The sequence below is a fragment of the Dermacentor silvarum genome, chromosome 1 (assembly GCF_013339745.2).
Source record: "Dermacentor silvarum isolate Dsil-2018 chromosome 1, BIME_Dsil_1.4, whole genome shotgun sequence".
NCBI lineage: Eukaryota > Metazoa > Arthropoda > Arachnida > Ixodida > Ixodidae > Dermacentor > Dermacentor silvarum.
In genome coordinates this window covers 127973930-128118108 of record NC_051154.1, presented here as the reverse complement: position 1 = coordinate 128118108, position 144179 = coordinate 127973930, and the positions used below count along the sequence as shown (strand labels likewise).

Sequence of the window (144179 nt, the reverse complement as noted above, 5' to 3'; positions counted from 1 at the left end):
TTCAATTCCACTAATTTATTGCACCTCGCCTGTTTATCGCACCTGATTGCACCTTTATAGCACATTTGTGACGCCTCTCTGCTGTCTACTGTACTCCACACAGGGAAAAGTGTATACTACGGGAGTCGGCCTAACTAGTTGCGGCCTGTTGCCTTTAGCCAGACCCCAAATAGTGCATGTGTGCTATATCTGTTCTGCGCGTCTGAACATGACAAACAGGCAGACAAATAAAATATAGCACGTAGGACATGCTAACAAGGTATCCACAGATACCTTGTCAGGAATACAAAAATAGTCCTACGCACTAGTTTTAGTCGATGGACTTCTCAAGGCAGGCGCACGTATTCGGTCGTAAGAGGCTTAATTTGACTAAAAGCAAGCTTTAAAAAGTGATCAACCACGGTTTTTGGAATGAGACCGGACTGCAGTGCTAACATGTCCATGCAACGGCCACTGGAAAATCCTCACGTATTCTCCACATCAAGCAAAAAGACGCTTTAAGCGGACCTAATGCAAAGTGTGGCAACAGCAGCATTCTGTTATATTACTGTGCTGGCTACCACTTCTAACCTTAATCGATGAATGTTCTCCGGGACGTTTGCTGGGGTGTGTCTAGGTCCCTCTGTTCACGCTCGCCTAAATCGCTTGACACGAGCTGGGTGATGTGACTGCTTCGCAAAAGCTTCAAGAAATTCAGAGAGAAAAGCTGTTATTGAACAGACTGTTTTATTCAGACACACCACTTATACACATTCCACTGGTATGGAAAGGGAAACAACGCTTCGCAAAAGGGATGTTCTGCATGCTATCTTTGCCTAGCAGTCAATATCATGCCTTTATTTACAGGAAGAAACATTCATCTGCGCAGTGCAGAAGCACGAGCGAGATGCAACAACTGGACATTTTCGGAACTAATGAAACCTTGCAAAGACATAGACATACATATATATATATATATATATATATATATATATTCGTAAAATGTAAAGAACTATGAGAAGAATGCGGGTCCGCTTGCACTTTGGTATACATGCACTCTAAAGAAGAAGACAAAAAAAAGTCAGCGGGCTGCACCAGTGGACAAAAGTTAGAGACCTGTTCTGCACCCCCCTTCGCGATATCTTAAAAAGCGGCTTCGCAACTTAGCCCTGGTACTTGCCATTGCTATCGTTGTAGGTTACTTGTAGCCTTCTTCCTTAACAGGCACATTTTAAGACAACAGGAGCTCTTCAAGTCTGTGCGCCATTGTAGTTTGAAAGATTCCGGGCAGGGGTCCCTTACTTTTGCACACGAGTGTTCGTATATTTGCATAATAAAGCTGCACAGCCAACCATACGCACGAACTTATGGATTGCTAACTCTAAATAATGACTCTTCCTGGGCCAAAGTCATGCCAAGCACACAATAAGATACATTCATGCAGCAAATGCTGAGTGCACCCGCTATCCACACTCTTTTTTTTTTTCTTCTTTTTTTTCAATCTGTAACAAACTCGCAAGCCATTAAAAATGAGACTTCTGCCTGGAGCATTACATGCAACTGATTTTAATATGTACAATGATGCATTCGTTTCTCTAGGGAAATCTACTATGCTTTGTAGAAAATGAAGGTACGTGAATTTTGCTTCGACAGCATGCACTGATTTGAGTGGCATCTATGTTTAATAATGCTGACACTATGCGAGCAAGAGCACATGGCTTCTCGAATAAAAAGCGAACTTAGATTTCACATCACCTAGTCAAACGCAGACTTCTCTTTTTCTTGATTCTTTTTCTTTTTTTGCACCCGTCACTTCCAGCACACGTTCTTTTTTTTTTTTTTTCAACTTCGATACCATTTTCAAGCTTCCCACCGTTGCAAAACGAGCGAAACGAAAAGCAGCATGGACGCTTGGAACAGTCTGTCCATGAACAGGCCTAGGTATCTTCGGCTCGTATGGGGATGTATTCTGGCGACATCGCCGTACACTAAATTTCTGCAACCTCAATAGCACCGGGCTTATTCTTGAAAAACCTAAATTTGATCATGACTGTGGAATGTGGCAGCACGCCGCCATTAAGAGTGCGTTCGATGGCTGGTCACCACTCCGAGTACGTTAACTGCATACTCAAGAACTGCCACCTTTCTGGCATAATGCTATCTGTAACCGAGATGCAACCCTCCACCCACTCCCAGGAAATAATAATAATAATAATAAAAAAAACTTTAGAGTGCGACAGTCGATATACTTAACTACACTGGAGCCACCGTCAATAATTGCCTTGACAGAGTGGTCACGTGTGAAATGAATTTTGGAACAGGAGTATGGTAGTGTAAAGGCAAATATGAGCTCGCACGAATATTATTTCTGTCGAATGGAACTATATGTTTTTTTTTTCAGCAAACAGCTAGTGACTATAAGTGTAATTGTGAGCTTATTTTCTCTCTCTTTCTCTCTATATTTATTTAGCATTCAAGTTAGTAGCTGAAATGAGCTCGTAAATACATTTTAATTTTTTTATTTGATGTACGATAGGAATGTTTTCATTTGCACTTAAATATTATTGCTTCGCAACGCAAGCCCTAACTCTGTGTTTGATAAAGCTTTGCGGACCATTTTCAGTAAACTAACAAACTGGCTATACTGATCAGAGCCTGTGGGTAGTTGCTAATAGTATTATTCAATACTCATTTTAATCTGCATACCAATTTATTATAGTGCCTAATGAGAACGCACTTGAGATGACAGCAATTACGAGAAGGCATATTAAAAGGATCAACCTTCAGTGTGCACACAGTATACAAAATAAGTATTGGCTGTTGTCTACGTGTAGGCTCCCTGTCCGTTCATCTGTGCCGTCCTGTCATATACAAGCTTGCCTTTCCTCTCTTCGCTTTTTCTCTCTCCCTCTCTCCTGCAGTATTTTAGGACTCCGGCGACAAAAAACGGTAAGCCATACCAGCATTTACTACAGTTCACACCAAGCAGGCGGCGCAGAAGAGCCAGTAATATCTGCGATGTGTTGGGCACCCGGAAGAAAAAAGTATTATTTAGATCAGGCCTGCACCATTAGATGGGCGCTGTAGAAGTTCTTATGTCCCATTTACTGTGTTGTTTTTTTTTTCTATTTTGAGAGGTGCTGTGATTTGCTGTGCCTTGCTGTGCGTACCACCTGCAATCTACAGGAAAAATCATGCTGCGAACGCCTGATACCAGACAAGTTGAGACGCATTTGCGCATAGATATACCCATAAAAGAATTACAAAAAATTGTATCATTAGTTCTTTCTATAACGAAAGTTGGACTAGGACTTTCGCCCAAATATAGGGACGTATAGGGTAGAGAGGGCGCGATGTTTTGTTAAGCGTAAATGATTATTTAGATAATGCGAAAATTATCGCGTTACTTCTGACCGTTTACTGGGCGTTGTTAAAATGAACGGTGCGTGGAAATTTTATAGCAAACCTCTGTTAACAGCTTTCACTCACTCACGAGAACCAAAAAAAAAAAAAAAACGTGATCCGTACCGACGCGAAGTTGAACCGAGCTCTCGACATTACCTCTTGACCCCCGAGTGATCCGCGAACATTCTTGTAGCGATAGCTTTTTTATAACTAGCCTAGTTTTTTTGGAAGAAGACTCGCCGGTTCGGACTGACTGACACGCTGAAAGGGTGGGCAGCCACGTCAGGCAGAACACATGACCCCCTTAGGCCGCTGGCGTAATCGCAATATCTCCTGCGCGCTGTCTTGCTGATCTACCTGACAGCAGTCTACCCCGGCAGCACCATGCACCCTCCGTCACTCTTGCTTAAGCTTTGCTGGATACAATCGGATAGCCTTCCAGAATTCCAACACATGTCTTCATTGTTTCTCGCTCATACGCCTTGGCGAGGCGACAACAAAATTACAGGCACCTTTCCTTCGTTGGGTAATTGCTGCATATCTTCGTGCTCTACATTTTTTCAAGCATGAGACGCAAGCCGCACGTTCTTGCGTTAACTACTGCTATAATAAACGTTTATGTGCGAGCACAGCGGAAACGTAAGCACTGTGTCGTAAGCCGAACAACCGGAACGAGGCGCTTTCAAGATGTATACCATTTGCTCCACACACTGCTTAAGGCATCTGCTTCTGGCTTTTATAGCCTACAAGAGGAGATATCAAGGGCATACAACTGTATCAACAGGGTACAGGTTGGGAATTTGCTAGTACTTTTGTGGCTAACTTCAAAAGTAAATAGTTCAAAAATGAGAAAACCAAAATACGATATTTCCGATAAACCTACATGGTACAATTTCTAGCTTTATAACTAAACAGGAAAGCACAGCCACAAAAGATGCATAAAAAGCTGTAGAACGCACAAAATTGTTTTATGTCATGGATATGCACGAACTTAGAGTGTGAAACGTACAGAATATAGAAGAAGTATGTACAAATATACATCGTGAAATGCACGCAGCGTTTCTTGTCGAATCAATCGGGTAGACGATGTACGCATGATAGGTGTTTCTTTCAACATCTTTTGATAGTATCCGAGCGCACATCCAATTTGCTCATTTTTCGTACAGCACGAAAATGACCTCGGAGTCCTTTTATCGTACATCTAACCTAATGGCTCAGCCTAAAGTTGGCCCCACTAGTGCTAAGTGCATGATGACCTCCGTGCACTTCATGGTCTACGCACCCCCTTCTAACGGCGGTTACCACCATCCACCTGTCATCCCCCCTGTCATTCCGCCGCCGAAGCCATGTCCTCCTCCGAAGCCTCCGAACCCTCCACCAACACCAAGACCACCGCCATACCCTCCCCCTCCGCTTCCCTTGAGGACCACAATTTTAGAGCTAGCGCCATGGCCTCCGAATCCGCCACCACCGAGGCCTCCACTGAGGCCTCCACTGAGGCCTCCACCAAGGCTTCCACCGTAGCCGCCACCAAGACTGTGTCCGGATCCGAATGCGGAACTGTAGCCTCCTCCGCCGTAGCCAGATGAGAGGCCGCCTCCAAAACTGCCACCGCCGAATCCACCACCGCCTTGCAGGGGCTTGACCAGGTACGCTGGTCCGACTGCATAGGCCTGGCCACCTCCGCCGCCGCCGCCGCCGCCGCCGCCGCCGCCATAGCCCGCTCCTGATACGAAGCTCGAACCCAAACCGGAGCCCAAGCCGGATCCTAGGCTTGATCCGAATCCTCCAGCGTAGCCGCCACCGCTGAAACCGCCACCGCCAAGTCCACCGAATCCACCGCTAATTGCACCTGGAATCACACCGCATACTGCGGCCAGCAACTGCAAGACAGATAGAGAAAGCGTCGCTATGATTGTCCCTTTTACGGATACACACGTTCCAACAAGGCTGCTCGTGCTGTACGGTATGTGCAAAGAAAAAGTAATATATTTTATTCTGAGGAAAGCCGAGCGGCTTTCCTGAAAGGCCTTTGATAAGCCTTTCAGATTATTCAACATGATGGAAGAAGAGAAGCACGACCTCGTGTTCTCAAGGATAGCATAAATATTTGCACTCCCTGCTATCCCTATAGCTAAATGTTATTCCAAATTCGAGAAAGTATGGCGTACTGACTTATTATAATCTATAATATAAATCATACGTGTGCGTGTGTAGCTTGATAGAGAAAGAGCAGAATAAAAAGAAAAAAGGCAGAGATTTGGTTAAATAGACTGATGGGCAGTTCGGTGACCAGCAGGTGGGCAATTGACGGGCGATCAAAAAGGGGGAGAGTAGAGGTATGAGTTCAGAGAATTCACGTTCGCTATAAAAGAGGCATAGTGTATCTATAGCCGGTAAATACAGTCTGTAGCATTCAGCTACAGCCGTAGCAACGCTCGTGTCGCTTTCTGGTCCGACGAGTATCCCGAGGGAAAAGAGAAGGTTCGACGTCCATATCTTTCATAAAATACACGTGAACCATTAAGCTACGCCACGCAACCACAAGTAGTTCGCAGCACTCGATATTATCCGTTGTCTGTCTGCTACACAACGTCGGGCTCAATCTGCGGTGGTACCTCAATTACCAGCACAGTTTGAACCTCTCAACTTACTTCACTTAGTTCTGCAACAGGTATGAAAGCGCTCTACTTTGGAATTTGTTCCTAACTAGATGTTAGAAAAAAAAACCATTTAGAATGACCTATTATATTGCACGGCTATTACTACTTTGCTGCTTTGCAGAAATTCAAACCTTAGAAATTTTCTTCAATGGTTTATGCACTTTCCTTCCAGCCATCGTGCTACGGCTGCGCACTAACGTTGTATGTAAAAAATGCAGTGACGTGAGAACCTCACGTGAACAACATCAAATGTAGCAAGAGCACTGTGTCCGTTATAGAGTTTGTCAATAACCTGCAACAACGCAGACCAACTATTCAAGATGAATAGCTCACAGTTTACTTTCCTTTTTTTTCATCATTCATTATGCTCACTTCCTATATTAAATACTGCGCGTTTTATCGCTGAATGAAAAAGATGTTATAGGTAAAGAAAATATAATATTCCGCTGCTTGGCAATGTCTCGTGCCCTAGAGTGGGCTTAAAAGCATTTCAACTTGCTAACTTCCGTTGATGCATTCGTTCACTCGTACAGTTATCCTCTTAATTATTATCGATGCACTACAGGCACAGTGAAATGATACGTTCTAAGAGAGAGAGAGAGAGAATAAACTTTATGCAAAAGAGCACACGAGCGTAGGTAGTTCCTCCGCTCTGCAGTGGGTGGTTCCCTCAGTCCAGAAGTCCAGCGGCCTTAGCTGCCCTTCTCGCTCGGTTGACGTTTGCTTGAAAGCTGGTTGGTGGCGCGTCTTACATAGAAGCATCCTGCCGCGCCTCACTAACAGAGAGTATTCAGCGGACTTAGTTGGAGACATTTGTAAATTTGAACGCAATATTTTACGTTTAATTTACAGAATTATTGGCGGAAAACTAGTACCAAATTTACAATAGATATTGCACTCTGAGAACCATCTAAACATCGTGAACGGCACGCTTAGCGCTGGTGCGGCGTCAAGCGTATCATTCAACCGATTGCAACAGGTGGCATCCAGCATCGAGTCCTTCACTCACCAGAACAAGGGTCATGACTGAGCGGCGTGGTTTCACTGCGGTCAGGTTCACTCCAAAAGAGGCACTGTTCGCAGTCAACCTTGAGCCAGCTGCTTTTTATAAGCATGGCTCCAGTGGCTGACCCTTTCTCTCATCGTGAGGCATCTCCCTTATCCTCCTTGGGCAGCAAAAGCAACAATGGGCTACTGCTGCAAGGGGGGCTGTGAGGACGCGCTCATTGCCAGCAGAGAAGAGCCGTAGCCCAAACAAGAAACGATGACCGAGAGAGCAGCATCGCCACACATGGCGCCTTCTCGCACCGGAGACCGTGAACCGGTCAGCAGACACCACAGTCGGTCGGCAAGAGCAGCAGCGTGGCCCATAAGCTGCCCTTCCCCTGGGACTAAATAAATGGAAAAGCGTGCGGCCAGAAACAGCACCCCCTCCGACTGGCGTCCAACGCGAATCATGGCCTAGATTTGGGAATGGCGCATACGACACGGGCGAAAAAGATGCACCGCTACAGCGTTCTTTGTTTCGTACCAGGATCTCCTCCTTCGCCACGGCGGCCGGTGGAAGAAGAGCTGAATAATGTGGCGCCGCTGCCGGCGCGCATCACATTCTATATTTAGCGAAGAAAACAAAAAGATAAACATAAATAGAGCAGAATTGCGAGGCAGATGAAGCCCGGGGAAAGTGGGCTCAGCGGGCGTCGTAATGGCGACTCGCGCGCGGCCCAGCTAGCTTTCTCCCACGGCCGCCGATAGGAGGGACACATGTTGTTGCGTCGTCGAGGGGATCTGCAAACAGCAAATGCTTTGACCCTCGATCGAGCGGGGGACACCGCGTGGCAGTCCGGGAGGGACCGTCTGCTTGGCGAGGAAGCTGCGCGTCGCTCAGGTTGTTCACCTTGAAAAGTGAACGTGGCCGCCGAAAGGAAGCTCGATCCTCCTTTGTCAGATCGGCTCCGCCGCCACGCGCGGCCGGGCGTGGATTGTCGTACCGGTTTCTATCTTGGAGGCGGCGCGCGCTCGTGCGACCCTGGAAGTCGCTTGGCCCGTCCATTGTCAAGGCCCCCGCATATACTATAGCAACGCGCTTATGGAGAGCTGAATGTGCGCCGGCTCGTTATCAGCCGGTTTGCCCTTGTTTAATCTGGATGGGGATTGTCATTTGAAATATTTGCCGCCCTTTGTTCCTACTGTCCCGCGCAGACCGGTCACCCTCTCGGGGCCCTGTTCTCACGCGCGGCAGTGTGTACTTCCTAATGCATCAGTGGAGCCGACATCTGAGAATTAGAGCAGCAGGATAAAACTGTCCGAGTGTGCCGTGCAAGAGCAGTAGCGACAGATTTTTCTCTCTGAATGCACCAGCATTCGCAAGTGGCATTCGCAACGAGATGGTCAGGTTCCATGCGCCAAAGGTGTAAGTCGAGCTTGTGTAAATGGGCGTTGCACGTTTAACTATATTAGCTGCGAAAGCCCTGAAGTAAGGATACTTATGAATGCTATTATTTCCTGCAGATCTCCCTAGCCACCTCTCTTTGAAACTCACGCCACGTAGGTAACTCACCCCCCCCCCCCTTCCCCCCTCCCCCACACACACACCACCAACCCCAAAGAGGACTTAAGAAACAAAATAACGGTTAATCTTTCTGCATTTCCTTCTCTTCTTCCAGCTCAATTCTCTTCCCTTGGTCTCTGTAAGTTATCGTTTCACCGTTAAAGCTGCACAGAATGTTTTTTATTTATTTGTATGTTTTTTTTTCCTAACAGAAATGTGTTAGTGTGACAAGGCATCTGTCGTGTCACATCACATCATCCCTTTACTTCATTAAAGACTCCACTAAGGGGTATTACCCTCATTAATTAAACAAATGTACCTAATTTTTTGCTGAACGTGGCTTTCAACGTACTTGATCCTTTCAACCTTCATAAGATGAGAAAATATTTGCGCTAAGAGAAGAATGCAGGATATAGTGTATTTATGCTATGCAAATTTAGAAAGGAGTTTTCTGGATACTTATAGATGCCACCGCTCATCTCATCCTTTTTTTTTCGCAGAACTTATTTTTTGAAGTAATCCATACACTAAAGTATATATAATCTGAAGTTTTACAGGAGATCCCGAGGAACAACTGTCAGGGGGACCTCCTAAGAGAAAATCTTCAAGTACAGCGCATAATTAGCAGACAAGTCGAATACATAGCAAATATTCTGCAATATTGAGAATGGAACTTTATAACCGCGATAGTGTACATAAAGATTTTGACAGGACTAGAAATCCCTAAAAAACACGGGAAACAGCAAAAAAATAAACACTAAAAGTTGGAATAACTACTCAACTGTGATGATTATTTTTTAAGAGAACAGTAACAGAAGTGAGAACCATTATTGCAGTTCAATCATCAAAAATTTTGTTCGTGCTTGACGAAAAGAAGAAAGTGTATCGGATGATTTCATAGAAATGGGCAGTGAGTTCCGAAGAGATACAGCTGCTGAGAAAACTGTTTGCTTTCCACAATTAGTGAAAACTCTGGGTAGTAATAGGATGCGTTCATGTACAAATCTCGTTTTGTTGGAATTAGATGGATTTAACTGTGGTATAGAGTTAGTGGAAATATCACTACGGCGTACTCGATATATAAACACTCCTAAATGAAAACGGATTCGTTGAGTAACGGGAAGTACATCGAGACTGGTAAATAGGTGCGGTATGACTAGTATAGTGACTGAATGAAATGAGGCGTAAAGCTTTGTTTTGTAGGTAACGAATTCTACTAATGTGAGTATTATATGTATTACTCCAACAACATTGCCGAGTAGTTCTGATGGCTTAAAAATGGAATAGTATAATGAACGCGCAATATTCATAGAATAATACTCTGGGCAAGAATTCACAAAACTTTCCGTTCGGAAGTGATACCTGCTATCAGAAGGCTACTTGCTATTACCGAGAATTTCATTAAGCATTTCTGTGAGAATATGTAGTACACTGTCTGAGGAAAATATAGTTGTTTCATCAGCATATTAGGTACAAATCGTTCACGTAAATGAGGAAAAGCAACACCTTGATTTATTTTTGATGGACAAGAAAGACCGCCAGAAAATTGCAATACTTGAGTTCTGTTAGTGAGGTATAACTACTGATCAAAGTTAAAGTAGGACCACAAAGTCAGAAGGGTTCAAGTTTTATTAAAATTATACCATGTATGATGGTATAGAAAGCCTTGGTTAAGTTAGTTATGGGGAGTTTGATGGCCCAAAAGCAAATGAGGTTATGATGCGGCAACCATAAGGTCAAGTCAATAAATACAGCTGCTCCAGAACTGCCAGCATCTATTGATCGTTTTACATGGCCCGTAAATTCAATTAGGGCAAGTTAGGTGGAGTAATCGAGTCTAAATACGAGGGACATTCCGAAAGTAAATTTCGTAATTTATTTTCAAGCGGAAACTTGATTGCAAAAAAATTCACTATGACATCATGAACGGTACACCTTGCATTATTTTCCCACATAGTCGCCTCCGTCATTGAGACATTTGTCATAGCGTATCATAGTTTGAAGAAACCACTCTGGTAAAACTCGGTGCTCTGTGATTCAAGGAATTGTCGCACAGCCTGCTTCACCTCAGCATTGTTTTCGAAGTGACGTCCCGAGAGTGCGGCTTGTCCTGTACTCTAGTAATGTTGTTTTCATTCGTGGATGTGGAGGGACGCCCACTTCGACCTTCGTCCTCCACACTCTGCCTTCCTTCACTGAACATGCAACACCAGCGACCAACCACTTGACGAGACATGTCCTCTTCAGCATACACGATCTGTAGGCGTTCGTGGAGGACAGACACACTAGTCGCACGTGCCCATTCATACCGGATAACAGCACGCACTTCCATTGGCGACGACGTTGTCAGGACACGTCTGTCTGCCATCGTGATTTGTACTGGAATAACCTCGGGCCACTCCGGTTTGCTGCTACTCTCTCTTCTTCGGCGCACTGCGCATGCGTCATTCCTCCTCCGCTGACGCTCGTTGCGTCGTTGAACCAACAACAGGCATGGATTGTTATGGCGATTGTTTGTTTTACCTGGTGCACCATGTTCTCTTTAAAAAAAATGACGAAACTTACTTTTGGAACGTCCCTCGTATAAACCGATGTGGTGTTAGCAAATTAAATTTATTAAGACATTTTGACAGGCGTGTTACCAGAAGCTTTACGGTCAATTTACTAAATACAACGTCTTTAGCAAATAGACAGTAGACAGTGTCGTTCCATTGTATATGATCCACTTTTCGATTTTCCTATGTTTAGTTACTATGTCAATGTAACTTGCCAGCTTGAGCTTCGTGCGTATACATTGAATTTAGCCTCAGTAAGAGCAACGATGAATCGTGCGTGTCGTTGACACGTTCATTGTGTGTATAATTAATTGAAAACTGGCACGTGTGTGTGTGTGTCCCCGCAGTATACACGCAGTATATCAACTCGCCCAACTTTTCATCCTATTGTAAATGCTAATCAGGCATTGAACATAGCAGGCAAGTAACTTTTCATTCGTAGGTAGTTCGACGCTGCGCAGAGTGACCGAAAAGCACTCGAGTCTTACCTTTCGCTTTTCGTCTATCCTAACGATCCGCCAGTCTTCCTGCAGAGCTACGTTCACAACCATTCGTTGCGTGTTGTAAGGATGCCACTAAATGGCGTTCACCCGATAAAGAAGGTAACACATTTTGTAATATTGCTCCCATCGGCGCAATTGACGGTTGGAGGCCAGACCGATCTCCGACCATTATCAAAGCTCCGATTTAATTTTGCCTGAGTAACATTACCGAGGATTTGGAGCGTCTGACGATGGACTGTGTGCTGAACTTCGTGCACGTGAACATGCCTATATTTCTTAATTCGCATGAGCTGCCGCGGGGCTGTATTTACGGCGATTTGTTTACTTGGCCTCATTATGATGCGAAAGGAAAACTCCGTCCACTGCTTTTCCGCGCGGCGATGCTCCATGCAGCAAACGTGTGTGGCCTGGAAATTCTGCGTGCAGGTTCTGTGACCACTTGAGCTACATTTTAAGTCCACGTCGGTTTTCTAGGACGTACGCGAATTTCGTGTAACGCTCGTGAATTCGTTTCTTGTCCCTCTTGCACTGTTTGGTGCTGATGTCACGCTCGAGAGGGGGGGGGGGGGGGGGGGGGCGCTTATGGCACCGGCTATGTCTCTTCTGCCGTCACTGTTCTGTTTTGGTACGCCTAGGATTGCGTTTCTTTCTGCGTTGTCTGCCTTGTTGTGAGACGCTGTCCTCTCTTTTATACATATCATTACTTCACCTTTCATAAATATTTATTAGTGAGCTAGCTCACTTCTTTTCGCCTTATTTAACGCTTTACTTTACATTACAATGCCATTGTTGTTTGGTACGGTTCGTTACTTTTTACCCACGGCCCCTCGTATGTGGCTTCACTGACACATTCTTGTTTTTAACGCATAACAAAAAAAATAATGCCACGAGTCTTTGGGCTCGTGGCATTAATTTAACAAGAAAAAAAAGAAAAGTAAACAAACCAAGACCACCGAAAAAAGATTATGCGTGACGAAATCATTTAGCGAAGATGTAGTAGCATCGCCACATGATATTATCTAATAAACATGATAAATTAAACAACGCGAATATGATGCCCTGGAAGAGGCTGTATTTCTAAGTACTTCTTGCAACCGCTGGATTCGCTCATGAGTTATATTTCGTTCACATGCACATCAATTCACATTTCATTTACGCGACTTCCTCTTCAGTGTTGGTAGACAGAGTTTCGTATACGAATAATCCTATACATAAGCGCTGCTGTTCTTCATTCCTCTTTCGCATCGTCACGATTAACGTATTTGATCGGGAGCGCGTCCTTCAGTCGTCCTGTGTTATTCTTGAAGCTTTTCCGAGTAAGAATCAATTCAAGAGACATCTTTTTTTGTTGGCTTTAATCAATACTGATTGTTTTGTATTGCTAAGTAAACCTGAGATGTTTGGTTCTAAGGATTTCAGGAGCGCGGCATGGTTTTCGAGATCACGTGCGAGTCTAAGCACTAAGAGCCAGTTGGAGGCCTATAAGCTAACTACTTGTTTTTTATTATTATCTGTGTTCGAGGAGGTCCTGGTTTCCGTTAGACAGCGCTGGCTATTCTCTTCTCTTAAATCACAGATCTGTCCCAAAAGATGGAAATGTTTAAAAGAAAGAATAGAAAACAGAGTGTAGTGACGACAGTATTCAAGTTTATATGCACAGACGCAACATAAACACAGATACCCCTGAGCAGTTCACAAAATTCAAATCTTCAGGTTACAAATCACGTCGCTCGTTAACGGCAAACACAGCACTCGCGAGCAGGTAAGTGCACCAGAGCAGACGGTAAAAAAGTGGATTACGAAAAGACGCATATGTGCAAACGCTGAAAAATGAATACACGAATACAACGTTCTGACGTGATCAAAGTTACAACATAATTAACTAACTTTTAGACATTCCTGATTATTCAAGAAGCTATACGAATGTGCATGGTGCACTGTGTTACAATTTTTATGATGACCATTCATCCAAGATTTTACATAGTGATATACCGGCCTATCCAGAGCATATTCATCTTGAAAACTGAATATCATAATTACCCTTTGCAGTGTAGTAGAATATGTTTTGTCTTTTATGTCTGCGTGGTGTCTTCTCCTCTTCTTAATTGTCCGTGTTTCTTTGCGTCGCTATGGCTTCAATACTGACAACGCTGATTGTGATGACTGTGGTCGCGAGGAGACATTTCAACACACTTCGTGCAACTGTCCTCAATGCAGTGTTCAGAGACACTCGCTAGCGACTGCACTAACTCGTATTAACGACAGATTACTCTAAGAATGGAGCTGGGCAGGCCATGTAATGCGTAGGATGGATAACCGGTGGACCATTAGTGTTACAAAATGGATACCAAGAGAAGGGAAGCGCAGTCTAGGACGGCAGAAAATTAGGTGGGGTGATGAAGTTAGGAAATTTGCAGGCACAAATTGGAATCAGCTAGCGCAAGACAGGGGTAATTGGAGATCGCAGGGAGAGGCCTTCGTCCTGCAGTGGACATAAATATAGGCTGATGATGATGTTGGTGGTGATGATGACTGTAAGAACAAATCATTTTGGAATACCGACCTAACAAGCCGTCGCACCACATGGCTACGAATGCATTGTTGCAATTCTTGCGGGTGTGGTCGTGGTGGTGGCGGGTGTAGCTAAAGGCGGGTTTAGCGCGGCGATCGAGGCCGGCAGTTGCTACACCCAAGCGCCTCTGTAATCGTCGCTGGGGTATTCACCATCTGCCGAACAGTTTAGTGTCTCTTAGAGATGTAATAAGAAGGCTTGAAGCTTCCTTGCGGAGTAACGCATATATTTCCGTAAAAACAGGAGAGAGAGAAAAAAGATATAGGAGAGGAAAGGCAGAGAGGTTAACGAGACGCACATCCTGTTTGCTACCTTTCACTGGGGGAAGGAGGTAGAGGGATGAACAACAACGTCTTGAAGACACGCATGCGGGAAGCCTTTCTTTTGTAAGTGCTCAAGTAGAGCGCCGCTTTCACCATGGTAGCCTGGGCACGACCACAGAAATTGTTCGATGTCTCCGGTCTCATTGCACGAAGTACACAGCGTAGAATCGTACAATGGTCCCGTCTTGAATATAGCCAGAAAGGTGTATATGCACAATCGGTCCTTATTCGATGCAGTATCGAGGCTTTCTCTCCACGAAAGTGCCTTCTAACGCAGGGCCCATGTGGCGGAATCCAAAACGATAGGAACTTAGCATTAATGCCCAATTTCGTTACTTGATTGCTTTTTCGTATTTTGACTTTAGGGGGATATGAGAGTACTCTGTACGCAAACAAACAAACCTGCACTAGTGACATTAGAACTGACAAATGCTGTCATCCTATGCTGTGAACAGCAGCGATTGTGTGCATGTACTGTTTCTCTCTATTTCCTTCTTATCTGTTTTCGTCCCCCTCTCGCGCCTACCCCTCAGTGCAGGGTAGCAAACCAGTTTTTTGTTCTGGGTAACTTCCCTCTCTTTCCTTTCTTTCATCTCTGCGCCCTCTCTCCCTCTCTTTCTCTGCCGTCGTACAGCTATAAAGTGACGCAGCCTAAGCTATTGTTCTCAATTATGTGAACACAGTTCGCATTTTTTTACATGTACGTACTCATACCTGGCTATTTGTTCTATACCTGCTCGTTAGTGTCTGCACTGATACTTGCCCACTAGTCTGGGTATTAGCGAAGGCCTGAAGAGTATATTCTTAAGAACGCTGTGGCGGCGCGCATATCGATGGGTGAGCAGGAAGGAAGGCGTCGCTTGAACTCGGAGCTGACCGTCGAGTAGACGGCCGAACTTGCCACGTTCGCCGTCGGCACGCACGGCATGTCTTACTTTGCGTCTCAACGCCTTTCGCTTTGGTCGCCTGCTGCTTCAAACATTTTGCCTGCTCCACCCTCTGGGACTTTGTTTCAAAACATCAAATAAAGTTTTCTACTACTACTGCCTGTCTGTAAGGCCTCTAGCTCGGCATACCATTTTTAGATGCGAAGCACATTATGGTGGGGGCTTTGTCCGTCCCTCCCGCGGCGTCCCACACCCCCACAGCGCATGCGCGTCCCCTCCCCATCTCTCTCCTCTCCTACGCTCCCCCCTTTCTCTCCTCGAGGAATCCTCTACTGTACGGTGCGGCGCCCGCGTTCCACACCGCCACAGCGCATGCGCGTCCCCTCCCCCTCTCTCTCTTCTCCTACGCTCCCCCCCTTTCTCTCCTCTAGGAATCCGGAGCGGCGCGCACGACAGGTGGTGCAACAGCTGCATACTCCGCTGGGGGCGCCACGGTAGTTCCGCGGTATGAAAATGACGGAGCGCGCGCGCCTCATTCTCTCTCTTGTGCAGCGCCGCGATGAGCGCTCGGGCCGCTGCCGCGAAACCATCTCGCGCTCAAGCTAACCATCTCCCCGCTGCTTCGCATCCACACATGGTTCCCTTTAGCGGGAAATGGCGTAATTTTTTTTATTGCGATAGAAATTATATGGACACTCCAAAGCAGATTTCTGCCGTCGCCGTCGCCGTGAGGTTCCGTATGACGTCAATGGCGATGAAATCGTCGCCGCGCGCCGCCGAACGCTGTATGTGCGAGTGAAAGGGAGCGAGGGACGCGCGCTTTCACGGGGAGTGAACTCACGGCGGAGAACAAACGCGCGTTCTGCGCCGTGCTCCCTTAAGAGCTGCAGAAGTAGGCGTCTCTTTCCTCCTTTACAATCACCATATATGTAGAGCAAACGCGCCTTCTTCCAACGCGCGAAAGGTCGTGGGGGGGAGGCGACGTTTAGCTGCGGCACCAAGTGCCTATTTATATCAGAGGCTCCGGCAACAGTCACTAACGCCGCACGCATTTTGTGCGAACGCGGGCAAAACGCCGATGGCGTCGACAACAGTTCTGCGTGTTGCCGGTGCTGCTGCATGTCCAAGTTTATGCAGCTGATAAAGCTATTATCATTACTCCGTTTAGCTCTCTACAAATTTGCTATCGCAATTGATGCTTTGCCTTTCAGGTGAAACTGCAACCACTTTTTTGCTGTGTCAGCACCACATCACCCGCTCGTACACTGTGTTTTGCCTTTGCTATAGGGGCCGAGCTCTACGCATGCTCTTTTTTCAGTCACTTTCGTTCCGTCCTTCATTCCCTATGCCGAGCACGGTAACAAAAGATCCGTTCGCCATCGTTTTCTTGTGTGTGAGGCTGACATAAAAATTGGTTTAATCGCCAAATCAATGTGCTCAGTACACTAAATGCATAAATGTATATTACGCTCGAGGCACTTCAGACGAATTGGAAATAATTCCTAAGATTCCCTAATAAATCCTGCGTCCTGAAAAAAAAAAGAAGAAAAAAAAGAAGAAAGCACCGTTACCTTCCTTGACACATTTGCGTCACTTTTTGTTTCTATTAGGCGACAGGAAAAGAAATTCCTAAAGCGCCACAAGCGCTGCGACACTTTTACCCATGTTGCATTCTAAATTTCACGTTTTAATAAGGTTGCTCGGGAAGCAAGACATTTGGCCTTGATGCGTGAACTACTTGGTGGAACAACAGAACCGGTGCATCGACTGCTCGGGAAAAGGCGGAAACGTACATGCATATTGCATCAGCTAAAATATTTTTGTTTTCAGTGGCAACCATGCATTTCGGCTGTGTCTGTATGCAGCCTGTATTCCACGCAATGTGAATTAGACGCGTCGAGGCCACACGTAAATGTTTCTAAGACACTTTCCAGGCGTCGGCCGCTTTATAGCTCAGTTGGCAGAGGATCAGTTTTGGGGTTCGAGGGGATATGTACCTGAAGTTTATGCCGCCAGCAGCAGTGCTCTGATTTGTTTATTGTTTTTGTTTTTCCTTATGCGCTTACGCTCTGAACAGAACCGCGCGTTTATCCAAAATGTAAACGACGCTCTGTGAGGATACGTCTGCATAACTGTGCTCACACTACTTGCAAAATTTTATTGCTTAGAACCCGTGGGAGCAAGGCATAAATATGTCGGTGAAGCAGTTTTTCTTACAATAGGGCCCCCGCAGAACTACCAGCCCGTCAAAAGCAATGAAACGCCGAAGTGCAATGCGCGCTCGCGGAGAAATGCGGCTCCTTTCTATTGTTCATTCGTGGGACATGATGCGTGTGGCGCGCTTAGCCCCTGTTTCTGAAACGCTGCCCCGCGTTCTAGACCGCACAATTACAACCTCTGTAATCGACTCTAAGAGGCGCTCTGGCGCCGTGTTTCACCGGTGGAACGCTCATTAGGAGTGCGCTAGCATGCCTTACTTTCTCTGGCTTATATTTCCCAGGAGCAACAGCCGAGAGACCATTAGTTTTACTGCACTGTTCGCAACCAAGCGCATTGTTTTCTCCTAACACTGCCGCTTCCATCAAAGGGGCCCAATTACCGCCGCACAACGGTGGCAGTAGCTAAACTCGCAATCCGGCCAACGGCGCCGCGCTGGGAAAACTATGCGGGAAGTGTGAGGCGCCCATCCTGCCGAGCACTGCAGGCGGCGGCGGAGATTCGTTTCCTCGAGTCACTGCCCAAAGAAACATTTGCTTAAATGGTATATACACACGTCGCTACGCACGCAGCTGCTGACCCGTCACTGAGCAAAAGAGAGATCCGAAGAGGCCCGCGTTCCTTTGTCATGCTTATCACGCTTACGACCCAATTTTCGCCATCCGCAAGGAGAGCGTGCTGCGCAGCTCTTTCTTGCGACGGACGCGCGAAGGCTTCGTGTCATGTCGCGGCTCCCGACTCGTAGTAGACGCGAATAGTTCAGCTCTATGTAAATTGAATACGACTTGGTGCAGGAAGGAGGAAACTATAGAGGCGGCGCTGTGGAGCCTCTGCGGAAGGCAGGCCCCGCGTTGCTGGCTCGAGCAGGAGGCTGTAGGCGAGTTCCTCAATTGTGTGAACAAGAAAGTATTTCGTTCCCCCGAGTCCACACCGATCCTTGGGTGTTTTTTTTTTTATCTTCGATTAACAACACTCAACGAGTATTCCAAGTGCATGCAAATTAGGATGCTTTTGTTGCAACCTAACTCGGACAAGCCCAGAGGGAAGCGGGGTATACACTGTTATTCCCGTACTCCTCTGTATTCTAGCCTTCTTTTGTTCAGTCGATACACTTGTGGAATAAAGGAATCTTCGTCGTGACAGTGGGGCGGAAAACTCCTTTATTCTTAGAGCACTGATCAGTCACGTTCATATGGAAGAACGTTCCAGTAGCCCCGCGTGAGCTTCCCTTCGTACTACGCCTTCGTCGTCGTCTTCTTTTACCCCCGGATAATTGATAAACACTCCCGCACGTTTGCCGATACAGTGGCGTCGTAAGCATCATGCACGTCTTTGTATAACGGTTATTGGACAATGCCACGTTATCGCCGAAGCAACGACGATTTCTTGAGGAACAGAATGTTTCCCTGGTATTTGCTTAACAATAACAAAATGGTTATCATTGTCGAACAATAAATAATTTGGTTAACAGAGTTGTTTAACAGAAAGCGCATCAAACGAAGAATATGTATGTATACATGCATTCCGATTCTTTTGTGCAAACCTCAAGCAAGAATTGGACCCATCTTCTCGCCAACTTCACCTACATCATCAACGGCAACAACATTAAGACTGGCATTTCCACTCACTTGGTCTAATTACACCATTTACTCATTCCTCTCTGTAATCTTTATTAACCCTGGGAGTAATTAAAGGAAATGAAGTGGAAGTCGTTTTTACATGATACATTTGCAAGTTTTAGGCTTTATTTTCATCCATTTCTCTCATATACATTTTTTTTGCATGAGCATTCTTTGCTTTATGTGCCTTGTGTTGAGTGACTCTTCTTAGTTATGACTGTTTGCACTCTGTCATGCTATCTGAAACAACGGGCCAAAACTGTAGTTTTCTTAAGGCACATTATGGGTATTGAGTTCTTAGCGCGTTCATGTTTTCAATTCTTCATATTGCACCATTGCTATGGTATCTCGCTTTACCTTAAAGACTCATTGTTGGAGACATTCGGGTTAAAACTGAACGCGTGTGCATATTTTAAATCTTCCTTGAGCCCTTGAGCATAGTTGCCGTAGAAGCCATCATATACGTTACGTCGTCTCAAGAAAACCGTGTAATGTTAAGGGTTCTTATGGCTGAAACGCAGCTGGTTGCGAGTTCTTGCGGTAAGCTTCTCTAATCAACTTAGGAAAAAGAGCATGATATTATTTTCTTGAAGCTCATTAGAGCCCGGTTAAAGGTGCCTTGATTACCTTGTTTATTTCCGCATTGTTGAAGCGAACAGTGACAAGTATTGATCACACCTCGCTTTGAGTCCGGAACCTTACCAGTGCACTCTAGTATATAGCCAGATGTTTTGATGCGAACTCCTCCTTTCAGCGAGGCGTGGGATCTAACGTGGGCGAAGAACGCAGTCAAACTGGAAGAAGAACTAGCAGCTTGCGAAAGATGACGAATGTTCTCAGATCACGTAGCACAGGCGTACGCTTTTCTCCCCCTCCCCCTCTTCGTCACCTATGTTCCTCGGTCTCAAAAACAATATAAAAAAGAAAGAAAAGAAGAAAATAAATCAGAAGCGAGAGAGTGAAGGGTCTTGTCTGGCAACGCCATTGCGCACGCACGCGCGAGAAGACAGTTCAGCTGAAGGGCCAGTTGGGTTGCACGTTCGCACGGCCCCTTTCCGGTTCTCTATTACGGCGTTGTTTGAGAGTCGTACCGACGGCAACGCTGACCAGTGGAGTTGAGCCAGTCCTCATATTGACCTGCGCGCACAGGCGCCTTGAAAAAAAACGTGGAGCCGAGCCCGGCTTCCTTTCATTTCCGGGGATACTACACGTACCGCGTCTCGTTCCTCGATTGAGTCACGCGATTCCTACACGAGAGCAGCCTCTGAAGCAATTCTTCGGCGCCCAAGACTCGATCGTATGCCTACGGGTTCATCGCTTGAAGGACCAGCTGGACGAGTGTGAAGCAATCGTTCCGTAGGGTCAATATTTGCATGCATGTTACTGGTTCGCTACGTTCTCCGGAAATAAGGCTTTGTGCGGAAGCTGATACCTATAAAATTACTTCTAGTCTCGCTATGAAAGGCAAAGGTAATAACGTGTGTTTGCAGTAACAGTATCGGCACAGTAAAAGTAGGTCATAGCTACTGGCCTTTCTTCACGAAGGAACGCCATTATTCCATACCGCATACTGTGCTCGGCAATGTATTACGGTAGGAGGCGGCAGCCAGAAAGAGTTGCTCGCACGCTGTGTCGCGCATCGATGGACACTGAACTGCTTGCACTGATCTACTACAAATGCTTCACAGAGTGCAAGAAACTCGTCTACATGATGGGACCACTCCAGGCTACTGTCGTGGAGTGCGTAAACAATTATAAAATTCTGTGCGTTTTGCTCGTGGTAGCCTGTACATGTAACCCTCATTGTGGGCCGCCGGTGGCGTATCTGTCTGGCCTTCGTAATTTCACAACCGATAACTGCTGAGGCTAGTGCGTTCAACTTCGTCAGGCCACGTTATGCCATTGTCTTTTTTTAATATTGGAATCTAAGAAGTGTACAAAAAAAAGAATTAATGACGAGAAAATGCATGAGTTTGTTGAGCTCTTTGAATGATTCCCACGCTTGACAACACTGAGTGAGAAGTAAAACGTCTACACAACTTTTAATTGCATTGGTTGCGAATATTTTTCCTTTGCACAAAGAAAACACAGAAACACAAAAGCAGAACACATGTGGGCGCTCATTCGCCTTCTACTCTATAGAAGGCGCACCATCTAGTTAACCTAAGAAAGCAAGTAAACATAAAGTGCATGTGGACATGCGGCATCTCAATTTCATTGCGGAGAGATAGAGAGAGAGCACAAACTTTATGCAAAAGATCATGCGAGCGTAGGGAGCTCCACCGCTCTGCAGTGGAGGATATTGCATGCTGGTCCCTTCAGTCCAGGAGTCCAACGGCCTTAGCTGCCCTTCTCGCTTGGTTGACCAGGTTGAGCTGGCCCGTCGAGTCGGAGCTGGACAGCGCTGCCTCCCATTGCCCTGTGGTAGTGTGTGCTATGGGTGTGAGCTGTGGTGTGTTTACGCAAGCCCATACCATGTGGTAAAGCGTTGCGCATTGATGCCAGTGTGGGCATTTATAGGAATACAGCGCAGGGTGTATGGCGTGGTAAAGACTCAAATGTGGATATGTATTTGTTTGGAGTTTTCCCCACACTACGGCTTCCTCTCGCGTCAGAGCATTGTGGTGCGGCGGTAGTGTTCTTCGTGAAAGGCGATAGTGTTGTGGGTTGTGCGTGTAGGTTAATGGTATGGGCTCGGGATGGAACTGCTCGGCCCGGCCATCTCGCGGCTCCCGGTGTGCATGCGCTCGGCCGTAGGCGTGTGCCTGCTGGTTGCAGCGTAAGGACTCATGCCTAGGAGTCCCCACGATTTGTATGTATGGTGGGAGCTAGTGCGCTCCATTTAGAATGCGATATGCGGTCCTGGAAATTTTGGCCCTGGAAAAATTTCTGCATGCCGTCTGAGAGTCCGTCAGAACTGTGACGCAATCCCAGTGTGGCCTCGTCGTGATGGCTAACGCTATCGCTAGTTCCTCTGCCTCGGCAGTGCTCGCTCTGGAAACCGACGACGCATTTATTTCGGTCCGGTGAGTGTCGACTACGCAGGTGACAATGCGGTGCTTCTTGCGGTGCTGGCCACGTCTACGTACTAGACATTGGGGTGGTTTTCATACATAATCGCGAGCGCCTGCGCTCGAGCTTGTCGCCATCTGATGTGGAAGTTTGGGTGCATGTTCCTGGAAATCGGTGAGACGTGCATAGTTTCTTGAACTCGTGTTGGGATTTTTGTCAGTACGCTGGTCTTCCGTACGGAATATTCAAGACGTTCCAAGGCGCAGCGTCCCGCTATTGGGCGTAGTAGCCTTTCCTTCTGGCTTACCAGGGGGGCCTCTTTGATTTCCCGTGCGTTGTTGTACACCCCTGTCTCCTCGAAGAGAGAAGTAGCCGTTCCGGGTGGGTGTCCGAGCGCTTGCTTATACGCCTTGCGTATCAGCCGGTCGAGTACCTCCACTTCCGCGTTACTGAAATTTAAATATGGTGCCGAGTACGCAATGCGACTCACAATCAGAGCCTGCACTAGTCGAGGTCCAGTTCCTTGAGTCCCCTCTTCCTGCTGGTAATTCGTTGCATCATGCGCAAGATCTGCGTGGTCGTGTGTTGTAGCTACTGTAGGGCGTATCCTCCACCCCCGTCGTTTTGTAAGTGTAAGCCGACGATACAAAGTCTGTCCACCTTAGTAATTTCGCTAGGGCCTATTCGCAGGTGGATAGGTGGTACCGTGGCTGTTAATCGTCCTCGTGAGCGCTTCTTGATTATGAGGAGCTCCGACTTCTCCGGCGCGCATTGCTGTCTGCATGTCTCCGCGTATCTTGCTACCACGTCTACTGCCTCCTGTAATGCCTCTTGTTCTCCTATGAACCCTCTGACCATCCATATCGTGATGTCGTCTGCGTACAAGGCATGTCTCATCCCCGGTATTTTTTCGAGTTGGGCTGGGAGTTCCATCATGGCCACGTTGAAAAGTGTCGGCGACAGCACTGCGGCTTGTGGCGTTCCTCTGTTAGGCATGTCTACTCGCTGTGACCTTACATTTCCCACCGCTATTGCGGCTGTGCGATTTGTGAGAAAAGCCCTCACGTAGTTGTACGTTCGTCGGCCGCAATTCGTGTCACTGAGATCGGCTAGTATGGCTTCGAACCCCACGTTGTCAAAGGCCCCCTTTCGGTCTAGTGCGAGAATTGCTTTTGGGCAGCACGGCGTTGCTGCAGTCAGTACTTCCTCTTTGGGCTGCAGAAGAACTTATTGCGTTGAGAAGTTGGGCCGAAAACCAAAAATCGTGTTCGGCATCAGTTAACGTTCTTCGAGATGCATCTGTAGCCTGTCTAAGGTCACACGTTCCATCAACTTACCGAGGCAAAACGTGAGCAAAATGGATCTTAAGTTTTCCAGGTAGAGCGTTTTTCCTGGCTTTGGTATCAGCGTAATCTCCGCATGCTTGAATTTCGGGGGTAAGGTCCCTCAGCTCCAGTGGGTATTAAAGAGTTTCAGTATTGCCTGCATGGTTGCATCGACCAGGTGACGTAGTAACTTGTTGATGATTCCGTCCTTGTCCGGAGTGGTGTTTCGAGTGAGTCTTGTGATCGCTCGTGTCAGCTTGGAACGCGTTATGTCCCGGTCGAGCTCGCTGTTTTCCAGTCCGGCGTAATGAGCCGCTGCTTTGCACCGAGTATCGGCTGGCCAATGTATCTACTATGTAGGGCACACAATAGCTGATCGTTTGTGCCTCCGAAGTTGGGTAGTACTCGGCTCATCGTGTGCTTGCTTTCTCTCTTGCTCTGGGTTGGATCTAGTAGATGTCTGAGTATGGCCCACGCCTTCGCAGTGCCCAGCGTTCCTTCGAGGGAGTTACAGAACCGGTCCCAGTTCTGTCGTGGAAGTTTCTCTGCGTAGCGCTCTGCCTCGTCCGTTACTTTCGCGATGCGAATTTTTAGCTTACGGTTGTGGCGCTGCCTTCGCCATCTTCACAGCAGACTGTTCGTTGAGGATTGCCCTTCGGACTGCTTTGGGGCACTTAGACGACAGGCCTTTTACGGAGGAGATCTTGGGCCCGTGGCCTCGTGCGTCTTCTATGTACAGGGCTACAAAGGCGCTGCTGCGCTTTTTGAAGTGCACAAGCCTATAGGCATGACCGCCTGTGATGAAACTTAGCGATGAACGCTTGACTGTAAATGTGTGAGGTGTGAACTGTGAACTTCTCTCTTCCTTCTCCTCTTTCAATCCCTTCTCCCCCTTCCCCAGTGCAGGGTAGCCTACCGGGCTCAGCCTGGTTAACCTCCCTGCCTTTCCTTTATGACTTCTCTCTCTCTCTCTCTCTCTCTCATTGTGGAGAGGCTTGCGCAGAAAATCCACCCCCATTCCACCCTGTGATAGTGGATGTATAGACCTTTTCACAAACCGACGTATGAGTAGCACCATTGCCCGACACGGGCGACGTCTAGCGTCAGAACATGTTATTCCGCCATTTTGGACTGCGAAACTTGCGAGAGCAGTCCGGCCGCACTTCGGTTATGTGATCTTCGCCGAAAATTATTTCGATTGTTTTCTCCCGCTTCACTTGTCTTGTTACATGTTTCAGGTACTCGCGTGAGCGCTCAGTGTGAAGTGCGATGGGGAATAGAAAGCCCAGCCAGTGGATGTGGCGTTTCGACGTCGGTAGCGGCGGTAGCCGCGTCTGCTTCGTCGAGACCTGGCGTGCTAATCAGCGGTATTCTTCACTTTTATTGCTGGGCACATGTGACTGTAGTCGTCAATTGAATCTGGTCACCATTACGTTTCGCGGTTGATGGCTACCTCATTTAGCGAAAGCAGGCGCGCACGTAACTGTCGGGCAATGCTTAGAACCAGGTGCCGCTCGCCCCCGTCGCGTGTCAGCGGTTGGTAGATATGCGGTGGTTACTCCATACGCTTCCGACGCAACTCAACAGCTCAGTCATGCAAAATTTATTGAATCTGGTGCAGCGCAGGGGGCTTATAACCAAATGTCAAAGCACAAGCGTGGCGCTCGAGCTGCGTGGTATCTGCGGCAAACTGATACAGTCCAGGTGTTAGATTTCAAAATTACCCTTATGTGCAGGGCCGCGCAGGGCGCGTGTGAACGCAGAGACAATGTTTTGGCGGACACAGGGGCTGCATACATCTTCCATAGGACACGATTTTTTCAGATCGTTACGAAGTGTATTTACCGAGTAGTTCTCCTGCAGAATGCTTCAGTTTGTCTCAAACCGGTGCCACACGGCCACTTTTGATCGCGATCGAGCCCGATCTGGATCAGAATGTTCGACGGCGATTAGCTTCCTTCCGCAGATTGAGCAAAGAAGCCAATCGCGACCGAGAAATTTGACCCAGATCGGGCTCGATCACGATCAAAAGTGAGCCATGTGACCCCCGTATTAGGCACTGGAATGAAGTGTTTGAAAGAACAACAAATGTAGCGTCTGCCACTACATACGAGAAAATATTGCATTGAAGAGCTGACAATTCTCGAAACCTATTAGGAAATGTGCCGAAAAGGGTTTACCAAAATGCATTATTTAACTGATGTGTGCATTGGTTCATATCAGACTGAAATACTAAGTCCTCAGGTGATGCAAGAAGCCGCTGAAGCGTGAACATACCACATCGGCAGTGGGCTCGCGCAGAGCTTTGTTGTGGACACGCTATAGTCCCCAAAATCGTTATTTTCCGCCGGTTGTTTGGGCACTCATAAATTGCACAGGGTTGGCCTGTAGCCTTTTAACGCGATAGTGTTAAGGGCCCCATGTCGCAGAAAATCCGGCGTCGGCGTCCGCGTGGATCATCCTGAACCAGCCCGACCGCGCAGGCCCTCCACGTGGCGCAAAGTGTTAGTTAACAAAAATTGAATTTCTCACTGTGAAATCCGTCAGAAAAATAGCAAAGTACGACTTAATCACAGCCTACTGACATGGTGGCGTCGGACTGTTATTTTAATGTACGAGAAAACATCATTCTGTTACGAGGAAACTCAAACGCAAACCCCTTTTCCAGCATTTCTACCACACCGACAGCGGCACGCTCGGGTAGGCTACTTGCAAAAATCTTATCCAGATGGCGCTTGCATCCTCGGCAGGTCAAATTGGGACTTGGCCTGCCAATGCGTTTTGGACACGCGCACGCGTCGGGGAAATGGCAAACAATTATTAAAATAATAAAAAAGGTCCTAGGGCCTTCACATTTTAATATAAGACAACTTATATTGCCCCTGGAAGGACGCCTTCCCAGCAATGCATTTCTGTTTAAAAGTGAAGCCGACTTTAAGGGGATTGGTGTAAGCTTGGTCTTTGTAAGCTGGCTTTCCCAAGTTATGTTTTTCAGTGAAGCCTACTCAAAGAAAAATACATGCGAACGGGGCCCGATAACGCTATCGCTTTCCACTCTTAAAGGTGACGCTTAAGCGTCCTCAAATTTTTGTTTTGTTTTTTATGAACATATGCCATTATTTATTCGTGGCAAAAATAAACGGAAACATCGAAGGAAAGCTACCACTCCGCAACGCAAGCGCAAGGCAAGCTCACAGTCCAGACTAAACAGGAACACTGACACATCTCTCGACGCCAGACCGTCGGAAGCGCCCTCGTGAAAACGTCTATATAGCGCAGCTGTTGCCGACGTTAGACAAGCACCACCAACACAAGCGACGTACGTCACGCGCGCACGCACGTGTGCGGAAGTGCAGTTGCGAATGCGGCTAGTGCCGTGCATTCTTGTATCTCTCCGCCTTGTCCTGGTCTGTGCGCTGCTTCACTAACACAGTATGATGATTATTCACCAACTCGCCCAACTTTCCACATTACTGAACTTCATCCTCATTCTCCTAGGCCCTCCGTCAATCGCAAGTGCGTTATTGGAGAAACAGCATACTGTGCGCTTCCCGCTTCTTTGCACTGTCTTCGAGATCGGCCCACATTTTTGTGTGAGCACCGCGCACGCGGACACGAAAAATCCTGACCAACTAGAGGCTAACAGCTTCGCTGTAAAAACAGTTTCTAGCCCGTACATTTCTACGGATACAACATTCATTGTTACATGCAAAAGGCCACAAAAGCCCTTGTGCAGTTCCTGAAGACTACTGGATTATACGAACACTTGTGATTGCGGAGATTCTTCTGTGACTGTCTCTGCGAATGACTGACTCTATTATTTTTCTTTTCTCTCCTTATCTATTCTTCCCCTTCCCCCTCCGTAAGTGTAGCGCAGCCAACCAGGATCGTCCTTGGTTAACATCCCTACCTTTCCCTCTTCATTTCTCTCTCTCTCAATGCTGACGGCGCCTGCGTGACTGCAGCCATAAGTAGCTGACAAGGTCGCCACAGTGTTATTCTATACTGACAGCATTACGCCTACCTTTCTCCTCTTGAACTTCTGCGAAGTGGGCTTTCGCGTCTTTTTTTTCTGTTTTCTTTATTCTCAGGCGCTATGGTTCAACAGTCTTGGAACGCCGTATCCGTCAGCACAGCATACTAGTTCAACTCAAGACCGGTTGTGAAGTTCATACCGCAACAAGTCATGCATCCGCTTGCACATGACCGCCTATCGCACCGATATATATACTGCGCACGATCAGGGTGAAAATGCCTCGTGGACTGATGCTTAGAGCACCTCTACGAGCGCCCATTTCTTCTCGTAGGAATTTCATAGTCATGGTCTAGTTGTACAATTGGGGGAGTCTTTGTTGTGTTGACAATAATCGCAACCTCAACTGCTGTGCTTTTGTCTTTGGCTGGAAACAGCGCTTCCCACTGAGGTCAAATATATGCTGCTATCGATTGGAAACATTCTGTGGCAGCTCTGGCGAATACCTGTCTGCGTGTTTCATATATGACCAAAAAGCAATGCTTTTCTTTCTTTCTTTCTTCTTTTTTACATCGTTCAAGGGAGAGCCGTCCTAATTCCAGAATACCTTGAGCTCGGACCGCGTCCTGGGTCCTCGCAATCAGCCGTTGCTTATCCTCGAGGTTGGAGCTGGCCAAGGCTCTCTCCCAAAGTTCGTTGGTTTGATAAATGTTCGGAGCATGTAATGGTGCCTGTTTGCAACCCGCTACTATGTGTCTGCAGGCCACCAGCCATCAGTGCTCCAACACGGTCGATGCTGATGGAATTCTTCAACTGCCTTCAACATCTTCCGGAAATCAGTCTCGAGCTGCGCTGGAGTTCAACACACCAGTAATATTCATTACTGGTGTGTGCCCTTGAGCCTAGCTCAAGGGAACACACCAGTAATGAAGATTTGGTAATGAAAAATGTCAACAAATTGCCATTTTCCTGCAGCGCTTGGAAACAGAAAAGTCGATGTCGCTTTATTGCATCGACGCTCCTCTTTTGCTTTGCGTTATCCACAATGTACGACATGTTCTTATATTACTGCTTTGTCTACACCTCCCTCGGCTCTGCTTTAAGGAGTGCGAAAGTGGGATTTGGTTTGCGCCTGCTTTTCCATCATTTATAAACAAACTGGCTATGAAAGCACAATTTCCCTTTCAACGACGAATCCTGGGTAGTGAATAATCGATGCTTCAAGATCAAGCGTATGTGCGCGCGTGCGCGCGTGTGTGTGCGCGTGTGTGCGTGCGTGCGTGTGTGTGTGTGTGTGTGTGTGTGCGTGCGTGCGTGCGTGCGTGCGTGCGTGCGTGCGTGCGTGCGTGCGTGCGTGCGTGTGTGTGTGTGTGTGTGTGTGTGTGTGTGTGTGTGTGTGTGTGTGTGTGTGTGTGTGTGTGTGTGTGTGTGTGTGTGTGTGTGTGTGTGTGTGTGTGTGTGTGTGTGTGTGTGTGTGTGTGTGTGTGTGTGTGTGTTGTGTGTGTGTGTGTGTGTGTGTGTGTGTGTGTGTGTGTGTGTGTGTGTGTGTGTGTGTGTGTGTGTGTGTGTGTGTGTGTGTGTGTGTGTGTGTGTGTGTGTGTGTGTGTGTGTGTGTGTGTGTGTGTGTGTGTGTGTGTGTGTGTGTGTGTGTGTGTGTGTGCGCGCGCGCTTCGTGCGCCTTTTTAGGCGTGCTGCGCCCCTGCCACTTACACAAACCAACTCATTCAGATCAGTACATTACCCCATGTTGCTAGCCGCAGCTTATGCTTCATTATACGTGTGATACTGCAGTGAGATATACTAATATAATTTAATAGAGGCACGCGAGTTATTTTTTGATAGTACCAACACAAGAGGTCCCAACAAAAATCCGGTATGCATAACTTATCAGTTGTTTCGCTAGCAATTATTTGCATTGGCGCTTACTCCACGATTGAAAACAGCGTGCTTCTTCAGTGCTGGTCCTACAAAAGAGTAAAATAGAGAGTTCCTGAGTTGAAAAGCAGCTATGTGACAGCTTTTATGTTAAAAGAGAGAGAAAGGTATGGAGGTTAACCAAGGAGGTGCCCGGTTGGCTACCCTACACTTGGGGAAAGGGAAAGGGGGAATTCCAGATAAGAAGGAAAGCGAGGAAAAATAATAAAGAATCAGTTATTGTAAACACATTCGCAGAGGAATGTATGCTGTCACAAGCGCTCGCACAGTCCAGTAGCCTTCAAGAAGTGCAGAAGAGCTTTTGCAGCCTTTTGCAGGCAAGCATGCATAGGCCATGGTCCCAGGATCTTTTCTACCGAGAGCGCTGTATTATCTAACAGGCTGAGTCTAGCTTGTAGAGCACGTTGTGGAGCGTCAAAAGATGGGCAGTAATACAGAAAGTGCTCTGGAGTCTCAACGCACAAACACAAATTGCACGCCGCACTGTTGGCCATCCCTATTAGGAATGAATAGGCATTTGTAAATGAGACGCCCGTTAAGGTTCCCATAGGGCTAAGCTGGACTCGTTTTCATAAAGCTTCTTTTATCCAAGTGCAGCTTGCGGTTGACCGCCTCGCACCACTCTACTCGTCTCGTCTCGTTACGCCGATAGCTATCTTGAATGGCGCGAGCCCTAACGCCAGCCACTGTGGAAATATTCTTAAGAAAAGTTTTGTGAATACAGATCTAGTCTATCAAAATAATAAAAAATATATCGCATTCTTTTGTAGCAACGTCAAAACATCAGTCACGCCACAGAAATGTCCCTATGAGGAAGCAACTCATGACGCCCTCGTTAAACTGAATGTTTTCTTTTCTCGAATACATTTGATAGAATTGTGGGGTTTGAAGTCCCAAAACCCCCGCAGTGGGTAATGAGGGATGCCGTAGTGGGTGGGTGGGCTCTGATTTAGTTTTGGCTACCTGGGGTTCTTTAACAATCCCCCGAAATCGAAATTCGGTTGCAGTTGCTGGGAATCGAACCCGCGACCTCGTGCTCAGTGTAGAATGCCTTAGCTGCTGAGCCTACGCTGCACGTTCGAGTGCATTTCAAAATGCCGGCAAGCCGAAGATGCCGCCCGAGTCCAAGGACTTCGAGCCGACACCTGTGGCCACGAAAAGCAAAGTGCCGGCACTTTAAATAAAGTTTATTTCTTCTTCTAAATGTCGCCTCTAGTATATAGCTCAATTCAGCCTGTAAAGGTGAATTACCCGAATAGGTGGACATTACTTGCACGACAAATCACGATGTTGAATTGCCCAATGAACAAAGTTTGGCATTTACATTTTCATTTACTTGTTTTAGAGCGCATGTTGAAATTGTGAAACAAATCGATTAGGTGGGGAAGTCATATGTGCGTAGCAGAAACCTCATTTCTCAAGTTCCTGAGGCCCATGGGCCTACATCATAGACTTTGATGACGCTGCACCCACCACGGTAGCTTAGTGGCTATGGCGTTGCGCTTCGGAGGTCGTGGGTTCGATGCCTGCCGCAGTGGCCGCATTTCTATGGGACCGAAATGCAAAGGCCGGAGCAAACCTATATGTAAGTAGCGGCAGTCAACCTACAGGGACAAAATTAAAAGGGCGTCCCCTGCGACGGCGTGCTTCATAATCGCATCGTGGTTTTGGAACGTAAGATCTCTGACATTTGTATATATATATATATATATATATATATATATATATATATCATCAGCCTATATGTCCACTGCAGGACGAAGGCCTCTCCCTGTGATCTCCAATCACCCCTGTATGTATATATATATATATATATATATATATATATATATATATATATATCGGTGTCTGCTACTGTAGATATCGAATGATCTTGCAGGTGGTCTTGCAGGTTGTTCGCGATTCACTGTTTGCCTTTCTACACCGCGGCCTCTTTCCCCCCGTTCAGGGTAGCCACCCAGATTGGCCTCTGGTTAACCTCCCTGACTTTCTATACATACTCTCTCTTTCTCTGAGACCACCACCAGCTTCGACACATCCGTCTTTAAAATGTGTTACGGAATGCATTAGGGTTTCAGTTATTAGTTTCGCACAAGCCTCCTATTCCAGTCCGGAACGATGTAAACTCTAACGCAAGTTTCGGACTTTGACTCTCCTATTTTCTGCTGAGTGGATATGATTTCATTTTTAGCCGGCTTCATTTCTCCATTTCCAACATGTTCCCTGAGTGAATAATTAGAAGGGTAATAATGTAGTTTCTTATTGGCTGAGAAATCATTTGCATGATTTATCATGCAAATAATGTCCGTCACTTTTAGCCACCTACCTGAAGAGGTAGAACAGCGCTGTCTGCCACAGCGGATTGCTAAAAAATCTGTTAGGAGTTTACAAAAATAAAAAACGAAGAAGAAAAACCGGGTAGTGTGACCTTGTGACATTAGAAAAACTCACGTGAGTATTTATTCATATGGATTTCTCAGGGCATCTTGTTTTAATGCAGGAAAATACAGCCAGAAATTCAGCTCGCATACAAATTAATATTTATTGAATGTACCGCATAAAATGCCACACACACACGACACGACAAACAGTAGCTAATGAAGTACTTCTGCTGCAAGGAAGACAATAACTTTGAGGGAGTTTTTTTATTTATAATTTATTTATTTATTTTTGCTTTAAGAAGAAAGTGTTCTGGTGAGCATGGATTGCTCAAGCACAAGTTGGTAATGAGCCGTTCGCGTAAATCAAATGATTATACAGATAAATTGTGCGAGTTGTTCATTTATTCACGAGGAAAATAACTTAAAAAACTTAGATGATACGACAGCGCATTTGCTGTGGGTGAAAAAAAAAGAAAACAGCGATAAATATGATGTGCATTCTGAGATGCCAAGGCTAAAGGCAACGTATGATATTTCCTAAACTGAACAGCGGTGGCCTGGCAGATGAGCGATTGTTATATGACCCCTGCCGTTTCCACGCGTTTCCAGTGCTGAAGAAGCCAGGACACGCTGCTCCTTCACTCTTCTGCGCCGCAAGCACAATCGCCGGTTCTACAGTGATGGTGGGCGTCTCAGTGGAACGGTGCCTTCCAGGCCTGCCTGGTGGACTAAGAAATCTGGGAGAACACTTCTCGAGGGATGGGTATCGGGTGTTCGCCTTCGTAGGGCATCAACTTGTGAGACCTCGGGTGTAGGGCGTACGTGCCTTGGACAACGAAAGTCGGCCGGAACGGGTCTTGACCAGGCATTGGAGGCATCGGCCGCCTGCTTTCCTGCAACAAGAATGTGCCAAGTGATAGAAACATCAGACACACGTGCTTTAAGTCAGCGAGGCTTCGAAGGGGATAGTAGGGACAAATATATCCACGAGCGTCGAAAGTTTTTGCTTCGTGCGAAGACGAAGAGCGTATGTGAGTCATGACACCATTGCCCGCTACAGCACTGTCAGTCAAGTGATTAATCATTGCAAAATGTGGAATTGTATAGACAAAGGATGAACCGCCTCCCTGCCACTCCCCCTTCTAATGCTTGAGCTGAATGAATTTGGTTCACTTCAGAGGAGACTTTTTCATTTCAGTTGTCTTTAAAGTCCTACGTAGTTTGTTGCCATATTGTTTTTTATGTTTTTTTTTTATTTTCGAATACTGTTAACCCTTCCGGGTTGTTACAGGGTGGGAAGGGTACATTCAATCAATACAGCAGAGTTCCAGCTCTTTTTCAAACGTTTCTAATGAACAAGTATTGTCAAATACTCGTCGGTCAAGGTTATTCCATTCTATAATTGTTTTAGACAGAAACGAATATTTATAGACGTCAACTCTTGGCACGTAGGGCATAACTGCAAAGGGATGGTTAGTACGTGATGACCGTCTACCGAACGGCCGCAAGTATAAGACGGAATCCAAATTGAATGCATTGTGGTAGAGCTGGTAAAGATACTTAAGCCTAGCAATTTTTCTGCGAACATACAAAGTTGGTAGCGCTGCACGTGCAAGAAGTTCTGTTACGGACTGCGCTCTTCGTTAACAGGAAAATACAAACCTCACTGCCATTCTCGGAACACGTTCAAGCTTGTCAATAAGATATTTCTGATTTGGATCTCAAATTATACTTGCGTATTCCAGAGTTGGCCTTACTATTGATTTATATGCTTTTAGTTTGACATCCGGTTGTGCATCTTTTAGTTTTCGCCATAGGAATCCAAGTTTTCGTTGGGCTGTTCCACATATATGTTGTACATGATCACTCCTGTTCATGTCATGAAAAATCGTAATTCCTAAATATTTTAATTTACTGGAACGTTTTATTTCTATGTTGTTAATTAATGTGCGGGAACACAAGTGGCGTCTTCTTCTTTGACACAATCATAGAAGTGGAGTTTTCATAATTGATTAGCATGTTCAACTTTACACACCGGTCATATACAACTTTCAAAGAGTCATTTAACACGACCTGGTCTTGCAGGCTTTTTATGCGACAAAACAACACAATATCATCCGCAAACAATCGAACTTCGACGAGAGGATGTATGTCCTTCGCGATATCATTGATATATAATAAAAACAATATAGGACTCAGAACAGACCCTTGCGGAACCCCGGCTGAAACTGATGCAGTCGAAGAGCATTCTTCGTCTATTACCACAAACTGTTCTTTGTTAGTTAAATAAGCCTTCGTGTGCTTTTTTTGTTCAGTTGCTTATTCATTTTTTTAAACTAATTCAGTGTGTTGAGAAGTAATACACAGATATTTTTCATTCGCAACAAAAGTAAGCAAAGCCTCAATGGATAGGGAAGAGGACATATGACGAACATTCTTGAGCGCATACAACGAGGTTTTCTTTAGCCTGCGCGACACACGTAGACCCAGTGCACGTATGGAACAACCATTTTGTGTGCTGCACTGCTAACCGTACGTGGAGTATTTCCGTGCACCTGACACAAGGATATTTGACGGATCCCCTCGCAAATTTAATTTCGAAATCAAAGAGAAGTTTCTCCTGTCCCAGGAAGAGAACCCGGAACCACCACCCAACCGCAGCAGTAACTACAGCAATCGATCTGGCCAAGAGATTGGCGGAAGGCGGCACGGGCGCATGATTAATCGAAAAGTAGAGGCACGCAAAAAGTTTCAAACATGGAATTGTTTAAATGAGTTATGCGGAATTGCGCATCGCACTAGACTGCCCGTACTGAAAGTGTACGGCGTTTCTTCCTGCCAAACCCTCGCGTGTTTCGTAATAATGTCGCTCCTTAAATCTAGTGCGAGGCGACCGACCTTGACGAGGCCCAAACTGTTGCCCACATACAAAGAGAAAATAAACGCTACTTCATTCGCTCCTTTTGCATGCTTTGGGAAAATGCGGAATGGAGAACTCTCGAGTTCTTGGGCTAAAGCTGAAGAAAAAAGAAAAAGATTGGGGAACACGAAAAAATGTGCGCCTAGGTGTCTTTACGCCTTTACGGAGATTTCTTTCCGGCTTGAAAAGTTGAGCGTGTCGGGTTCGTGACGTCTGTCCGTCCAAGCATCGCTAGGCGAGGCCAAGAGGAGCGCGGGCTGCGTGCGTGGCCGGTGGTTCGATGCCGTAAAGCGACGCGTATCGCGAAAGCCTACCGCGGGCAACCACGCGTGTAGCCGGCTCCCGCAAAGTTCTCAACGACCCGCCGATCTCTTCATTTCACTGCGCGTTCGCCGGGCGCATTGTACCGTGTCGACCCGGAGTCGCCGCCGTTCCCATGCCGCTTACCAGCGCTGTATCAAGTGCTGGCACGCCACGGGCGCCAACGACGGAGATCGCATCGCTGGGTGCTCTGTGAAAGCGCGTTTCGTCGCTACGGGCGAGCGAACTCGTTTCCCGATCGCGTTTTTATCTTTACTCGCTGCGGGTGCACGCGGAAGGTGTGAGAAAGCCACTTGGGAAATATTCCACTTCCGGCGATGAGCCTGGGGCGGCACGATCCGCGCGCTTCGCGCCATTAATTACGCCAGCACCGGACTCTCTTGTGCGCGAACGAAGTGTCGCGATTCGAGCGACGCGTCGAACGGGTGAGCATGAAGCATCCCTGCTGGTGCGCCGGCGGCACGTGTTTTTCAAACGACACTCTCTTAATGGAACTCCCCAATACGCTTCGGTATACCCGTATTACTCGAGTGTTGACTGGCCTTCAATTAGACCTTTCTCAGCCTACATTTCTTAGGTTACCATTTTGCTAGCTCGTAGACCAAGTAAATTTGTAGCGATATCACTGGGAACACCGTCATGCTGGCTTTAACGCATAGAAAGCATGCGAAACGGGCGGCAAATGAAGCGACCAGCGTTCTTGTTCCTTTCATTTCTTTTCTTGTCCTTGTGTTCTCTTGAGTTCACCCTGCCGATATGAGTGCAAGCTGTAGGAGCCCAATAACTCGCTTTTTAATCTTGTAAAAAACTCAAGAGACTTTAGCGACTCTTCTCACTTTGAATTAATTTACTGCGACAACAGTTACTCTCGCGAATCTCCCCAATGCCCCTAATTTTATGCAAAACTCCTGCAATCTTGAGGAAGTTCCTGAACTGGATACAACAGCAGCAACTACGACGACGACGTAGGAACGGCATCACGACAATAATTACAAGACGCGACGACACTAAGTTAACAGACATTTTTTAAAAAAGTCGCAGTTTCGCCCGAAAGGCGAAGCATCAATTGCGATAGCAAATTAGTAGAGAGCTATACGGAGTATCAGGATAGTAGTTTTATCGGCTGCATAAACTTGGACACATTCGCTTACTAACTGAATTAACAAGCATGGTCTCAGCGCGTACAAGCAAACATGAATAGATCACACTCGATGACCGCAGACAACCACTGTCAAAACGCTGGCGTGAGCGTTTCATGCAGCGAGCGAAGGTTCGTGCGGTCTATCGCTGGCGTCAACGGAAACTGAGCGGCGAAAGCACAGCGCATACAAAGGTAAGAGCCGTGTGGCGATCGCTTTCAAGATACGGTGCGCGCGACAGCTCGCAGCCGCGCAAAGTACAAGTGCGCAGCTGCTGGCAGAGTAGAAGCCGCACCCCCTCCCTCCCGCGCTGCCTTCCCGCTTTCCTCCTTTCGCGTGGGAGATTCAGTTGCCAGTTCCCCTTGCGCCCGGTGGCAAGATACGTATTTGGTGCCGCAGCTAAACGTCGCCTCCCCTCTCTCCCTCCCATCCCCCCACGGCCTTTCGCACGACGGAAGACGTCGCGTTTGCTCTCCGCCGTACGGTCGCTCTCCGTGAAAGCGCGCTTCCCTCGGGCGCTTTCACTCGCACATACAGCATACGGCGCGCGGCGACGATTTGATCGTCCTTGTACTTTATACGGAACCTCATGGCGACGACGACGCCGACGGCAGAAATCCGCTTGGAGTGTCCATATAATTGCTATCGCAATAAAAGAAAAAAACTCTAACCAACCCTTTCCCTACCGGAAAATAGGGGTAAGCGAAGCATTTCCTGGGTGCAACTAAACTAACCATGATTCGACGGCTGCGACGGAGAAAACGACGTCACTGACGGTATGGCCACAGGCCTGCGTTGTCGCTTGCGTTCGACGTCTCGAGTTTGCTCGGCGGCGTGGTTAGCAGAATTCACCCGCAATTGCCGCTTGCGATTGTTCGAAATTAAATTGCTCCCAAGTCAAATCTGTCCGTTACGTAAGACAATGAAGGGCTCATATCCCCGTAAACGCGGCCTCACCATTACGTTGACAGAAGAGAAGTGAAATTCTGCGCTTTAATGATTAGCGACAACGCAGCCAGCTGTGGAAGCAGACGACGACGACGACGAACGCTGGAGCAGTGGCACGAGCGCGCGCCGAGGGGCGCCAACAAGCCAGCTGCAGAAGAAGGCGACGACGCTCGAACCAATGCTGATGATGATAGTTTTTTGTCCACACGGAAGCCACCGAAAGTTGTGCCTTATAACCGTTGCGAGAGTAACGCTGACAATCAATAGCTGCGCTGAAATCCGCGCTGCGGACTCGTGCATTGTTCACCAGCTAAGCTGCGTGAACGCACTGCCTGGTGTTGGCTCCGAAATACACTATACGCAGACTCCACCACGCGTACTCTTGGCTCGGCCGTCCCCGCACACGCTGTACAGAAACCCGGAACAATTACACCCCCATGCTCGGAAATTGCGGGCACCTTAGTGGCTGGCTCGTCGTGATCGCAGCTACACAATGCCGCAGTCGCAGTGCGTTCGATCACGGTTGGCGGCGGTTGCCACAGTGTTTTTTTTTTTTTTTTTTTTTTTATGGCGAGGGCGACCAGGCCGCGAAGTTGGGGAAAGTGAATGACAACCGCGAGGACCCGGAAATGACGGTGGCGGCATGACAACGACGGCGCACACCGCGGCGTTACGGAACGCGTTTAAGTACCAACGGACAGGGCAAATCTCGATTCGAGCTCCTAACTGAGGTCACACTAAAAGGAGGAGGATACAGACACGTCGCTCAGTGCCTCATCAGCATTCTTGTGCTCAACCTAATTTGTGTAGAAAACACTATAAGTAGGCAATGCCTAGACACAATCGGCGTGTTGCTGTTTTGATAGACTGGCTGACCGTTAGTGGAGTGTTCAATTGTATTTTCTGATCGACGCACGTGAAACAGAGTGGAGTTTTGAACTCCGTTTTCGAACCATGCATGTCTGCATATTCGGATAGTTGTTTTACTAAAACAGTTTCGTGCATAACTATATGTGAAAGAGAAATCAGACAATTCTCAATTTCAGTATGCGCCGCGCATGCTAGTTTTCTTTTTTTTAACGACTGTGTTGCCAGGAATGACACAGTGACTAGAAACCCACTTGAATGAAATTTGTAACGCAATTAGCATTCTTAGGGCACTCCACGAACATTCCGGGGGCTATCTATCTATCTATCGGCCCATCAATGTATCTAACTGTTTGCCCGCCAACTTTAGTCACTGCGTAAATTATGGTCTTATGGGTAGAACATTGGGCTCCCGCACTGAGAGAAGCTGGTTGAAAACTAACCAGCGGACGAACTTGGGTGACTGAGTATGTGACACTAGGTAAGTGCCACTCTTCAATTAAGCCCTCTGACGCCAATCTTTATGCAAATAATATCCGCCCTTTAGAGTAGTCCAGTTCAAAAAGTAGAATTGTCCTACAGGTGATCATAAAAAAAATCTCTTAAGAAAAAAAAAGAACATCCTAAATGTTACCTGCATTTTATATACTAAAGCACCAGCACTTTCGTTCATGCTTGTGGAGTTAATGCTCAGCAGTGATGCTTGAGAGTCACCCAGAATTGCCCATGGGAGTGGCGGTGGTATAGTGCTCTTATGAAGGTCAGGGCTGTCATTATAGAGTAGAGTTCTGCGGTCGTGGAAGACGCGATATTTGTTGGATTGACCACTCTCAGTGCGGTGTGTAGAAGGTGGACGTGGAATTTTTATTTTGGCACGAGGCATCAGTGTATAGCTGAATGTGATTCCGGTGATTCAATTAATCATGACCCATCTGTTTCGCAGCTAATTCTGGTAGGTTCACTTTTATGAGAGGTTCCCGACACTTGGATTGAAAATTTGGAAATCGAGAGCAACCATGAATGATACTCAAGCTCTGCTGGTCACCCGCCGTAGTTGCTTAGTTGCTACGTCGTTGCGCTGCTAAGCACGAGGTCGCGGGATCAAATCGCTACCATGACGCTGCATTTCTATGCGGGCAAAATGCAAAAATGCCCGTGCATTGGATGTACGGCAAAGAACCCCATGTGGTCAAAATTAATCCGGAGTTCCCCACTACGGCATGCCTCAAAATCCGATCGTGGTTTTGGCACGTAAAACCGCAGACATAGTTTTTTAAATTACTTTAAGCCCTGCTGGCCAAAACTGGTACTCTAGAAAAAATTTTCAGCCGTATTTTATGGTAACATGTGTGTGTGCACCGATTCTATGATTTAGTGTCTGAAAAAATGGATGATCAAAAGTAGAGTACTGGACTATTCCGGATAAGTTCGTTATGTACAGCGCAAGAAAACGCAAGCAAATACATGGCTTGAGTACTTTTCTCCTGAGCGTCTTTATACTGCGCTAAGCAGTCATGACGTAGGTATCCTGAAACCCCTGTATCCCGATACCACGAAAACGAAAATATTGTAAGAAAAATGTTTATGAATTTAAGTGGATTCGAGGCAAGAACACTGTGGCTCTGAAGTGCTTAAGTACCATACCGCTACCCCGAAACCGCAGCGCTTTTGCAGTGAACAGAAATTGTTTTATAAGCCTATTGTACGAGTTCACAAAATGTTGTCTATGGTTACAATAAAGTTAGCATTTTAAAATATAACATCTATTCTTGTGTGGTGAAATTGAACCTTAAAAATACGATCGGAGGGACTCGGCAATATTGTCCCCACTACTACAGGTGACATTATTGCAAGCAAATAGCGCCAATAAAACACGGGCTGAAGAATGACACGGCATGTGCGCTAAGTTACGCAGCGTTAAGTCTTAAAAGTACCCAAAGGTGAACCGGACAAGCAACACTCCTCATCATCATCTCCTCCCATCTGGAAAAAATAAACACCTTATCACGTTAGATCTATAATATGCGTTTAATGCGTCACGTTCATCATAGCATAATAATATTAAATTCCTTCTTTGAAAAGTACGCAATGTTTGAAAAGTACGCAAGGGCAGATTAAAGAATAAATAGCACCCGTCGTCGTCTTGTCTTGTCCAGTCATCCCTGGCTTAAGATCACCTGTATGCCAGGTCACCCAGGCGCACCGCACATGAAATTGGATCCTTCTCAAAATTATTCATTCTAATCAAAATCATTTTATACTTACAAATTTGCTTTCCTATAGCAATTCATACGTTTTCATCACATATAGTAGTCTCTTGAAATTAGTTCTTAAATATTAGTTGTAAAATGTACACTTTTTCCTTTGCTTTTTTTTTTTCAGCTGTTACTTAACCAACCACCTTTAACCGCCAGCTTCTTGGCCAATCTCCCGTAGAGTGCCTGGGGCCAATCACACAGACTCTGTAGCCTGCTCTAAGCAACACATCCTGCATAGCGCAGTCAATTACGGCGCAGAGTTTCTCCACTGCAATGTAGTACCAGTTCACATAAACTAGCAACCCCAGTGGTACAATTCAACGAATGTTTACCCAAGCAATGATCTATATTAAACACCTTGCAGTTTCTGCCCCTATGTTGAAACCAGGAATCTCTCGAACTGTTGCGGGCATCGCTTCGAGGAAAACGAATCCGATAGGTTTCATTTCTGTTTTCACGACTCTGTTTTCAGGACTCTGTCGCAGTGTCTACGAAATTCGTTAAGTGATGTTTTATGTTAAGTTCGCTATCTTGTTAGGCTAAATGAAGGCAGTCACTGAGAGGCAGTTAGCGTTGGTCGTGCATAAAATTTTTGAAGAGAACAATCTTAAGGGAGGTCGCTGCATGCCCTCACTTCGGCGTCGAAATCCTCCGGCGGCTCTTCGAAGCGCACCCGCTCGCGGCTGCTGTGGCCTAGCAGCCGGCGGTCCTTGGGCTTGCGCCGGCGTATCACATATACGGGGCGGTCCGAACCGCTGGCCATGGCCTCCAGGTCGCGCATCAGGTCCCGATTCCGGCCCCGCCGGAACACGACCGGTGCATCGTCCACGTCGTCGGCGTCCAGGTAGCGGATACGATAGCGTCGCCGGCACGACGCGAGTACGACGGCCACGCACAGCAGCACGGCCACCTGCGAACAGAACAGCCTTCTCGTTCAGCCACAATTAACCCGTAAAGCGTAGGGCACATGCAGTCTCTATCGTGTGAGATACCACAAATAGGAGTTCTAAGGAGTTTAAATAAGTATACTATAGGTATAGATCTATGCAGGATTCTCACCTAACTTGCGCTCATGGAGAGCGCAACCCATTTTTTTTTTCATTGAGCAGCTCAGACAGTTCTACTAAACAACGTACTATACTTTTGTTTAGCGTAATTAGTAATAGGTCAAAATAATTATATATACCTATATATAAGGACCGAATTAAAAAGAAACCTCCACCTTAAAAAGTTTAACAGCGTGTTGATAAACATCCCAAACATCTGTTTCAGTGAAGCTATCTGTTCCGTGTTTAATTTTTCCGAGCTCGTGCCATTTGTAAAACAGGACAAACGAACTTGACAATTCCACGCAGAGAGGTTATTGCCCTAAAGCAAGCTTTCGAACGAATTATCGTTGCTGCATGCAAACGCGCTTTTGCCTGCTTTCGTACTTCAGGAGCAAACCCACCGGGGTGGCTTAGTGGCTATGGCGTAGCCCTGCTAAGCGCGAGGTCGTGGCATCAAATCCCGGCCGCGACGGCCACATTTCGACGGGGGAGAAATGCAAAAGCGCCCGTGTACCGTGCGTTGGGTGGACGTGAAAGATCTCCAGGGGGTCACAATTAATCCAGAATCTTCCCGCTACGCCGTGTTTCATAAGCATGTCGTGATTTTTGGCACGCAAAGCCCCAGAATATAATTTTAGAACTTCATGGGCAGGAGCACAGTGAGCATTGAAGAGCAGACTTCGAGTTTGTTATAATAGACCACACAGCAGGTTTCACGTGCGTTTCAATGAATCCACCGGCTGAAAGTATCACACGAAGCTCTGCTGCCATTGAACACGCCTCACGTGAAAGACGGCTGCGATGACATGGTCTGGGTACATCGGAGGTACAATGCGCATGTCGACCTGGACGTAGTTGCCGATCAGTCGTTGATGTGTGCGCCTCCAGTATGTCGACATTGTCAGTGGAGGAAAAAGGCTAGGTAGATGACGTGAATTCAATTTTTATTTCATATGCACTCTATCGACCACATAATTCCGCACTTGATTACTAACATTACAGTTTTATATGTTGAAATACCAGAGCAGCAAAGTCCTTTTATTCGGCGATCTTCGTTCACCTGGTGTGGACTGGAAACGCCTTCAAGCTAACTTAAGTAACATAATCATGTAAATGCCATATTTGACACTAGGTTTGCGCATAATTTGATGCAAACTGTTCATCAACCAAACGCGTTATAGGCCTTTCGAGATCTGTGTTAGATTTGGTATTTTCCCCCCGTGACTTTGATAACTGCACTATTGTAATTGATCAAGGGCAATCCGATTGCTACCTAAGCTTAGTGTTTATTCCCCTTGTTTCGCTTACCTAAGATATAACCTCCCCTTTACGTTACTCTAAAGACTATTCGAGCGCTAATGGCGTACGCATTATTGTGTACTTAGAAGGATGTTACATTGATTTCAATAATGCCGACGCTTGCAGTATGTGGGCCCGATTTCAAAGGCATTTGTGAACTATGTAAGCGAGGAAAAAGAGTGGCCTAGCATAGATTTTTTAACGACAGTACTACGGTATCTCATCCATTGCTCGACACCCCATTGCACATTGTGCGGAATCGCGAACTAAAATCAGTCAATGAAGGTCAACTAAGATCAGTAAATGAAACACCAATGAAGAGCAATTGGACGCGCTGATTCTTCAAAGGCTGGTGTTTAATTGTGTCACGTCTTCTTCAGTAATTTACTCAAGAGGCACCCCCTTGCCCTACTGCACTTCCCTACTGAACCATGTCCGGCCGGGCAGATATTAACATTTTTTTAATCTCCAGGAAACTATGAGAACACGCGCATCAGCATTTATACGCTGTATCACATCACATGCGTCCGCTCAAGTCATTACTCGCCAAGCGTTCCGCTTCCCTGGCCGTCGCCTTCCCCGCGAGGCGCCGGATTAACAGCAGCGAGCCAGGCGCGATCAGCATGCGTTGCGAAACGCCAGCTCGACGGTCGGCGTTCCGTTGCATGCACGGTAGGTGTTAACGAGAGCGTCTCGCGTTGTTGCGTGTCGTGTATCCGGGACAGCATTTTGCGCGAGCCACGTACGGCTTCGAACCACTGCAGGACGTTCCCCTGCTCTCACTGCGCGCCCCACCATCGCGCAGCGTTGCAAAGGCAGGCGTGGCGGCTCGGGCGTATACACACGGCGCGTGAGAGCAAACAATTCGAAGGATTTATAGCGCAGCGCCCAGCGCAATGGGGGCGCAGCTTTATTTGTGCGTGCAACGCGACTGCACGGAACGGCCAAGCCCTTCGTGCCGGACGGCTTTGGCGGCCTTCTTTTATGTCAAAGGCTACCCGGTAGAAGGTACTGCTGGTGCACCCTTGCACTGTGGAGGAGGTGGGCCGGTGTCGATGAGCTTGGCGAACACTGAAGACGTGATGACATGCGCCAACGTCAGTCTCGGCGCACAATGTGCCCGCAGCTTTCAGGGCCCGGTTTCGCTTTCGCCAATAAGTAGTTACTTCACAACCACCATTCCTTCGTTCCTCCGCCATTGCATGCGGCGACGCCAGCGTTTCTCCCGCACGTTCGCGGTCGGTGCTTAGCGTTTGCGACGTGGCCTTGGAAGGTGTGGGCAGTTGCAAAACATCGGCGCTGACTGCATGGCTCGACTAATTCCCCACATCGCTTTCTTGCGCGCGTTTTGCGAAAGCGAGACTCCTCCGCTCGGTTGATGACGAACGAGGAGGTGAATGTATGCCAACCATCTGTTTGTTCCATATATCGCTTGTTAACTCTCCTCCGGATAAGAAGGGATGGTGGAGTGTACAAGAGCTCGGCTTTTTTTTTTTATAATTGCCAGTCCTATGACCATGATGAGCTTTCCAGCGAGAATGGCTACAGTTTTGAGAAATGCAGATTGCAGCCAATATCTAGCTCAAAGCACCAGTGATAAGCTACTGACGGCCTGCTGACGCGCTATTCATTTTGGTTGTGCCTATGCCATCCAATAATATATTTTTATACTATAAGGTTCATTCTTCCTAGACACATGTATGGAATATCGGTGGAGCCATCAGAGTATGATATACCGCCCCCCTCTCATGGTCATAAGTACCATCTTCGAGCTCAACTTCTTTTTCTTCGTTGCCATATGAATATAACCTTATCAATTCAATCGACGATATTGCAATTATTCAGTTCATTTACAAGCAGGTCCAAGCATTCCATTCCACAGTTCTGGCACCCGTTACAATTTAAGAAGCGCTGTTGCCTGTCATTCATATGGTATTTGGCGCGCCAGTTACGTCAGTGGGGTGATCGAGTGGTTATGACATTGGTTGCTCATTGGAAGTTAAGACATTGTGTTAAGACAACGCAAGAACTATAGTGCTCAGCCTCAAATACCATCCTCCCCTTGACGCGCTATTGGTTTGTTCGGATAAATGCATAACGTTTAGAGAAGCTGCCTTCTGTCTTTGTTGGAACGTGTCTGCCACTCTTTATCACGTCGTCGTTCGCAATAGGTCAGACGCCACGACGTTACTGTAGAGTTCGTCTGAAATGTTTCGATAGCTTCGGAACGGGTTTCCTTTATCTTCACGGCCGGCGAACACAAGCATCACATGGCCGCTGTGGGTCATCGTTGAGCCATCTATTGCTGTTTTGAGTGGCACTTACGCCTTTCCATGCAGCGCTGCCTTTTACAATTATTTTTGGGTAATTGACGTCCCTGTCAGTGTTACGCTCGTATAACAGCGCCAAAACCGCCAAAGGTGTTTGTGATACAGCTATCGATATGATAAATATTATGCTCAGCTAGTAAAGCCACTGCGTTCGCTCCGCAGGCAGTGCCAGTATTAGAAAAGGGTGCGCGAATGCTTAACTCCTGTGCCAACTTAATGACAGATAAAATACTGCACCTGTCGAGAGATGAGCTTAATTCAGTACAGCGGCTTGATCAGTTTCGGTCTGACAGGACACTAATAATACACCCCGATATATTGACCAACGTTTGCTTTGCAAAAGCGGCGCAGCAATTAATGGAAGCCTAGCAAATGCAACAGCTATAGACAGTGAAATACGTAGGCGCTTTGAACATCGACAAAAGGAAAAGTATGCCATCACTGACAGCAGTGTTTGCAGAAAGGCACGCCGGCCACGTGGCATTGTAACTGTGGTCCAGCGCGCGTACTTTATTTATTATATGTATAAAGTTTTTATTTATGTGCTTATTTATATACATTATTTATATGTAATGATAATTGTTATGATATGCATAAAATAATAATCTGCTGTATAGTGACGGTGGAAAACAGTATCAAAAGCTGTGACTCCCGAAATTAACTCTTTACTGGGTGAACCTGTGCCCTGAAAACAGGTGACACTCAATCATTCATTCACTAAATTCAAATTCCTCAGCGCAGTCGGCGATTGTCGAAAATCTGCTCAGCGGGTCAAGCGCGTCGGCTTTTATGCATAACTCGTCGAAAGTTCCAGCGTAATCGCTGGGGTGCGTGTCTTCCAGAAAGTACTTATTACCCAATTCGCGTCGCGCATGCAATCAGTTTACACAAGGTTCGGTGACAACAGACAGCAGATAGAACCATCGATAATGTTCCAGAAACTTCCGATACATGCAGGCGCGTCTTACGCTGAGCGATAACGTTGAACATTTGTTAGCCGATGAAAAGCGGTCACCCGAGAAAGATAAACAAGTACACGTGTCTATAATACAATAGCAAGGTGGCGCCGTCCGCGTGCATTTTCGAAGTAGTAGCTTATAGCAACATCTTCGGGCTTGAGCCATGCGCTTTGAGAGTACCACGCGCTTTCCTTTGTGCATGTGTGCGTACGTGTTTTATGTTGTTCCTCCTTCTCTATATTATTTTATTTGTATTCCCTACGTTCAGGGCAACGAACTGGAACCATCCCTAGTTATCCTCCCAGTCTTTCTCGACCGGCATTCATCTATCTATCTATCTATCTATCTATCTATCTATCTATCTATCTATCTATCTATCTATCTATCTATCTATATTTTATCAAGAACACCAGGCGGTGACGCGAACTAAGATACGGCAACGGAAGGGAACATGCACATGAACAGTGTTTGTGAGATAGAGAGACAGACAGACGAAAGAAAGGAGCGCACAGACACATAATATCACGTACAGCACAATGAACACCAATTAAGGCTGAAGTCGTTTGTGTAGGTCTCCCGTCCTTAAAATCTATCCAGTGTCTTCATCACTCGGCTGCGATAGCTTCGTAGGGCGGCATTTCAAAATGATTCGCTCAGATAATGGTCTCGGTTAAAATCGACCTAGCGCCGTCATGAGCGATCATCACTGCAAACTGCAGCTACGACAGTAACACAGAATGTGTTGAAGGGTCTCCTCGCGACCACAATTATCACACGTAGCATTGTTGGTCATTCCAATGAGAAAAGCAAAAGACTTCGCTATGGCCATTCCCATGGCCGACAAAGTCCGGAGTCCAGATGGGGTGCAAAGGTGGAGCGAAGAGGCTAAGTGGTGCATTCGGTTGTGTTGAAGAACATAAAGTTTCGTGCAAGCACTCAGAGTTTTCCAGCGTTATCTTACCTTGACAACGGTATTCATTTCCATTTTCTCTCTTTCAAGAGCTGACCGAGCAGCGCCATCTAAGTGTTCTTTAATAACCTTTAAAGCACGAAGATTTCTACTGCAAGTGTTGATCCTTACGGGCAAGCTGCAACTGCGCTATGCAATTCTAAGATTGCATGAACAGACATCCCCCAAGGTTTTCCGCCCAGGAAGCTGAAACAGGTCGGAAACTGTTGTCAGGCGCTGTTCTATATAGGTAAGGAGACGATTCTTTGAGAGGTATCTGTAAATTATTATACCAAGAGATATGTGTCAGTCCTAGCACGGGAAATGATCTCTCCGTTCATATACTATGTGAAAACGGCATTATCTTTTCCACACAGCTGGCCAGCTGTGTGGGAAAGGTAATTGAAAGGATGATCTTCTCCCGTTTGGAGTGGTATATAGAACATCACAACGTTTATCCAAACTCCATGATTTCCTATAATGCTGTTGATCGCGCTACGTATGGCCAGTATAAAAAATCATGTAAACATTTACCTGATGCGTTGTTACTGCGATAACCTACCTCACGTTGAAATTCTAGATTTTCTTCAGATGCTTGGCCTTAGGTGTAGAATCTTGTAAGGGCTTTCTCATTACTTGCTTATGATGTCGTTCTTTGTGTATACCGAAGATGGCCTAACCACACTACACCTGCTGGGGCGTTCCTTAAGGTGGAGTACAAACCCCTACCAACTTCAGCCTCACACTCATTGGTCTCGTTGAACATCTGCCAACTGCTTCTTCTTCTTCTTTCTGGGGTTTTACGTGCCAAAACCAGTTCTGATTATGAGGCACGCCCTAGTGGAGGGCTCCGGATTAATTTTTATCACCTGGGCTTCTTTAACGCAAGCACACGGGCTTTTTTGCATTTAGCCTCCATCGAAATGCGGCCGCCGCGGCCGGGATTTGATCCCGCGACCTCGTGCTCAGCAGCGCAACGCCTTAGCTTACTGAGCCACCGCGGCGGGTCATCTGCCAACTGCGATCAAGGTATCAATGAACGCAGACGACATACGTATCAGGACTGCGTGTGTGACACGTCCACCAGACATGCGCAAAATTTCATAAGGCTGCTACTCTGACAACGGTGTGCTTCGTTACGAATGCCTGGAAATACCATCAGACAAATGTACACTGGAGGCATTCACTTGCAAACCAATGAACAGGGCGGTTGACATGTTGTATAGAAGGTCTAATGCTCGTGCTCCGCGCTCTACGCCTTCAAATCTTATGCACTTTGCAGCAATTGAAACGTCATAGTAGGCATTTAACATTAATGAAAAGATAAAAAGAAGTAAAAGTGTCCTAGCACATCGAGAACACGCTTCCGAAAATTCAGTTTTAAAGCTTCTTCCTCACGCTATACCTGTTCTTTGTTCGGACAGTACCTCTACGCGCAAAGCAGCGTCTTCTGCCCTTCTAGAGGGTAGTAGTAAATCAGAGGGATCTTCACTTTTGTATTAAATGAAACGTCGAATGGCTAATCAGGATCCCGGTACAATTATACTTACGTTTATGTGTTACACGATGCATTCGCGTTGAGTTAGTACATAAAAAAAAAACACCAGCTTTACGTGCCAAAATCACGATATGTTATAAGGCATGCCGCAGTGGGTGGGCTGCGGACTAATTTTGACCACCTGGGGCTCTTTAACATGAACCCAATGTACGGTACACGGGCGGTTTTGCATTTCGCCCCCATCGAAATGCAGGCGCCGCGGCATGGCTCTCAAACCGGGCTCTCGAGCTTAGCAGCACAATGCCAAAGCCACTATGCCACCACGGTGGGTCAGTACTTTTTACGTTGTTGGCTGCAGCTAAGCCACTGAGGATGCCATAAGATCCCTATGTAATGCTTCATTGTAAGCCTTGAGGGTACTATAAATAAATATAAATAAAAATAAATCCCCAGAAAAGAAATCGCTTATCTTAGCGGTTCTTGAATGCATCAAGCGATTAGAGCGTGTCAGGGGCGCATTGGCAAGATCAGTTGTTTCTTTGCTTACATTTTCTTATCTTTCTGCGTTTTAACGCACATTATCACGCACCACGCTCCTTTTCGCCATAGTAATCACCTTTACTTTTGGCTTTGATCCATTTTAGGTGTTTGCTTTACGGACGTTGTCCGTTATCTTAACCCCCTCCCCCTTTCTCTCTCTCTCTCTCTTTTCGTTGTTGTTGTACAGGTGCCGCCAGTATGCGCGCGTGATAGTTGCAGTTTGCGTTACTTGCCGGCCGGCCACAGCTTTTGCCTGTTTCGATACCTGATAAACTCGACGCCTTAATTGTTTTCGTGAGGCTGGATACCTTCCTTTCTTTCTGCCTTTTTTTTTTTCTTGCGTATATTTACGTTGGTACAATAAAGCCCCAGTTGACAGCAGCGTGCGTGTTGTGTGTGTGTCTCAGTCCTCGTTTCTCGCGCTGTTCCCACAACTGCACCATACACTCCTATACACACATGAGTATACAGAGATAAAAGGCGAGGACAAGTTGGCGCCAGACTGAATCCCTGCATTTACGCGTATACATAGTTTCGAGTACATACACGAGGCCGCGATGCAGCCTGAGATGAGCAGGTCCACAAATGGGAAGATACACTGGTTTTCTTTTTCAACACATTCAACATACTTTCAACTCGATATATATGTGCCATATTTAGTTTTCTTTGTCAACCCGGCTGAGATTGACCGATACTTTGAACTCCATATTTATGTGTGCCATATTTAGTTTTCTTTGTCAACACGGCTGACTTTGGCCGATACCTTGAACACCATATTTGTCATTGTGACATATTTGTCATTGTTAATGCGCGCAACCCTTAAATTACATGTATAGTGACGTTCGTTGCAACGACCGACGAGTAGCACTCCTATTTGAGGCGCCACTTGAACCAACGCCAGGCGCCTTAGGTCCGAACGGCGCAAATTATTCTGGCGGCGGTCATTCTCACCCCGTCCCCGTCTCATGAAAACACCTCGAGCGTCACTAATAACTCACGAAGTAGCGTTCAGACAGCCGTTTTGGAAGTCAGGGGACGTTCGGAGCGGTCGCAAACTGCACCTGGCACGAGCGGGCGCTTGAATTTCTGCCTTCGCTTCCCTGCACTGCGCAACGTGGCCTGGGCGACCCTTCGAGCGATGAACGCGGCGCTCGGTCCGTGCATCACGACCGCACGCCGAGCTCACGACATGATCGAAGCATTGACCCGGCTTCCTCGCGGCAATGTTTTCCACATGCTCTGCGTGGGCTGAGGAAACTGCTTAAACTATTTGTAATGAGAGCAATGGACGCAGTGGAAGGAGGAAGAGGGGGTCTGAGGCATGTGCGAGTGTGTGTGTGTGAGGGGGGGGGGGGGGGGGGGATTGGGTGGAGGGTGATGACGAAGCCCGCTTGTTTATTGGCCACTGGACGACACGCTTTCTTTCGCTTTGCATATGATTCCAGAGCTCGGCAGTGTGGCGGCGCCGTTTATTTGCCACCACTACTACAGAGTCTCCGATTTACATGCGCGCTCCCGCGCCGCCCGAAGAGCGGATCCCCCCGCGGCGCGTGCGTGTACACACGCCGCGGAATCTGCGCGAGGCGCCTGCGGAAGAAGGAGCCGGTTGAGAAACCCACGTGTCTGAGTGCGCCATAAAACTCCCCTGGCGACGCGAGCGTGCCTGCTCAGGTGCAGGGCTCTCGCCTGGGCGGGCGGACGTCTTCGCCCGGTTTCTCTCCCGCCGGCCGAACGCGCGTGCGAGGCTTCCTGCTTGTGGCGTGTTTTTGCGGGCGAAAAAATTAAGCGGCGAGGCAGTCCGCAAAGTAACTGTAAGAAGCACACGATGTGTATAGGCGCACGTGAAGTCGCTCGAGCGTCGCTGATTATGCAGAGCCACACCATACAGCCGGCTGCTTTTCGTGGCTGAAGATCACCGTGCCTGTCTACGGGGAAAGCTTTTCAGTTTACGGGAGGGGCAGGATGAGAGGCGCGCGGACGGTGAGCTGGCGTCAAGGCGGCGTGTAGAGATCACCGGCTTAACGTCTTGGACGCGGAGAAGTGTAGAAGTTAGTCTGACCGCAAGAACAAATGAACCGGTCAACGCCCGGCTGTATACGGTATAGTGTCAGATTTTCTGGTCACGCGCGCGTGCGGGCTGAGCGTGGAAGCGTGAAAACATTAGAACTTACGATACTTTCTCATTATATTGCTCGCGAGACTTACATCTTGATACATGGACACGGGTTTTCTCCCTGCCAGCTGTTATCTCGAAGTGGCTGTCGATATTATTGCCTTTGCAAGGTTCACGGCGGTCTCGTGGGATATTTTATGATACTAAATTATTTTCAGACTGCATGTGGCATCCAGGAGACGGTCGGTGGAGAGAAGTGCCCGCATCCTAGGGGACAGAAGGACCCACCGTCCTGCCTTAATTGTGCGTGCAAAATATTTTGGCAGCTTTGCTGGCCATGCACTTGCCTATGGTAACCGCTTAAGAGTTCTGCTGGCGGCAGTAATCAGAAGACGTTCGCGTATAGTTTTCGTTCTATGAATGTAAAAAAAGAAAAGAAAAAAGGGCAACAGATGTCTTTTTTTTTTCTAGGAACTGCGCAAGACACGTCATCGTGTTCCTGATCCATCAAATGTATGCCTTTCTTTTTTTCTTTTTTTCTTTTTGAAACGATCCCACTAAATTATATTCGAGTTCCAATAGCATCCCCTAAATATCCACTTAGAAAATTTTCAGCAGTAAACAAGGACAACCATACGAGTATAGCAAACATAAATTTACACTTAGTGCAAATATCAATGAAACTCTGATGCCACCACTACTGTGAAAGGAGATCTAATGTATATTTTTATGATATGACATTTGTTTATGTCAATGGTAAACTGTAATGTGCCAAATGGGTTATATCAAGTAACATTCCATCGCAACGTTTGTATTAGGAAACCGACACATTGCAAATTAATTTCGGCATTTTTTTTATTCTCGCGAAGATTCTGTTGAAGCAATATTTAAAACTCTACTCTCTGCACTGCATATTTCGTGAAAGCACAGTCAGAGAAAACTTGGTCTGAAATGTGCTAAAGAATCCCCAATACTCTGAAAATGCGCCTAAAATCCGCCAGGTGTAGCAGAGAATCTTCAAAGATATCAAAACTGTTTAACGAAGTCACTTGTTCCCTAGTCACCGTTTCAGTTCTATTTGCACAGTATTTTTAAAATCGCAGACTGTATTAAGACCACCTTTGGAAATAAATGAATTCCGCTTTAGTCACGCGAAAGAATGAGAAATAAGAGATAATATGGAGGTGGGTGTTCGCGACTTTATTTCATTATTATATTATTATTATTATTATTATTATTATTATTATTATTATTATTATTATTATTATTATTATTATTATTATTATTATTATTATTATTATTATTATTATTATTATTATTATTATCACATGTGTGTAAGATGAGCTTAGCATCACGGTTGATGCCGTCGCTTATTCGAACAATACATACCATAGTTAGCCGGCTCAAAAAAACGAAAACCACACAGACAATGAAATAAAATGAAAATCAGAATTGGATCGCGCTCATGCTCTGTTCACAAAAACGTTTAACTAAGCACTTTGTACCGCTCAACAAACAAACATAGAACACCAAATAATAACACGTAAAAAATGCTGTAGTGAAATAAAAATAACACTGTGGTACAGTTACTGCCGGTTCACATAGGTAATGAGGCGGTCGAGATGCGTAATTTTGCTTCCAACGGTTCACCTATAGGTTATCGAGAAGAGCCTATATAGGTGGGAGCGTAGCAAATGCTGCATCGGAACCGTCTTTCATTTTCCTCTTTTTCTTTTTCTCTTGCCCCCGCAATTGCCGTTCCATTTCCACGAGTGGAGTGGCGCTACACGGAAGGAGCACCAGCATCAATAATAAAGACACTCGGCGGCCGTCTTGGTTTACGAGGAGACGATGCTGGTACATTCTTTGCTGCAACGGCGGCATTAAAAGATAGGCGCGGGCCGAGCCTCAGCGTGGCAATTAAACTCACGACTGGAGCAACCTGCGAGCGCGGGACACGACGGCTTCCGTGCTGCCACGTACTCTGCCGAGCCCAGGCCAGGCGCTCAGGGTTTATGCAGATGAGAGCCAGCTGCAGCTGCTGTAGGTCCAGTTTGCGCGCCGCCAGAGCACGCCTATGGCGCGAGGAAGGCCGAGTCGAACGTGAGCAGCGGCGGCCGGCGCTGCGCTCCATTTAGAAATAGCGGAAACAAAGCCGAGCGCGAGAAGATGGTGCGTGAACCTGCGCTGCGTGTGCGCTGGGAATCGATGGCCAGAAAAAAGAAAAAAGTCAGAGAAAGCCGCCAGACATCGCTTTCGCATCTCGAACGGGGGATTACTTTCACTGCGCATATAGTATAGACGCGTGCTCGTGCACATTCAAGGGGCGTCCATGTGTGCTACGCTGGAAAATAAATAAGCCGGCACAGGTTTTCAATTTTGGGGGGCGGCTGGCACTCGCCACGGGTAACGAGTGCTGGCAGCAAACTTTATCCCGCGTTCTCGTTTTGGACTGGGAGTAATTCTGTCAGTATACAGTGCCGCTGATAACGGGGCTGAAATACTGCCGCGTTTTCGGTTGCAGGTTGATATGACATTTTAGTTCGACTTCGAACGTGTCATATAATACGGAAGCGTCAGCATCCATGTCTGATTCTGCAAGCTCTAATGCCCATTCTCATTTTTCCATTCTGACAATTCTAATGTTCATTCTGCCAGTTCTGTTAGCACATTTTTCCCGCACGTCCTTTATAGAACATAGCTGTCAAGTTCTTGGCCACTCTCCGCATCCCCTGCACGGACAGTTACGTAGAGCAAACGCGCGTTGCTATTCTAGTTAGTCCTTCTTCCTTGCTTCCCTCTGTGAAACATGAAGTCCACTTTTCTTTTCCCTACTCCAAAGTTTAACAGATTGAAAGAAAAACGGCCGTGAAGGAAAGTTAAAAAAAGAAAACATCTGTTCCATGGCTGGTGCACAGCAGGAGGTGGTTCAGACTTCGTCAGGAAACTCCCGCAATACATGACACCTGACTGCCTAGGCAGACAGCGCAAAATTAGAACTGATGCTCAGTGCATCAATATCAAGGCTATAATGCGCAGATGTTGCTATGATTCAGACTTTGTGCTTGTTATTAGAGATGAACATCTAATCTGTGTCGAGAGCACACGCAACTGCCCGATTTCCTTATGCCATTGTGGTGTAACATCCAAATATCGGTGGCGTGCCATATATTGGGTCACCTATAGAAAATTGTTGTCTCTCCAGGTGTGAGGAATTTCTGTCTTTTTATTTTTTAATTTTTTATCTCCCCCAAATGGTTTAAAATTTCCTGTGACCGATACCACAATTCAAACCCTTGATCTAAATTACTCGATGAGGTGGTCATTACGTCTGCGAGAAATCAAAACGCTTTATTGAATAATTAACATAACGTATTTACGCTAATAAGTTTTAAAATAATTACTTTAATCTACGAATTGTAGCTAGTGAGTATGCAAGGCGTATCGACTTAGAATGAATTCTGGGAATGGCACGGGTTTCGTGATGTGCGCCGTCAAATTTGCGGTAAAAGTACACCGTTGTTCCATTTGCAGTGTTAAGAAAACAAATTGAATTTAATTAAATAAAACTCTTCGGTTTTACGTGCGAAAACCACAATTTGATTTTTAGGCGCGCTGTAGTAGGGGACGCTAGATTAATTTTGACCACCAGGGCATCCTTAACGTGCCCCCAGTGCACGGGAGGACACAGGCGTTCTTGCATTTCGCCCCCATCAAAATGCAGCCGCCGCGGCCGCAATTTGATGCCGCGACCTCGTGCTTAGCATCGCAACACCATAGCCGCTAAGCCACCACGACGGGTTTAAGAAAATGCTGTTTTATGCAGGGAAGCACAGAAGTAACTGGAACGCCAATGCATTTCGTCGCACATTTTGAAAATTAGTATCTCGCACTGGCGTAGTCCTGAGAATTCGTTCTAAGTCGATGTGCCTTGCATACTCACATGCTACAATTCGTAGATTGAAATGTATGCCGTAAAATAATTAATTAGAAAGGTAGTTACCGCAGTTATGTTAATTATTCAATTAAGCATTTTATTTCACGTAGGAGTAATGGCCGCCTCATCGAGTAATTAGAACAAGGGTTAGAATTGTGGTATTTGTCACATGCAAATTAAAATAAAACTGGGTGCAGCTAAAAAAAAACCTGTATATGAAATATGTTGTGGCTCGGCCAAACCTTCTGCATTTACGGTGCCTACCATCATAAATCAATAAATTGTTCGCACAAGATTCAGTTTGTTCCAGTCCCATCGTTTTCCAGGAAGCTAAGTATATCGATGATGAACCTCAGAAGTTCCGCCACGGTGTTCGTTTCTTCAAAGCTGGCATCACACCTATGCCCCCCTCCCCCAATTTTTTCTCTAGCTAATCATTATGCACCTTAATGAGCCACTTGACCAAGTTCCGTTTCTGTTTCCTCGGGTTGTCTTGATGAGGGCGGCAGAAGGAAGCGGAGCTGCTCGCACTTCTCTCTCGCGTCTGCTGTGTGCTTGACATGCGCCCATTCGAGGGCGTGGTTCTGTACGCGTTGAGTGCACCGACCAGTCCGATTTCCGAGAGCGATACAAAAAATTGGGCAGGGCCCACCTTGCTTTTCAGCATTCATTGAGCGTTTGGTCTACACACGACGTCTCTTATCACAAGACCGGGTGCTCCTCCGACGGGTACAGTAGTCATTGTAGATTTATTTAGTAGAATAACTCGGTCAGTTCTTAAAACCGGACGACGCATAAGGCTCAATATTTGCATAATTCACTTTGCGCGTGCCCAGCCATATTGAAAAATTACCTGTAATGAAGTGGTTCCATATTACCACATTGCGCAGTCCCCATCTGCTCTAGAAGGAATGGGTAGAGTAGCTCGTGAACTACCTTTTGAGTAGCGCTGAAGTAGAAGATTGAAAAACTGGGTTTCTGGTGTCGCTGAAGCGTTCTCTTCCGATAGAGAAAGTAAATTACAATGTTGCCTGCTTCCAAACGTTAATTTCTGCTCGAAAATAAACTCATTTTTATTTCTAGCATTTGCCTGCTATTGCTATTCATCTGTAGTGTATTGTAAATGTTAGAAATGGTAACATGAAGCGCATTTAAACGAAATGCTGTACGTTGGTGCCGAAACACCAATTAAGGCTAGCCCCATTTGTGCAGGCTTGTCGTCCTCAACAGAGAGAGACAGAAGAAAGGGGAAAGGCAGGGATCTGAAGGTTTGCTATCCTACACTGGGGATACACTGCTATTTCACACTGGGAGGGAGAGGTAAAATGAGAAGAAGGTAGAGAGACACAGGGGAGCACAGACAAACAATTGCAGCCGGTCACTATCACTGCATTTTAACACCGCGCAGTAGCATTTGCAGCACTACAAACACCTGTTCAAGCTACAGTCACTTGTGCAGGTCTGTTGACCTTAAAAATTTGGAGGATGCTAAAGCTTCGCCTTTAACAGTGGAACGCGATAGCATTCAAAGATCCCTGACTGCGTCTCACGCTTCCCAGCAACTACAGCCTATGTAATCGTAATGTTTACGTTTACATAGCGGCGAACGCTATGCACGAAGGCGAGCGTTCTGGTAGTAACGCGGCCTCTCGCGTGGGCCGATCCCGGATGTAGCGCACAGCCGCGCCATAAAAATTGGATAATTTTCAGGTTTCTGTTATTGTTTCGCACTTTTAATATTTCAGTCTGAGAATATGTAATATAAAAGGCATGCGCTGTCGGTGTTTTGTTTCATGACATTTGTTTGTAGGCTGTCATTCTCAAAATTCCGAGGAATAACTTTGTCAAGAATGTAAGACAAGGCATGAGCAACTTTAGTGATAGAATGGTGTGGCAATATAACCCGCATATACCACACGTCATGTAGCAAGGCGTGGAATATCTTTATACCTAAATATATACGGCAATTTTCGCTCACGGGACGCCGACACCGGATTTCTTGAGAGACGGGGCCCTTAACGCTATTTTGTTAAAACGGTTGCAGTGTCCTCATCGCTCTCAGCTGCGATGGTTGGTGAGGTTGGCATCCTAAAATTATTTCCTCTGAGATAACGGTCTTTGATCAAAGCGCGCTATTGTGATTGCGAGCGTTCGTCTCTGTAAATTGTAGCCAGGACAGTCTCTCAGAACGCGTTCAAGAGTCTCCTCGCTACCAGTCATCACACCAGCAGTTGTCGGCTAATCCGAATCGAAAAGCAAAAGACTGTGTAAAAACCACTCTTAGCCATAGCTGACAAAACAGGATAGCCTCGCGTCGGCACAGTCCATTTAGGATGCCAAGGCGGAGAGAAGAGTCCAGGTGGGGCAGCCGATTGCCTTGACAACTTGGGGTGCTCTACGTGGAGAGTGTGATATCCCGTGCGCTATAGGCTGCTAGGTTTCTAGCTGCATATGTCCTTGATAATGGTATTGACTCATCTGCGCTGCCTTGAAGAGCCAATCGAGCAGCGTAATAGGCGTGTTCGTTACGTATGACGCCACAGCGACGTGGAAGCCTCTGAAATATCACGTGGTGTCCTCTCTCAGCCAAGGCATGGATGAGTTCTCTAATTTCGAATACCAGTTGTTCGTGTGATCCGCGCCGCAGGGCTGATAGCAAAAACTGCAGTGCTGCCTTCGAGTCACTGAATACTGACGATCTTTAAGGTTATTCTTGGTTGATGAGACGAAGGGCAGCGTGAAGAGCTGCAAGTTCCGCAGCCGTAGTTGCCATTGGGTGGCGTGTCTTGAAGCTGATGGTGGTGGCTCTCGTTGGGAAAACCACGGCTCTGGACGAACTCTGGAGGAAGGGTGGTGTAATACTTGGAAATCGTATCACAAAATGATGCCTTCAGCCTTTCTGAAGGTAATGATGCGATATGGTAGGAATGGGCTTGAGCAAAGTGCCTAATTTGCACTCTCAACACCTTTCCCAAAATTTACGTTTGTATTGGTCGGTCGCAGGCGATTGCAATAGTCGCGGCTGTTGACGCGCATTTTCGCAAACCAAGACAAACTCTGAGAGCCCGTGCTTGAACTTCCTGTAGAGCTCGTGTTGCTTGTCCTTCAAGTGTTGGTCAGTACGGGCAAACTCTCACTCAAAAAGCCCCAAAAAAGTGACTTGTAGAATTCCAACATTGCATGCACTGACATTCCCCAAGTCTTTCCACCCAGAAACTTGAAAAGCTAGGAAATTGCTGTCAGACGCTGTTTCAGGTAGATCACGTGCGAGCTCCATGAGAGATCTCTATCACTGTTTATGCCAAGAAATCTGTCAGCCTTCTCATAAGAAAGGATTTGACCAATTATAGAGACGCCGTAGGGTGTCATTGGTTTGCGAGTGAATTCCACCAGTGCACATTTGTCTGATGAGATTTCGACACCTTGGTTGCGGAGGTACAGCGCTTCAAAGTAACAGCTTTTTGAAGCCTTGCACGTATCTGAGGACGTGTCACACCCGAATGCTAAAATGTCCTGTAGCTTCCACAGTGCTGCAAGTAACTACTGAGATAGAGTATAGGTACCACTCTAAGCGGGTAAGGATCATCTTTTCAATTACCTGTCCCACAAAGCTATGTCGTTCTTATGAATTACCAGCAGTGCCTTCGTCTAACTTTACTGCGATGGTTTTTCATGTCGGCATTCTGAAACGGTTTGCTCTGATAATGGTGAGTGATCGAAGAGAGCTAGTGCCGTCGCGTGCGGCCGTATCTGAACACTGTAGCGAGACTAGTAACATGGAAAGGGCTGGAAAAGAAATTAAAATAAATACTAGCGTTTTACGTGTACTAACGACGATGTGATTATTAGACACGCCGTAGTGGGAGACTCCGGGTTACTTTTGACCACCTGTAGTTCTTTTACGTGCACATAAATCTAAGTACACGAGCGCTCTTGCATTGTAACCCCACCGAAATGCGGCCACCGCGGTCGTGATCGAACCCGTGGCCTCAAGCGCAGCATAGTAACGCCATAGCCACTAAGCTATAACGCGGCAGGTGGATAACGCGTTGAAGGTTCTCCTCAGGCCACAGTGATTTAAATGAGAAATGGAAAAAGCTTCGTAGGACATTCCTACCTACAGCCGACAAAGCAGGGTAGCCTTTCGTCAGCAGAGTCCAGAGGTGGTGCAGTCGGTTGTTTTAAAAACTTTGGGTGTTCAACACGGAGAACGTGATGTGCTGCTCGTGAGCCAGAACGTGTCTATGAGAAACACCGCATAGTCGCGAACTGCGGATCAATCTTGAGCATCTGGGGCTCTCTAACTTTTTTTTATGCCGCCCCCATCAGAATCGCACCCGCGATCTCGCGCTCAGCAGCAGAATGCCCTCACCAATAATGAACTACTTTGGCGGGTAACCTTGTAGTAGTTGAAATAGTTTGTTTGTTGTACGAGAAAGAGAAGCAGAGCTGTACTTGGGGAAGTTGTGCATAAGTCCAACATATTATACTGAGTTACAAGTTTGCATTAAATAAAAAAACTTGGAAAAGATGATCACGCATATTCCTATCACTTGTGACGGGAAAAGAGGGTCATTCACGGGAAAAGAGGGTCATTCATCCAGCGCAAGTACTTCAAACGAAACCCAGGTATGCGATTTAAAGACACGGGCATGATATGAATCCGCTGGCAAAGACTACCTATGTTCGGCATCGACCAAACTCGAAAACGCGCGCACGCTCTTGAGAGAAGAGCGATTGTGCTCCAGTCCGACCATGGTTGCGCGTACGCCATCGCGACATGGACGCTGAGTCGCGAATTGAGCTCCACAGTGGAAAAGGCGGGGGAATAGCCCTGCCGGCAATAAGTGCGGAGGGGGGTGGGGAGGGGGGGGCGTTCCTCCTCTTTCCCTTTGACGGAGTACGCGGTCCCCCTACAGCTCACGGCGGCCCTTTGGGCACCAAGCAAGATAAGTGCAATTCGGAGGAGCTGAGCAAAGGAGCGCCGGTACAACTATACCAAGCCGGAACCAGGCGTGTACTAGGCCGAAGCACTCTGCAAAGGCTGCTCGCTGGGCTGGTGTGATCTCTCGAATGAGGACAGACACTACGACCAGTCACGTTCTCTTTGTCCGCGAAAAGGAAGACTATTAGACATCAGCACTAAGGGACGTGACATTGCGTGGCTTATGAGCTGTTGCTCGTTCACTACTAGTGCACGTGGTGAGCCAAAAAACGCGGAATGAAGGCATAGGGGCTTGATTTCAAATGCAAAAAAAATTATTACCATTTGATTTCTGAACCAAAGCAGGTTACCACAGAAGCTGCGGCCGCTGAGAGCCGCAAGAACAGTGAACATAGTCACAAATAAGTTTGCAAATATATGGCATTGAAATATGTATTACCCATGTTCCATCCCATCATCGGACACTTGAATTCTTTTTATTGGAGAGGCCCAAAATGATACGAGGCCGGAACCTACCCTTACCTACCTACCTACCGCAAAGGGCCTGTGGGCCCTTTCCAAAGGGCTAAAGAATGATTCGCATTAAAAGGGGTTTGCAGAGACCGTATACGTATAGTCATGGGGTTGCCTGAGTTCCGTTCGTCAGTCCGCTCAGCTTCTCGCCGAAGCAGTTGAGAGATGCTGAGCGCTGGACATGTGAGACACAACGAGAATCATCAACAACGCAGATATTTAAGAATGTTACTGTAGTGTCTTCCTGAAAATACAATTCAGCTTGCGTTCGTGTTGGCGTGTGTGCGTGCGTGTGTCTTCATGCACGCGTATGTTTGAGTGCATGTGTGAGTGCGTGCGAGCACACATGAATCCGCCCCCTTAAAGCATCATAGTATCGGATGTGTAGCCTGCTGTAGAAGTAGGAAGGTATGTTGTAAGCTACAAGCCGGCCGAACGTTGCAAAGGCATGCTGGCAATTACTTCGCTGATTGCCGCCTTACACACGTCTAGAGTTGATTGTACCGCGGTAGTAAGAGTTGGCGGGGTAGATTACGCGACACCAATCGGCGCCAATGGGAAGCGCGAGCTAACCAGCAGAAGCGAAATAGGCCAGACAAAGCGCAAGTTGAATGCCTGAACTTTGTGAAGTCCGCCTCACACCCATCCAACCACACATCTGCCGCACCTAGCTCGTGCAAGTAATGACAATAGTCGCCGCATGCGCAGAGACTTCAGCGTACGGCGGAACACGTCCCGCTTTAGAGGCCAGTCTTCTTGTCGGAACAGTAATAGTATTCGAAGCAAGCGTGCGGTGCCGCTTTGTGTCTGATATTAAGAAGTCCCTGGCGCAGTGCAGGAAATTCTCGACCTCTCTAATATGCTGTTTCCCACATCCCCCTGAGAGCGACAAATTATACCCACTGGCTGCTTCGTCAGTCCTAACTTGTACACTGGAATACCGGACTATCCGCTGGCGACAGGCGAACACTGTATAGTCGGAAGGTTTCTAATCAGATAAGTTTTGACAGTTTGTAAGGAAAAGCGTTCAAGCTCGTTGTTGTAAACCGAAAACCACATCTGAGCAAGTGTACGTAGGCCACCCAGAAATCATTCGTTACGTTTCAAGTATTTGATTTATTCCCGATTACATTGCACCAAACAGAGATCACATGGTACACGCACAGCGTCATGACTCTTCAGAGTGATAGATGCTTCCAGTCGCGTAGACTGCGATAAACATTGAGCCCCATAGATATTCATCAATTGCTTTTCGTTGTTACAGTACTTTAACACCTCATTGCGACTATTTCTTCATTATCTGGTAATAAACTTTTGCGGGAAGGACTATCACAAACTCCGTCATCATATATACTTCCAGGGACTTTCATGGTTGGCAGCCTAGCCATAGGAGAAATGCACCCAGTATGAAACCAAACATAAGAGAACGGCGAACACGGAGAAGTCATCATGGGTTCGAGGCATGAAACGGAGGAAAGGAGGTCCATGGAATACAAAAAGGGAAGGGCTGGCAGCTATGAGAGAGAATTTGATAAGCGGTTGGGAAGCAGCCCTTGTCAGCACTTTTCGTTGTTTTGTCCGTAAACCAATACCAGGAATCTGGGACATCGCCGAACAGCTCCTCTAGCGGCCGTCTCTGAAAACATGCGCATTTTCTATGGGAGAGCATCGTTTTTCCCAAATAACTAATCATAGCAGCCATCTTTCAAAATATTACCGTGGAAATAGGCTCTATGAGCTTAGCCCGACATCTCATGCAAGCGGTACCATTACTTACGACAGAAAACCCGTTCCAAATTGCGGGCGAAGTTCGAAGTATGGGAGTCTATGGAAAAGGCCAAATTTTGGAGGCTTTTTTTGGCCAGTAAAAGCAGTTTGCGATGAGCCTATTGCATCGATCGACGTATTACCGGGGATTTATCAACTTCAATGACTCAGCTTTGAGCTAGTTGCAGCAGCAACTCTTGAAATGGCAAAAAAGTCGTTCCAAAATCGCAGTTTTCATAACAAGGTCGCAGAATTTATTGTGGTACGTATATAAACCTAGTTTTTGCCTCCAGCAGCACTCAAACCGATAGCCGAGCTTTCTGCGCGACCACCGATTAGGATCACTGATACCACCATTGTCAGTTCGCAGGTTCGAAGCCAGCGGCGCCGCTATTTTTTTTTTTATCACTTTGTCGCTGCTTAGTTTGGCGGTTTCCCGCCTGATGGCACATTCCGAAACGCAGGTCATTTAGTTACGGTTCTTGTTTCAGTTCTTTCTACTGTACCAACGTCTTCCTAAAAAAATAGCTGTCTGGTTTCGTGAACATGCGAACGTGCTTCCAAACTTCTTTTGCACTTTAGGTGTAATGTATTTTAGACAATAAACCCAGGTTACGTGTTTTGAAAGTTCATTTCTTTCTTAAGGCAAACATTTATGAAGACATTACTAAGAAATATTTTTGCCTCTTCAGCTAGGTCATGGAAAGGCGTGTTTGTGCGACTTTTGTTCAGTTTGCAACGTACCAAAAAATAAATAGCGTCCCGTGTGTGCAATTAAAAGACACAGAGTTAGAAAACGTGGCTGCAGCCCCAGATGTAGTATTCTTGCAAAGGAATACAGAAGCTATTTGACTGAGTATATTTGCATTATATCAAAGGAGAATTTTTGCGTACCGGATCTTCGGTGCAAATGAAGGCTGTCCGAATTATTTCACAAGCTTTTTTGCTGAGTAAAAACCAATACCTCGAAACATAAACATTCTACCCTCAATATGCAGCGCACGTGTCTTATCATTTGAGCCATTCCCATATACCTTCACAAAATTCCAGAAATACTAAAGGTCTTCATATCCTTTTACCCTTTTACCACAACTTACGCAGAGGAGTATTGGAAATTACGCGAAAGGACTCCGGGACGTGTTAATGTAGCCTGTCGTGTAGAAATAGAGAACGACTCTAATCACAGACCACACCCCTTTTGAGTTATGCCGACAAAGTTGTGCAAGAAGACATTGTTTAACATGTTTGAACAATTGAAGAAACATGAGAAAGGACTGTGAGGGTTTGCAGAAATGTTCCTTTATTAGAATCGTTTATGACTCATATCGGTACGGTCGTTTTGTCATGATCACGCCAGCGCCCACTGAGCATCATTTATCATTTTGTCTACTGCCTATAAATAAAATACATAAGTGTCGTTCCCTATGCGTGAGTAGCACAATGGCAGCTCAACCTTTCATATGGCCCCACTAAGTCAAACCTTCCCTTTTCTGCCATGGTGCCATAGGACATGTCAATTTCACACTTGAATTTCGCCCTTTTGGTTTTCTAGAAAGCATAGGGAGGTACACAAGACGAACAGGCGAAGTTTTGAAGTAGTCGAGAGATTTGAGTAAAATTTCATAGGCAATATGTGTTAATCCTTTATTTGTTTACATATTTATTACTCCTCATTGGTGATAATAATGACGTACTACATAATAGTTCAGTTCTTCTACTTAATAAGTCATGTCTGAGATGGCTGTCGTGAAAATTAACCAGGTGTACGCACTGCATGACGTTGGCTGGAAGGCGATTCATTAAAAAAAATTCTGTGCAGAATAAAGAAAATGCAGGTGTTCAATCACACAGTCGCCATCAAAAGTTTACGCGGCCGAGGTTCTGCGAATAAGTTCATTTTCAACGCAGCTACGCCCGCAGCCAGTAAAACTATGCAAAACGTTTGTTTTGTTTACTCTAGACCAGTATACGCTGTAAATCCTAATACCACGATGCGTGCCTAAGGCGTAGAAATATAAATATTTTTTTCACCTTCCGGGGTACGAAATCTTTTGACGCTGACTATACGTTCTGAAGGCGAGGTTGCTTTTTAGCTTATTCGTGATGACAAGCGCCGAGCTCTTGGTGATGGGATATTGTGGGGGGAAAGATCGGCACAGCATGCGTTTTGTTTATTAACACAGATGATAGATGAATAGTCAGAGTAAGTTAATGTTACTGTCCAATTCTGGACAGACTCGAGTGTAGTGCACACGTTCTAGATCACTGTAGGTTCCATACTAATTCCATACTACGCATTCCTATTCGAATTTTGGCCTGCCTTAAGTCTACCGAGTCTTAAGTAATCAAAATAGGTAGGCAATTGCTTCTTGGGATGTAGCCGAGGCCATGGTAGATGTGATTAGTAATGCCAAATATGTGAGTAGGCTGACTGGGATTATTACACGAAGTGCGCCAACGTACCTACGTAAAGTCACGGTAGAAATTACAGAGCCCTTTATTGTATACATATTGAAATCATCGGAGAGTGTCTCTGCTAAAAAGTTATAGGTTTAATAATATGAGGACTGATTAGCCTTCTGTTAGGCTGTTAGGAAAAATACCATGTACGACCTGTATGTTTTAAAATCTGCCCCGATGACGTAAGTTACGTTGCGGAAAAAAATAAATACCCTTTCTAAAGAATGAACCATAACAGCTTCCCGACAAAGCGCAGTACGTTGGCGCAAGTCGTCATTTGTGATAACGATAAGATCGACAGCCCGTCGTTAAAAATGATTCGTCACTCCCCGGATTTTCTTTTTCGCTCAAGGACGCGACTTACCCGTAGAAAGGTAATCCCTTCCGCGCTTGTCCGGAACCTTGCTGGTTCCAGACAAGCGCGTTGTTTGTGTATATTTCAGGCACTTGGCATCGAAATACTTAAACCTTTAAACAGCAAAAGTCTGTCACAGTCACTTCGATAGCTGCACGGAAAGCTCGGACAATCAGTCCACTTTCACCATACGCGCTCTCAACCAAGACATATTTGCGAGAGAGGAGCTCCTATATTACCCATAGCGAGAAATGTATCCACAAATTACACCTCATTATCCCGATGTATTTATGAGCCGCACTCTGCTGCCTGTATTCCGTATTATGACAAAAATATAGTTTCTGCAGTGTCAGTAGCCTAAACATAAAACAGGAAATTGAAGTCATCACATCAACTATCATATATCGTAAATTGAAAGAAATAAAACTGAAACTGTGCTTCATAATACTCGCAATGCAAACTTTGACGCATGTGATTCATTTCAATTTACTATCTGTTCCAGGGTAGAAATATGCTGTTCAGTTGGTAAACACAGATTATATTGCAAAATTTGATAAGAATTTTTGCCTCCAACATATGTCCCTATTGGTCATGCACATTTCTCTATATCAAATATATGGTCGAAATATCACAAAGTCGAATTGTGAATCATTTAAAAGTTAAACTGGCTTCTCCACATAGTGGAAATGCCGTAGGAATTAGAGAATGTAATAATACACAATAATTTGGTTGCATAATCTTCCTGGCTATAGGCATGTAATGAAGAGCTCAAATGCATTACACGGCTTTGTCTTTTCGCAGCAATTTCATCCACTGCATTTATAAAGCAATGTACGTTTTTTATCTTAGCGCGTGAGTCTAAAAACAAATAGCAACTTAATTAGCAAAGCGATATGTTTCAAGAGCTCGTTAATTAGGTTGTAATTTGAGCAAATAAGACGAGAGACTTTCATGCACAGACAACATAAGCGGCTAAGAGGAACAACTGACTAGTTATTTCAGAAGAACAACTGAGTTTACCTATGTAGTGTTAAACTATGTAGCTTTAAATAATGCACATATTTTATACATCGCCGGATAGGGGTCATTGGAGATCGCTGGGCGAGGCCTTCGTCCTGCCATGGTTGCTTAGTGGCTATGGTATTGGGCTGCTGAGCACGAGGTCGCGGGATCGAATCCCAGCCACGGCGGCCGCATTTCGATGGGGGCGAAATGCGAAAACAGCCGTGTACTTAGATATAGGTGCACGTTAACGATCCCCAGGTGGTCCAAATTTCCGGAGCCCCCGGCTACGGCGTGCCTCATAATCAGATCGTGGTTTTGGCACGTAAAACCCCATATTTATTTTTTTAACATGTTTATCTCTCACCGGTGACCACTTTTCACCGGCTAACAAATGCTAAACGTTATCGCTAGGCACAGGACGCGCCTGCATGTATCGGAAGTTTCTCGAACGTTATCCATGCTTCTATCCGTTGTCTCTTGTCACCGACGCTCATGTAATCTGATTGTATGAGCGACGCAAATTGTCTAGAACTTTCTGGAACACATGCGGGTACCAGGGATTATTCTGGGGCCTTCGATGACTCATGTATAAAAGCCGACGCGTTTCGCCGCTATCAGATTTCGACGATCGCCGACTGTGTTCGCCGCTTTCGTTGTGCTTCGAGTGTAGCTTAAGCATAACTGCGAGTCGGCCTAGTTGGAACAGATTCATTTTCTTAAATTTTTGCGCGCAAACAAACAGGGACGAAGATATGAAACTGCGAAACTGCGAAGCGCTCGTCCTTGTGTCTCCTTTTCTTCGTCCCTGTTTGTTTGCGCGCAAAAATTTAAGAAAAAGAGTGTAGCTTGCTTTTGTGGGCACATGTTCGCCCAATAAAGAATCAGTTTCGTCATATACAGTTTTACGGCTGTTTACTTTAACGTCACTACTACGTGACAGTATGGTAATCTGCTGTTCACACTATCTGAAGTAGAGCATTGCACGGGCCAGTTTTTCAGGTCCGGGCCTTGCCCGAGCCCGAAAGTACCACACTTCGGCCGGCCCGGTTGTGTTCGACCCATTAGCCCTTTTGCCTATACGATGCTAGCTCGAGTTCTCGATTATTGTGAAGATACTGTCATGTGATCAATGGCCACCGGGTGGTCTTCAAGCTGCATCAAAGCTGGTTTTTGCCCTGCATCCCTTCTTGCTGGTTACTTGGTAACTTAACTGTGAGAGAAATGAACATTTCATTACTAGCCGAACACCCACAGATTATTATGTGAATATTTGGTATGAAAACAAACCATACAATCGACAGTTAGTAAAATAGGGAGGGATCAGGCTGGCTACAACCACCGGGAGTGGCAGAACACCGGCTTACATTTAGGGAGGAAGTTGTAGAAAAGCACATCGGTTGATCACCATGCTCGTGCTTTAAAGAGTGCGGCAACATACTATAGCGAAGGCATAGGTGAACACTACCGTACACGCCGCCGCTGCCATTTAATCTCACTTTTCAATCTCACATAGTCATTCGGATGTACCTACAGTTATGGAACTCGAGCCAATAATTTTGGCGCGAATGGAAATTTAGATACGCTGGTTACTGGCTTTCAGGAATACGATAATACACGGCCACTAGAAGCTTTTTTTTATTAAACAGAAATTGTTGACCCACAAGGCTAACGCTCATCATGTTTTCACACGGATCATGCCATTTTTATTGCTTTATTCGGCTTCCTTATAATGATGTCAATTTTCAATCGACAAGTTAGGCATCCTTGTTTAGAAGTATATGCAAATTTAGACTCTGGCTAATGGTGTTTCAGTACAGTGCATCTACAACGTAGGCTTTCCTTATTTTTTTTTCTCCGCCAGATTAAAGTATGATCTGCTTGCTTACTCGCGTAAATTCGCAGACAATGCTCCTAGTGCTACAAAAACATATACAAGGCTGCGAACACGAGGGTCGAGCCACTTAACGAGTGGAAATAGCGTTCAAAATAAAAATTTACTGAGGCAATAAAGTGCTCTGCATTTCTATTTTGTTTTTCACATTCACCTCCCCAATGTTGAAAAATTTTGCAGCATCCACGTAGACTTAAAGCATTTGTCTAAGAACAATATACACTTGAAAGTCTCCGTTTAATTAGTTGAGCTAATTGTGAATTAAACTACGGCAGAATATTCAACTCGCTTGAAAATATAACGAAGACAATTAATGGAAACCTGTAGTAAGTTGCCCTGTGCCTTAGGACACAAAAAAGTTGCAAATTAACTTTTCAGAATTTGTTTACTACAATTTTATCAATGTACTCTAATACTTCTTGAAAACTTATTTAATTTTTGTTTTTCCGTTAAAATGACCCCGCCGAAAATCTAGATATTTTTGTGCAACAAAATATTGCAGTGAACTCTTCCTCTAGCCACGTCTTCCGCTCTTGAAAAATGTAACGAGCTCTATCGAAAGTCATCTGATTGATTCCCGTTAAGGATAGCTCGGATACCTGAGACAGTCTAATGAATGTTTTTGCAGCGAGTCTCGCACCAATCCAATAGCTTTCAGTTTCTTTAGTGCGACTGCAATGCATATATATTTCTAACTCTTTGTCAGGTTGATTCAAATCTGTGATGTCTAGCAACTCTTGAAGTGTGCCTTTCGCCGCTATTCCCACCCATCAAATGTGTTTCTCCTGGTCGATAGGCGGCGCCGCTGTCGAAATCATACCGCTACCTCCATCAAACTTCGGGTCCTCCGTCACATGCCTGCGCACGATCACCTCTAGGAATTCGAGGTGTTAATAGGCTAGGAACAATGTGGACAAGAGTTCGTCAGTGTCGCGAAGACGAAAGAATTCCTGTGGAATCCATGTTAAGATGACTATCGAAGTTAATGCGATTAACATTCACACAATCTAGCGAACAATAAGCGACATACCGTGTTAGCTAAGACACCTTTATTTAGATTCCGTAGTGTTTCTCCTGATGTTTCAAGCCATTCGGCTATATGCGGCCATGCACTGTCTCCCTGATTGACCCGCTTTGTTATGACCATCGCTCGTCAATGTTACCTCACGATGGTAGAACAAGGACCGCAGGCCGACGGTGCATGCAGTGACGACGATGGAATTACGAGGTAGGAATCATGTCGATAGAACGACGAAGGCATATAAGGATGACGGCATGACGACCATGAGATGATTCTGAAGTGATGGCGATAAATAATTGCGACGGAATACAATGCCATGACGCCGGTGTTCTAATTTCGATTGATTGACAATAATAGCACAATACTAGCGGAATGAAATAGAAATTATGCTGATGGAACGGAAGGTGGTATGACGACCAATGCATTTAGTAATTTTTAGCCAACCAGACACGCTTCTGAATAACATACCAGCCTTCTCCCTTTCTTTTCTCCTATTCCTTCCCAAGGTGCTTTGCAAACATATCCTCTGCCGTTGAGCTCAGTACGCCGGTGCTCTAGCTCATTAGGCCACGATCCCACGTTTACAAACGTATCTTGCCAACAAGTATATTATTCAAGCTCGAACTTAGGGGGAACATTGAGCTTGGGGGCTCCTATCGAAATACATGGGAAATCGGCAATAGTTTCTCATAGCAACCAATGCAGCAAATCTGATGAGTTATGTTGAGTTTAGAAAAAAAATCTTAGTGATTGCAGAAGGGGATATTTTATTATAGGCTGTCAACTTTTTTTACGTAAAATTTTAAAGAATTGCCAAATTTCGAAAAAGAAAACTTGACGTATAGAGCTATGTACCTCAGCAGCTAAAAATGATATCAGAATTCTGTAAACTGCACCTAATAATACATCGAAAGCGGATAGCAATCATATATCATACACCATCCTGAAATATACCACTATGTTGTGAATGTTGCATTTGCAAAACCCTTCCAGACATTATAACAAATTCACGTAAGTTTTAAGGTAAAGCAAAAAAGAATTGCTCGCTTTTGATGCTCCAACGGGTGCAGTTTATAGAAATGCCATATTTGTTTTTAATGGCTGAGTTGCGGATTTGTAAACTTCATGCTTCTATTTTTTTCCAAATTTACGAACATCCTGCAATTCTTTGAAAACATTACACTATCTAAACGAAAATTCTATTTGCTGCAGTCTCTGCAATTTAACTTTCCCTCTTAAATGCAATACATTTCATTCAAATCGGTTCATCGGTTTTCTCATAAAAGCATTCCTGCATTTTACATGTATTTGAGTATCCGGCATCGAAGATAGGCCCGAGCTAAAGCTTCCTCTTAAACAATGGATCACGCCAGTTTTATAGGAAACCCATGAAACAGAATCCTGACGTATACGCAAGACCGTGGCCACAGTGGTGCACAAATAAAAAGTCTGCTCAATGAAACGGAAACTTCGCGGGAGCCGTTATCTCGGCCAGACATCTCTCCAGAATGCGGAGGAGCTTTCTGGCCAGGTGTCTAGCAAAACCGTCGATTCATTGTCAGTAGAGCAAGTAGCTGGCCGTCTTCGAGATAACGCTGATACACAAGCGCGCTCGTTTCCAAGCACCGAGGTGAAGCCACAGCTTCAGGGTGTGTTTCTTTTTGTTGCGCTTTCTTTAGTCGTGCGTCGTAGCATACGTCATAGCGGGAATTTCGAATTCTTTAAGGTCGATACGCCACGTGGTGGCGAAAAAAGGAAACTGTACGAAATGTCCCTAATTCCTGGTATTGTTTCTCGTGTGAGCGGTGACGTAAGTTTAGTTACGGATCTTACAGGAAAATTGGTGTTGGAGCTGGTAATACGCTTCCGCATTAACAAGAACCTAGGATTCACCACACCAAGCCTCCATACACAAAATTTGTTACTGCATACAGTTGTTATCTAAATAAACTACCGAAATACAACTGTTTAGGTTAGCTCTATTTATAAATGTTCGGAGTTATAAGGCATTAAAGTAGTTACTATAAGCAATCTGAATGTCTGACAAGGTTAAGAAATTTTATTTTTCAGCGACACAGTGACTGATTATGTATTCCGTACCGTAAAACCCTCCCCTGAAACGTATTTTCGAAACTGTATTCTGTCACCCATAGTTGAAGAGCCTCCATGTATAAAGATGCGTCAGTGTGAGAGGTTGCCTTTGTGAGAAGAAACTTCCGTCTTAATGTTCTTTTTTTTCCTACGCTTTTCACTCATCATTCGAATGTGTTACGGGCTGTATGCAGTCTCGCAAGCCACTTACAGTAGCCACTGGCAAAGAATTAATTTTCCAATTTACTGTGCGCGACGAACAGAAGAAATGTTGCGAAGCGGGCGAGTGATCGAACGCGAATGATGGAAGGCAACGGAGCTCGGACTGTTGCGCAGCGCTGGCCTATTTCGCACGCTCACCAATGTAAGGCGGCGCTAGAGTTTGCGTCCGCTCACCGAAAGGTGCACCTCAATAATTAGCATGTAGCGCTCTGCGCAGGCCCAGCCCCGCGTTTCTTCTGGGTCAGCGCCCCCGGATTTCGCCACGGTTTTAGCGGGTGTGGTCAGCAGATTCGACGGCCTGGTCCGATTGCTTCTTCCCTTCGCCACGCGTACTTATGTGCTGCCGGTAGGTTTATCCTTTCGAAAGCTGAGCCCAAGGAGCAGAAGAGTGTGGGGCTTCTTTACGGCTTTCGAGTCCTGGTGTCGGACATGGAAATTTCTTGCGTAATGCAATCACCCGTTCTCCGCTTTAGTCGCGGGAGGCAGGGTCATTTCGACAATAAAATATAGATGTATATTGCAGCCCAGACTCACGAAAACTTATCTTACGGAAGATCTCGGGCACCGGCCGTTATCGACAGCCAGGCATTTGATAGCCAGATGACGTAGACCTGAGGGCCAGATAACGTGAACAACCAATAGGCACCTGCACTTACGTAAGAATGATTAAGTGATTAAATATCTCTATTTCAACACGAAATAAATGGAAAATTAATAATTAGGGAAATGCTCAGGCACTAATGAATGAATGCATTCATACAGGAAATTCTTAGAAACCGAGGAGGCTTGAGTGCACAATTCGATGTGCACCATGCATGTTCGATGTGCACCATGTTCGATGTGCACCATGCAGTTCATACAGACTTCATCGCCTGAGCCACAGAGAGACAACTGCTTGAAGGCATGTTGCCTTTGGAGGTCCAACGCTCGGCATTCCCACAAAATATGCTTTAAATGCAGCATCGCTTGAAGGCGGCGTACAGGGACACTTCTTCCGTTCCGGCAGTGGTGGCGGTGAGTACGGATTTGCTGCAGCATGGCGTCCTGCATTTGTGATCATGGATATGCGACTGCTGGTGTTTTTGTCGCCCCACTTCTGATTCTTCTCGCGGCGGCGGAGTCTCGTCATATGAGTCCTGGAAATAAAAAAAAATATACAAGGGCTTGACAAAGTGAGATGGGCTGCTTCTTTGTCTTAGAGCACCTTTTCTTCATTTTGTTTCGATCCGGTAGTATTGTTGAGTAGATAGAGGATAGCATGGGGCCTGCTTCGTCTCTTCGGTGCAGAACAGCGTGGTGGCCAGGGTACGGCTTGTTCATTCCCTGGAATACCCATGTGGTCTCCAAACCAGGAAATGCGGATATATATGCCACCATTTTTAGCAGCTTTACCGGCATACACGATTCAAGTTTAAGTCCAAGTCGAGCTTAAGCTGCTTGGCTTGCGTGAGGGGTGTATTGTCACAAACTTGCCTGAGCCCTTTTATAGAGCTGCAGTAGAGTCGGTGTCTATATGAATGTCATAGATCTGCTCATGGGTAATTTATCCTTCTACACAGTGCCATACTGTAATCAATGGCGACTAGGTTCTCAGCTAAATGGATCCTTTTGGCCTGGTCATTCGCTGGAGACCTGGAAGCTCTTCTGCACGCCATGTGTGTCTGATTGTGCTGTTACGGATTCATCACTACAAATATTACCCTCCGGGTTACAAGCACTCACAGTTTTCGTGTGAGCTGCTGCCATTTTTATCACTTAGTAGGATTGCTATATGTCCCTGGTCTCGACGTTAGCTTCTCGGGCATGATATTTTCTACTCCCCATGGCGGAAGGTATTGATCTTCCAGGGCCCATATTCATGAAACGTTCTTACGCTAGAATTGTTCGTAAAAACAATTTGCAGCCAATCCTGATGCTCGATTTATTATTAGCGAATTAAGGCGGACCCATAATGACAAAAATCACTTACGAGCGAAAAGCTTCGCGAATTTGGCTCCAGATCCTGCATTCACAAAAAGCACTTAGGCCCGTATTAATAAAAGGAACTTACCCTTAACTTATGATTTAAGTAGCCGGTTGATGCTTAGCGCGTTTCATAGACAAATCTTGTACTTAAGGTAAACTTTAATCGACACTTGAGTGCCGGAAAGTAAATTACAGCAGCGGATGAAGACGACGTTGTTGAGTGCACCGCAAATAATATGTTTTTGTGAAAATAACGATGTCAGCTGGGAGACCTCCTCTTTACTGTGGTCGCTACAAATAAGTTCAGAGACAATAAATCACTAAAATCTCTTTTTTCTCTCTCTCTCTTCCTTTCTTAGTTGTTTTTACGTCATTCGCTGTACTTTGACTGTGTTTCTTCGGCGTTTGTACCGGGAACGAGGGTCGAAACAGATGCTTCCTTCGAGTCGGCGAGCGTGGTTGTTTAGCGTGATACTGCGAGCAGCAGCACGTGCGTCTTCCTTTGGCACAGATCTTGAGTACGGCTCATATCTGTTCCATTTCTTGTCCATAGATAACAATGACGACTGATTAGCCGAGGGTAATATGACCGAATTTGAGTAGTTAGTGAACTCGGTCACGCAATGCCCTAAGTTCCCAACTCTACTCACCAGAAATGAGCTGCCGCCACGGTAAGCCCAACGCCACCTTAGCAGTACTGACGAACCAAACAGATTCGCGTCTAGATAAGGTGACACCCGCCTGCAGTTCGATTGCGGTCTTCCGTCACACTGTCATTTTGGGCCGCCATCCTTTTGTTGCTCCTGATCGAGTATAGATGCTTGGAGTATAGATCATGGCAACCACGACAGCTACGCGGACTTTAATGACTTTCTTGAAGTCAAGAGATCTCAGAAGACTCTTATAGACACCCTGCGTCTAGTGTGCGAGTGACCTGTCTCTCTCTTTTTGCTTTCTCCTTTTTTTCTTTTAATTCCTTCTCCCCTGTGCAAGGTAGCCGATTCGATGACCATTTGATTAACCTCCCTGTCTTCCCTTGTTTCTCGCTCTCTCCTTCGAGTACAGAAGACTGATGCAAAAGCGTTGTTCTCTCGTCTCGCCGCGTTACCGGAAGTTCCTTACGTAGGATAATTTTTGTGAGTCTTCGCCAAGTGACGTCACTAAGCGAACAAAGAACATAATGTGCTCGTGCACTTTCCGAGACTTTTATGCTTTAGTAGCACGCGCCAAACTATCTTTTTCTTGTCCAGTGGTAATGGCGACTCAGCTGCCTGAGTATATTTTCTAAAATTTCTATTTACTCTTACTCGATACCTCGGCAACAATATATAGCCTCAGCGGGGTCTGAATGTAGGGTGACAGATTTTATTTGGGGAGGAGGGGGGAAAGTTGGGGTGCAAGAGTTTGAACCTCTAGCCACAAGGCAGGAGTACGAGGAAAAATTCAAGATATATCTCTTTCGTCAAGACCCCTCATGTTGTAACCAGCTTACTCGGTGCGGTAAGGTATAAATATTCTGGCAAATTTTAATATATTGTATTGTCGCTGGGCTCTTGCTTATGCGCTCCTTTGTATTTTTAGTTGTGTAAGGCATGCTGCATTCACATTCTTTGCCTGAGCAGAGAAGACCTGTAATTTTGTCGGTGATGTCATTGGGCGCCGAGGCCTTTCGTATATTCTCATGATCCGAAGAGAGAGAATCTGCTAATATATGTACACTATTCTCCTGCAATAGTAGCAGAGTGAAAATGAAATATGGCATACATGGTGTGGCCGTTGTTGTTGCCGTCGTGGATAGCAAAGTAGATGATGATGATGATGATGATGATGATGATGACGACGACTACGACGACGCACAGGCATCTGCCAAGGTAAATACACCTGGTAGCGAAGCTTCCATAGAAGCCCATACGTTTAAAACATGGCGGCTTATCGGCGGTTCATGGGGCTGAGCGCCATCTGTGTGAGGAGGGAACACTTCCGGCGGAAAAAATTATTTGACGTCATATCCGTTAAAACAGAAGTGACGTCATTTTGTTCTCATAGGCGCGAACTTTGTTTTCGGAGGCCTGCCATTAGAACTGTATATTCAAATGCCCCGCCATTCGACTTGATGGGCGTTCCGAGCTTTCAGCGCGGAAAGCGATGCAGGAAAAGGTCAGCCGTACGGGTGTCGAAATCACATCGCTGCACAGAACATACTTTCTTTGGAGGCCGACCAACGCTTTGGGCGTAGATTGCGTAGAGTGCTCGTCCTTTCGTCGGACGCCAAGCCCGTCGGCCAGCGATGTCGCACGAAAACAACTAAAGTAAACAAGTATCTGACGGTCGTAACTCCCTACTTTTGACTGCACAGGTTAAGAAACAATAAAACTACCCGCGTCACCTAATTCAGACAAACGTCGACATACAAAACAACACAGCATGTGAGGGGGGCATATTGTAACAGGTGAACTTGACGAGCGTGGCTTTCCACGCACTCCAAGAGCTGCATTTCATTGCAAGTGATAGCGGCGTCAACGCCCGCCGCCGCTATCGATGGGCGCTCTCACGGTGGGCACTGAAAAAAGCTATTTATTGATAATGATCAAGTAAAATAGAGTTGTATCTTCTCGCCATGCGTATATAAAATGGATTAGGAATTTTATTCTCGTTGAATGAATATAACTGCGTGTCGCTTTAATTAAAAAACGCCTTTTTCTTTCCCAGTGTTTATTCCCTCCAAACATAGTCGCGCTTCAATCGCTGCTCCCATAACCACCCTTGCTGATGTTGGTGACAATTGGTTCTGAACCGCTTTTTGCCCGAAGCTTCACGACCTATGTGGATCGACTTTGCATCTGCTGGCTTAGCGAAAAGTTGTCAAGACTTGGCAAATGACGTGACATAAAGGTGGGAGGTTATGCGTCACGAGCAGCAAGCAATCCGCTTTAGTGCTGCCAACGAGTCTGATGTGGGATATAATCCACTAAAATGCGATATTAAATGCTTTAGGGCGGAGGCTCTGGAGAAAACAAAAAGGTTTATGTCTAAAGGGTGTGGAAGCGGCATATACAACACATGCCTGGCAGGCAGCTTCTTGCATTGAGCGCGTGTCGAATAAACGGTCGCTGAAGATAAAATGTTTGCGCGCGTTCATCGGCATATTATCTGCTTCAGTGCTGAATGGCGTCACTGAAGACCCCAGCATTCTCGTAATTGCTGGTGCCTGCATAAGACCAACTGCAAAAGGGTCTGCAAATTGCAGCAGCATGCCTAGCGAAATAGCGGCCCGCCGTATGTGTGTCACGACTCGCGTTGTTGACAGGAGGGCACGCGAGGGGCGTCCGTGAAGGAATTACGAGCGGGTGCCATTAATCGAGCAAGCTGAAGTCTGCCTCATCGAGAGGCTCGCGTGGCGATTACAACGATCAGCCGTCATCGCGGCGACGCCCCGCGGCCTGACGCGACCCGCCGCCGTCCCCGGGCTTCCTCGTCGCGCCTCTTCCGCTTCGCCACTCCCTAAGCTACAGCAGCAGCATGCCGAACGACTATCGTGCTTAGTCGTCACCAAAACCGCTCAGTAATATGGAAGCTGTAAAGCTGGCGTCAACTATTCGCAGGCTAATTCGACAATGCTCTTGGCACGCATCCCTTTGACTCTCACTGAAACCTCGTAAATTTGTGGAAGGTGGTCAGGTAGTCAGGGACCGAATCCAGGGACCTGTTCGCCCGGCAGGGTCGCTCACTATAGGCTAGGCACCTTCGGTGTCGCATCACTATCTATGGCATTTTGGCATCGCGCAGCCACCTCTTATATCATTTCGTTGTTGTTGTTGTTGTTGTTGTTGTTGTTGTTGTTGTTGTTGTTGTTGTTGTTGTTGTTGTTGTTGTTGTTGTTGTTGTTGTTGTTGTTGTTGTTGTTGTTGTTGTTGTTGTTGTTGTTGTTGTTGTGTGTGGTTTCCTTCTCTCGGTCTCTCTCTCTCTCTCTCCCTTGTTTTTAGAAGAAGTGTAGTCTAAATAATACTCGTCTAGAGTACAGAAACGGCGTGCTTCGAATTCCAGTAGTGCCGTTTACTACACTGACAGTGGGCTTGAAGAGCAGCTTCTTCCTGAGCATGCACGTTGCAGAAAGTACGTTCGAGCAGAGCAGGAATCCTCAAATGGCCGCCACTACGCTTTTTCGTTTTGTTTCTCTCTGTTTTGTGTGTGTGTGTTTTTGTGTCTGTTTTTTATGTAGTCTGTGGAGTAGTTTTTATAGCGTTTTGTCATTTTGTTGCCTCCCATTATACTCTTATTCTTTTCCCGTGGCCAAACCTCGATTTTAGTGCCCAAACGTTTCATACTTCGCAGCTAACGAAGAAGAAGAAAACCACCCTATTTCGCAGCGCGGTCTTATCGCGTTCACCATCTCCTCTTAGACGTACAGAATATATATTTATTAGTGAACCAAATTCATTTTTTGAGAACACCTGGCCACGGTTACATACCCCACAGGTTGTATTTGTGCAGGCACAATTAGAACCTTTAAATGTTCACATTAGGGAAGTCATTCCGTTTGATAGGTCCACATTGCCCCTTAAAATAGAATCTGCAGACATTTTTCCCAATAACGCAAAACTGCTGCCACCAACATATTTGAATGCCCTTTTGCAAGACTATTTGGACCATTTTCCAATAAATGTAATAGCGACTGATGCTTCCTCGTGTGAGGAGAAGGCAGGCGTGGGAATTTATTCCCCATCCCTCGATTGGTCTTTTTCACTTCGCCTGCCAGACTACACATCAGCTTTTCAGGCCGAACTTCTGGCAATAGTTCTTGCATTGCGAAAGTTACCGCTAAATGTTACAAAGGTTGTTATAGTTACAGATTCCCTTTCTGTATGCAGCGCGCTTAACGCGTCTACAAATTCGACAGCTTTGAACACGTTTTACACATTAGCTCCACCCCACTTAAGGTTAGTTCATTTAGTATGGGTACCAGGCCACCGAGACATCCAACTTAATGAAATAGCTGATTCTTTAGCCCGAGCTTCTTTAAAAGGTCCGGCGATATCTGTGCTGCCGGCAACTGCGCATATCACTGCAGCCAGATATAGGCAGTTTTCTTTGACCGAAGACAAGAAAAACCTCGCATTAGCAAAATCTATAGATTTTATGCATCTAAATTATTCTTGGAACCGACAGTGGTGTCCTAACCGGCAATTCGAAATAACCTTTACAAGGCTGCGTTGCCGTATTCCACAACTAAATTTTTATTTACACAGATGTGGTCTGGCGGCATCTCCATTATGCTACCTCTGCAATGAACCAGAATCCATCGATCACTTTTTATTATCGTGTCGGAGGTTTTCTAATCATCGACAACGATGCTTGGAAATCCCACTTCGCAATCTAGGACTGCCATTAAGCAGTTCAGTTATACTCTCACTTGGAGCCACGGTGTTAGGATATAGCCACGGGAATGTTTGCCGAGCCATTTATAATTTTCTTTGTGATACAAAAAGATTGCCTCATTAATTTTTCCCATTTTCCACGATTGATTTATTTATCCTTCAATAAATTATAGATTTAACATATTCAGAAAGTAATGTCACAAAATCACAATTATATTATTATTAATATGATTATTCAAAATTTACGTCTATCCTTTACTGTATTTAATTTATTATTAAATTCAAATTACTAGTCCTATCTAGGCAAGGCTGACTAACTTATTATAGACTACCTAATTCTTTTATTATTGTTTCGTTTCCCATCTTCAATTATTCAATTATTTTCCTTTAATTTTAATTACTCATTTATTTCAAAACAAATTTATCTTAAATTACGATCATAATACCACCCGGTTCGTGGCCTATCCCCCACAGTGGGTTGTGCCATTGATTGAGGCATCATCATCATCATCACCTCAAAGCCCAGTGTCATTACAACAAAGGGAAGAACGACAGGAGGTGAAAAGGGTTCATTACGAGGAACTAGTTATGGTTATTGCTATAATATCTAGAAACAAGACAGCCAGGAGGCATTGCATGGACAGGCGTGATTGGGATAGTACTCCGCCTATGCTCTGAGGCAGTGGCTAGTGAAATATGAGAACCGATTCACAAAGCTTTACGATTTTAAGAATTGTTTGTGAGTGCCCGGCCGCCTTCGTTAATATCAAGTTCGCTATCACGATTGGCCGGTGCCTGTCTTATGAAGCTCTTTAGTGTGTAAAGTGCTTTGTGAATATGGGCGTTGATCCTTTGCAAGCGCAATTCATCTTTTTCAAGAATTGAATGACAGTTGTCTATGCTTACAAGACTCACCAGCACTCAGTTCCTTTTCGGGCAGTAGTGTGCCGATGCCTTTACTGCCTACTTGCTATCATATTACTATTGAGCAAGTGTGATTGATTGATTGATTGATTGATTGATTGATCGATTAATTTCTCTTGGTATATTTGTCGCACTCAACTGCAGCATTTTCTTGCGTAGCTCCTTTTGATTCGCTTCCATTTAATTTTGTAACTTGGAACAAGAGCCATGCCCCATTAGCTTTGATTATTAGTAGGGTATCGTTACATGTAACCAGACTAGTTTCACTTCGGCTCTTTTGCTGCTCAACGAGTGAGCGTGCAAAGAGTGGAGGTATGATTTCCAATGCCCAGTAAATTGTTCAGTAAGTTAGCGAACAACTTACTTCTCGACCCCACTTGTACCAGGGCTAACACCGAGTAGCTCAAGGTTTCCTCGGACCCCGTAAGGTGTTCCGACCATGCGGTTAAAAAGAATAGCGCACTTAACGTTGTAGATCGCTCGGTGAACACTCTTGTATGGCGTTGTTCGGCGGTAACACTGTAATGTATACATGACTGGCTCTTTTACCGCGGACAGGTGCACGCCTGTATATTAAATACAGAGCAAAGAAAGCGATGTAATTAATGTAAGGACGCTCCCCATCGACCGAGAGGATGTTCGCTACCTGAGCGTCTGTACACCAAACCATAACCTGTTTGTTGAAACCAGCAGCTCCTGTTAATATTCATCACCTACTCAGCTAGTGTGATGCGGCTGCAGATTGTCGAGGCTTGACGTACTCCAAGCTACGGCGATGCGTATAAGATATGCTTGGGTTGTAAAACACTGCCTGCGGCGTCATACCAACAAGAAGTAGCTGTATTACCAGCTCCCATCAACCATTGCGCTTAAGCGGCCTACCAAAGAAGATGCAGCGGTTGAAGGCCAATTACCGCAGTTAAATTTTTAGCCAGAGGGCGCGCGCGACGCGGCTGCTCCAAGCATCCGAAGCATTGCCTCATCGCGAAGGTGCTCATTAAATGGTGCCCTCGTTAGTTGATCATTCTCAGGGCTCATTTGCATGCACATGGATGGTTAGGAAGCCCGCAACTATAAAAGAGAGCCCTATATCTGAGATCTCTCGCTTCTTTGAGGACAGTGGTGCCCACAACGGTGACGCTCATCTTTTGAGCGCTGTTTACTTTCTGCATTTTGCCTCGCTTGACATTGGCGGACGCAGACTGAGCCGGGCTCCCTCGTCCGCGGCACGCGCTCGTATCGCGGCCGGTGTGGCGGTGGCAGCAGCGTCGTCGCTCTGAGCGTATTCATGCGCGTGCTACGCGAACGCGGAAATGGCCGGCTCCGCCACCCGCAAGCGGTCGAGGACGTGCGGCAGGCCGTCCTCATCGCGGAATATTGAGCGGCACTCGCGTTGAAAAGCGGCGGCGGGAAGCCGCCTTCTCTGCCCAAGTTCCTCCTGCGAATTTCTCCAGAATCGGCCTCCGCTCGTCGTAGCTCACGCCAGGGCGCTGTCCACGGACGAGGAGTGCGCGCGCGCGGCGCGCTTCCTGTAGTGTGGATCGGGGGTGCGCACGAGGTTTGCTCTGCTCTCGACGATGAAAGCAGCCGCATGTGCTCCCGGAGAGTGGATACATGTCGCCGCCGCTGCCAGTGCTAAACGACATCGCGCCCTCGAGGAAGAAGAAGAAGAAAAAAAAGCGGCGCGGGTCTTCGGAGCGGTGGCACCTGCTGCACGAGCAGGGCCTGCGTGTCCGGCCCAGACGGGATGAGGTGCTATTCCTGAAGCGTCACGGCGTCCGCAGAAAACTCTTTCCCGGGTCGCGCGCTGCCTCGCGCGCAAACACGCACACTCGCTCTCTTGTGAAGCGACCACATTTGCCGGAAGCTGATCGACGAACGCCGCACGTCAAGTTTGTTTCCTACCGTCGGGGGAGTATAGAGGCTGCTTGTTGACTTTTCCGCGCACCCTTCTAGTGCGGATGCACAGGTAGGAAAAAGTGAAAACGTGACTGCTTCGAGATGCGCGCATACCGGTTACTTTGAAGCCAGTTTGCGAGAAAGCACCAGCGGCCCGCAACGAAATTCGGCTGTGAGGCCACAGATCCTGGCCACCGCCATAGTTGACAAGCGTCAGGTCTGACGGTGGTGAATGACGTGCTCAAAACAAACTTCACCTGAAAAAAAACAAAGGAAAGAGAAGAAAAGAAAAAAAAAACGAAAAGACGAGATCTCTGAGAAACGGCTCAGACCATTCCGAATGGTAGTGTATAGGGCACTTTGGGACTTTAAATCTGCCAACTGGTTTTCCGCTTGAGCATCCTTGCTCTCGATATCATTGGTAACAATGATATTATTGAGCTGGCAAGTATTGGTATAGTAAACAGAAAACCAAAGTGTATTGTCCTTCTCTCGAAGCGTTTTTAGGACGCTTTTGCCGAACTGCAATTTTACCGACTAAAGGTAGGTTGCATTAATAAAATTAAATAATCAAATGAAAAGTTAGCTGGAAACGCACCGCGGATACTTTTCAGCCATGGGCAGCAACATATAGTGCGCAATGTTAAATAGGGTTGCTTATAGTGGCCCACCTCTGTCAATTGATCACATATCTAATGCGTAATAATTTGTTCTGTGACCAAACAAACGTAATGCTGAAAGATGGCATGAGATGCCGATTTCATAATGACCAAGGCGCAGGTTATTTTTTTCTGAATCAATCCATAATTGTTTGGTACTGTGAGGCTAAATATGTTTGAGCAGGCCTGAGTGATATTATACTTTATTATGGTATTACTGCACAAATGAAACTTTGTCTATTCAAAGTATACTTTTAGCTTATCAGTTCCTGTATTGTTTGCAGTATATGGTGCGAGTCGGTAGAACACAGTCACATGGAGCGTGAGAGGGTTTGTCCATCTCTTCTAAATAGCTTTATTACACAACACGCACGTATAAGAACAAAAAAGAGAAAAATAAAAAAAAATGAAGAAGGCCTGCGAGACTGCTGCAATCAATAGTAGGACAGCTTCGTCAAGTAAGATGTAAAATGTTATTTATTTCTCGCACGCAAGGTGCCTAACACATATTATGCCCCTTGATGTGATACATTATGCCACGGCTTGTTCTAGAATGAACCGGTTGACGTGCCTAAAGAACAATATGTAGTGCCCTGAGGCAGCGCTAAAAAGATTATTTGCAACATATCGATACTTAAATGAGACGATAGCCTTCCTTAGCCTTCTAAGAAACATTCTTCAGTGCCAACACTGACTCTTCCGCTTCGTGCCTTCAACTGTCCTTTGTTGGGCTGTTTTAGACGAACTTAAGCCAACTCACGCATTGGACCGTGCTATAACTTACTGTTAAATCTCCCCGAGTGTTCTGACAGTGACCTGCCGGGCAATGTCTCTATAGCGTTGTACACGGCACCTCCCTCTCCGTTAACCTGGGTATAGATCCACAAGTGCGCGATTTTTGACCACAACCGCAAGATGGTTTCTCTGGTAGGGCTCACGTCCAATAAGAACAAGAACAAAAGACGTTATAGGGCAGTGGTCCAAATGGACGTATGCGCGAAAAGTTTATACGGGCCTGCGAGACATGTGATAGTGACGTGCGCTGCCTCAGAATTTTGTACCCCAGTTTTCGTTTCTACTCATTTTTCTCGCTTGCCATCGCTTTAAGTTCCTTTGCCCCTTCTTCTCGTGCACGGCGTCTTTCTGGTTATAACCTTCCTGCCTTTCCGCTGTTTTTCTCTCGCTCTGGTTGAGTGCTCCTGCATTAGCTGCGCTGCCGAGGCTTCGGCATCTGTACGTATATCTACGAGGCAAATGTGCTAGAGCACCGCAAAGCTGGAGAATGCGTGCATAGCGACCTCTTGCGGTACCAAGCAGGTGTTTCAGGCAGGTTGATAATTTCAGGTTTCGCTACGGCTCAAGGCAAAAAAAAAATTTAAAAAAAGAAAGTGCCGAGGAGAAACACTGAGACTATCGGTTTATGCGCATCGCTGGTCATTCCTCGTTAGCGCCGTGCATTATGTGCCCGTTCAGCTCCCCTCTCCACCCCTGGTCATCTTTATTTTCTTTATTCTTCTGAACATTTTTAGGGGGATGAGGGCACGCGCACGTGATCGTCTTCAATTCCGAGCGTGTACGACGAGAATTTTGGGCTGGAGGAAAAAGTGCTTTCCTCCCTCCCACATTTGCGCGGCTTCGGCGAGCACTTGTATTTATGCGTGCGTGTAGGGCCTGTCCACCGATAGCGCCAACGAAATGGCCAACCCTCATCCATGGCGCGAGGCGGCAGTAGTTTTGCTATATATAAACACCCCCGTGTCAGGCACCACGCGCTCCATCATGCAAATTGTCCGGCGATGGCGAAAGAGAACACGACGTGCTACAATTACAGCTCTCAGCGAATGCCCACATGTATACTCGACTGCGTGCGATATGCCAGCTGCACGCTAGTTTTGGCCGCAGTGGCCAATGTCGGCATTCCTGCAGCCAGTCCATCTTTCTGGCCTCCGATGCGCTTTATAAAGACCGCACATGTATCAACTACTCGCCGAGGAAACAGCGCTGCAACCGCTTCTTCTTTCTTTTTTTTTTCGTCTAATAAGAGAGTGCATAAGAGTGCATCAACAACGCTGAGCGTTGTTGATGCACTGTAGTTAGTAAATGTAACGAAAAGTATAGGTTACTAGTATCTCTATACCAGTAGTGCTAACATGCAGTACATATTGGGCCAGTGTAAGGCGACTACACCTCTTGTTTAATTTTTTTTTTTTTTTACGTTGCTTTCTCCCGCCACGTCGAATGGTCGATCCTAGTGATAGCGGAGGTGGAGCCCTGCAAAGGTTAAAGTTCAACTCTATAGTGAAGGGCCAAAAGAAAAAAAATCGATGCGTGGCACATTCGTATTATTCCTGCCTCGCTTCCTAGTAAGCAGAGGCACAGCTCTACTTCTGTAAGCTGTACTTTATTAGATATGCAAGCCATTGACGACATCTGAGCGGAATCATCTGACAGCCCCCCCCCCCCTTTTTTTTCCCCTTATTTTGTTTGAAACTATGAACTAGGATCTACCAGCGTTTCTTCTATCCTTTTGTTACATGTGTAAGCATTTTTCATCGAGAAAGCTGCTTACATTTTTCTCCGTTTTCTAGGCGGCAGCCGGGGCAGTTTACAAACTTAGCGACAGAACGTTCACGTCAACCTCCGTGTCCACGTATAGAATGTTTCCCTTTGTCCCGCGCTGACCATATGTGCGTGGCCGTCACGCGCCGCAGAGCCGTTCAGCCGTTCGAAGCTTCTTTGACATCCAAAGGATCTTCCCACAGTTCTGTGAGTCGGCTCTGTGAGAAGGACAGACAGCGAGGCCATTTTGCAGTAATGCGCACGTTACCGTCCTTTGCAATACATCCGGTTGGCTTCATGAATAATACATGAGTACTAAACTGTCAGGGACTGTCACAATACTAGGCGCCACTCCCGCTTTCTATAGCCTCTTTAGTCGAGACCTAGCGACATCACTGGCAACATGGCTGTCACTGGTCCAATCCACCACAGCGTTTTCGGGTAGTTGTCAGTGTTCATGTATAATTAAAGTTGGGTGAATAGCAGCCCTATCATTTCGGTCTGCAAGAACGCAACTCGTAACTCTTTTAAGGAAGTGAGTGAGTGAGTGAGTGAGTGAGTGAGTGAGTGAGTGAGTGAGTGAGTGAGTGAGTGAGTGAGTGAGTGAGTGAGTGAGTGAGTGAGTGAGTGAGTGAGTGAGTGAGTGAGTGAGTGAGTGAGTGAGTGAGTGAGTGAGTGAGTGAGTGAGTGAGTGAGTGAGTGAGTGAGTGAGTGAGTGAGTGAGTGAGTGAGTGAGGGCATATTTCAAGATAGGCTAATTGTTTCGGTCGTATTCTTGTTTATGCATCAAACATATTTCATATAGTGTTGTTTTAGCACCAAATACGCGTATCTTCTTCGTGTGCTTCCAAGCATAGCAGTGCGCGCATCTACCTCATCACGAGCTATTTCTGTTTTCACTCTAACCCACTTCATTTCTTCTGTGTTTGCTCAGATTAACAATATCCGAACAGTCATGCGTTATATCCCGCGGGAGCGTGCTCACTCAAGAAGGATGCGCGCTGTGTGCGTGTTTTGATGTTGCGCACTGTTCTGTCACTTGCGCAGGAGACACCGTGCCCTACTTAATCCCCTTCGCTTTCACTGATGGAGCTCCTGAAATGCGGAGCATTCAGATCTTAAAAATCGACACACTTTCGAGATAAAAGGTAAACAGTGGCAAAGCAAACACTCGCCACAACTTGCTCTTCACTTCAGTTCGTCTCTAGAGGAAGAGGCTGGGAGTACCAGACTACCCGCATCACGATACCGACGCCCCGCTATACGTGCACGCACGCTTGCGGTCCCGGCCAGAAGACCAGTTGTTTGAAGCCCGCTTTGTTCTGTTGAAAGTTGCGGGCGCGAAAGTTGCCTGCTTTGCTTTTTTCCCCCTGATTGTTATCGCCGCTTTCTCCGTTACTGTCCTTCCCTTTGTTCCTGTGGATAACGTAGTGGCTGCAGCGGCCGCCGGTGGGCCTTGTGATGCCGCCAAGACGGAATCGCTGGCAATTGCGCCTCCACTTACGCATTGTGCACACTACGCAGCAGCCGTCACATGGGCGACGTAAGCTTCGGCCGCTTGTTTCTTCGTGCCGAACGCCCAACCCCAGCGGTGGGCACCCGTCCGCCTCTTTTTCTCCGCTCTAGAAAGAAAGAAAGAAAGAGAGAGAAAGAAAGAAAGAAAGAAAGAAAGAAAGAAAGAAAGAAAGAAAGAAAGAAAGGAAGAAAGAAACTGCGGGTGGCGCGAAGGGATGCGAGCACTGCGGGAACTGTAGCGATAGGCAGGTTACACTGCTGATGGCAGTGCAACGGCGCGCGCATTTGTGAAACCTCGCTTTTTCGAAAATCTACTTCTCGAGCAAGCGTGCGTGAGTGCGTTCTCCCAGGGAGTTTTCTTGATTCATTCTTCCATGGGCCTTTCTTCTGAGCGCTGCATACGTCTCTCTCTCTCTCTTTCTGCTTAGCTTTGTGCGGTTTTCATTTCTAGACCCGTCATTCTTCAATTGCTTTTGGCGCAGCGATTCCGGTCAGCCGGCCCCCGATCGGCTCGACAGGATGAGAACGAACCGCGGCGAACGGAAACCGTGCTTTTCACGATCTGCGCCGCAACGCAGCCGCATCTCCGTTGCCCTGTCAGACGGAAAAGCAGGAAGAGCTCCCAAATGTTGACTCTACGACCGCGGTGTATGTTCCGGGAGCACGAGGACATTTCTGACATGGAGGTCTACCCCCGATTTCAAATCAAAATGTAGGGTTCGAGGGAACACTGAACGCTGGGCCGAATGGTCGCGGCGATGAAAAAGTAGGATAGTGGGCATGGTTTTCTTGTCCCCTTTCGCAGGCTTCATCCCGGCCACAATCACTGTACAGGCCGGCTTAAGCGGACGATTGTAGGGCTGTACAAGTTGAACGCCACATCGAAGATTCGTTTTATATTGTTGTTCGTTTCAGAACAACATGTAAGGAAGCAATGTTTACACGAGCACTCGTAAAACATTAGATGATAGAGCAAAACCTTCACATTTAGTGTAGAGGCCTTTGAATGGTGGCAATTTCCAATCAAGTCGAATTCGAATTTCCGAGAAAAATGTCCTTCGAATATCGAATCGACAATCAAATATTTCTTTATTTCTAAACCAACTTCAATATAAAGTTTGTAGGCTCCTTTTGGTGAAAAACGGAATGAGGCTTAGGTATTTGATACATGCACGTAGAGACGTCGCAACATGACATCCGATCAACTAAGGAGCTTGTAAATGAGAAACAACTATACTTTCGGTTATCTGGTGCACCATGGCAGTGACATCAATGAAACAAGAAGACAGCAAGTCATGAAATGTACTACGTAGAGTGTGGTGTTCGTTGAATGGAAGAAGTGCCCTACTAAGTACCATATATTCTTTTAAAGGGATGCGAATGTGGTTAGACTGGTTAGATTCGCATATAGGCCTGTTATAAGCAAGGTGTTCTTACTTAAAATTATTGAGTAGATGGTATCCGCCGCGCGCTTCGCTCAGGAACTGGTGCCCCTGCGCAGAAACCGCAGCTCCCCTGCTGCATGATTAGTCGTTCTCGCTCCCATTTGTCTCTTCAAACTCCAATAAGTGTTTTTATACCTAGCATTTTCGAAAGAAACGAATATTCGACAATTTGGAACAGTAAATTCTCGAATAAAATGCGAGTCGAATAACAATAACTATTCGATTCCTATTCAAAATTTCGAATGTTCGCACAACCCTACTTTAATGACATCAATGGAAGCAGAATAAAAACCTTTTTTTTTTCAATTTTCTGTTCATTGTTCTCACCTATCGCGCCAAGTGGACCACGCAATAACAGCGGTTTGACAGTGTTCCAGTCAACAAATAGGGGCGGAACAACCGGCTGGAATAAAATTGGAACAGATTCACAGTAATAGTTTCACGTGATATTATTTCCTTTTTCACTTCCCACTGAGAAAAAAACGTTCCTACCTTCAGTCCTTTCACATTTTTGTAATAAGGGTTTTTTTTTTTCTTTTCACCTGCTCTGGCTTTCTTATTGCACTGTTCAACTGATTGTCAGCCTAAGAAAAACGCAGTACAAACTGCATTTTTATTCACTACCGCGTAAACCAGCGATACCACTCACCACTAAGTGCAATGATCATTATTACCTTTTTGCGGAGGTTGCTTAAGTGATGGAACAGCCTCGCCTCTAAATATTGCTCCATAGTTTTGTTTCGATATAAACTTCATATAGTTTTGCGTCATACATGAGTAGCCCGAGCGCTAGCTGAATCGCCGAATACTAGCCGAACCGCCGCACGAAGAGGCAGCTCATTGCCCCTGCAGTGATTTGTCAAGTTGCGGGGCCTTGGAAATGGGCCATCAACACCTCCACTGGAAGTTAACTTTTTAACTGTCTTGCTACATGATGGATGTACTTTTGTATTTATAGACGGATTCACAACGCACGTTAATACGACGGTCGGGTTTTACATTCCAATGTATGACACACGATAAAGTTAACTCTTATCTAACAAGACATTATCCACAGTGGTAAGATTAAAACTAGTCAAACTACGAGCTGTGAGATTTGTTGCCGTAGGATGCATGTAGCTAAAAATGGGTGATTTTCTCTTACTCTAAAGAAGCCTTGGAGAAGCGAACGCACTATTATTTCGAATGTGGCCATTCCTCTTTCTCTTTAAATAAATGAGATTGATAAAAGTGTAGTCAGCTGGGTCATGGTAGGTAATGAAGTAGTGGATTGACCATGACTCAGTGATGGAAGCGGCACTTAACTTTTTGAAGCAGATTTCGGAGCTGAAAAAATGTCACTTTGGAGCAGTCATAAGTGTTTTCAGAGCAGATGGCAAAGTATGCCATACGACCCCTGGAATTGAAAACTCAATTGAAGTGTCTCAAATATTCACATACAATAATCAACTCCAATTGCAATAAAAAATTATTAAAATGATGGATGGTTACCGAACGCGCTGTAAAATGGACTATATATTTAAAATACCAGTACTTGTGGCAGAAACGAGATCAAACCTAAATAGGGCACTGCAGCTGGCCGCAAAGACACATGGATAACCCGTTTGTGTTCATCGCGCAGGTAAGAAAACGCTTTGAACATTGCATGCGTTCCAACGAAATTTGTTTAATTGTGCTGCCGTGCCCTGGGCTGCTGTGTGAACTAATTTTTGACATAGTGTATCTCGTCAAACTATTGCTATTAGCGGGTGATGTTGAAACAAATCCCGGTCCTGACACACCTGAAATTTACCACCAACTGCAACAAATTTTGAAGGATTTGAAAGAAATAAAGGAAAAACGACTAACCGCAATAGACAAGAAACTTCAACAACTTACAACCCTAGACAAAAAGATTTCGTCTTGCGCGAAAACGGTCACAAATTTACAGAAAGTCGTTACAACCCTAGAACTAAGGCTGGACGACCTTGAAAATCGTTGCAGACGATCAAACCTAATTGTGTATGGTGTGCCAGAAGAGGACAAAGAAAAGGAAGACGCGTTAGAACTTGCAGTAAACGAAAAAATTATCAAAAAAGTCGTCAAAGTTGAAGCTGTAAGTATCGAACGTGTTCATAGATTAGGAAGGCCAGATACCACTAAAACAAGACGAATAATTCTTAGACTTCTCGATTTTAGAGACAAAACTAAAATCTTGAGAATTTGTTTCAAACTAAAGGGATCAGGTTTTTCGATTTCCGAAGATTTTTCACCTCGCGTAAGAGATTTAAGAAGAAAATTATGGAATTCTGCCAAATCAAGGAAAGAATCCGGTGAAAAAGTGAATCTAATTTATGATAAACTGCGAATAAATGGCGATATGTTCTACCGGGGTGAGGAAAATAATAGTATAGCCCCTTTGAAATCTGGTCCCGTCAATCCTGATCCAAAAAACCAGCAACGCGACCCTCGAAGCCTGCGTTCCCGCCGAACTTGATATCCCACTTATCATTTTTGAACATAAACGCTCGCAGCATATTGAAAAAAAAAAACTGATTCACTTGAAGCCTTCTATCTTACATATGAACCAGACTTTCTAACACTAACAGAAACTTGGCTAACAGCTGATATTAAAGATCTTGAGATAGCCCCTTCCAAGTACGCCATCATCCGGAAAGACCAGACGACACGAGGCGGAGGCGTGGTCATTCTAGTAAAGAAGGGAATCCCGTTTTCAGTGTTACCCGATGTTGCGGATGTTGAGGCTATCTTTTGTAAGCTGTGTTTCGCGTCTCGCTCTGTAGTCGTGGGCTGCGTTTATCGCAGTCCTTCTTCCGGCCTCGACACATTGCGCCGGTTGCATGAATACACGGAGCACTATGCATCAGGGTCGAGATTAATAATCGCAGGTGATTTTAATGTTCCCGAAGTGAACTGGCAGACAATGCAGCATTATTCACCCTGTGTGGAAGTATTATTTGATTTTATGTTATCGTTCAACCTGACTCAAATTGTAATTGAACCTACACGCGCACAGGGATCCAGCTGTTCCATACTAGACTGAATATCCCTCAGCAATCACTTTATAAATGAAGAAACTAAATTAAGTTTGCTAGATAGCATTTCTGATCACAAGATCACCTTTTGCACTGTACCACTTCATGACACCGTTATTCCTCAGCAAATTGTCACATACCCTGACTGCAGTAAAGCTAACGACACAAGTATACTTGATTACCTGATTAATGAATACGACTCGTTCCTGCAACTTTCACTTAACAGCAGTACGGACATCGATACCTTGTGGCTCGCGTTTAAAGTGATTATATCTCACTGTAAAACCAATTACATACTAACTAGAAGAAAGAAACTTGGTAAGTGTAATCCATGGATAACTCGCGATGTTATTCATGCCAAACGTAAAGTAAGCCGAATGTGAAAATTGCTGAAAACTAAGCCATTCAAGTTCACGCATCACGATCTCAGCGCAGCTATCTAATGTATGAAATAAAAAATTAAGACAGCCAAACAGTTCTACTTCACTAATACACTGACAAACTTTTTGAAAACTGCTCCAACTAAGTTTTGGAACTACATTAACCCAAAGAATCGTAACGACAATGGAGCCTCAAATGAAGAAAACAGAAACTCTGCTAACTTGCTTACCGACTACTTCTGCTCCGTTTTCACAGAGGACGATGGCACAATACCACAAGCAGGCTCTACTAGAAATTAGCCACTAGAGCCACTTACACTAACCGAAACAGGAATACTTAACCTACTACTGAACTTAGACCCAAAGAAATCACCTGGACCTGATAGTATACCAAATGCATTCCTTCGCAGATACGCTCGCTGGATGGCCAAGTATTTATTAATATTTTTAACAAATAACTGTCCTCAGGTTCCCTCCTAAGGATTCGAAAACAGCTTAAGTAAAACCAATTCGTAAATCGGGAAGCCAAACAGAAGCCTCTAACTACAGGCCAATCTCACTAACATGTACACTCTGTAAACTACTAGAACACATTATCTTAAAGCACATAACCAAACATCTTGAACAGGAACAAATGCTAACAGCTTGTCAGCATGGTTTTCGCAGAGGAGCTTCCATGGTCACACAACTAATTGAGCTTGTTCACGATGTATCATCAAGCATTGATCAACAGAAACAAATAGACCTAATCTTTCTAGATTTTTCAAAAGCTTTCGATCGCGTAACACATAGGAAATTAATTTATAAACTCGAACTTACCTTGGAGAAAGGACCTATTCTCGATTGGATCAACGACTATATTACTAATTGCACGCAATTTGTAGAAGTAAATCAGCAATATTCAAATAAATCGAGCGTCAGATCCGGCATTCCACAAGGAAGTGTTCTGGCTCCAGTTTTATTTCTTATATACATTAATGACCTGCCATTTAATATTCCTGTCAACGTTAGACTTTTTGCTGACGATTGCGTTCTGTTTCAGGTAATCAATTCGTATAAGGATCCTTTAGTTTTGAATGACGCTTTATCATTAGTATACAAATGGTGTAACGAATGGCAAATTACTTTGAACATTAAAAAATCGGCTACACTATCAATTACGAGGAAAAAACACAAATGAGAATTCAACTACACTCTAAATAACGCCACACTTAAGGCAGTGAAGGAGTTCAAGTAACTTGGCTTAACATTAACACATGACTTTAGATGGAAACGCCATGTTAACAACGTTACCTCGACCGCACAAAAAAATTGTTCTTTCTAAACAGACGCCTAAGACTAGCACCCCCAAACACAAAGCTACTAGCGTACAACACATTTGTCAGATCAGTATTAGAATATGCTAATGTTGTTTGGTTTCCTTTCACTAAAGAACTCCTTAACAAACTGGAAACAGTTCAAAGGAAGGCACTAAGATGTATTTACAATAAATATAGGTTAACCAACTCACCCACAGAATTGCTAAAACAGGCCGGTATCCTTACCTTACAAAACCGAGCAAAGCTTGTGCGGTTTAAAATGATGTACCAACTTATTCATAAAGAATAAAAAATAGACAGCTCAAAATACTTATCCATAACACAAACACAACCCACCCGACATGAACACACTCTATCATTAAACAAACACCCAATTCACACGGAAAGTCATAAGCATTCCTTTTTTCCTTTAATGAAGCGTGAATGGAACAAGCTGGACCCTGCCATTACAAACAGCCCAACCATATCTACTTTTTTAACATTAGTCGAAAACAAATTGCATGCTTCACAATTCTGACCTACCTGTGTTACCATTCATTTCTGCGCCATTTTATTCTATCTTATTGTATATATTATCCCAATTCATTTATAGATTATCACCTCGTGTGTGTGTGTGTGTGTGTGTGCGTGTGTGTGTGTGCGTGCGTGCGTGCGTGCGTGCGTGCGTGCGTGCGTGCGTGCGTGCGTGTGTGTGTGTGTGTGTGTGTGTGTGTGTGTGTGTGTGTGTGTGTGTGTGTGTGTGTGTGTGTGTGTGTGTGTGTGTGTGTGTGTGTGTGTGTGTGTGTGTGTGTGTGTGTGTGTGTGTGTGTGTGTGTGTGTGTGTGTGTGTGTGTGTGTGTGTGTGTGTGTGTCCTGTGCGAGCTGATTCCAGCTTGCGCCAGCAAATTTCCTAACTTCATCCACCCTGCTAGTTTTCTGCCGTCCTCAACTGCGCTTCCCTTTCCTGGACTCCCTTTCTGTAGCTCTAATGGTCCACCGGTTATCTACCCTACGCGTTACATATGGCCTGCCCAGCTCCATTTTTTTTCTCTTAAGAGGAAGGTTTAGCTCGGGCCCAACTCCGATGCCGCCTTTTCAAGTACATGTAAAACGGAGGAATGCTTTTCTGAGATAACCAACCACTGGGCCGATTGCAATAAAATTTGTTGCATTTTAGAGAAAATGTTAAATTCTAGTGGATTTTAATTTAGGGCTCATTTAGAGCGGGATTTTGATTTAGGGCTTGAACACTTTTAGAAGGATCTAAAAAAATTGTAGGTTAAAAAAACACGGAAGCCCGAAGTTTACAAATTTTTCCGTCTGCATCAAAAGCAGATATCGCCATTCTGTAAATTGCATCCGTTAGAGCATCTAAAGCGGACAAACTTGTTATTTACAGCTTACGTGAATTCGTTACGATGTTTACAAGGGTTTCGCAAAATTCTTACTCACATAATAACAGTGTACTACAGAGTGGTGCAACGTTACTAGACTAGCTTCAGTTGTAAAACTCTCCGCCCGTGCGCTTACAGCCGCGTCGCCACTCCTTTGACAGCCGGCAGATGGCGGCGCCATTCCATCGAGCTCCCCTGCAGACGCCTCACCGCAGCCTTGAGCTCTTGCGGACAGGCAGCTTGTGCGTGTTCCACGCTCGCTAGCGTTCTCCCTTGTCCGAATTAGTGATACCATGAGAAAGCTCTATCCACCTACAGCAATAAGGCTTATCGGGCTAGTTGGTGCATACTGAAAGAAGGGTAAACTGCACGAAGGGAAGAAACGCATACGGCGAAACGCAGAAGCTGCGTTTGTAAATGTCGTGTGTATTTCCTGTCGCCTTAACGTTTCGCGCAGTTTACTTCTTACCTAGAGCAGCTTGGCTATAAACGATCTGCGCTTCTTGTGCGTCTTCACATTGTCCCCCACTTGAACGTGACAAGGTGAGACCAACCGCTTTTCCAGTATTCTGCTCTCTTCGTTTGCGTTTTTTTTTTTCGGCGGCTTCGACAGGTACGAGGGAAGGTTCGGGAACACTTTCGGCACCGCATCCTCGGCAAGTGTCCACTTGGCTCGTGGCACCTCCCTCTGTCCGTTGATAATATGCACATAACACTTTAATATGTCCTGCTCATGAAGTGTAAATCACACACCTTGTATTTCGCAGAGAGTTCCCGGTTGGCACGAGGAATCGCTCTGTTCCACGCCGAGCGAAGCGTCGCATTGCTGGGAGCACAGAAGAAGTGGCGCGCCGAACTGTCGACATCGTTCCGATAGCCGCTTGTGCAGCCAGCTACGCAGCAAGTCAGCATCGTCTGCTGATATTCTTAACAAACGGGGCGAAGGCTACAGTATCGCGGATGACATGCTTGCTGAAATCCGCCGTCAACAACGAACCACCGAATACACCAACGCTGCCCCGCGGGCTTTGTCCGGCGCAATGAGCGTCCGGGGCACGTCCACGCCAGGCGTCCCTCAGATCAAGTCAAGCATGGGCTTCAACTTAAGTTGCGTTCTTGAATAGGTCGAATACGGCGGTCACCACCGTATTCAAGAACGCAACTTAATTTGAAGCCCACGCTTGACTTGATCTGAGGGACGCCTGGCATGGACGTGCCCAGGACGCTCATTGCGTTTCCTCTGGCGCGTTCACGACAGGCGTCATTTAGATCAAGTCAAGCATGGGTTGCACCCGCGTAGCCGGCTAGTGAGGAAGTGAAGCTGGGTGCGACTCCAGCGCCACGAAGGCGCGGGTGGGTGGCGGTTCCGCGCAACGGCGCCGAGTTTTACAACTGAAGCTAGTCTAGTAACGTTAGAGTGGTGTACGAGTGTAATAAATAAATTTTGTCCGCTTCAGATGTACTAGTAGATGCAATTTACAGAATTGTGATATCATTACGTATTGCTGAGTTACAGAGTTGTAAACTTGATAGTGTCGTTTTCTGAAAATTTACGATTTCTGACAATTTTTATTAAACATTCACGGCCTAAATCTAAGCTACAGTGTCTAGGTTTTAACCATTTCTTCTGAATACATCAAACTTCACCAAATTTGGTGCAGTTGGTGCCGAGAAAAAGTATTTTCTCCTTTCCCATGCATAGATAGGAGTCCCTAAGCTAAAGCTTCCTTTTAATGTCAACTAAAATATTGGCTATCCCCGTTTGATCTCTGATCCACACCACTCTTTTTTGGTCTCTTAACGTTAAGCCAAATATATTTCGTTCCGTCGTTCTTTGCATGATCCTTAACTTGTTCTCGAGCCTCATTGTTAGCCGCCAAGTTTCTACCCCCTATGTCAACACCAGGGCAACAACTTAGAGGTCAATATTGTTACGTGGAAGCGCAGTAGGGGAACTATATACAAGGTGTATTTACAAGGGGTAGCAAGCACTGGCCAACATGGAAGCCAGTCGACATCAGATGATGATGATATCCTCAGCACATGGCTCGTACCCACTCCGGGGGATTGGCCAAGAATTGGGCACCTGAACTTTTATATACGATTTTTGAAACTACTGTTGCAGTGCAATTTAGTAATCAGAACAGACAGATTAATTTTCCTAAACTGCACTATTTATAATATAAATGTCATGCTATACAACAAATAAAGCACGTCGTCGTCCTCAGATCAGCCAGAGGCCACCTATGGGTACCTCCCACTACATCACAGTGTCAACATAATCTTCTTATAACAGCACGTAGCATGGCCCCCGGCGGCAGAAGCGCTGGCCCTGCGCCACTAAGGACCCACAACAGAGAAAGGTTGGTAATGCTTGAGCCTCGAAACGTGGACGACGTCGCTGGTCAACGGAACAGCAGATGTAGTCGGATTGGCGTACACAATCTCGTACGTAACGTCGGTCACTTGTTGAAGTACGCGGTATGGGCTCGTGTAACGAGAAAGGAGTTTTTCGGGAAGGCCCACACGTCGGGAGGGGGTCCAAAGCAGCCCGAGGGCACCCGGAGCAAAACGTTCGTCGCGTTTTCGCTGGTAATAAAGGCGTTTCTGATTGTCTTGGGAACCAGCAAATCTACTACGGGCTATTTGCCACACGTAATCAGGCAGGGCAATGGCGTCGCGTGCATATTCGCTAGTAGAAGTTGCAGGGGCAGGAAGATATGTGTCCAACGGTAAAGTTGGTTCATGCCCGAACAATCTATGGTATGGTATGGTATGAAGAACTTTATTGAGTCCTGAAGGTCAACCCTGGGTTGACGTGGGCCGCTCCCACGTTGGGACTGTCAGGCCGAGCCCTTCAGCCACATCGCGGGCTTTCTGGACTGCCCGTAATTGATTAGAGAGTGATTCACTGTGTAGCATTTGCCGCCACCATTCTTGTTCCTTGTCACAGTCTGTGAAGACCGCGGGGCACTGCCAAAGCATGTGGTCAAGAGTAATGATGCCATTGCACTTATTACAATTGGTTTGAATTTCCCTCTCCGGATAGATCCTGTTAATAAAATCTGGACTTGGGTATGTCCTTGTCCGTAGCAAACGTAATCTGACCGCTTGGGCTCTGCAAAGCTTACCGTGTGGCAATGGGTATTCCCGTCTGCTTAAATAATGATGCTTCGTGATTTCATTATATGTTAATAATCAATCCCCGTGTCCCCCGGGTGAAGTGTAAGTTGCTCGGTCTTGAAGAGCACGGCTAGAAAGTCCTCGTGCTGCTTCATTTGCCACCTCATTGAGGTTTCTTCGAGTTCCGTCCACCACCCCCAGATGTGCAGGAAACCAGCGGATTTCGATCCTCTCACTGTTGACCTTGTCTAGTAACCTGGTTGCTATCCGTGTCACATATCCGTTAGTAAAGTTGCGTATGGCTGTTCTAGAGTCGCTGTAAATATGTGTCCACCGATTTGCCCGGATGACTAAGGCGATCGCTACTTGTTCTGCTACTGTTGGGTCCTTGGTATATAGACGGTGATGGCATCCCGTATGTTACCTTGAGTGTCTACAATAGCATATTATTATTAATATTGATATATCAATATGGTGTATGCCTCGTTCTCGCTTAACACTCAAGCGAAAACTGATGTATATAAATGTATCACAACATCAGCGCGTGCTGGTCTTCAGTGAACAAAAGCTTGATGCTTTTTATTAGCCGTGTTTAAATGAATACGACAATGGCGCATTGCATAGCATTTCCTGCACATCGCATAATGTAAGCAACGGTAATGCGCTAGGAAGAAAATAAACGCAGCGCGGACGTTGCTGTGTATTGCGAACGGTCGCTGTGACATTAAGGCAGTGCTTATCAAACTAAGTAATTTACGTTCGAAGAAGTGGGACTGATTTGTGTAGTTGGTAATCCATTAATTTCGTTTCAAGAGGGTGTTTTAAGACCCAGAAAGACAAGGCAACAGGCAAGGACGAAAAGCCTTACAGGTCTAAGATGGGCACAGAAATGCTCATGCATACGATTTGTCTACGTCAACAACCTCTTTCAATATAAGGAAAAGCATCAAACCTCCTGCGAAGCACGCCCTTGTGCACTACGATTTCTACTTTTTTCTGGAGTTAAAAAGGTGTGGGGAACAACGTAAAGAACGCATTGCCAGACCCATATCTACTTGTTGTTTTAATGCTAAAGCATTATATTGCTCATGAAGCGGAAAATCTGGCGGCATGGCCGGAGATCTACAAAAAGTCACGTGGTCACAGCCAATCAACGGGAGGCGCGCGCCGCGTTGGCCGCTGGGTTCCTTGAAGCACCACCAGATGGTGCTCACCTCCACGCATCCGCGGCAGCAGCGGCGCCTGCCGTACGGGGGAAAGAAAAAAAATGCGCGCAGCTTGCACTAGTGGTGCAAGGCTGGAGCAAACAGCTGAGCTTGTGATCGACTAAGCTACAGCAAGGGTCGCTATCCCGACGACGCTGGATAGTCAAACGCAGACTTTCGCGTTCTCATTCTCGAAACTCGGGATCTTCGACTCAACGACGCCTCTTCTCGGCTGCAGCATCAGCACGGTATTCCGGATCGGCTCACCGCCGACGCGCAGATTCTCGCTTGGCCGCACAACGCGCTTCACGATGCGGCCTGGCGAAGCGTTTACATGTCTAGGCGAAGCGAGGCACATGTGGTTTCTAGGCGACGCGAAGTGAAGTCATGGCTAAACTGAGCACGTGCGGGGGTTGTAGCAGCTCGGTGCGTTGGTGCGGAGCGGCGGCGAAGCGAGGCGCAGCTGGGCCGAGTGGTTGCTAGGCAACGCGTGGTGACGCCATCGCAAGGCACAGTTTCTGGTCTACGCTATACGGGCCAACCTCAGTCTTAAACAGCTCCGCTGTTAAAAAGGAACCAGAAAGCTCGCCTTCGCGCATAGCGTTCGCCGCAAGCGTTCCCCGGTAAAGATTGCGGCCGCATAAGCTGCATTTGCAGCGGGAAGCGGCAACTGTGTAGCCGATCTATGTACTAAAGCGCCGCGCTTCGCGGCGCTGCCAGTCGGTGCGGTGATTTCGGTGAGTTCTGTCGTGCGCTCCGATGGCCGAACCTTCGACTTCGACTTCTCAGTCCGTAGCTGCGCCCGGCTCCTTTGGACGTCCATGACAGATTATCTTAGCAGCTGAGCCTGTAGCTGACCTGCACTGAAGAGCGAAGGAAACCCCAGAAGGATATCCGCACGATGTTATTATTGAGCGACTCTCCCTCCAACCAATAACCTCTTGCAGTCCACCCACCCGCATGTCCCTCTCCCCAGAAGTTTGTGTGTTCTCTTTTCTTCATAATGTCGATTTGCTGTACTGTTCTGTAAAGCAATATCGAGTCCACTTGTTTTCATGTTTGTGCGTTTAAATAAGTTTCCTTTAGCTCCCAAGAGTCAGGGCGGGTTAACAAGTTCAGCACAACCGGTTTGCTACCCTACACATGGGAGCGGGATGAGGGGGAATGAAAGATGGGGAGGAGAGAGAGAGAGAGCACACAGCACAGCAAAACACATCGTAAGTCACAGTCCGTCACTCTTGCGTGGTACGTGACATCACTGTCACAGCCGCTAGTCGAAGCCCGTTTCTTTTAAAAACCTAAGTAGTCCTTTCGTCGCCTTCAGCTGCGATGTGTTCTGTTGACGACATGTGAGAATCACTTCAACTGACATTGGTCTGTTGTCAAGGTGCGCTAGAACGGACACCAGGGACTGTCTTTGAACATTATATTCAGGACAGTCGCATAGAATGTGTTCTAGCGTCTCCTCGCAAAGACAGGCATTGCAAAGAGCGTTGCAAAGAGAAAGGATGCATAGAATGGCAGGGAGGTCAACCAAAGGTAGTTCCGGCTGGCTACCCTGCACGGGGGGAAGGAGTAGGGGGATAAAACGAGGAAGAGAGTTGAAGTGGGAGAGAGATAAATAGAGACGAGCACAAATAAACCACGTACACTAAGAGCGGTAGGCGGCGGCGTTCTTAAAGTCTATCGTGAAGGCCTGTAGACCGCAGGAACCTTAGTAACGCGAGTAAGGCCTTTAACGTGGATGTTCTTTGGGAGCACACACCTCAAGCTTTTAGTTCTGATAGTTTACGATTGTTCGCTATCTAGTCTAGGTCCAGTTCTCTGCACAGTACTTGTCTCTCGCCACTATAGCGCGGGCATACACAGATAATGTGTACGAGCGTCTCATCACAGCCACATGTGTCGTACAGGGGCTTTTGGCCATCCCAATAAGGAAGGCATATGAGTTCGTAAATGCAACGCCTAGCCACAGACGGTACAGCATTGTCTGTTCACGTTGTGGTAACCCAGGTGGTAGATGCATCCGTATATCCAGAGACAACGAACGCAAACGACAGATGGTGAAAGCGTTCGAGTCAAATTTACATTGTTTTATATGGCAAACTGCTTCGGCGTACGACCAATCCGCTTAACGACCAGAGTCACGGAACGAATCAAGTTCATGAATCTCGGGGCAGTACAGAAAAAAAAAGGCCCAGAGCAGTACAGAAAAAAAAAACGGAGGCTAAATTTGCTAGAAATCATTTTCCCTCATGCCAGTGGTTAATCGCGCGCTGTTGCAAGCGCTCTCCACTGTTTTTGACAAGATGAAAGGTCTCTACACGTATTCGTGGTATCGCTGTCGATCAGGAACAGTTAAATATTTACGGGTGAAGACAAGTGCAGATCTAGGAGTATACCTGCCCCGACGTCATTTGGCTGGACATTCAGTCAATTAACCCGCACGGTCACACAGCTTTCAGTCAAAAGGAGACTCTCACAGAGAAAATTAGCATATTTTGACATTGGCACCACCATGGCAACCGAGAGTTTCACGGGATCACAGCGACAACCACTCCCCACAAAAAAAGAAAAAAAAAGGAAAAAGAACGAAAACAAAAGGAAACGTTCAGTGCATGCTGACCCGCTTCTGCTTCATCTTTTGGCAGTGGTTACGGTGATAGAGGAACCGTCATCGTCGGCCAATAATGGAATCCGCTATTCGGGCATGGTGGAAGACTGATAGGAGCGCATACTACCCTGATGAGGCTTTGACGAAACTGAATCGACTGACTACGGCATCGTGACACGTTGTTAAGGCGGAGCGAAATTCTGTCACTGGCGCTCAGCATCAGCCGTGCAAGGTGGCGTGTTCGTGCGCGCTGGTAATGGCGAAAGCGGCAACATTTTTCAAGCTTATACTATGTATGTCGATCGTGCTCTCGTCCATTTGCAAATGGAAACCGAAGAAGGCAGCGTGACCATCAAGGAGCCCATTCACGACGTCTCTTAATCGTTCAGCGCTGCTTGCATGGTTCGATGGCCACTTTCTATTGGCTCTCGCTCGTTGTGATGGAAAAGCGTTCATTTACTGCCTCGACAGCACAGCAGGACCAAAATTGTTCTCTTATGACTAATGAAATCAGAAAATTCACTTTACAAAGACAATAGAAAGATAAGAATGGCATAAGACTGTCGAGCAGAACGGTAGATGCGTTTCGTTTCTCCCGCACTTAGGTATATCGCGCCAAAGTGCATTGCAAGACAGGAAATTCGTAGCTTCCGCTCTGCCTTCCCCGTCGTGCAGTCGCACAAAAACGAGCTGCGTGCCAATCTTCTACGCCTTATGCGTCAGGCGCAATCCACGAAAACATCAGCGCAAACTCTCAAGTGTATTAGAATAGCGCGCAAATATATATCTTTCATTCAGAGAGCGCTTCAGCTTGAGGCCAATTTTCATAACCCTCTTTAAATACATGAGTAACACGAGAACAAGGTGAGAGCAGGAGCCAACGTTTCGACAAGTGGACTTGTCTTCTTCAAGGCGACATATGCTCTCCTCGGCACAGTATATGTAGGTAGGGTTCTTCTAAAGGGGAGAGAAGGTAAGGCGGGTGGGTGAGGTAACGAGGGAGAGTGTGTTAGCGGCGAGGGTATAGAATTGAAAAGAAATATAATGCACTACTGATAGTCGGTGGAGGAGTTTGAGGCAGCGCCGTGTGTTAGCAGGTTGACGTGTCATGGCAGGTTCCTCTTTTCATGGAAGGGGTCTGGACAAGGGGGGGGGTGTCTGCTCCGCTGGAGGTCAGTGAACTATCGTGTCTGACAGGGAGAATAAATGTAGCCGCGGAAAAATGGTGTTTGGGCGCACAAAAAAAAAATGGTAAAGCGGGAGGGGGGGAGGGGGGCGTAGATATATAGATAAAAGGGCGAAAGGCTTGAGTGAAAGCAGAGGGAGGTTGGAATATTATTTACAATCGAATAACAAATAAAAAAACAACAAAGCAACTCAATGAAAAATAGCTAAGTGCTGTTGCCTATGCTTTTCAATTTAGCATGGCGAATAGATTCTAAAGCTCCCTTAGAAACGTTCATGCCTATTGGTTGCAATGTACTGAACTTATGAATGAGGTATGATTCTCTATATTTTCTGTCTCGCGCAGAACGAAAATTTGACTGTAGTATGTAGATTTTAAGTTCATCAATGTTATGGCCTGATTGGCTGAAATGTTCGGCGACGGCTTTGGGAAGCTTTTTAGCTGTGTCTGCGCGATGTCCGTTTAGCCTGATGTTCATTGATTGTCCCGTTTCGCCGATATATTGCTTCTTACAGAAGGAACACTCAAGCATATAAATTACATCGGAGCTACTGCAAGTAAAGCTAGTTTACTCTCGCTAACACACTCTCGCTCATTACCTCACCAACCCGCCTTACCTTCTCTCCCCTTCGGTAAGAACCCTACCTATATATACTGTGCCGAGGAGAGCATATGTCGCCTTGAAGAAGACAAGTCCACTTGTCGAAACGTTGGCTCCTGCTCTCACCTTGTTCTCGTGTTACTCATCGTCTTGAATCGCCATCTCCCGCATTCCCCTTGTTTTCCCTGGATCTTTAAATACATGTTATACACGCAGAAATGCTCTCATTAGGCAACCACTACCCCTATTTGAATGCTATCTTCGTATTTAAGTGAAGTAAAGTTATATTGATTGATGGAGGCCATTTCTGGTTCAGTCCCTTAAATGTTCTTGTTTTCTTTTATTCAAAAATTTCCCAGAATAGCTCAATGAAAAAAAGCATTTGCTCCTAGTACACAACTACATAGCTCTTCACCAAAAACATTCGTTGTAATTCTGTAAGGTATACCAACTATTAAAACGTCTCAAGCGGACAAATATATTAGTTTATATGCTGCGCAGAATGGTTACATTGTTTACGTGAGATTTGTAGAAATTCTATTCAGAAATTATTGGTTTTCAAAGCAATGTATTATCAACACCTTTTGTCCGTTTTAGGCGTCCTAATATAACGTGATATCAGTTTTTCTTGCGGAGTTTCGGAGTTATAAACTTCACGCTTCATTTTTTAATGCTTGAATTTTTGGTAACCTTCATAGATATTGCGCACCTAAATGAACATTCTGCCCTGAGCAGTCATTACACTGCACTTATCTTTAAAACGTTGCATTTCTATTAAAATTGACAGCGAAGTTGCCAAATGTGAGTGCTTATGCGTTTTACCTCTATTTTAAGTATGGAGGATCCGAGATAAACTATAATTTTACCCCTGAAAGTTTGCATTGGTGACGCTGCAAAATCCAGTAACAGAATTCACTGCGATTTTTTTTTTCGCTTGCAGGACAAGCCTCACGAACAAGCGGGCGAATTTTTTTAGAAGAGAAGTATCCGTACCTGCTACACATGGTCTTCATAGTGACTCCGATACCGAACAGATCCGTTGTAGCGAAGGTGCCCCAAAGAAAGCTGTAAGCATTTTCCCATACCTTCCCAGTAGCTAAACTTGCAAGCATTTCATACAACATGAAAGGAGTGGCTGCTGGGAATGCCGCAGTATTGTTTGTTTGTTGTTTGGTTGTTTGTTTGTTCATTTGTTTGTTTCTTTTTGCTTTGTTTTGTTTTAATTAAAGTGGCTCACTGTAATCGTGTCTCAGAGTACGGTGACCCGGCCTACCGCCCTTGATAAGTGGCGCTCGGGTGGAGCGATTGCTGGCAGCGTTTGCAAGGCTAGGTCCGCCTGGGGCAAGCAACTCTCCTCCTCTTCCTATGGTGTGCAAAAAATAGAGTGTACTACGGCTCATATGAACAAGTACACTATATGCAGCACGTGTGTGGTGAGTGCAGGCATCTGCTGAGGCTTGGAAGTTTATACAGGGCAATCAAGCCAGAAAGAGATACAAGTTTTTATGAGATGCCGGAGATGTTAGCCTGGCTGATCGCCTGGCATGCTACTCGAGGTGTTGGGTGATTGATAGCCAGGATATACATATCAATCGAGACGTTACGTCAGTGATGCGAGCACGTCACGTTAGTTCGTACATGCACGAGAAGCAATGTGCCTTTGCATAAGAAGCAGTGCGACCATACTTGACTATTTAAAAACGTAATTACGATTGGGAAAGCGAAGGTAAAACAGAAACGCAGGAAGTGTTAGAAGCGTTATGTTTCAAAAAGCTGGGTTCTGACAATTGTGTGAATGTGCCGTCCCTGTTCCTAATGATAAAGAGCTTCTCTTCTTAGGCATACCTGTGCGTAATGTTGTACTGGTTATTGTGAAGTGACCATGGCCATGCTTTTACGCACATGCCCTTTCGGTCTGTTGGGGACAACGTTTTTAGAAATAAAGTCCGTTGTGAGATCAGCCTCCTATATACCTTCAACTTTGTCTGTGGATTCCTCTCTGTTATTTCTCGCTTATCTTTCTGTTCATTGGAATTGTCCTGCTCAATACCATACAATGGGGCCTAGTCAGTCTGACGTCCTATTATCCTTTATTCACCTTACCCCCTTTTCCCAGCACAGGGTAGCCAGCCGGTCTGAGAACTGGCTAACCGCCCTGTCTTCCCGTCTATTCCTCCTTCCTTCCCGAAGGAGATGTCAGACGGAACTATGAAGTGGGGGAGCGGGTGCAATCTATCGTGCGAAGTAGAATGTGTCAATGTAGCGTGTGAGGACGAGACCTGAAGACAGAACGTTTGTCTTCGAGCTTGTCGCATGTTCTCATATTAATTGCTTTATGCTATATCTAACTATATAGAGATGCGACTTTCCAGTTTTAACCGAAAAACATCAAGCGGAAAATACGTTCTTAATTAAGTTAAAACGGAAAGCAGCTGATTTTTTAAATACTTATTGTTATTCAACTTTATCGCAATCTGCGTGACGTATCACAATAAGTGCGACTGCCACCCATAAGAACGCATTTAATGCTGAAGACTGCACTTGCTATACGCTTAATCGAAATGTTCGTGTTAGTCGATATGTTAAAAAAATGTGGTTGATCCCTCTTATATAGGAATCGGTATAGAACACGAAAGTGAAACGTGTCTTCACAGAAGTAGTGTAATGTTTATTGCACATTGATATATAATGTCTATTGGTGTTTTGTGGCTAAAGCGCCCTTAGACGTTGATGCACCCACGCTGACGCCTGGTGGCACGTCTCCTCCATCACGACTACCAACGTCGATGACCATGAGCAACCGTCGTGCATATGGAAGCTGCACTACGCTGCACACGCTAGCACAACGCGAAAGACGAAGCACGTAACTGACACACTAATACAACGCGCAAGACAAAGCACGTAACTGAATCGTCACCGAGTCAAATCAGCGCGTACAGCGCGTCGTAATTGCAGCCTCCGCGATCAACTTCAGAAACATTTTCAGAGCTAATTGCAAAGGCCACGCTCCGCTGTGCTGAGTACGGTGAACGCCACTACCAACGCCACCTAGGTGGCGTTGGTAGTGCTTCTTGATGCCAGCGTCCCTTCGAATGCTGGCATCGAGACGTCGTAGTGGTGAGACCACCGAAGCGTTCACTGTCGGTGCGCGTTAGTGTCATAATGCAGTACTTCTCTTTTCTGCTCGTAGGCGGCGGCACCGCCCCGAACAAGAGCGCGGGTACACGGAGGAGTGTTAGATATATAAGGCGCGTCTGAAAAGCAAAAAGCATTGTTAGCTTCTGCGCAATTCAGAAATAGCTTCCATTCATTCTCCCGCAGGTTAATATACCATAATGCTGGTGAATTAACAAATAACAAATCATATGTGGGCTTTTAAATCACCGTGACAGTCTTCCTTACAGCAGTTATGCTTCACTTTGAAATTCTTTCATAAAATGTATGCTATAGTTGCATCAAAACGAACCCTTCGAGTGAAATTGTTCGAGAGACCAAAGTCGCATGCACTCCTTACTTTTTGCTTTATCGGCCGTCATGTGGGGCTTATTCTTGGCTCTATTGAAAGGCGGTTCAACTTAACCCTGAGAACTATAACAAACGTACACGCTAAGGTAAAAAAAAAAACGTGTGGGGAGGTTTGATGTAGTGTCATAAACGGATGGGTTCTGTATCAACATTTCAGGATACTCCTACACCGAGTTAGATACCACAATGTCAGAATTCCGCAATGCCCACTGAGCCTTTATTGCTACTCAAAGGCAATAATGGCGTAATCAGATACCCTTTAACACTCCTAGCCCATTCCATGTTGTGGACGATGCCAGAATTTTTTCATATACATTCCTAAGTTAATTGTTATTATGTGGGCCTATTGTCAATGTAGTATTTCAAACCTTTAGGTTAGTGCATTAGCCATGGAACATTAACAACATCATCTCGGCTACCGGCTGGCGAGCAGAGCGCGCACTCCGTCGCGTCGACTGCTGAGCGCGTGCTGCGATGGACTTTCACCGCTGTGCTGCGGCTTAACTATGCCCGGTTCGAGTCTGCTGTATTCGTCGATCCAAGTGTCCCCGCTCACACCGCGGCAGACGCCGCATGCCATCCCTCGACGGCCGTGCACCCGTTGCATTTGCTCACGCTTCCACACTCTGAAACAGTGGACATTCAGCAAAGAAATTCTTCGGCGTACCACGCGACCTCTCATACCTCCGCGTGGTTCCGACCTCCCGGGTGGTCTCACCGTCAAGAGGAGGTATCGCTCAGAAGAGTTCGCGTGATTGCGGCTGTCGCAGCCTCCATCCACGCGCAATGTGGATATATCGACGCCTTTTCTATATGCCCGTACTGTCCTGTGCCAGTGCGGGAGGCAGACCTGCGGCACTTGCTATGGACATGCCCTGGTCTGCAGATGGCTCGTCGACGTCATTTGACCCGTGTGGGTCTTCGCCCCAATCAGCCGCCAGATTTACACAAGTGGATTTATGGCCCTTATCACCGTTTCTTTTCGGACTTTATGCGGGAGACAGAGCTTCATGACCATGTGTAACCTTTCCGTTCATGACCATCTGTAAGTATCCCGCAAGATCGAGAGGTCGTACTTCATGACACCAGTGCAGTGACAACGCCTTGAACATTTAATTTATTTGCGCATGCTAAACGGTGAAGGCGCTGCTAGACTGACAGAAAAGGAGTGACAGTATTTGAATGCGTCTATCGAAAACCGCTAAAACTATGTTTCGTCATTAGCCACGGGCAGAATTCGCAGGACCTTTCATTCGTAAGTGCTGTTTGCCATTGGCCGGCCGACTACGTAGAGGACTAGAGTTGGTATTGCTGGAATCGGAACGCTATGCATGAAAGTTAAAAGGCTGATGCGATGAGACGTGCCACTTGGCGCATGGTTCGAGTAGGACTAGAGTGTCTTGTTGCAGGCACTCGAACACTATGCGCGATAGTGAAGAGGCAGATTTATTTTTGCGGGAAATCATGCAGTGAAAAACAAAGTTTATAGGCTTGTCAGAGGAATGTAAGTGATTGGCAAGTCTCTACCCATCGTAATATGGAGTCAACATTTTATAAAGGGCATGAATGCTTTGCGAAGTGATTGCGTTAACGCATTTATGTGAGCATGACGTAGCTTTCCTTCATATACCAACATTACATCTCGCTTGCTCACAAAAGGGAAAAGCCACGTATAGATTTTTGTGTTTCCAGGAGAAACCATGGAAAACTACGTAATTTAGCGACGGTGGCATTGACGGTACGCAGCGTGGCTCATGCATACACGAAAAGCACACTGTGATTGCAGCAATCAACTTCGATATTGAAACGTAAATAAAATTCATTACGCATCAAGAGGACTCTTTAGATGACACAATTTTTCATAACTGACCAGAAAAGGGAATTCACTTTTGACGTCTACAGTTTTGCACAGAGCAATCCTTCGCCTTTGCTGAAAAGCTTGTTCCTCCAATTATTGGACATCAACATTGTGTCGTTTTTTCAGTATACCCGTTATGGGGCGTCACTGTATTTTTGGCCACTAAAAAATCAGCGGGTAAACGTTTGATCTCAAACCGCGGAGCTAGCAACAAGCTTACTTAGTGAGTAACAGCTTCCTTTTTGCAAATTTAATTGGAGCCGTTAAAATGTTGCAGAAACAATCTTTTATACGTGACACAATTAAGTAACAATTTACACTGACTGTTTGTATCAGGTTCCATATAAGGACTTTCAAAATGAGCATAGTTTCTGTTATTAGCTGCTGCAGACAATACCTTTTTACGAAAAAAATAAAGAATACAAATTTCCGTTCTCAACTAAACTCGAGAACATAAGCACACCGTATGTTTGCGTTCAAACGTACCATCAAAATATAAAGTGCAACAAATGCAGAGACGTGTGCAAGAGGACCTGTTTTTGTCACTACCGGGACAAATACAGTTTCTCAATAGTATAAAAGAGAAATCGCAGAAACCATCATGCCTACCAGACACAATTCTAACTACCCTTACCGTGAGGAGCCTCATGGCCGGTTAAACACAAGCACCGTCGTCGGCTTCAGATCAATGGGGATGTCCGCAATGTTCGCACCAGTGTACGTCCGTTATCGTCGTCCGAAGACCACGCCCGTGGCAGGTGTGGTCCGCTCGAGGAGCCGAACGGCGCGAAAGCCGCTGCGTCACTGTCGTGGCAGGGTTTGCGAGGATGAGCACGAAAGCACAACTCAGCAGACTCAAAGAACTGTGCCGTGTGCCGCCTGGCCGCAGAGTGTCTCGGTTGCAGCTCCCAATTCCAGTTTTATGGCGCATAACGGTTCAGTGACTTTTTTTGTGAGGCGATCCTCGGAGCGCATCTCGCTCCCGCCTCCACTCATCCGTTCGCAGCCTGCAGAGGAGAGAGTTGGGAGACTGCCGCAAGAAGCTAAACAGCGTAATGCATGGGTTTCTCCCCCTGAGGCTGCACTTTACGTTGTTTTTTCATTTATTTTTTGCACTCCTCCCAGTCTGGTGCAAGGGTAGGTTGCCGCCGGCCCCGGGGCGTGGAGGGATCGACCTGGTTACCGGGATACTTCTAGCTGACCACGGAGACGCTCTCGGCTGCCATACCGGCGCGCGCGCCTCGAGAGATGGCTCGCCGCCTTTCGTTTCTGGTCTTTTTCTTCTTTCCCATCTGTCTGCCCGAGAGCTCCCTCCCCTGGTCGCTCTTGTGCTCCTCATTTTACGCTCACGATGCTCCTTACGAGAAACAAAGGGGGTCCAAATCGCTCGACCGTGAACGCTGCCGCCGGCCGAATCAACGGGCGCAGACGCGAAAAGAGCAAAGGGAGAGCCTGGAGAATTGTTTGGCCTTGAAAACACAGGAGGCCGGAGCGATGGCGCGCGCCCTCTCCTCTCTGTCGGCTTCCCTCCCTCGAGCAGAAAACCACCGACCCAATTTCACCCAGAGCGCCCGACTTTTCCCGACGACGCCGCGTCCAGCCAACGCTCTCCAGCAGGACGCGTTCGTGAAACCTCCGTTAAAAGGGCCTTCATGATAAGATGCGAGAAACTCTGGGCGCTCTGGAAGCTAGCGCCCCTTTATTCGCCCCTTTAATTACCGTACAAGTATACACGCAATTTTCCCTCTCTTTTCGCGTTTTATTTTTTATACAACCATTGGGACTCTTCTTTTTTTCTGGAACCAATGCGATGCCAGGGCGTGGAATTCTCAACCTACACTCCCAAGCGCTACGTGTGGATAGTTCAGAGGTATTACCGTGGTCCTCAAATGTATACGAAACAGGTGTTGACTTTTGACCGTGAGGCGGTGTACTGGGTCGAACTACCATGAAACAGCTGGCTTAATGAAGCCGGTCGTAGTGCGCAATAAACAAGCTCACACGCACAGTACTTGACTGAAGCCTGACATATAAAAACTGCATGAGAAAGAGAAAGCCAGAGACGTGAAAACTGTAATAGAAAGTGGGGTTGTTTGCTTGGCCACGTGCGTGGCACGTGAGATGAGGCGGGACACAAACACACACTTACACACACACGCACACGCACGCATACACACAAGGGGCGCAAGCAAGCACACGCTGTCAATTCTGTTTGCAAACTATCGTATGAATCGCATTGTCCTTATAGGAAAGCCTGAAGCGACTGCCTTGTGTGGCTTCGCAAATTCCCCCCTTCTGGAGGCACGGGACGAGAGATGTCGTAGCTTCAGTGCATGGGGCACTCTGAGACAAGTATTGCATGTGCACTTGTCATGAGAACATAATCTCAGTCACCTAGAGCTCCACGCGTGTAGGTTTGTATAGGACCCCAAATGCTGACATTTAAGCCCGATAATGTAGGCCACGTAGTTTTATTCGCTGAAAGCAGGGCTTCGTTCTGCCTTTCGGTGCGGCTCGTGAAATTTCCAAGGTCAGTTCAGACACCGCGCTGCAAACGCTACTCACCCGCCGTGGTGGCTTAAGCAGTAGCTATAGCGCATTGCACTGCTAAGTACGAGGTCGCGGGTTCGATTCCCGGCCGTGAGGGCCGCATTTCTATGGAGGCGAAATGCAAAGACGCTCGTGTAGCGTGCTTTGAGTGCACCCTAACGAAACCGAGGTGGTCAAAATTAATCCGGAGTCACACACTACGGTGTGCCTCATAATCATATGATGGTTCTGGCACGTAAGACTCTAAAACTTAATTTAATTAAGTGTCACTCAACAGCACACAGCCACGTCCCTGTAGAGAAAAGTACTGATATTTAGCTCGGAAAGCCGATGTGTACTGATGTAATAGCACGACCACGTTGAACGTTCACGATTATGCCGCACGAAACTACGCACAGCTAGACGTAGGTGCGAACAAAAAAAAAGTAATTAAATCAACCACTTTGTCACGAATACACAGAGCTAACGGGACATGAAACATACTAGTTTCACAGGGCAAGTTTGGAATACATAAGCTTTCATGAATATACTTTCTTTCTGCCTCCTCTATATAACGCGCTCAATGCTTGTGCATGTTTATAACAATACGGTCAATAAACGCGAGATCATTGTCGCTGAGTCCTTCAATCTTATTTACGGTTAACTGTTATAAAAAAATGTGAAATTTACGGATGTCTGGTAGCCATCTGGGAAATGGTGCGAGAGCTGCGACCATGGGCACTAACAAAGAAGTGCACGCTGCGCCAAATAACTATTCTCCGTCATTACAAGTCATTAAAATGGGTAAGTGAGCACTGACGCCACGATAACAGGATAGCTCCGAGCATGTTATATACTTATTCGCACATCTACTACTCCTGTTCACGCGATGAAGACTCATTACGGAAAATAGGGCACATTCTTACTGCCCATCTCAAGTTCTTGTATATGAGCCGCGACCAGCGCAAGCACCTTGGGGCGGTGCGTGCGAAGCTACCGATCGACTGAAAGGCTGCACGCATGGCCGACTTAAGTAGCGTAGCATTCCTCACCAGCGATGAATCACGTACAGCTAAAATTAAAGAAAAGCAGATGCACTTCGTGCCACTGACCTATCAAGTAATCATCCCTGCTTTGGGCAGGGTGTGTTTTGTTGTTGCTGCTACCGCAGATCATCTTGACCGCACTCCGTTCACTCAGAAAGTAATACATGGCCTACTCATGTTGTCGGAAGTCGTCTTATGACACGAGATCACTGGGCCAGGAAATGCATACCTGAAGAAAACGTTCTTTAATTAACTCGGTCTTGCGTTTTTGTGTCTCTTCGTTCCATTTGCTCTGCGTTTTGACAGAGTATAAATCAACTCGTTGAAATCTAGGTTTTCATGCGGCCCATTATTAACTCTGAACTTGTAGGAATTTTCTATTATCAACCAAAATTACATAAAACCTTCTTTATCTGATCAAAATGTTTCGCCCTACAGCCATCAACCATCACACTTGAACATCAAAGCGGCCAGAGGCGAGAGAGAGAAGCACGCTCTCTGGCACATCGGCCGGAAAGAAGACGAAGCATGAAAAATCGCAGTTTATGAAAAAGAAAGATACAAATTTTATTAGATCAATAGGAACAACACTCTTATTCTGGTACTTCTTTATCGCTTTTTCGCGTTCGTCCGCTCTCGTCCCACGCTTCATCCTGTTGCTCACAGATGTCGCAGGATGGGCATAGGCCTTCAACTTGGCAACCTTTCTTGATTTTCAGCCTTCTAACCAAGAAAGTTTGCTATGTGGCAAGGAACAGAAGCTACTGAAAATAATGAATCAGACGAGGACATGGCAAAGTCGGTAATATGTGGCTACACGGTGGGCGAAACATAGGGTGCTACAATTCCACGAGGTTTCTTTGGTTCCCCAAAGGTGACATGTAAGAAAAAAGCGTTGGAAACCCTTTTCTTCATAGCAGGTCGTTGTATCGCGCTGCTCAAACAATCTTGAATTGCCGGTGCTATTTCCTAAAAAGGCAGAGCCAACCTTCGTGCAGTGTCGGTCGATTTGTTGTTTAACAGCGGAGCTGTTTAAGCTGGAGGTAGTCCGGTGGTGTACGAATGAAATGTGGGCCGATCCTGGAGGTAGTGCAGAAAGCGTCCAAGCGCAAAGGCACATACCCCTGTGAACTAGCGAAGCTGTTTAAGCTCAAGGATGGCCCGTCGAGTGTACGCCGCAAAACCTCCGCCTGGCGATGACGTCACCATGCGTCGCCTAGCAACGCTTCGCCCCAGCTGCGCCGACCGCGTCGAGCCTCGCCACAGCTGCGCGAGCCGTGACGTCATCGCGCGTGCCGCATCGCTTAGCCTTAGCTTTGCCGAGCCATGATGTCACCGCGCCGTGCGGAGTGGTTGCCACGGCGGTGCAGAGGCCGCGGAGCTAAGCCATGACGTCACTGCGCCGACCCACGGGATATATAGCTCCGCGTCGCCGCCGCGGCGACACAAAAGCCCCGCCGTCTCCACGCCGAGCACATCGCCGCGAAGATGGGGCGGCGCGGAAGAAGAGCGTCACTCCCGAAGAAGAGAAAGCGCGGCGCGAAAGCCGCCGCGCGGCTACTTGAGAGCGAGTGAGACGACTTCGGTCCGATTCCGAGTATCGCGCCGCCGAAACGGTGGCGAAACATCTGCGATTCGCAGAAGGTCCGGAGTTACGAGCCCGCGAAACTGAGCAAAAGCGTTTGAGCGTCCAGAAGTGTCCAGATACTTTATGACCGAGTGTTCGTTGCTCCTTGGGATGTCGATGATTCTGGGGTGATCTTGCGCAAAACGTGGCTGAGTCTCGAAGCATAACCTCGCAAAAACTTGCCTGAACCGAAATAAAGCTAGGTGGGGTCACCAGCTTCGCTGTTTGCCCAGTCTTCGCACCACTAGTGTGAACCTGCCAATATTTTTTGTGTGTGCGACGGAGAGAGAAGGAGAAGAATGTCGAGGAAGATGGACAATCCCCCAGTGTGGGTATGAGCCATAGTATGAGGCCATCATCATCATCATCATCATATTAAAGCTGTAAAGCCATGGGTCGATGATTACTGCTCTGCACAAGTTCATTTAAGTGTCCATGAGGTTACGCTGCTAGGGTACCGACCGTGGGACACTTTATTTTTATTTTTTTCCTAAGTTTATGTATAGGTCCTCTCAAAATGTATGTTATCATTTAGTTCCCAAATGCTTCGTTTTGAATGTTCACTTTTACTGCTTTTGATATATTGTTGGGTGTTGGTTTCAATCCATCCAGTGTGGCCAATCACCCTCGCGGGCACGAGCCATGTTTGAGGCAACAACAACCGCTGGGAGTATTTCCAAAGATATACATCTACATCTACATGTTAAACACAACGTTCTTATTGGCGCCTGAGCTGCGGTGCATCTTTATTGTGCATTTGTTTGGGTTATTTGTTCTAAACTGTCTTACGAAATTGTTGCAATCACGTGACCAGAAGTAAAAAAAAAAAACTCCTAGAACGCCTAAGCACTTCTTATGAGTTGTGAATGCGAAAGCATTAATGTCCAATTGAACGTCGCTGAGCGGTCCTTCGAGTTAGGAACTGCTTGCGGGCAAGCGAGCGCGTTGAGACGCTTGGCGCATTTTGATTTGGCCTTACCGAGGCGCAGTTCGAACACAGGTGAGATCTTGCGCGGACAAGGACCGCGCGGATAACACAGGCTACCGAGAGCGAGAGTGATTTGGCTTCGCACAAATGCCCTCTCCCCTCACGCGCAACACCTGGCGCGCTATTGCTGCAGCAGCTGTTTCCTTTCGCCTGCTCTGCTGCGTAGACGCGCGCTCCTGCCGAAAGCCAATGGGAATTGTCGTTGCATTGGATGCAACGTGTCGTTGCATCTAAGGGAATCTAAATGCCGTTTCGCTGCTGCAGACGACAGACGCCGGCTTTTTGCTCAATGGGCCATTTGACGCTTTCGCATCAAAAGAAAACGCTACCATTTTGTTTCACCGCATGGCCTGATGCGCGCTGAGAAAGTGTTTGAGGCCAGCGAGGCCTGGTCCGGGACTCGAACCCGGGACCACCCGGGTTCGAGTCCCGGACCAGGACGAATTTTTCTTCAACTGCGAGGCTTTCTTTCGAGGAAGCCGGTTGGGTTTCCATTGTAGCAAATTGCTACATTTGGGTGGATGTCTCAGTTTCCCTTTAATTACTTATCTCCACCTAGCGGATTTCCGCTGAACTATAACATCGAAAAATGGTAAAGTACGTCTTAACCACAACCTACAGACATGGTGGCGTCGGACTGTTATTTGAGTGTACGAGAAAACATAATTCTATTACGAGTAAACTTAAACACAAAGCCCTTTTGCGAGCATTTCTACCATACCAACAGGGGGGCGCTCGGGTGTGCTACTTGCGAAAATCTTATCCAGATGACGCTTGCATCCTCAGCAGGTCAAATTGGGACTTGGCCTGCCTGCCTAATACGTTTTGGACATGCGCGCGAGTCGGGGCAATAGCAAAAAAAAAGTTGCAGTGGCTTAGCTCGGCTATGCCAGGATATACGTAGCGTTAGCAAAGGTTCAGCTGATTATTCTTAGCTTTCCTGGTTGTCTCCTACGCTCAACCGCTAATTGCCAGGCAACTACTTCGGGATCCGATGAGTCAAGCTTCTCCGTTCTTCTGCGCTGTTGAGCAGCATTTGCGCTCTCCTTCTCCATGGCTATACCACACTGGCAAACGCCAGTCAGAAGCGCAGCGGCTCCAGCGCAGTGTCAGACGGCGACTGCACAGCGAGCGCGCGCCGGCGCCAGTGCGTCTACCACGGCTACGACGTCACTCCTCTGGAATGCGCAGACCGGCGGCGGTGAGTCGCGCGCGGTGGCGGCGGAGTGCGCGAGAGGTGCCGGCTCCGGTGGCTCCGGTGCGCAAGCCGTGTGACATCACTGATCCTTGCGCATGCGCAGCACGGCTCTTGATGTGCCGCGCGAAACGGGCTTGGCTAGGCCAGTGTAGCTAACGCTACAAAAATTATAAAAATATAAAAAAGTCCCTAGGGCCTTCACATGTTAATATAAGACGACTTATATTGCCCCTGGAAAACGACTTCCCAGCACTCCATTTCTGTTTAAAAGTGAAGCCGACTTTAAGGGGATCGGTGTAAGCTTGGTCTTTGTAAGCTGGCTTTCCCACGTCCTATGTTGCAGTAAAACCGACTCAAAGAAAAATGTGATGCGAACGGGTCTCGATAACGCTATCGCGTTCAGTTCTTAAAGGGGAAACTTAAGCGTCCTCCAATTTTTGTTTCGGTATCCGCCAGTGTACCAGCCATGTATGAACAACGGAAGAAACGCCACAAGACGTTCTGCAGGTGCGGCTCTATGGTGGGCGAACACGGGAAGGGAGAGCAGGGCCCCTTCTTTACGCTTCCAAAAGAATGAAAGATAAGCACGCTTTTAAATGCGAAGCATTTCTTGGCGAACAGTTGCCAGTTTGACAGTACCTATCTCTCTCTCTCTCTCTCTCTCTCTATATATATATATATATATATATATATATATATATATATATATAGCCACCTACGTCTAGGTAATCTCATGGTCGTTTCGTTAACTTGGTAGGCTCCCCGCACACAGCTTCGCATAACATCGACGCCCACTGGGCGTGGGATCTGCCGGCTTTTTATGCAGTCGTTATATGTAGCGAATAGCCGCTAACCTTATCGAAACGGCTATAAGACGAAAGGAAGGGTAGTCTGTACGCGGTATATTTGTCTGTGGTGTGTGTATACATTGAAGCTACATATCGACAGCAGCTCCTGAGACGAGTGATTGCTAGCTAACGCGCTGACGGAAATTGCGTTTCGTTATATATCGGCGACTGCTTTTCGCTCTATGAAATAAGAAAACTGAAAGTTTCTCTTTGCTGAAAATGTTTGAATGTTTGCTGCACGGACGAGGGGGTTAATTTAGAGAACATTGTGCTTGCCTGTTCTTGGTTTGGCAGGCTAGACATTGCAAGTCGTCTAGAGCTTCACAAGGTGCGGAAACCAATTGAAGGAGCGCTGCGCGCTAGTGCAGAAACACTGCAAGCGCTGTTTTCTTCGTGTTGACTACAAGTGCGCCGGGCGCATTTCACGTTACGCAGCGAAATGTTGTGTGCCGCAAAAAAAAGGGTTTTCTTGGCTGTTCTTCTTTATCGAATATACATCTGCGATGAGCGATGTTCGCGGTTATCGGAGAACTAAGCAGGCGAAGCAGACGAGCAGATTTTGTTGAGAACGAGCGAATTTACTTTCAAGTCGCTCTGCCGCGCAATGCGTACGAAGATGCTTACGTCGGCAATTAGCGAGCCACGCGCTCCGGTGTTCCCGCAAAGCTTTGCTCCCCCTGTGCAAAACAATTTCTTCTAGAGTAGGAAATGCCCATAGACCGTTGACCAGTGGCTTACACCTTTCTGGAAGTTAGTCTTCCTGTAAGAGCCTAACAGGCATACTGCAGAACGAGGTTGACAAAGAGTATAGAAAAAGGTTGAACAAACTAATCCGTCAGTGCCTTATTGACAAATGAATAAGAAATTCAGGGACAAAGATAATTTACCTGTAAGAAGCTGATCGGTGTTTTCAGACAGCTGTTGAGAAAGCAGGGCGGTGTATTCTGTAAGATGTCCACCTAGTGGAATGTCCACTTCGGCTGTTGCCATTGGCTCGAGCTTCACGAGCGCGAAGGAGACTGGCTGGCACCTTCGCGCTCGTGAAGCGCGAGCCAATGGCGACAGCTGAAGTGGACTCTTACAACATACTCCCCCCCCCCCCCCCCCAGCATTACCAAACCTGTTACTTCAATATATAGTAACAGTTAAAATCAGAATTTGGATTGTTAAATTTTTGTGCCATATTTGTGGCATCAATCCTACGACAAAATAAAATAAGATTTGACGTACATGAATTGAAAGCCCTGTTTTGCGGAAACAGTGCTAAAATTTCTTGCTGCAATTGCATTGTGTGTAAGCATATAACTTATTACCTCCATTTTTTCCAGACCACAGCCCCAGCTCAGACAATTCCACCTCCCCCGAATCTGTCTCATCTGTACGTGTTTGGGTATGCAAAATGTACTGTCTTCGATCAGCCTTTCAACCGGTCTCGCTTAATGATAATTTTTGTGCATAAGTAATCACAGTTAATTTTTGCGACAAACGATTTGCGTTGGTAGGATTGCCACATGCAAAGAAAAAAAAAGGCTTTTGTTATTAAGAAATTATAAGAATTTTTATGTCTATATATGCCTATAGAATGTGCAGGTTGGATTGTAGATGCGAGATACTCAGGTCTTCAATATTCTTTTGTGCATTGCATCTCTTGCTGTACAAAAGTTGCTAATAAAATTGCAAAATAAAGCACATTTCACTGCCTGTTATTGTCCTGCCGAAATGCAGTAGCCATACGCTATGCTGGCTCATGTGTCATAACGGAATAGGGTAAAATTTAAGCAAACGCAGATGCGCTGATGGCGTTTATTCAGTACATGCACAACCGCACACGCAACAAGAAATTGCCATTAAAAAAAAGGGCTGATAATGACAGCTGTTAGAACAAAGCAGACTGTAGCAGCAAACGGAACTCGTGCTAGTTTCCTCTTGCGTCTGCCAAGAAAATCGGACACTCACCGAGCGCATTGCAGACGAGAAGCGGGATGGCCGTCTCCCCTTCGCGCATTAACAAAACCGTTGCCATAACAATAGTCATATTTTTTTATTATAGAAGCATGGCCTACCAAGCACCAGTGGAGAAACTGGCGCTCGTGACGCAATTCCCGTTAACCTGGGGGGTATACCAACTGACATAGCCATGGCGACACTACGGAAGTGGTCACACGTCAAATCAACACATCTGGGCGCGCCGCGGTTGCTTTGTGGCTCGAGGTGGCGGGTTTTATCCCGACCGCGGCAGCCGCATTTCGACGGGGGCGAAATTTTCTACCAGAAGTTGAAGCTTGCAGAAACGCGCTACAGCACGTTCGGTCTGCCAGCTGCTTGCGGTATATATTTGGGCGTTCGACATTTCCGACACCTGCTGGAAGGAACAAGCTTTCATGTCCTCACGGATCACAAGCCTTTGACGTTCGCTTTTCGCAGTAATCACAACACTTATACCGCACGAGAGATACGGCACCTCAATTTCATATCAGAGTTCCCCGTGGACATTGCGATACATTAAAGGCCCAGTCAACGCAGCCGCACATGCCTTCTCCCGTATTGACGCAATATCCACGGCTACACTTGACTTCAAAGAAATTGCCACGGCGCAGCGTTCAGACGCCGAGCTTCGGGGCCCCCGGTCCTCTGCTACGCCATTAGCGCTGTCCGACGTGCCCCTTCCATTTTCCTCAGGCAGTATCACTTGCGACGTGTCAAGGGGTTGAACACGCCCATTCGTTCCATTCCGGACTTTGCCATCAAGTATTTGACAAGCTACACGGCGCAAGTCGTCCCTGAGTTCGTGCCACCCAGCGTCTAATTGCTTCCCGCTTTGTGTGGCCGAGTAGGAACAATGACGTGCGCCGCTGGGCTCGCGAGTGCCTTCACTGTCGACGCTCCAAGACGACACGACACACGAAGTCGCCACTTCACTCATTTCGTCCACCTGACGCCCGGTTCGATCACATTCACATCGACATCGTTGGCCCGCTACCACCATCCCGAGGGACTCGCTCCATACTAACTTGTGTAGACCGTTATATCCGCTGGCCTAGCGCCTTTCCTCTCACTGACATAACAGGCATTTAAAGTGGCTTCCGCGTTTGTAAGCGGCTAGGTCTCGCGCTTCGCATGCCTGAGCAGTTGTTACGACCGATCGCGGTCGACATCTCTTCCGCGAACTCACGTGCCTGTTTGGCGTTCGCCATCTCCATACTACCTTGTATCACCCATCGCCAAATGGAATGGTTGAACGCCTTCCCCGTCAACTAAGAGCCGCCTTGATGGCCGGCCAGGCTCGATCTTCTTGGGTTGAAGACCTTCCTCTCGTCCTTCTAGGCATGTGCTCCTCTTTCAAAGAAGACCTCGGCTGCACAGCTGCGAAGCTGGCCTATGGCACATCACTGCGGTTGCCCGGTGAATTTTTTTCACCAGCTACTTTTGCCACGCCCGGCCCAGATAGCTATGTTCAGCAGCTCCGCTTTCTGATTGCACGCTTGCGTCCTTGCCCTAGTATACAGGGTTGCATCATGAAGTAATGTTTCTGTCAGCAAAGACATGCCTACAGCGAGCCATGTTTTCCTACGGCGCGAAGGCATCCTCCCAGCTCATACGCAATCCTATGACAGCCTTTTCAGGTACTCAAGCTGGACAGAAAAAACTGTCACCATCGACCTCAACGGGCGTGATGAAGTGATGCCATGGACAGGGTCAAACCAGCCTTCTTAGCGACCTCATCATTATTACCCGCTTTCAACTATTTTACAAAAACGCTGAAACGACGCGTCTACCCGATCGCTTGGCATCAAAGGCTGTTTCGTGGGCACCACTGCACTGCTGCTCTTCTCCTAAAAGGGAGGGATGAGAAGCCCTCTGGCGGCCGTCGTCATGCTCCTCAGCTGCCTTTTATACCGGGTGTTTCAGCGAACATTGTAAAAATTTTTTAAAGGTTGCCTGTCGCAGATAGCACAATCCTAGTTCATGAGATGGTCTGCTCGAACAGGCGGACATTACTTGCACAAAAAATCCGGCAGATCCCACGCCCTGTGGGAATCGATGTTATGCGAAGCAGTGTACGATGAGCCTACCAAGTTAACGAAACGACCATGAGAGCACCAAGCCGTAGGCAGTTGTTTCATGACCTGAATGACACGCATGTCATGACATTCATGTCATGAGTCCTCAGGTGTCCCTTTAGCTACGCCTAAGAGTTAAGACAAAAGCCTTAAGGCCGTTTCACATGGTGCGATTTTGCACTGCGATTATCGCACCGCAAGTGCGATTTCCGTCGCATGCGACGAAAATCGTAGTCGCAGGACCGATTCTGCGATTTTCGGCTGCGACCAACCGGTTGGTCGCAGCGTCGCAATGTCGCAGCAATTGCTGCGATTTTTCCGTCGAAATTGCGCCGAGAGGTATTTCGCGGTCTGTTTTGAAAAATGGCGGCGGTCGCTCAACGCAACGTTTACAGATACTTTTTTGTCTATAAATATTGGATCAAGAAGCCTCGAACAGTGCAACTAATTGAGTGGAGCCTTGGATTGCGCAATCGGTACGTAACATCAGCACCGACACGCGAACAGTGCAGATAAAACTCGTAGGTCAGATTCGGTTCTGTGATTTCTATGAGTTTGTTGACACGCTACGTTGCTAATCTGGCGACGGTGTTTTTTAGGTCGGCTTCGGGTGCTGATAGTACGTACTTTTGCGTGATTTTCCGTTATCCACACGCGCTGCGAGTTGGTAAATACTACGAGGTGTCCCTCACGCGAAGGCATGGCCTTCGGATGTCGTCCCAATTTTCTGGTTCTGGAGACAACTCGCGATATACGAAAACGCCACAGTTTTATCGTCGTATGCTTTTACGCATGGAACAATTTAAAGAATATGCAACTGCGGACAAATGCTGTGGTCAATAGGTCACGCTGTACGCGCGACCATTTAGTTGCAGTCGGTTGGTTAGGGCTTTCATGCGCATTTTCCCCAATGAATTATCTCATTTCAAGGTTCTGTTACTTCCGGTGCGAGACGCAAAGCGAACGTGCAAACTGGATATCGTAATGAATGTTCTACAATAGCATATTTCACGCTTTGACTGGGACCCAATAAGCAGTATTGCCAATTTGTTTTCGAAGCAATATTTAAACAGTTTTTTTTTCTCATTTTTCTGATGCATCATTTTTCTCCTGAATAAAAAAACCAATAAACCTTCAGTGTGTTGCAGACTTTGTATCCTTACTGCATCTGTATTAACCCTCACATTAAAAGGTAATTGCACATTTCGCTTACTTCAGTGCATCAGATTACTTTTGTTTATGCTGGTTGTAACATATCGCAGTATACTCTAAGAAACTACTTAGCCATAAACATCCTTGCCTTTTCTTGCTTCTCTGTCTCTACTTCCTGTAAAACACATGCAATAATGCGAAAAGCAGGCAGACATCTGGTTTTTATAAGTAGTAGATAACACATTAAACAAAAGCAGATCAAAATTGTGCAGTGAAGTCAGCCGGTTGCATTCCTTCGTGTGAATGATAGTATGTTTTCAAGTGTGGGCGGGTCTTGCATGTCCACAGCTCATAAAGTGTGCAGACTCATCACGAGGCGTAAAGTATTGCCCATCAAGATGGAGGCAATGTTGCTAATGAGTCTGTACTTACATGTATTACTGCATAAGCTCGTATAACCATATCCCATCAATACTCAATCGAGCTTGCTCAGTCACATTCACCAAAATTCTACTTATCCGAGCTTGCTCTGACTCATATTCACCAAAATTGTACTCGGCCGAGCTTGATCTGACTAATATTCACAAAGATTCTACTCAGGCAAGCTTGCACCGAGTCATATTAACCAAATATCTACTTAGCCAAGCTTGCTCTGACTTATATTCACCCAAAGTCTACTCAGGTGAGCTTGCACTGAGTCATATTCACCAAAAATCTACTTGCCGAGCTTCCTTTGACTCATATTCACTAAAATTATACTTGGATCAGTTTTCCCTGCCTACCACATGACAATATTCACTAAACGTTTACTCAACTGAGCTTGCTCTTACTCGTATTCACCAAAATTCTACTCAGTCAGGCTCAAACAAACTCATACTCACGGTTAGTTCGAAGTCTCAGTGAACCGACGTTTGAATGAGTTCACCGTGCTATGTATATATTACATTATGTGACCTGTGCCGTGAATAAGCAAACATTGTCTATGAGTACGTGTTGCATCGGGTGAAATAAGGACAACTGTAAACACTGCAGTTAGTTTTCTAGAGTTTAACTGACCGTTGCGTGAAAGCTTCGCCTCATGTCGATTCAAGCAAGTGCATTGGATCTGCATAATATTTTTTGCCAATCCTGCTGGCTGTCCTAGCCATTACTGGGTGGCCACATTTTGTACATTTCAACACAAAGTTGAATAAATGACTGTAGTGCAATATATTAAAAAAAGATGCTTGCGTCACTGCACGTATAACAATCAGAACATGACACAAACACAGGCACATAAGATGCGCACAAATGATAAATACATAAACAGATGGAATCAGCTAGCCACCACCTATTGAAAAAAAAAAGAAAAAGCACAGGACTACGTATAATCATTCCCCTTGCCAGGTACATGGGCTATAGGAGAAACACACGTGCAACCTAGCAGTTACCTCGAGGTAGCAGCTATGGACGCCTTTGCATTCGCAGCTGGCCACTCAATCACTCAAGTGTGTTCAGTGTGCACTTGTACTTAGGCACACTTTTTATTGTCTATATCTCAAAAATTTAATGTGGCTCCTCAAAATTTTGAGAATGTTTGGATTCTGAGGCTTGCAAAGGTAAATATTTTTATTCCATTTTCGTTCAAGGTGAAGGCTCATACAAAAGATTAGAGATATTGTCAGTGCCCCTCACTTTCTCTCAGAACATAAGTAGTCTGTTATTGAGATTCTAGCAGCTTTTCAACAGCAAGAAAGGGAATCAGCTTCCCCTGTTTTCAGCATTGGGTTAATGCAAGCAATTCAGGGAGGTATAAAGTTTTGCTAATACAATCGGTTCGGGAATACCAGATTAGACTGTACTTTGACACTTTCCTTGCACTTTCTTATTTTGGTCAAATAACCTAGTTTGAAATGGCTCCAGTTAGCATGCTCTAACATTGGTCTAATATAGGTTAAGTACATGACTAGCAGACTGGGATGCTGGCTTTCATTTCCAGGAAAGGAATCATAGCACCTGCTCCAGTTGCATATGTTTTTGGTTATCAGGGGTATTCAGCCTCACTTTAAGGATAACGTGCTGAAGCAGGTAGAAGCACACGCATGCCATTAGCGGATAGTTTCGATACCTTCTTACCTTACACTTGCCACCATGAATACAAAATTTTAGCCTTCGATTTTGTTATTAAACAAACAAACGTACTCCTAACAAGGTATTTTAATGTTAGCCGTGTGGCTACGGGGCTGCGCTACGTACTGCAGCATATTAACTTAAGCTTCTTGATACAGATTCACAGCACACAGCGCAAGAAACAGGACGAGAAAATAGACGGCGCCCATGTCTGCCAGAATGATACGATATTGCGTACACAAGTGACTGCAGCTCCTAAAAAAAAATGTGGTGTCGGCTTTTACGCCTTTCGAAATATTCAGAGAGCACTTGTATGAATAATTACAGCACAGGCGCCGAGACGGACGAGCCAGGCTGGCGCTAAGATAAACGTTCACAACACAAGTTTCATTGCACGTTCAGTAATTACACACAGATCATTAGCGGCTTTGTTCAGGGGCAGACGTGAGCTTTTGGGTTGGTGCTTGCTGCTAAGTTTGGTGCAAGAATATTGCTAGGAGCAGGAACCGCTAATGCGCAATCACGAGCAATACACACACATCCGTTTTTCAGAAGCTGACGTTAATCACGGGTAGCGCGAGGGTCTCTGCGTTGACATGACGACTTCGCTGCAGCCGAATTCCGAATACTGCACATGCGATGACAACAGCTATAGGGGCTTGTTGATAGGTCCTCTTGTAATTTGTTTAACCGCAGGAAGAACGACGCAAGCATAAAACACACACGAGACAGCACACAATTTACGCTGAACGACCACCTGCGAACAGCTGTTTACGTCCGCCATTTCTCCTCGTATTGAACTTCACAAACCGCTGTTGCGCACTCCAAAACAAATTAAACTTTGAAGCGTTTTTAAATTACAAAACGCACGTATTATTTGGGCCTAATAAAGAGAGGCCAATTATATTATCACGCGCACGTCTTTTTCATTACATTAAACGAATTTATGCGGCGTGTGCGACAAAATCTGGCAGCAAGCAGCCCTGGGCGTCGCATAATCGCATTGTTGACATCGCACCATAGGTGAAACGGCCGTTGCGAATTTCGCATCTGCGAAAATCGCAGCTGCGAAAATCGCAGTGCAAAATCGCACCATGTGAAACAGCCTTTAGTCATGCTCATGACAATGACTTCGTCCATCAACCTCTTTCCTTCGCGTAGTACCGCATCAGAACCCATTCCATTGGTTTTTAAGTGTTAATTAATCTTTCTTTTTCTGAGTCATTGTCAGTTTTGCTGAGTCATGCTCATGACTATGACTTCTACCATAATCCATTAGTGTTTCCTTCAATTAGGGCCCACTGCGAACCCTTTCCAGTGGTTTTTGAGTGTTAATCCTTTTTCGCTGAGTCATTGTCATTTTAGGCGACTGTTTCATCACCTACACGACACGCATATCATGACATTCATGTTATGACCCATCATTTATCTTCGTCATACACTCTTAGCATACTATGCTAATTTTGGTACATACCAAGTTAACGATACGACCATGAGAGCACCAAGATGTAGCCGGCTAGATAGATAGATAGATAGATAGATAGATAGATAGATAGATAGATAGATAGATAGATAGATAGATAGATAGATAGATAGATAGATAGATAGATAGATAGATAGATAGATAGATAGATAGATACTGTCAAAGTGGCAAATGTTCGCCAAGAAATGTTTCGCATTTAAAAAATTCGTTGGAAGAGAAGTGAAATTCTATTGTTGAGAATTTAAACTAGTCAAAAGAGGAAGGACAGAGAAGAGACGTGGGACACACAACGACTGGACTAACAACTATGCTTTATTGAAAAACCCCCGTCTCCCAGTCCAGTCATTGTGTGTGCCACATTTCTTCTCTGTCTTTCGTCTTTTCACTGGTTTAAATTCTCAAGAATATCTACCAACTGACCCAGATCGCAACTCTATTGAAATTCTACGCTGGAATTATGAGCGGCAACGCAGTCAGCTTTGGAAGACGACCACGACGAACGCGTGAGCACTGGCACTAGCGCGTGCCGAGCACGAGCACGAGCGCAACCCGAGGGGCGCCAACGAGCCAGTTGCGGAAGAAGACGACGACGCTCGAGCCAATGCTGATGATGATAGTTTTCTGTACACAGGCGATTTCGCCTAGCCATATAAAGCTTCGTTTTAAAAATTCCCTAATTAAGTTTTTAACTAATTACCTTATGGCCGTATAACGTGTTGTCCGAAACTTGAACCAAACTTTAAAAATAGCGTGGTACATGTTATATGAACTAGACCCACGGCATGTGACACACTACTTTTTGAAGTGCCATTAGTTAGCTGATTAGTGATTCAGTGTCAGAATTATTTTAACGAGAAGCTTTCTATGTCTCACTGATTCGTCCGTGAGCGCTGAAAACGCACTGCAGGAAAGCCAACTTACACAATGGAACTATCTGCGCACACAATAGAACAATGGCGCACGACATACGTATCATAGAACACTACAGTTTACATTCGCAGTTGTACCGATAAGAACAATGGGAACTTCAACGCCACGCTACCCAGACGAACTGTATATCTGCATTGAATTACGCGCGTCATGCAATGCGTTCCCGGCCGTCACCATGGGTAGGCCGCGTTGCAGCACACGGCAGAAGAAGAGGCTGCCGTATGAGCGCGAGCGCGATCGTACCCGTATAAGGCCGATCCCGTGTATCGGCATGGGCAGAGCCTCTGACCGTCTACCACAGCGATCGCAAGGCAATACTGTGCAAGGGTAGAGTCATCCGGGAAAGTGTGAGTATGTGCGTGTAATCAATGGCTACATGATCTAAAATAAAGGTTGTGCAACTTAAGGAAATGTGTCTTCATTCAACTTAAACGTTCAAAAATACAATCCTAAACAGGCAATCAAATCACATATGCATCGCATCGGGTCACCCAGCATTTCTTGGGTTCGTTGCGTGGTGGTTAGCTGTGGAGTTTGACAGATTCAGTTTGCATGGGAAAAAGCTTCGCGTTCAACCTTCTTTAAGTTAGGGGCTTTGACTTTTTCTAATTTATTATAAAACAACACACAACTATTTATTTTCGGTTATTCTTTCTTCACAAAACGTCATTTTATGCATTGAAGCACAAACGTAACTGGAACGCCAATGCATTTCTCCGCAAAGTTCGGGAATTAATATCTCGAAACTGGTATCATCCTGAGAATTCGCTACAATTGGATCCATCTTGCGAACTTCACGGCTAGAATTTGTATATCGCAATATGGGCCATAAGGTAGTTACCTAAAAACTGAATTAGTGAATCTTTGTAAATGAGTCGATTATGCATTTTCAGTATTTTGCAGGTAATGTCCGCCTCTTCAAGTAGACCAGCGCATGTATTAGAATTGTGATATCTGCCACAGGCAACCTTAAAAAAAATTTTCAAAGTGTTCGCTGAAGCACTCTGTATATGGCGCACTCCCGCACGTGTGTTTCGTGCTGATAGTTGCGAGGTCAGAAGAAGAAGAAGAAAAAAAATTAGAGCTTCTTCGGCACCTGCCATCGGTCCGAACGGTTCTCAGGCCTTTCGCTCGCTGAGTCACACATTGTTGTAGTGGACCTAGCCTCGGTTCCTATAGTAGTAAAGGGAGTAATGGCAATTTTGGCAGCACGCCCATGCTGGTCGGATTGCCGTTTCTTTTCCCCTCGTGCTCACGCTGCTCCTCCCTAGACACGCCATGCACTGCGTACCCATAGCGATGCTGCAACAACAATGAAATCAGTTGCTAAGCTGGTTCATTCATATATGAAAGGCTAGTGACGTCACTCCCCACATCGAAAGCTGCCGTCGCTGCGGCAGCATGCGCAGCAGTAATCTTTACCGGCAAACGTATGTGTGGAGCGCGACGTGCTTCGCATTGTTATCAGGAGCGCCTTATCATCCATGATGTGGTTTGGATTCTTGTTCTGTGCTTGTTCTTTATTGAAATGAATGCTGCGCTATCTTGCATGCACGATACGAGATAATGTATGCACTTTTTCCGTCATGTTTGCAGATTTTCTTCATGTAGCGCAAAAGCGCACGGACGTAGAAGAACGGAGACACACACAGGTGCTAACTTCCAACAACGATTTATTTCCGGGACGGACGCCACTTTTATACCCTCAATTTTCCCTTTCATTCCCCACTTACTTCACAGGCACGTGTCTGCTCAAACGGTGCATGATAGTCAAAAATTGTCAATAATGTCAACAAGCCTGTGGCGGATGGCTTCCTCGCAAGTCATTGTCACAAGTGCGGTTGCGGGGAGCCCCGCTTTGAAGATACTGTCATTATCGGGAGAAGCAAATGCGAAATCACTCGTCTAATCATTGAAAGTGCTCACATTGCAAAGTTCGGTGATACCTGTGTTAGCAAATCGTCTTTGTCACTATCCACGAAGGAGTTGGAATTCCTGCGCGTGCGATAAACATAATGGTTCTCCATGCCTAGTCTGCAATTGTCATTATATCATTTTACCGTGTGCTTTGTTATCGTGTCTCAGCCTGCAAGTATCTTAGAATATTTGACTATCATGTACCATTTGAGCATACACGTGCCTGTGAAGTAGTGGGGAATGAAAGGAAAAATTGAGGGTATAAAAGTGGCGTCCGTCCCGGAAATAAATCGTTGTTGGAAGTTAGCGCCTGTGTGTGTCTCCGTTCTTCTTCTACGTCCGTGTGCTTTTGCGCTACATGAAGAAAATCTGCCAACATGTTATACCAACAAGCCCATATGTCTACACTGATGGACTTTTTCCGTCAATCAGTGAAGGCTTTTTGTTGGTTTGGTTTTTTATCGCTGAATGTGTGTGTGTGTGTGTGTTTTTTTTTTTTTCCTTGAGGACGCGCCGCGAAATATCTCGACCAACTAAAGCTTATAACAGCTTCGCTGTAAAATAACCTTGCCATTGTGCCCCTGTCGTTGCAATTAATACAAAAAAATTACTCCATCTCCCGCTAAAGGGAACCATGGAACCAGCTTGAGTGGGAGATGGTTTCGCGGCAGCGTCCCGAGCGCTCATCGCGGCGCTGCACAGGAGAGAGAATGAGGCGCGCGCGCTCCGTCACTTTCATACCGCGGAGCTACCGTGGCGCCCCCAGCGGAGTGTACAGCTGTCGCACAACCTGTCGTGCGTGCCGCTCCGGATTCCTAGAGGAGAGAAAGGAGGGAACGTAGGAGAGGGGAGAGAGGGGTAGGGGACGCGCATGCGCTGTGGGGGTGTAGCACGGAGGCGCCGCTCCGTATAGTAGAGGATTCCTAGAGGAGAGAAAAGGGGGAAGCGTAGGAGAGGAGAATGACGGGGAGGGGACGCGCATGCGCTGTGGGGATGATGGACGCCGCGGGAGGGACGGACAAAGCCCCCGCCATAAGCTGCTTCGCTCAACCTGCTTGAGTGAAGTCGTCAGACCTAGACTCCCGGGAAACCCAGCCCAGCAATCACATCCACCTCAACAAGATCGGCTCACCGGCATTCTTCGGGAAAGCTCTGCGCTCAACAAGATCGGCTCACCGGCATTCTTCGGGAAAGCTCTGCGCGCCGACTTCACGGTTTATGAACTTGCTGCGGCGGCCCGGCCATGCGGATGACATCGTTTCTTTTCTTTTGAACTTTGTTTTATTGAACTACTGTCAAGTGTATTCTTGTATATTTGATCCGCACCCTGTTTCACTTTTATATCCACTGTTTATATTTAGTTGTCGTCACTGTCATATTTCACTGTCATATTTCTTTGTCGTCATCATTGAGCTATATTAAGTTGTGTTAGTTTTCTTGCGTCATTTTTTATTATTTGATTTTAGTAATCAGTCGATAAAGTCAGTCGATAAATATCTTTTGTTGTTTACTCCCGACTCTGACCCTTTCACTGTGTTCGCTCGAGTACGGAACGACCAACCGGCGGCGACTTCGCGCCGACGACAAACGGGTGACAAGCCGTGACGCAAACGCGCACACACACACACACACACACACACACACACACACACACACACACACACACACACACACACACACACACACACACACACACACACGCACACACACGCACACACTGTAGGCCGAAGCAACAAACTTCTCACAAACGCCTCAGCACAAATCTGGCTTTGGCACAAATTCTGTGTAAATATTTCTAGTAGAGGTTCCCGGGTAGCGTGAACAGATTTTGCCCAGCTATCAATTCTGCGGAACCTTACATGATTTAGTGCTTCCAAGCAAGGTGACTAACACGTGGACACGCTCAGAAACATGGAGTGCAGAATGTGGAAGACGTCACATAGTGCACTGGGTCTGCAGTGCGGCGGCTGCGCCAAGGCGAACAAGCACCGTCGTGGGAGCGTGCGGTAGTGCACTTTCATCATGAACGGAGCACCACGTCACCGCAGCTGTTTCCTTTTATGCATTTTATTTTATTCTCATAAGACTGTCGGCAACCGCCAGGGCATGCAGGGACCGGCGCTATAGCTCTGTCCGGTGGCACGGTGGTGCCGTAATTTTGATTTCCAGTGGGAGGTGCACGGATATTTCAACCCTATTCTCTATTCAACCATGAACGCAACGCTCGAGTGAGCTTGCGCATGAGCTTGCACTGATTCAGTGTAATTCAATTATTCAGAACTCCGCGTCTCTTGATCCCTTCGGCCGGCATAATATAATGATTCATTTCGCTTTAGTTTCCGTTCCTATCATCCACCACTCACGATACACGAAGTGCGAAAAGAAACAGAATAGGAATACGATCGTTACATTATTCCTGTTCTCGGGCCATATCTTGTAACAATTCTTTTTATTTCTAATTCTTTTTTCCCTTGTTTATTGGCACGCACGAAGCCCCGCCTCTGCTATCGCCGGGATCAGCCACTCGGCGGGACGGAGGAGAGAGAGAGAAATAAACATTTATTTTCTGAAACAGTAATACGAGTCAGGTGGGAGGATTCGTTATTCCAGGAACTCTCTGGCTTGGGCTGCCTCTTTGGCCCGGGCGACAAGACAGCGTTGGTCGTCCAGGTCGTCAGAGGAAAGCTTCGCCTCCCACGTTTCAGAGGTGGTATAGATGTGCTCTGAGTTGGGGTGTTCTTCTTCAGCCTCTATGGGGCGTCCTTCTTTGGAGTCGTCTTGCTGAACTTGTGAGCTGGGGTCTGTGGATGTGTGACGCATTGGGCAATCCTGGACCATGTGTTGCAGGGTGTCTGGGAAGTCCCAGTGGGTGCATGTGTACGAGTAGTGCGTAGGATTATAGTCCGTGCATAATTATTCCGTGTACATAGGTGTTTGTCTGTAAGGACAGATAATAAGAAAATAATAGAACCTGTGGAAAATAATCGTTACCGAATAGGTACCTAGGATTCTAACCTCTTACTCTGTTTCCCGAAACTTGAACCAAACATTAAAAATAGAGTGGTACATGTTAGATGAACGAGACCAACGGCATGTGACACACTACTTTTTAAAGTGCGACTAATTAGCTAATTAGCAACGTTTCACCCTTTCAGTGTCAGTATTTTTTCTCGGGTATTGTAAAACAAACGCAACAGTTTATTTTCGGTTATACATAACGGGAAAATGACGCGGATAAGGGCAAATTCAGTCCTACCTAGTTTAGTTCTGACGCGCACGCTTCCATGATAGCGCCGCAGTGTCAGGGTCAAGAAAAAAAAACAAAAGAAGAAAAAAAGAAAACATTTAAAAGGAGTTGTCAATAAATTATAACCATCATCATCGGTAGCCTTGCGCTACGGCGCGAATATTTGAACGAGAAATCGTTCCGATTTCCGAACGAGAAATCGTTCCGAAGTCCGAGAGCCACCCCTTCCATCACCGGATGCACGCTCCGCTCGGCGCAGCCACGCCCACGAAGGGGCGCGTTCTGCAACGCGCCAACGAAAATCCAGAGTGAGCAAATCTAGAGAAAGGAGAAGCTATGGATCTAAAGATATACAACAGATATGGCGGAACTGCCTCGGTACTCGCCAACTTCGTGTTTCTGCGCACATCCGACTGGAGAGAATGGAGAACGTACCGGTACGTCAGTGACAATGAAAGCTTGAATTAAGCAATTTTTTTTAAATATTCCTTTTAGGGCATAAGTCGTATTCGAAAAGTATATTAACTTGTTTCCATGGCGTTATCCTTTATGTGTGTTTTTTTTCTTTGCTGGTGAAGACCGCGATATATGAAAAAAGTGACGTCACTTTTGAATGGCAGTGCTCTCAATCCTGTTTTCTAAGAACGAAGCTCGCACGCCCATCGCGCAAGAGACCAAGCGATTGACCATGGCATCTAGTATAAGTCAGTACCTTTGTTGTGAAGATCAAAATCTGTGATGGACCTAAGAGACTGGCCAACGCTAAACACGTATGCAAACGCATTTGTCAGATTTCGACGGGCAATCGATCGAGTTTCATTCCTTGGGAAAAAAACAATTCACCGGGGCTTTCCGTGCTAAAACCACGATATGATTAAGGCGAACGCTGTAGTGTACGCTCCGCATTAATTTTGACCACCGGGGTTTCTTTAACGCGCACCCAATGCACAGTACACTGGCTGTTTTGCGTTTCGCCATCTTTGAAATGTGGCAGCCGCGGCCGGGATTTTATACCGCACCCTTGGGCTTGACAGCGCAACGCCAAAGCCACTACGACACCACGGCGCGTGTTTTTTGGAAATACGATTTAAAGCGCTGCAGTCCAGACGAGCAAGAGAGTAGCGACGTCATTTTTTTATTTTTTTCAAATTTCACGGGCTTTCTTCATAGTGTGGAAAAAAGAAGAGAACCAGGTAAAAGATTACTTTACGTAAACAAGTTTATTTCGCGTTCCTAGTCATGGCTACCTGGACTGAGGAGGCCACCTACCCTTGGGCTCAAGAAGCCTGGTCTAGCAATAAAGTTTATTTCTCTCTCTTACCACGCTTAACAACTTTTGAAGTGCGCCATATGCCAAAGAAATATTTCATTTTTTTAATTATCCGCAACCTATTTAGCTCACTAGTCACAATTCAAAATATAGTCTGAATAACTCCAGACGACTGCGAACAATATGCCGTTGGCCTCATTAATCCAAGCTTTACCACTCTATATTTAAAATGTATTTTACTGTATATAAATATATTTTACTGTAATATATATATATATATATATATATATATTTAAATATATTTTACCATATTTTACTGCGTATTTAAAATACGCAGTAAAATATGGACGCAGCATGAAATCAGTGAGAAGAAAACTAGGCATAGGACAAGGCAAAATTTATGCCCTGAAAGATAAGCAGGGTAATATCATCAGCAATTTCGATGGCATAGTAAAAGCAACGGAAGAATTCTATACTGACTGACTTGTACATTTCCCAGAGCAGTCAAGCTACTTTCATTCGAAGTAGTGATGAACAGGATACAGAGGCCCCTTCCATAATTAGCGATGAAGTTAGAAGTGCCTTGCAAGACATGACCAGGGGAAAAGCTGCTGGAGAAGATGTAATAACATTCGATTTAATCAAATATGGATGAGTTAACATGCTTGAAAAGCTTGCTGCCCTTTATACGCAATGCCTCACGACTTCAAGTGTACGAGAGAGCTGGAAGAACGCCAACACTATAATAATCCATAAGAAGGGAGACGTTAAAGAATCGAAGAATTATAGACCCATTAACTTGCTTTCAGTATTGTATGAAATATTCACCAAGATAATTTCCAACAGGATCAGGGCAGCACTTGACTTCATTCAACCAAGAGAACAGGGCTGGCTTCAGGAAGGGATATTCTACAATGGATCATATCCATGTCATCAATCAGGTAATCGAGAAATCTGCGGAGTTCAATCAAGCTCCCTATATGGCTTTCACAGATTATGAAAAAGCATTTGATTCAGTAGAGATACCAGCAGTCACACAGGCATTGCGTAATCAATGAGTGCAGGAGGCCTACGTGAATATCTTGGCAAATATCTAGAAGGATTCCACAGGTACCTTGGTTCTCCACAAGAAAAGTAGAAGGTTACCTATCAAGAAATGGGTCAGGCAAAGAGACACAATCTCTCCAATGATGTGACTCTCCAATGACTCTCCAATCTCTCCACTGCATGCTTAGAATAAGTATTCAAGCTCTTGGACTGGGAAAGCTCAGGAGTTAGGATCAACGGCGAATATCTCAGCAACCTTTGAATTGCAGATGACATTGTCCTATTCAGCAACAATGGGGACCAATTACAGCAAATTATTGAGGACCTTAACCGAGAAAGTGTAAGAGTGGCGTTGAAGATTAATATGCAGAAGACAAATGTAATGTTCAATAGCCTGACAAAGGGAACAGGAATTCAGGATCGCCAGTCAGCCTCTACAGTCTGTAAATGAGTACGTTTATCTAGGTCAATTACTCACAGGGGACCCTGATTATGAGAAGGAAATTTCCAGAAGAATAAAATTTGGTTCGAGTGCTTAGGGCAGGCATTACCAAATCATGACTGGGAGCTTACCACTGTCGTTGAAAAGAAAAGTGTACAATCATTGCATTCTACCGGTGCTAACATATGGGGCAGAAACTTGGAGGTTAACAAAGAAGCTCGAGAACAAGGACCACACAGAGAGCGATGGAACAAAATATGTTAGGTCTAACTTCAAGAGACAGGAAGAGAGCGGTGTGGATGAGAGAGCAAACGGTGATAGCCGATATTCTAGTTGACATTAAGAGGGAAAAAATGGAGCTGGGCAGGCCATGTAATGTGTGGGATGGATAACCGGTGGACTATTATAGTTACAGAATGGATACCAAGAGAAGGGAAGCGCAGTCGAGGACGGCAGAAAACTAGGTGGGGTGATGAAGTTAGCAACTTTGCCGACGCAAGTTGGAATCAGCTAGCGCAAGACAAGGGTAATTGGAAATCGCAGGGAGAGTCCTTCGTCCTGCAGTGGACATAAGTATAGGTTGATGAGGATGATGATTTAAAGTTTGGTTCAAATTACGTGTAACCCGCCGCTGTAACGCAGTGGCGATAACGTTGCGCTGCGGAGCTCGAGATCGCATGTTCAATCCCGACCGTAGCAGCCGCATTCCGATGGGGGTAGAATGCAAAAAACATCCATGCATCGTGCGTTGGGTGCACGTTAAAAAGCCCCAGGGGGTCAAAGTTAATCTGGAGCCCCACTACGAGGTGCCTCATAATGAGATCGTTGTCTATGCACGTAAAGCCCCAAAATGTAATTTAAATAAGTTTCATTGAACACCCCGTATACTGTGTGTGGTCCTTCGACTTTGCACGGCTGCAGCGGCTGAAAATTGAACCCGCGATCTTGCGCTGGGCCGCCATGGCGAGTGTGCCGGTGCGCTTGCTCACTATCTAGGAGGTGCGCTTAGAACCAAAAATCTAGTTCTGCATGGTGACTGTCCTTGTGTTGCCCAATCTACTCAGTGGTTAGCGTTTTTTGTGCTGCCTGCGTCCAAGTGTAGTAGTTGCGACGTCTTGAAGAACCAGACAGCAACTAAAAGGCGTCGTGTAAAGGAAACTGATCAAATTTCACTGTTTGTCCTTAGTGTAAAGGCTGTACAAACCCGACGGCTTCGCCCTGCGCGTTCATCAAGACTACAGAACTCATGTCCTTTTTTACATTACCGCACTTACAAATTTCACATATCTTACATGCTTTGCATTTTACATAATTTACTCAATTTGCGTTCTGGTGACATTTACGGCGTGTTCCTTTTTACTTCTGGATTCTATATGACGAGTTCATTATCACCTCATATTTATGTTATACCCGTTCATCGTGGGAATGCTCTACCTCGGTCACGTGCCACGTGCACCCGCCTTGCGTCAGTATGTCCCTTGCCAGCTTCTATGGGCACATGGTTGCTCCGGTATAGAGCTCGAACGGTCGAAGGACCCGTTTTGTGGCTTGGAGTTAAAGCAATAGGGGTGAATAGCATCTGTAATTGTTGAGTGTGAGTATCAATAAGGGTGAGTAGAATAGCATCTTGTTACTGCAGAATTAAAATCATCATGTACTGAAAACGTAACCCTTTGCTTGAAACTTTGTGCCTGCAACCACTTTCGAGAAATGCGGACTCAAAATGTCCTATGAAATGCGTTGAATGTGGCAGTTTTTAGCTGTATATGGCTAGGCGAAACGAAAAACCGTTCGTCCCATGTGTCTCTGAACGTCTCCATTGGCTGCACCGTCAGATACGTCGTTCTCTACGTCGCACCCAAGCACGCGCGCCATTGGCAGCGCCGTTAGTGACGTTGTTCTCTGCGTCGTACCTGCTCTGCCCGCAACGCCGCCTCCTCGGCTCGCCGTTGTCGCATGCGGTCGATATATCGAGTTAGCTCGGCGTCGTGGTTAGCAGCATCCGCCCGCCATTGGCGCTTGCGTTCCACTAGAAACACAAACATGCAACCAATAATTGAGAAACTCTTCAATACAGCGTCGGGATTAACCCACTGCTAAACACTGTGGCTGCACGTTTCAGCTTCGCTGGTTAACCATCTGTACGGAGTGCTTGGGCGGTGTTTTTTTTTTCCTTGCGATGTATCATGGTTGTTGTTTTTTCTTCTCTCTTTCCTTCCCTTCTTTGTCTCTTTCCATGCTATATTTCTAAGCTTTCCTTCCTGAAGAGTTCAGGCAAGTGTTGTGCCCCTCCGAGTGCCAGTTGACATGCCTCGCGCCTTCCTTTTTTTCCCCCTTTGTGTCTATTTGTATATGTACATATTTTCAAACCAAACAATAATGAACAATTTCCGCAATATGACTCTCCAATGTGGGAAAATACAGTAGAGAAAAGAATATACTCCTAAAGTAATTAGTTAAACGTTTATTGGCAAATTTTTAAATGAATGATTGTAACGGTGAATGTCGCGTAAATTCTGGGTAGGTATTATGCAGCGATTCCTTTCACTCGATTGCAGTCCTTGATCATCCACCACCGTTGACGACCTACCGATACGAGTGATAAAATAGGCGGAACACCATTCTTACGATTGACCATGTACGCAAAGGAACAGAACTGGAATAGAATCGATACATTATCCCGTCTTCATCTATGTCAGCAAAAATAATAATTTTGTTTTGACACTTCAATTTTTGAATAATTTGAGGCAGTCGTCGCAGAAGCACGCTGTATTAGCGTGTTCAAAAGCCAACGAGCTGCTTTGGGCCCTCACCGGGGCGGTTTCGACGACTACACGTCAAGCTCTGATAAAGTGAACGGAAGTTCGCCTGATTAATTTCCGGTGCTGCGTGTTGCTTCTTCGCCGCCACTCTTCTCAGACCATCGATTGGTCACACACGATTATCTATGTTATCGCTTGCGTCATCGAGGGTATTGTGAGTAATTATCATTGGGCCGTCTGGTGGCGGAAGCGGGCAGATTCAACTCTTACGTCTAAGAATGTCATCAGCATAGTTTCATACTCTCGATAGTCATCGGAAGCATCAGTATGTACGTCACCGGTTATATAATTAGCTCAGCCTTCGCGTCCCCACAGCGCAAACCACCTCAATTTCAATGATCCAGCAGTGTTATCCCTATCTGGAGCCGAAATTTACATTCTTCCTGCTCGTCTCCTTCAACAAAATGAAGAGCGAAAACACGTTTCCTTTTGCGTCACGGAAGTGGAGCAAAACTGAATAAAATGAGCCGGTATGAAGTCTATACCTACACTGCTGGGAGCGATCCGTCTTTTTATGAGATATCGTGCTGAACGCATTTCGGCGAAAAGGCCGTAATCCATTGGTAGTTCGCGGAAGCGACGCAAACCGCTCCACTAACTAAGAATGATAGCCCCCAAACTATTGCGTAAGGCAGCCCAGTTCGGCTCTTCAGTCCTCTGTAGCTTCTCCCGCGTAGCCCGCCATCATACAACCGCGCAGCGACGCTACAGGGCAACCGCGTTTCGGAGATGCGCGATTAAGCCCGTGCTAAGGCGCTCACGCGCGCTGCCGGTGGCCAGGGGGACGAGAGATCGTTCACGAGGTGGTGTGAGCTTAGCGGGCGAGTTTTCCGTGAGAAGTTGGATTACGATTCGTAGGCTTTGTTCGCGCTTTTCCTTGTTTTCGACACACTTTCGAGGGCGACGTTCGAAAGACCACGCCGATACTCCACAAAGCCAACGTCCGTCTCCATTCGGACTTTCAAAACGAATCCCTCAGTCAGGCAGTTAGAGTGCGCCGCTAGCAACAATTTTCCGAGAATAAAAAGCACATTGCCATTTTTGAGTGCATGTGCTTTTTCTGCGATGGGAGAGGATGATTTAGGCGCTCGTGGAGCTATTCAAAGTTGTTCATTCAGGTACAGCTATCGAAGAGACATCGAATAATCGCATAGAGCGGTAATATACGCAAAGCTAGTAGCGCATGAAAAAAAAACGGAAAAAAAGACAGAAAAAAACATGGAGAGAGCAACGAAGGATGAGACAGAGAAAAATAAATGAAAAAAAAAACTCTTTCAATGCACATGCCGAAATAAATGCGAAGCGAAGCTATCGTGAAGCAGTTTATTACATGCTATAAAACTAAATGCGATGGGTGCAATTGTCTTCATTTTCATCGTATATGCAGCATGTAATTTAATGTTATGTGTATTTTTATGCACTACGCGCCGTTCACAAGCTATGCCGAAATTCAAACAGCAGTTCACACGGGTGCACACTGTGTGACGTCGACACATCCATGTCACCAGGACCAAGGCAATGTTTGATGTTTCTCCAGGGAAGAATGGTGACCAAAGTTGTAAGCAGAGAGAAGTGCGACACATATTTAACTACATTTAAGCATTCTGTGTCCCTTGTTTTACCGTGGCACATACCCATTCAAGGAGATCGGCCAAGAATGGACACACACCCACTAACACATATACCCCGTGGCCCAAGTATGAGGTAGACCAAATATCAGAAATTTAGGATACTTAAAGAAGCCGTTCAATGTTATGCGCAACTATAAGAGGTTCGTGTCATTTAGAGATACCTATGAGCCGACTTTACACTGAGAGGTTTTATGTAGTGATTAATTTTTTTCTGACTACGCAGAAAATATGTGTACTCGCTGGCACTACTTTTTTGAACGAAATTCGGTGCTCTATAAGCCGGAGCGTCCGTTGGCATTTACCCAGTTGCCTAAGAATGGGCTAACCAAAATTACAAAAATCAAGGAAGCAGTTCAGTATCACGCGTTATTCCATTAACCGGTCTGTGTCCTTTAGAAATACCTATGAAGCGATATTATATGGTCATGTTCTCTGTGGTGGTATATTCTTTGATTACGCAGAACTGGTGTTAGCTCACTGGTGCTACTTTGTCGGTCACCAATCAGTGCTATTTAACCACTCCGTGTACATAACTTTATAAGCCGGTTTATATATCGGGTGTTTTATTTCAACGTTAACCAAATTTTTTACCCCTTTGTTTCCATTGTGCACACAACCAAAACTGTTATTTTTAGGCTGTTTTTTTTTTTCAAAGTATCAACCAGAAAAAAAACGCACAAAAATAGATATACATGTTATCGAAGTTTTATTACTGCCACATATGTGGCATCCAGGAATGAGCAGGTGAAAATATGAAAACGGGTCTTGATAACTAGCGGCTCTCAGGAGGCGTGTAAAACTTCAAAGCAGTTGCTCTTTCCAATATCTACGCACAAATAACCCAAACATTTGTTTTTGCAGCAAAATTCGGTGAGCCTTGTGCATGAGCTCACTTGAACATGGGGGGGGGGGGGGGGGGGGGGTTGAGCCACTTTCATGGGCCAGTGGCCAATTTGTTGTGCCTCACAGACAGCTTTCCCTGGGGAGCTCTCTTTGTCATTACGGCGTTACCTAAGACTGGCACTTCTGGTGAACATACCGCCAAAAGAACCATGGAGGCTGAAAGATCAATATATTCTGTGATCGATTCTGGCATGCCGTCTGGTGAACGCGTGAAACCAAGTGCCACTGTTTGACTCAAAAGGAAGGAACCCAATCATACGCCAGGATCAACAAGCTTTACAAACATCTTCAAAGGGCTTCTCAGTTTAACCAAGCCATCTGTTGGCCTGAATTCTCTGTTCTTCACCGCTGTTGATGTTGATGTCCTTTTTACCAAGTGCTATAGTTTTTTCTGCTTGTTCTTCTGAGTCGATGTTACCTGCATTTCTTGTTCATGGTCTGTAGAGCGTTTGCTGTCACTGCGCGACTGTCTTTGCGGCAGAGTGTACTTGGATATTCACACTCAAAGAGAATTGCTTGGATTTGCTCCTCTTTTAGGCGCTGCCTGCATAATCAAAAACATTTTTTTCGGACGTCAATGTAAACTAAAATGACAGCTAACAACAAGCGCGACAGTTATTTTGCGGCAAACGAATTCAAAATACACAATTACACACTACTAGAAACAGCGTTACACTTATCAATGTTTATCCGCAAAGCGGACCTCATGGTCGTGAGTGCCACAAGCGTGTAGGCAAGCCTAAACTATACGAAAAGTAAGCAACGACGAGTGGTACAATAATAAAACTACCTAGGTGCGTTCCGCAGAATTCATAGAAGATGTCGGTGTCTTCAACTTTGTGTTACAAGAAATTACAAAACAAAACACACAGAAGCAAGAAAAAGCCGCACACTCACCGCGTTAGCCGGCCGCAAATGGGATCCATGTTTTCAAGACAAAAACGCCCTTCTGTTGTACCTGTAGTGACATCCAGAAATCGCAAGTGGGAGCATCGACTTCCACGTTTGTGGCAGCTAGGGAACTGGGGGTTATGCGATTGAATTTTGGACATAAGAAAAATTCAACGAAACTTTCACAAACGTGACACCTGGGATACAAAGAGTTAATTTGCCTGTGGCATTTAGCACAAATCTATTTATTGAGCAGGAATACTCGAAGAGGTATACATTTTAGTGGGGAAATCAATACGCATGCTGGAATAAATAAGAATTCACTAGTTGACTTTTCAACTAATTACTTTAGCACACATTGCAAAACAGGAATTGAAGCCAGTCATTTCACAAGACACATGCGGTGTAAAGTAATTAGTTCAAAAGTTAAGTAGGAAAATTTTGTTAATCAGGCAAATATTTGCTTTCATTATTTGTCAAATGATGTTTGCCTTTGAGAGTAATCTAGCTCAAGAAGTATATAAATGTACTACATGTCACGGGTGATGTTTAAAAATTCTGTTAATGTTAAAATAAAAAAACCCCGTATCGCCATTAATACATTCGGTGAGATGCGCTGTCCGACCGACTGACCGGAATCGCGGTGGGCCAGACAGGAAAATTCATCGGCCCTTCCACTCCGTGAAGATGGATGATAAGCGAAGCTTGTCCCTTTGTATACCCAACCGTCCCCTTTGCCATTTTTGGTTGGCTCTTTGCCATCAATTTTATGTTTACTGGAATGTGCCCTTGTTCTTCATCCTGCCTTAGAATCTCTTCATCCATTCTTACGTGTGTCGCTGTTCGTCAGCACGGATCACACTGATGAGGAACAAGTTGTTGTCTTGTCGAACCAGCAAACGCTTGCGTTCGATCTCTCGAGTTTGCTCCGCGGCGTGGTTAGCAGCATCCGCCCGCCATTACCGCTTGCGATTCTTTAAAATTAAATTGCTTCAAAATTAAATCTGGTAGTCATGTAAGACAATGAGTGGCTCATACCCCCGTAAACGCGGCCTCCCCATTATGACGACAGAAGAGAAGAGAAATTCTACGCTGGAACGATGAGCGACAACGGAGCCAGCTGTGGAAGAAGAGGACGACGACTAACGCGGGAGCAATAGCACGAGCTCGTTCGCGCGGTTGCGCCGAGGGGTGCCATCGTGCCGACTGTGGATGAAGACGATGACGCTCGAGCCATTGCTGATGCTGATAGTATTTTGCGTACACGGACGCCACTGAAATCTGTATCTTATAACACGCTTCGCTTGAAAAAGCTTTGCTCCAAATGAAATTGCAGTTTCGCGTGCGATGCACAGTAGTGACGCGATAGCTGGTGCAATATTATACGCCCTATGTCTAGCGCCACTTTGCGCAATATCGGAGCTACAGCAGAGAAGAATGCTGCGCCTATAGAGCACGGTCTCTCCGCTAGCTGGTCATCATTGTGTGGTGCTACGACTCGTACCCAGAGAAGACATTATTATTATTTATTATTTGGTTTGAAGACATATATAGATTTTACAGGAAAGGGAAAGCGAGGAGCAGGCTGGCACCTGCCACCAGAAGGGGCGCAACGCGCCTGCCTACTCTTCAGAAAGGAGGAGACAGAAACATGGAAATTGAAGATAGGAAGGAGGGGAGGAAATAGGAAAGAAAGAGCAAGATCACGAATCTCAAGGAATAAACGAGAACACACAGTAGGGCCGATCCGTGCAGGTCGCGCTACTAAAAAAATGTTAAATCGAAGGAATAATCCCTGCGTTACAAACGTGAACTTCAGTTAGTTACTTCTAGAAAAGTAACGTAAGCGCGATGAGCCTGATCGCGTCAAGACGCACAACAACTGGGGTACAAACATTCGTCGAGTGACGTACAGCGCAGGCCAAGGAGGTTATAGTCTCTCACTAGCGACATGCGCTGCGCACTCAAAGCGGGACACTCCAATATCAGGTGCTGAAGTGTCTCGTAGCAACCGCAAGACGTACACGATGGACTGTCCACACGTCCTCGTCTGTATAAACGTTCGAACACTGTTCACACAGCCAGCCCTTAGCTTGAGTAGTTGCGCTCTAGCGCGACGAGGAAAGCCTGGACCGCGTACACGGGGCAGGAAGAAGGAGGAGAGAGAAAGAGAACGCTGGGATAGTTCCATTTGCGACGCGCTGGTCTGGATGCTGCTTGAGTAGGTAGCGACGAATCAGCAGACGCGCGTCATCGAGCTTGCACAAAATTTCAGGGCAGCGCAAGTTGAAGCCAGCCGATCACCCTCTTCGTTTCCGGCGATCCCTACGTGTGAAGGTATCCATTGGACAACCGAGATACCCCACGGGATGAGAAGACACATGCTGACAAATTTAACGCACCAGGACTCGGACAACCTATGACCACGACACAATCAGAAAGTGTTCGTACGTACATGGCACTCCAGCAGTAATGGTTGCATAGCACGTCCGCAAGACGCGCTCGGTGCGTGTAATACAGGCCTTAGTCTCGGTTGGCACCCACGGTCCGCGTCTATGTCTACCGACGCTTCTTTGTGCAATGAGAAGGCATGAGTGGGGATCTTTAGTCTCTTCCCCGGTATTATTCTCTTCGATTTCCCGACTTCATACCCATATTTCAGGCAGAATTACTATCGCCGGATTGTCTTAGATTTACGAAAGCTTCCCCCAACATGCTTAATTAGCTGTTATTGTGACGACACCCTTTCCTGCATGCACAGCAAATACTGCATCCTCAAATTCTACAATTTAGCGAGCCTTTTTGTTCAGTGGTTCCTCCAAACTTAAAGCAAGTTCGCGTGCTTTGGGTGCCGGGTCACAGCGTGGATTGTACTTGAATGCGATGGCGGATTCACTCCACGAGCATCCCTCGTTAGCCTTATCTTTCATAATGGCGGTATGGCGTAGCGCGCGAAATGCAGCAAAAAAGGACAGAGAACAACTCTTCTCTGTCCCTTTTTCCCTACATTTCGCGCGCTACGCAATACCGCCGTTATAAACCACGACCACCTCGCCCAAGCTTCTACCCTGTTATCTTTGTTCTGATGACTTGGGCTAATGTAGCCGCGGCTAGATAGGGAAATGTCTCCATAACTCAGGATTCCCCAATATCCACCCTCACATCGTTTCCTGACTTGCATCATCTATTTCTCATATAGGATGATCAGTTGGTGTCCCTGAAGACAATCTTGAGGGGTTCTTTTTCTTCTTCTTCTTGTTTTTTTACAAAACTGCGCTGCTGTATTACGCCGTTAAACATTTATTTACTCAGGTCTGGCCTGGTTTGTAGCATCTGTGTTATATTTTCAGTGCACCTGAATCTACTGAGTTTATTCTATACTGCCCCGAATTTTCGAAGCACATAAAGCTTTCTGAAATTCCATTTCGCCAACTTCAGGGAGGGAGAGGGGGGGATCCTTATTTCTCTATGGACGTCTTCGCTCGGGTTCAGCCACAGGGACGCTTTTATTGCAAATTTACAACTTTGTAAGGGGGACAAAACAGTTATGTTATTCAATTTCTAAATTTATCTATTGGTATTTTTAAATTTTGTTTCTTGATTTTAAATTATATTATAAGAAAACTTATTATAGCCTTCTTCTCATTACTACATTTTTTTTCCTCTCACCTACGCTGTAATATTACAAGTTTTGTTTTGATTATAATCTTAATGAAAACACGTCTAAAATCGCCTGCTTCTTGACTAATACCCGTAGTGGGTATGAGTCATTGCTGTGAAACAAGACTCGGTATGCGCCACAACCACTCAGGTCAACAACAACAACAACAACAACAACAACAACAACAACAAGATCGGTGCGCACGAGGTTGCCGGCGAGCTGCTTGTGGTACGGGATTCAGTGACGATGGATGCTGTGCTCCTGCCACTCAAGGTCCTCGATAGTTAACGCGCTTGGGCAGTCAAGTCTGTGCTCGTGTCCACGGTCTGCTGTCCCGCTGTCATAACGCTCGCGCCAGTGACGTTCCTGGGTTTTGCTGCCGAGGCGGCCACTGAAGTCGACTGCTGGGCCGCGATTTTGTAGCGATGCCTTTTCCGATGCTATTCCTGTTCGCGCTTTTTGCGCTTCGCCAGTGGTCAGAGTAACGCTGTGCCTGCGTTATGAATGGGATCAGCTGGCC

General features: G+C 46.1%; 2 protein-coding genes across 2 annotated transcripts; both read right to left on the bottom strand.

Moving 5' to 3' along the window:
- Positions 1-4682: 4682 nt before the first annotated feature.
- Positions 4683-7071, bottom strand: LOC119458047 (uncharacterized). Its single transcript, XM_037719883.1, has 2 exons — positions 7057-7071; positions 4683-5267 (listed from the first exon to the last, which is right to left on the bottom strand). Exons 1-2 carry the CDS (start codon positions 7069-7071, stop codon positions 4683-4685), a joined length of 600 nt encoding a protein of 199 aa, XP_037575811.1.
- Positions 7072-32047: 24976 nt separating this feature from the next.
- LOC119457954 (uncharacterized) lies at positions 32048-108778 on the bottom strand. Its single transcript, XM_049655170.1, has 3 exons — positions 108492-108778; positions 40988-41263; positions 32048-32793 (listed from the first exon to the last, which is right to left on the bottom strand). Exons 1-3 carry the CDS (start codon positions 108504-108506, stop codon positions 32629-32631), a joined length of 456 nt encoding a protein of 151 aa, XP_049511127.1. The 5' UTR covers positions 108507-108778; the 3' UTR covers positions 32048-32628.
- Positions 108779-144179: the final 35401 nt, after the last annotated feature.

What these genes read in the sequence shown, in the direction of transcription:
- LOC119457954 (XM_049655170.1), bottom strand. An exon ending in CGGAGGATTTCGACGCCGAA is followed by an intron (nt 32,794 to 40,987) that starts GTGAGGGCATGC and finishes TTCTTGTTGCAG; the next exon opens with GAAAGCAGGCGGCCGATGCC.